The sequence below is a fragment of the Curcuma longa genome, chromosome 1, assembly GCF_044706935.1.
Source record: "Curcuma longa cultivar G26 ecotype Majalengka, Jawa Barat chromosome 1, ITB_CL_G26_1.1, whole genome shotgun sequence".
In the NCBI taxonomy this organism is placed as follows: domain Eukaryota; kingdom Viridiplantae; phylum Streptophyta; class Magnoliopsida; order Zingiberales; family Zingiberaceae; genus Curcuma; species Curcuma longa.
Genome location: NC_133861.1, coordinates 18,902,528 through 19,037,101, shown reverse-complemented (window position 1 = coordinate 19,037,101; position 134,574 = coordinate 18,902,528). Strand labels below are relative to the sequence as shown.

At 38.7% G+C, this 134,574-nt stretch overlaps 28 protein-coding genes across 38 annotated transcripts in view; 13 read left to right on the top strand and 15 right to left on the bottom strand.

The window, feature by feature from the left end:
* LOC141839013 (uncharacterized) overlaps window positions 1-390 on the bottom strand; it is a 4,202-nt gene extending 3,812 nt beyond the window's left edge. For all 4 annotated transcript variants that reach the window (XM_074726661.1, XM_074726667.1, XM_074726676.1 and 1 more), the window contains exon 1: window positions 188-390. In XM_074726661.1, coding sequence (XP_074582762.1) covers window positions 188-338 — 151 coding nt within the window. In that variant the 5' untranslated portion in view covers window positions 339-390. The remainder of the gene's footprint in view (window positions 1-187) is intronic.
* Window positions 391-1,249: 859 nt separating this feature from the next.
* On the top strand, window positions 1,250-3,665 carry LOC141847986 (octanoyltransferase LIP2, mitochondrial-like). The gene is made up of 4 exons (XM_074736098.1): window positions 1,250-1,406; window positions 2,211-2,994; window positions 3,075-3,186; window positions 3,274-3,665. The coding sequence occupies exon 2, from the start codon at window positions 2,273-2,275 to the stop codon at window positions 2,978-2,980; it is 708 nt and encodes a 235-aa protein (XP_074592199.1). The 5' UTR covers window positions 1,250-1,406; window positions 2,211-2,272; the 3' UTR covers window positions 2,981-2,994; window positions 3,075-3,186; window positions 3,274-3,665.
* A 319-nt stretch (window positions 3,666-3,984) lies between these two features.
* LOC141834793 (rhomboid-like protein 20) lies at window positions 3,985-10,263 on the top strand. Of its 2 annotated transcripts, none has more exons than XM_074722172.1 (8): window positions 3,985-4,113; window positions 4,226-4,326; window positions 5,131-5,271; window positions 5,499-5,565; window positions 7,377-7,522; window positions 7,604-7,705; window positions 9,515-9,634; window positions 9,755-10,263. In XM_074722172.1, exons 1-8 carry the CDS (start codon window positions 4,089-4,091, stop codon window positions 9,917-9,919), a joined length of 867 nt encoding a protein of 288 aa, XP_074578273.1. In that variant the 5' UTR covers window positions 3,985-4,088; the 3' UTR covers window positions 9,920-10,263. The 2 variants fall into 2 exon arrangements, with proteins under 2 accessions (XP_074578273.1, XP_074578267.1); XM_074722166.1 differs by having other exon boundaries at window positions 9,752-10,263.
* Window positions 10,264-10,920: 657 nt separating this feature from the next.
* LOC141838985 (geranylgeranyl transferase type-1 subunit beta) lies at window positions 10,921-14,679 on the top strand. The gene is made up of 12 exons (XM_074726628.1): window positions 10,921-11,147; window positions 11,531-11,606; window positions 11,692-11,750; window positions 11,833-11,972; window positions 12,823-12,878; window positions 12,955-13,031; window positions 13,136-13,181; window positions 13,346-13,461; window positions 13,923-13,990; window positions 14,072-14,159; window positions 14,262-14,403; window positions 14,469-14,679. Exons 1-12 carry the CDS (start codon window positions 10,980-10,982, stop codon window positions 14,498-14,500), a joined length of 1,068 nt encoding a protein of 355 aa, XP_074582729.1. The 5' UTR covers window positions 10,921-10,979; the 3' UTR covers window positions 14,501-14,679.
* Window positions 14,680-15,681: 1,002 nt separating this feature from the next.
* LOC141840697 (uncharacterized) lies at window positions 15,682-21,157 on the top strand. The gene is made up of 2 exons (XM_074728757.1): window positions 15,682-15,748; window positions 19,005-21,157. The coding sequence occupies exon 2, from the start codon at window positions 19,036-19,038 to the stop codon at window positions 20,953-20,955; it is 1,920 nt and encodes a 639-aa protein (XP_074584858.1). The 5' UTR covers window positions 15,682-15,748; window positions 19,005-19,035; the 3' UTR covers window positions 20,956-21,157.
* A 2,809-nt stretch (window positions 21,158-23,966) lies between these two features.
* Window positions 23,967-25,298, top strand: LOC141843468 (EID1-like F-box protein 3). Its single transcript, XM_074731524.1, has one exon. It carries the CDS (start codon window positions 24,160-24,162, stop codon window positions 25,078-25,080), a length of 921 nt encoding a protein of 306 aa, XP_074587625.1. The 5' UTR covers window positions 23,967-24,159; the 3' UTR covers window positions 25,081-25,298.
* A 552-nt stretch (window positions 25,299-25,850) lies between these two features.
* Window positions 25,851-29,911, top strand: LOC141825481 (putative pectinesterase 29). The gene is made up of 6 exons (XM_074712867.1): window positions 25,851-25,854; window positions 28,556-28,697; window positions 28,815-28,974; window positions 29,131-29,334; window positions 29,419-29,645; window positions 29,755-29,911. Exons 1-6 carry the CDS (start codon window positions 25,851-25,853, stop codon window positions 29,909-29,911), a joined length of 894 nt encoding a protein of 297 aa, XP_074568968.1.
* A 1,646-nt stretch (window positions 29,912-31,557) lies between these two features.
* On the bottom strand, window positions 31,558-32,408 carry LOC141814026 (uncharacterized). Its single transcript, XM_074702028.1, has 2 exons — window positions 32,253-32,408; window positions 31,558-31,983 (listed from the first exon to the last, which is right to left on the bottom strand). The coding sequence occupies exons 1-2, from the start codon at window positions 32,400-32,402 to the stop codon at window positions 31,675-31,677; spliced, it is 459 nt and encodes a 152-aa protein (XP_074558129.1). The 5' UTR covers window positions 32,403-32,408; the 3' UTR covers window positions 31,558-31,674.
* Window positions 32,409-33,899: 1,491 nt separating this feature from the next.
* Window positions 33,900-36,094, top strand: LOC141845800 (octanoyltransferase LIP2, mitochondrial-like). Of its 3 annotated transcripts, none has more exons than XR_012603292.1 (3): window positions 33,900-33,983; window positions 34,599-35,582; window positions 35,684-36,094. XR_012603292.1 is itself a non-coding variant. In XM_074733809.1 (2 exons), exon 2 carries the CDS (start codon window positions 34,662-34,664, stop codon window positions 35,367-35,369), a length of 708 nt encoding a protein of 235 aa, XP_074589910.1. In that variant the 5' UTR covers window positions 33,900-33,983; window positions 34,599-34,661; the 3' UTR covers window positions 35,370-36,094. The 3 variants fall into 3 exon arrangements, 1 of the variants encoding a protein (XP_074589910.1); XR_012603289.1 differs by having other exon boundaries at window positions 35,670-36,094; XM_074733809.1 differs by having other exon boundaries at window positions 34,599-36,094.
* Window positions 36,095-37,642: 1,548 nt separating this feature from the next.
* On the bottom strand, window positions 37,643-48,571 carry LOC141822365 (putative calcium-transporting ATPase 8, plasma membrane-type). The gene is made up of 8 exons (XM_074709813.1): window positions 48,220-48,571; window positions 45,850-45,913; window positions 43,837-45,776; window positions 43,479-43,637; window positions 40,588-40,759; window positions 40,206-40,504; window positions 37,964-38,390; window positions 37,643-37,871 (listed from the first exon to the last, which is right to left on the bottom strand). Exons 1-7 carry the CDS (start codon window positions 48,394-48,396, stop codon window positions 38,082-38,084), a joined length of 3,120 nt encoding a protein of 1,039 aa, XP_074565914.1. The 5' UTR covers window positions 48,397-48,571; the 3' UTR covers window positions 37,643-37,871; window positions 37,964-38,081.
* Window positions 48,572-49,295: 724 nt separating this feature from the next.
* On the top strand, window positions 49,296-49,856 carry LOC141825470 (uncharacterized protein At5g39865-like). Its single transcript, XM_074712858.1, has one exon. The coding sequence runs from the start codon at window positions 49,296-49,298 to the stop codon at window positions 49,854-49,856; it is 561 nt and encodes a 186-aa protein (XP_074568959.1).
* A 1,535-nt stretch (window positions 49,857-51,391) lies between these two features.
* LOC141827813 (two-component response regulator ORR9-like) lies at window positions 51,392-52,758 on the bottom strand. The gene is made up of 5 exons (XM_074715145.1): window positions 52,649-52,758; window positions 52,482-52,555; window positions 52,321-52,398; window positions 52,165-52,235; window positions 51,392-52,067 (listed from the first exon to the last, which is right to left on the bottom strand). Exons 1-5 carry the CDS (start codon window positions 52,749-52,751, stop codon window positions 51,797-51,799), a joined length of 597 nt encoding a protein of 198 aa, XP_074571246.1. The 5' UTR covers window positions 52,752-52,758; the 3' UTR covers window positions 51,392-51,796.
* A 3,773-nt stretch (window positions 52,759-56,531) lies between these two features.
* LOC141813876 (protein LATERAL ROOT PRIMORDIUM 1-like) lies at window positions 56,532-57,938 on the bottom strand. Its single transcript, XM_074701879.1, has 2 exons — window positions 57,061-57,938; window positions 56,532-56,987 (listed from the first exon to the last, which is right to left on the bottom strand). Exons 1-2 carry the CDS (start codon window positions 57,710-57,712, stop codon window positions 56,647-56,649), a joined length of 993 nt encoding a protein of 330 aa, XP_074557980.1. The 5' UTR covers window positions 57,713-57,938; the 3' UTR covers window positions 56,532-56,646.
* Window positions 57,939-63,501: 5,563 nt separating this feature from the next.
* LOC141830019 (inositol diphosphatase DSP1-like) lies at window positions 63,502-64,683 on the bottom strand. The gene is made up of 5 exons (XM_074717499.1): window positions 64,352-64,683; window positions 64,173-64,266; window positions 64,044-64,101; window positions 63,917-63,960; window positions 63,502-63,833 (listed from the first exon to the last, which is right to left on the bottom strand). Exons 1-5 carry the CDS (start codon window positions 64,624-64,626, stop codon window positions 63,678-63,680), a joined length of 627 nt encoding a protein of 208 aa, XP_074573600.1. The 5' UTR covers window positions 64,627-64,683; the 3' UTR covers window positions 63,502-63,677.
* A 1,731-nt stretch (window positions 64,684-66,414) lies between these two features.
* Window positions 66,415-77,930, bottom strand: LOC141829997 (putative plastidic glucose transporter 1). Of its 3 annotated transcripts, XM_074717478.1 has the most exons (13): window positions 77,672-77,763; window positions 77,472-77,592; window positions 77,221-77,317; window positions 76,763-76,963; window positions 76,412-76,511; window positions 75,291-75,403; window positions 74,204-74,297; window positions 73,975-74,131; window positions 71,014-71,160; window positions 70,870-70,943; window positions 68,926-69,014; window positions 67,365-67,479; window positions 66,415-66,753 (listed from the first exon to the last, which is right to left on the bottom strand). In XM_074717478.1, the coding sequence occupies exons 2-13, from the start codon at window positions 77,590-77,592 to the stop codon at window positions 66,556-66,558; spliced, it is 1,506 nt and encodes a 501-aa protein (XP_074573579.1). In that variant the 5' UTR covers window positions 77,672-77,763; the 3' UTR covers window positions 66,415-66,555. The 3 variants fall into 3 exon arrangements, with proteins under 3 accessions (XP_074573579.1, XP_074573571.1, XP_074573586.1); XM_074717470.1 differs by lacking the exon at window positions 77,221-77,317 and having other exon boundaries at window positions 77,672-77,930; XM_074717485.1 differs by lacking the exons at window positions 67,365-67,479; window positions 77,221-77,317 and having other exon boundaries at window positions 66,585-66,753; window positions 77,672-77,930.
* A 4,103-nt stretch (window positions 77,931-82,033) lies between these two features.
* Window positions 82,034-83,618, bottom strand: LOC141843883 (aspartyl protease AED3-like). Its single transcript, XM_074731908.1, has one exon. The coding sequence runs from the start codon at window positions 83,590-83,592 to the stop codon at window positions 82,264-82,266; it is 1,329 nt and encodes a 442-aa protein (XP_074588009.1). The 5' UTR covers window positions 83,593-83,618; the 3' UTR covers window positions 82,034-82,263.
* Window positions 83,619-86,157: 2,539 nt separating this feature from the next.
* Window positions 86,158-86,884, top strand: LOC141825460 (uncharacterized). Its single transcript, XM_074712848.1, has 2 exons — window positions 86,158-86,831; window positions 86,879-86,884. Exons 1-2 carry the CDS (start codon window positions 86,181-86,183, stop codon window positions 86,882-86,884), a joined length of 657 nt encoding a protein of 218 aa, XP_074568949.1. The 5' UTR covers window positions 86,158-86,180.
* A 588-nt stretch (window positions 86,885-87,472) lies between these two features.
* Window positions 87,473-88,189, top strand: LOC141837355 (agamous-like MADS-box protein AGL80). The gene has a single exon (XM_074725069.1). The coding sequence runs from the start codon at window positions 87,473-87,475 to the stop codon at window positions 88,187-88,189; it is 717 nt and encodes a 238-aa protein (XP_074581170.1).
* Window positions 88,190-88,551: 362 nt separating this feature from the next.
* Window positions 88,552-92,554, bottom strand: LOC141841159 (TORTIFOLIA1-like protein 5). The gene is made up of 5 exons (XM_074729289.1): window positions 91,513-92,554; window positions 91,306-91,420; window positions 90,666-91,213; window positions 89,081-89,548; window positions 88,552-88,973 (listed from the first exon to the last, which is right to left on the bottom strand). The coding sequence occupies exons 1-4, from the start codon at window positions 92,341-92,343 to the stop codon at window positions 89,117-89,119; spliced, it is 1,926 nt and encodes a 641-aa protein (XP_074585390.1). The 5' UTR covers window positions 92,344-92,554; the 3' UTR covers window positions 88,552-88,973; window positions 89,081-89,116.
* A 4,393-nt stretch (window positions 92,555-96,947) lies between these two features.
* On the top strand, window positions 96,948-101,148 carry LOC141843766 (chromatin remodeling protein EBS-like). Its single transcript, XM_074731800.1, has 5 exons — window positions 96,948-97,087; window positions 97,165-97,507; window positions 97,617-97,685; window positions 100,626-100,764; window positions 101,060-101,148. Exons 1-5 carry the CDS (start codon window positions 97,015-97,017, stop codon window positions 101,084-101,086), a joined length of 651 nt encoding a protein of 216 aa, XP_074587901.1. The 5' UTR covers window positions 96,948-97,014; the 3' UTR covers window positions 101,087-101,148.
* A 3,612-nt stretch (window positions 101,149-104,760) lies between these two features.
* On the top strand, window positions 104,761-105,660 carry LOC141825450 (ethylene-responsive transcription factor FZP-like). The gene has a single exon (XM_074712837.1). The coding sequence runs from the start codon at window positions 104,761-104,763 to the stop codon at window positions 105,658-105,660; it is 900 nt and encodes a 299-aa protein (XP_074568938.1).
* Window positions 105,661-107,057: 1,397 nt separating this feature from the next.
* Window positions 107,058-115,770, top strand: LOC141828648 (uncharacterized). The gene is made up of 3 exons (XM_074716140.1): window positions 107,058-107,165; window positions 108,229-109,122; window positions 113,601-115,770. The coding sequence occupies exons 2-3, from the start codon at window positions 108,229-108,231 to the stop codon at window positions 115,395-115,397; spliced, it is 2,691 nt and encodes an 896-aa protein (XP_074572241.1). The 5' UTR covers window positions 107,058-107,165; the 3' UTR covers window positions 115,398-115,770.
* A 286-nt stretch (window positions 115,771-116,056) lies between these two features.
* On the bottom strand, window positions 116,057-118,108 carry LOC141829029 (uncharacterized). The gene is made up of 9 exons (XM_074716477.1): window positions 117,970-118,108; window positions 117,779-117,896; window positions 117,625-117,711; window positions 117,420-117,547; window positions 117,265-117,361; window positions 117,100-117,177; window positions 116,652-116,877; window positions 116,352-116,575; window positions 116,057-116,285 (listed from the first exon to the last, which is right to left on the bottom strand). The coding sequence occupies exons 1-9, from the start codon at window positions 118,047-118,049 to the stop codon at window positions 116,244-116,246; spliced, it is 1,080 nt and encodes a 359-aa protein (XP_074572578.1). The 5' UTR covers window positions 118,050-118,108; the 3' UTR covers window positions 116,057-116,243.
* Window positions 118,109-120,653: 2,545 nt separating this feature from the next.
* Window positions 120,654-122,268, bottom strand: LOC141825441 (exopolygalacturonase-like). Its single transcript, XM_074712826.1, has 5 exons — window positions 122,131-122,268; window positions 121,671-121,970; window positions 121,312-121,601; window positions 120,994-121,219; window positions 120,654-120,899 (listed from the first exon to the last, which is right to left on the bottom strand). Exons 1-5 carry the CDS (start codon window positions 122,266-122,268, stop codon window positions 120,654-120,656), a joined length of 1,200 nt encoding a protein of 399 aa, XP_074568927.1.
* A 242-nt stretch (window positions 122,269-122,510) lies between these two features.
* On the bottom strand, window positions 122,511-124,064 carry LOC141828872 (GDSL esterase/lipase At1g31550-like). 2 transcript variants are annotated; one of them, XM_074716291.1, is made up of 5 exons: window positions 123,815-124,064; window positions 123,516-123,731; window positions 123,290-123,435; window positions 122,920-123,196; window positions 122,511-122,848 (listed from the first exon to the last, which is right to left on the bottom strand). In XM_074716291.1, the coding sequence occupies exons 1-5, from the start codon at window positions 124,062-124,064 to the stop codon at window positions 122,586-122,588; spliced, it is 1,152 nt and encodes a 383-aa protein (XP_074572392.1). In that variant the 3' UTR covers window positions 122,511-122,585. The 2 variants fall into 2 exon arrangements, with proteins under 2 accessions (XP_074572392.1, XP_074572462.1); XM_074716361.1 differs by having other exon boundaries at window positions 122,511-122,817.
* A 965-nt stretch (window positions 124,065-125,029) lies between these two features.
* Window positions 125,030-126,771, bottom strand: LOC141846584 (uncharacterized). Of its 2 annotated transcripts, XM_074734630.1 has the most exons (3): window positions 126,527-126,561; window positions 126,381-126,453; window positions 125,030-125,707 (listed from the first exon to the last, which is right to left on the bottom strand). In XM_074734630.1, exon 3 carries the CDS (start codon window positions 125,688-125,690, stop codon window positions 125,148-125,150), a length of 543 nt encoding a protein of 180 aa, XP_074590731.1. In that variant the 5' UTR covers window positions 125,691-125,707; window positions 126,381-126,453; window positions 126,527-126,561; the 3' UTR covers window positions 125,030-125,147. The 2 variants fall into 2 exon arrangements, with proteins under 2 accessions (XP_074590731.1, XP_074590725.1); XM_074734624.1 differs by lacking the exons at window positions 126,381-126,453; window positions 126,527-126,561 and adding an exon at window positions 126,678-126,771.
* A 365-nt stretch (window positions 126,772-127,136) lies between these two features.
* Window positions 127,137-128,116, bottom strand: LOC141829088 (uncharacterized). Its single transcript, XM_074716835.1, has 4 exons — window positions 128,041-128,116; window positions 127,820-127,875; window positions 127,414-127,639; window positions 127,137-127,335 (listed from the first exon to the last, which is right to left on the bottom strand). The coding sequence occupies exons 1-4, from the start codon at window positions 128,114-128,116 to the stop codon at window positions 127,187-127,189; spliced, it is 507 nt and encodes a 168-aa protein (XP_074572936.1). The 3' UTR covers window positions 127,137-127,186.
* A 2,824-nt stretch (window positions 128,117-130,940) lies between these two features.
* Window positions 130,941-132,935, bottom strand: LOC141828764 (uncharacterized). Its single transcript, XM_074716194.1, has 3 exons — window positions 132,870-132,935; window positions 132,396-132,793; window positions 130,941-132,075 (listed from the first exon to the last, which is right to left on the bottom strand). Exons 1-3 carry the CDS (start codon window positions 132,933-132,935, stop codon window positions 130,962-130,964), a joined length of 1,578 nt encoding a protein of 525 aa, XP_074572295.1. The 3' UTR covers window positions 130,941-130,961.
* Between the last annotated feature and the right edge of the window lie 1,639 nt (window positions 132,936-134,574).

Here is a 134,574-nt window from a genome sequence, read left to right as displayed (position 1 = left end):
AAATAAGGTTATTGAAAGAACAAAAGAAGGTGGAATCAGGAATTCAACAAAAAAAAGGAAGTATAACCAGGAGTTTGTTCACTTTTTCTCTCAATTTCTGATGAACAAGAACCAAAGAGTTATATGAAACCCTTCCGCTCTCGTTGTTGAGAAATGGGAATTAATAGAAAAACAAAGGAAATGGAACCTGGAAGGGAACTTCGTGAAACTGATACTGAAAGAGATCTCTTTGAAACAAGCCGGGGCTGGTGAAATAAGGAGCAGCGTCCGCTTGGAGGAAGAGCAATTGGGGAACTGTTGCCTAGCCCAAGGAAACCAGCTCCGAGGGCAAGCTCCATCAAGCCGCCTTCTCCCCCTCCCACACTTCTACAGAGAACAAAAATTTGAGGTTGCAATCGCAACGGTGGCTCGGATGCGAACACAAATCCACAATATCTATGCTCTCCTAACCACACTGCCAACGGATCTCTCTCGCCTTCCTCCCGAATCAACCAACGATTGCGCAGCCCGTGGATTATGGGCCTGAGACCGAAATAGATGAGTTGGCCTTTTGAAAACATTCATTTTGCCCCATAATTTCTACGTTTTCTCAACATTTTGAAAATTAAACGAAAGATTAACGCAAAAATATGAAATTAACAATAGAGTACCATTTAAACATAAGTATCATTTTAATTTTAGATATTTTATTGCATTATATATTTTATTTCATTATATATGATTATTCTATTAAATCTTAAGCACGTCCTTTAATAAAATATAATTTTAATTTACAATCTACCTGTTTAACAACTATTTTAAATTTAATTATTACAAATATATTAAATTTTATTTATTTTCATACAAGGTGGAATCTGTCATCCAACGGTCCGATACAGTCGATTCTATGATCATCTACGAAAAAGTAAATTGAGAAATTACAGTCGATCACGATGAGCAAAAGATTTAACCCTTGCCTAATTTCATAATATGTCCTGAAAGTTAATTTTATTTACAATATACCTTTTTAGTAAATGTTAAATATAAAGCACGTCCTTTCATAAGATCCCAAACTTATTATGCTGCAATTCAATTTTGATTGCTTTACGTATTTTTTTATCGACAAAAATATGATTTTGGATCATTTTATCAATTGAGAAAAAGGAATTTATATCGGATTATTGTTCGGGTCCGACCAGATCAATCGTTCACGCCTTATCTTTTGCGTTTGATATATTTTGTTTTCCCGTTCTTCCTCGGTCGCCTCCCACCCTCAGATCCCTCCGCCCACTTGATCGTCGCCTCCCATCATTGTGCCTCCTTGCCACCAGTCATCGCCATCTCCAACGGCGAATCACCGCTAGCTTTATCGCGCCCTCGAACTCTCATGATGGTAGAATCAATCGGTGCCTTTAATGCTTAGTTAGGTATGAATGATAGCGTCCCCTATTTTCCATGGTTTTTGTTAACATTCGCGAACCAGATCGATTGTAGAACTAAGTTATCACTACCTAAACTAGTATGGTTGGAGTTATTCCTTAAAGGCGCGTTCCTTGTGGTCAGCAAGATCAGGACTATAAGATCGAGAGTTTCAATTGTTGTATTATATTGGTTGGTAACCCCAGTAAGAGAACATGTTTTTTGGGAGAAAGACTATTTTGTCAATCAAGTTACTGCAGTTGACATATTTAGAACTAAAGATTTTACACAAAATGGTATTGAAAAAAATAACTTGGAACACATTTTCAGAATTGTTTATTAGGGCATGTATGCATGGCTGACTATTTGCAGTCTCCTTTTGGCTAATTGAATCTTTGTGGCCAGTTTGTTTCTATGTCGTAGCGAGTGAAACTTGAAAAATTTTGTTCTTTGAGTAAATTTGACTTCCAAGATTTGTGTTGTATGACGTATCTCTTCCCTACCCATTTGAAGGTTGTGAAAGATGCTGTACATCTTCTATTGTATATCATCTGCGACCGATAATGCAAGCTACAATTCCTTTCCCTTGTTTGCACAGAATTGTAAAGCCCCTGTTTGCTGATGTTGTTCAATGATAATCCACAATAATTCTTGGATTTTCTTTGGTTCTCCTATTTTGTTCCTTGCCATATGGTACTTCATTGAAAATTTATGGTGTGTCTTTCCATCTTGTTACATTGGCGACTTAATTTATCATTCAATTTTCTTTTAATTGCATCTCATTCCCTGCTAATGCTTCCATTTTTTTTCAGTCTGTTTCCTTCAGCTCTTAAACTAAAGCTGCACTAGTTCACATCCAACTTAGGTGTATCAAATGAATCTACAACGGACCACCCTCAAGGCCTACAAATTTGGGATCGTGAACTATTTGAATGCACTTAAACTCCAAGAAAGGCTTTCTGGTGAAAGAAAAGCGGGTGATATTCAGGATACCATCTTATCCCTTCAACACCCACCAACCTACACACTTGGAAAGAGGCGAACGGACCACAATTTATTAGTTACTGAATCTGAACTCCAAGCCATGGGAGCTGAACTTCATTACACAGAAAGAGGGGGTGATATCACATTCCATGGACCAAGGCAAGCTATCATTTATCCTATAATTTCTCTGAGAGCAATTGGATTTGGTGCGAGGAAGTATGTAGAAGGCCTCGAATCAATAATGATAGAAGTAGCATCCCTTTATGGTGTCAATGCACATCCTGGGAAAGCCGGTGAGACAGGGGTGTGGGTTGGTGATAGAAAAATTGGTGCCATCGGTGTTCGGATATCTTCAGGCATCACTTCACATGGATTAGCATTCAACATTGATCCCGATTTGAACTATTTCAAGCACATTGTTCCTTGTGGAATACGAGACAAAGGAATCACATCCTTAAGGAGGGAGGCACATATGCCGTTACCAGCAGATGAAGTGATCCATGATCAGCTTATTCGGTCCTTTGCAAAGACTTTTCATTTCAAAGACATACAGTGGAGTCAAGGTGGATTAATTTCGCCAGTTGATGAAATCAAATAACAAAGAGAGAGTTGGTTAGGTGTTCATATTTCCTTCATTTAATTGACATTTCATTTAAACTGCTAATAACAACAGCATTGTGCTTCTTATACAGGCATCTGGAGGAATTGAATTCTTCACTGAGATACAAACTGTGGGAGAAAAGGTTCTCTTCTTATTTCAGAATTAAACTGGGTTCAAAGGACAAACCTGGTTAGAACCTAAGTGTATGTATTATCCACATTGCTCCTGCATTTGCTCATATTCTTATGTTCCTTTAACGATCCTGACCTAACCAATTGATCGACCATCAGTTGCTTTCCTGCAGTATGAGGTTTGACATTTATCTGAAGAGCCAACTCGAGTGAACAATCAAGTGGAGAAGGTTGGTTATTGCTAGCTAACTAGATGTTGTTTGTAGTTTCTACATCACTGTTGCAAAGGCAGCAAGTCGGTCGGTCAGCTTTGAATTCAAGGTGACGAGGGAACTTTGCGGTCTTTTCTTGAGAGTTATTGAATCAAGAATGCTGATTTCTGAATGATTTGTGTTTTCAAAGAAAGCGTTTAACTGTTTCACAATAATCCCCTGAAGGTTCACCATGAGGTGACGTGATATATCAAAGAAAGGACCAACACTGAAGAGAGTTGAGCAGAGCAATGCTTTTATACATTCATAATCTTTTTTATACATGTTTCTAATAAATTAGATACATTTTTTCTACGTTGATTTTTTGCAATTTAACTAATCCCATTTGCTTCATCAGTAAATTAGTGACCCGAGGCTTTTCTAATTTGATTTTCGATCTGTTTTTTATTACTAAAATGTAAAAGCAAAAGTTCAATTATCCAATTTTTAAAGGGGGAAAAAGTAATCTACCACCACAAAGTAATTGGGCCAATTGGGCCATAAATTCTCATCTACAAGCTCAATTCCGGGCCGTCGTTTATGACTGAATCCGTCACAGATGCCCAATCAGTTGCCCCAATTTAGTTGACCCAGCTAACCGATCAACGCAACTCCGGTTCTCATCTCTTGTTACGTTTGCGACGACCGCCTTCTCCCTCTTCCAGTGCCGTGAGAACGAAGCACCGATCGATTTCTTCCGTCTCTCTGCCTTAGCGATCTATCATGCACGGAGGGCCATCTGGATTTCGTAAGCTTCTCTCTTCGACTCTGTTATTCCACCAACCCTCCATGAGTCCTTTTCCCCTTTGCTACTTGAAACCCTTGTTCAATTTCTTCTTGAGATTGTTTCTTGGATGCAGACAATGCGCCGGTCACGCGAACCCTAGTGGTCTGTAGCGCCATCATTACCGTGACCTCTGGCCTTCGCGGCCGTTCTCGCAGCATCGGGTTGTCGTATCAGGTCCCGATTTCTACTTGTTATTCATCTCCTCTCTCGCTAAAATATGTTTGATTGGGTTATACTCAAACGCATTTCCGGTTCCATCATCAAATTCAAGTGTTTCGCTCTGGAAAATTGGAGCTCTTAGCTCCATTTCTTGAATTTAGGAATTAACGTGGGTAATTGAAGTGTAGGTATTTCGCCATCTGTGTTGTTGGGAAAACGGAACTTCTCTACAAGCTTGATTTTTTTTTTCTTCACAAATGAGAGAGGGATATTGTTTGAGACGGGTTTGGTTTATGTCTCTGAACATGAGATATTTCAGCTCAAGTTGCACAGGTTCCAATGTCTTATAGGTTTGAACTTAATTAAACTAGGTGTATTAAATTATTTTGACCATCTACTCCATAGAGTCACACCTTACCCGGAATCTACATAGTAAAGATTATTTCTTTAAGCTAAATGAAGAAATTTGCAACATAAAACCGTAGTCTATTTTCCACTATGTATGGATTGAGACCACTTTCAACACATCTTTGCTTGTAATCGTATAGTGTTTTGAGTGTCTCTTGCTTCCTTTTGAATCATATATTCCCCCTCTTTTCCAGATGGTAAATATATCTCAGAAAAGCTGTATTATCATTTTGCATCTATTAGTTGAAATTCTTGGTTATATACATCATTTGATTCATGTTCTCTATTTGATATAATTTAACATGATATGCATGATTTTATACTTAATACTTGTTTTTTAGACTAGTTAGAATATTTATCTTGTTTTTTCTGGATGTCACTGTTATGCCATCAGATATCTTTTGTATTCAGGATATTACTAGGAACCATGGTCTTTGGAAGACTGTTCCATCAATATTTACATTTTCATCCTCTCCGGAACTGATAATTGGATTGTATCTGATATATTATTTCAGAGTCTTTGAGAGACAGATAGGTTCTAACAAGTACTCGGTAAGTTGTGACTTTTATGTCTTCTCCAAATAGTAGTTGTTGTTTAGTATCCACTTATACTTATTGAATAGTAGGCAGGTCTATGTTGTCATATTCTTCTTACCAGATCTATTACTTTTGTGCAATATGTATCCATATGTTCTTGTTCAAATTAATGAGTGAATCTAAGTTGATTACAGTTTATCTTTGGGCTTTCTTGCTCACTCTATAATCATTAAAACATGCAGGTTTTTGTTCTGTTCAGTTTAGTAGCTTCAACATTTTCCCAAATCGTGGGTTTGGGTCTCCTAAAAGGTACTGAATACTCAGAACTCAGAAGCTGATGCAAAATTGTATATCCATGTGGATAGGCTAGCTGGACCTCTCGATCATGACGGGCACCTTTCTAATAGACTAACCTTCCATCATTTTGATATCATTGACCTTCTGATCTTATTCAACTGTAGAACTGATACTACTAATCATGATGAGGAATTAACTACAATTTGTATAACAAATAAAAAATATATTGAAAATATTGAATTGTTTGATTGCTAATATACTAAACTGTGTCACCAATTGTGCCAATAACTAATTGAGTTGATTCTTGATTGTTCTTCCTAAAATACGAATAAAGATGACTAATAAGTTAGATGTAATTTTACAATTATGATGTTATATGCGTAAAGGAAGAAATGGTTAGTTTAATCTACATGAAGTTTAGAAATTGAAAAAAAAATAGAAAGAATTTTCTGATAATGAATATAAAATACTAGCAATATCATTGCGTAGACTGATACGATTCCTAAAAGGTCAATATTATGGGACAAACAATCATCTAGTCAGTCGATTTTGAATGGTATCATTACTAGGATTGCACCAATAGCCCACGGATCATGGGATTGTTGAGTAGTAAAATGCTTTGAAGCTTGCATTGACTAGTAAATTATTTTGGGAGCAGTAAGTTTGCTCCATAGTTTCATGTGGTTATGTACAAGCACTTCTTAAGTTGCGTTAACCTTTCCCATTGAATGGGCTGTTGCCCATTATTTCACTTTGTATGACTAGTCAGTTTTAATATGCTATCAAAGCTTTATGTTCTAATTTATAACTAAAATAATGTTTTTGATTAAAAGAAGCCTTCTGTTCTGATCGTGGCACTGTGCCCCTGATTAAGTTGGTCTATGAATTAGCATGAGATGAAAATTGCATAGCTTATTCCCTATTCTAACAAGTAACAATTTAAGATTTTGGAATAAGGGGCAAACTTGTCAGTTTCAATAGATAAAATATCAAGAAAAATAGGATTTGCAAATGTTTTTCATTGACTTGTGGAAAACTTGTGATATAGTTAGTATACAATTACTTGGATGGATAGTAGAAAAGAATGCAGTGTCTACTTATTGTATTCATGTGATACTAAAATGTACCATAGTGTAATTGTAATGAATATGAATTTTTTAAAACTTGTATCTTTAACTTACAAGTAGCTTTGAGTTCTTGTATATATATATATATAGATATAGATATAACCTTTTTGCATCGATATTAGATGAATGTACTAGTTACATTCAAAACAAACTCAATGATATTGTTTGCAAATGTTAGTCTAATTCAATCTACCTAGTCCTTGCAAACCCAGTGCTAACTGATGAGAGTTAAGTTGAATTTATTGGTGATATTCAATATAAACTTCATGGTTTCTAACTTCCTTGATGGTCAACAATGTTTTATGGGTACTGGTGTTAGACGATTAACAGCCAACACATAAAAAGTGAAAGAAGAGGTGAGATTGTGGATAGATATTAGTGAAAAAATAAATATGTGTTTTTTAGATGTTTCCAGTAATAAAATCTAAATATATATATAATATATATATATATATATATATAAAGTTAATTGATAGATATATATAGTTAGGTATATTGAATCAACTAGGGTTGTAGGTGTGTGGTAATGAGAGAATCTTTAATTATTGGTTGTTTGGGTGGATTATGGAAAAATACTTCTATCATTTCAAGCGTTTCAGTTGAAGTTTCTATGGTCTTTGCTTCAATATGTACTTATGCAGCAGTTTTGTATCACATTTTATTTCTTATTTAGTGCTTATTTGCTATTTTTCGCAGATTCTCAAGTTCTTGCATCTGGACCTTATGGTCTTATATTTGCCTCCTTCGTACCTTTTTATTTTGACATCCCTGTTACTTCACGATTCCGTATGCTTGGATTGAACTTCAGTAACAAGTCAGCCATATACTTTGCTGGTTTTCAGGTTTGACTTATTTGTTCTTAACCTCTTCCTCTTTCACATATCTCTAGTTCTGCTGCATCTCAACACATGTCTTTTCTCCAGCTTGTTTTATCTGCCTGGAGAAGGTCATTTATACCAGCCATATGCGGTCTTCTTGCTGGTTTTCTTTTCCGAGCCAATATATTTTGCATCCGCAAACTAAAGGTTATCAGAATTTTTACTTTGGATTGACTTATGTGGATCCACTTGCACTTTGAATTTTCTGCTTCTACATTAGTTAATGTATCTTTTCTCAAATATATGCTCTGTTTATGTTGGACTCAGCTTCTTGGTGCAAAACTAAGTTCCTCAAGTAAGCTGCTAAAAAATTGCAAAGTGTTCAGTCTGGATGGTTAGCATGTGGGATTTCCCATTACTGGGATATGGTTAATATGGGGTGCATATGTGCACATGTGATTGTATGACCTTTAGTATAGATGGAATAAGCTAGGCAAGATTGCATAGCCTCAGTTTCCTACTATTAACCAATGATGTGCAAGTCCTTAGAATTCAGAAGCAGTCATCTTATATTCGGAAACTTGTCATATAGTTTCTGCAAGCACAACAACAAAAGACAGTTGATCAGGTTAAAATAATTGAATGGTTCATCCCTCGGTTGTTAGCTAGCTTTTGTGGGAGGGTATGTGTGAGATACCATTTTTGGGAGTACTTACACTTGTATGTAAACGGAGGATTTACCTTGTTGTATATGATATCCTTTTTGCAAATGAATACAATAAATTACCATTTGCAAAAGAAAATCATGAGTGGAACTGGCTGCAGGTACAATGCTATGTATCTGACAAGCATACTGATTGAATAGAAAAATATTCATTATGGTGGCAATTATGATATCATGATTTACAAAAAGTAAATTATAAATATTAGTATTAAAGGGAATATAAAAAAGAGCATTTCTTGAATTGAAATAGTCAAGGATAAAGGATAGACAAAATCCACCAAGATATGCTAAAGATCAGAAATATTTTTCTGGTTCAAGACCTTGCTTGATAAGGTTTTGGTTAATATTTTATGATATAAGATACTTATCCTTGGTATACTGAAAACCCAAATGTAGAAAAGGATGCAAATGACCTACTCACCTTTTGGCCAAGTGGGCTTAATTAGAAGCTGTTAATTTTGTGTTTTGTTTTTTTAATATTTATCCTCAATCCTTTGCAACTTGCTTTTAATATTCTCTTCTGTACCATTGTTCTCATAATTGGAGGCCGTATCCAAGTACTAGTAATACATTTATGTTTTTTGTGTTTTTTTTTCTTAGAAATAGTGTTATGTGAAAAAGTGTGTTTGGAATAAGCTGATCATGTGAAAAATTTTGGAATAGTCAAATTGTAGGATTATCCAATTTCTCAGCGTGTTTGATGGCAGTCAAACTAGTAATCGTTTTTTCTAATTGTGATTAACTTGGTTGCAGCTAATTCCTATTATAGCTCATTATCAAAATGCATAATTTTTACTTTATCTGTTTGTTGGCAGTTGAACTGATTCAATTTATCTGCCAAGCTACTCATCTATAATAAGATATCTATAGAATTGCCATATTACGGCTAATTCTTTTTCATTCTGATCTCAGTAGCGAAAAAAGAGAAAATCAGGCTTTTGACTAATTGGTGTGTAATTGTAGCATGCATACCACCCAGTGCAAAACAATTATTAAACCAGGTTCAGACTAAACCAGCAACACATTTTACTTAAAAACATTTCTCAGTTAAATATCATCACAAAGTGGGTTAAAATTTATTAAACCTTTAACATTATACAAATTGAGCATAGTAAGGTGCCAGGTTATGTAAAATTCATTCTCCCATAAAGGGTATGGAAACAAGATCCTCTCTTGTCAATATTTGATAGTGGGAAACGATAAGATTATCTACTTCCTCATCTTCTTTGTTTGCTATTATCTAGCATTTTTTGTTCTCTATTATGTTCTGACAGTTTTTTAATCCTGTGCAGTTCCCAAAGAAGTTAACGTCACTATTTTCATGGTTATTTTTCTCTTCTCCAAGTTCATCCCCTTCGAGTGCCAATATCAGAAGAAATGCATATATATCTAGCATAGACCATCGAGTTCAGGCAAGGCTGTCTGCATTCTTTCTTTGGAATATTTTTTTTTGTAAGAAAGGGTAAATCTTTTACCCAAGTGCACCTCATCTAGATGTTTACCAGCTTATATATGTGATTTTGATGCAGCAGAATTATCGTTCAGTGGGAAATTTTATGCCAGAACCACCAGAGTCTTCGATTACGACATTGGTGTCAATGGGCTTTGAGAGCAATGCTGCTAGGCAGGCACTCATTCAGGCTAGAAACGACATAAATGTAGCAACAAACATTCTCCTTGAAGCACAGTCTCGGTGACTCAAAACTCTCGGCGGTCTCTTAGAAAATGTAACATCGAGTTACATGGATGGGATCCTGACCCAGCTTACGACATTTATACAAGAAAAAGAGGAACCAATAGAGTTTCCATTAGTCTTGGCTTTACATCCTTCAACGCCAGCAGATTCTGGTTTCTCTAATTCCTTATCTTTAGCAGTTAGTAGAATTTATCAGTGCTTTACATTGATTTTGTACATTGAGAGGCACCTCCAGATATGTCTGCGTTCCATTCTCTGTAAACATTGAACCATGATGTAAATTCATTGAGGTTTAGAACTCAATCTTTGCTCTTCAAACATTTATATAACGCACTTCTTGCTTCACTAGGTTGTTTTTGATAATAGTCTCGGACTTATTTCTAGCAAATGGATGTTAGATAAATGCATTGTTCTTCATTGAAAAGGAAAGGAAAAAAATGGCTTCAATCAATCATGTTATTTTCTGGCTCTACTATAGTACAATGCGCGCATGAGCCAAAGATCTGGTGCTTGATTGTTTATCATTTGAAGGCTCAATCTGATTGATTTTGTTGCCTGTTTAACAGGGATAAATTAACATGCTAGATTCATTACTCTGTACCTTGCAACGGAGTTGGGGCAGTTGATGACTATCGATTTTGAAAGAGATGCTAGGCAGGTGGGCAACTCCTCCGGTCCATTGATTTCAGGAATGGAAGATGAGTTCTTTTAACCTCTATAGTCGTATAGGAAAATTCCACCACTCAAAGAGGATGCAGAAGAGAAGAGGGGACTCCCAAGTTCAAATTGATCTTAAACTTTTTACCAAATTCAAGTAACAATATTGTTATCCATATAAATTAAATTAAATTAAATATCAATTTAATAGTTTAAATTTATATTATTTTTTATTTTAAATATATTGTTAGTAATTTAGGATTATAAAATTTGTATATTACTATTTATTTAAAAAATAGAAATAAGTTTATAATTAACTTTTAATTAAGTTAGTAAATAGCGCGGAGCCTCCAAGGCAAAGGGAATCCGATCTGTTGTTGCCTGGGGAAGCGGGATAGGTGACCATGGATCCGCCGCCGCCACCACTGCAGTTCGATTGGGAGCGCCACCTGCTATACTTGGAGATGATGGTTGACAGCCTCCCTTTGGAGTACGAGACCCAGGAGATCAACCGGCTCACACTCGCCTATTTCGCCATCTCAGGCCTCAACCTCCTCAACGCCCTTGATCGGGTGACTCTCCGCCGCCCTTATCCTCTTTGCTGTTAGAATTCCTCATTTTCTGCTCCGAAATGAAGGGAAAACTTCTTTTCGCTTAAGAATTCATCTTCGTTTGTATTACGATATGCCCACGATCAATTTGTTTTTTTTTACCCTATATTTCGTTGCACGAGTTCAAGGATTCTGCTATACTTTTTATTTTTATTTTTTTTATAATTTATTTGATTCCGCTAATAACGGTCGCTTGTGTTATTGGGTTAATATTTGTATTTCAATGGCTTCCGATGCTAATCACAACCTTGAAATATTTTGTATTGTCACTAGAGCTTGTCGAAGCTTAATTATCATCAGGAAATATTATCTTGACTTTTTCTGATATGGGATTTATGATTTAGGTGCAAAGTAATCAAATTTCGAATTGGGTGTTGTCCTTTCAAGTGCATCCAAGAACAGAGACTGACTTGGAAAGTGGTAATGTTCCATAAATCAACTTGCTATATGAAGTCGTTTGTTTCTCTGTATATGTGAAACTTAATGTAAGCATTTACTTGGTCAGGGGAATTTTATGGTTTTTGTGGTTCCAGATCTTCTCAATTTTCTTCCAGCTTTACTGAGGTTGAGACCATTGCACAATATCTATCAGTGGTGTTCTACTTCTCAAATTTTCTCCTGTCTAATGTTCCCTTTGCTCAAACAGGTTTCTAATAAGAATTGTAGTCATTTAGCAAGTACTTATTGTGCTCTTGCCATATTGAAGATGGTTGGATACAATTTGTCAAACATTGATCCCGAAGCAATCTTGAAATCAATGAGAAAACTCCAACAACATGATGGGAGGTATATCTGCAATGCCATCTTTTTGTCTCATGGGGAACTTGCCCAATATGTTACGTAATTGGAGATGAATAGATGATACCTTAACCTTCAATCTTGTGTATTTACTTTATGGAAAGAGATACACAAAGACTATTAATCTTACATTTGTTTGTCACTTGATGTATGCTGCAGCAAAAGCTTTTGTTTCTGTGGTTTCATGGATTTAAGTAAATGCTAATTCAAGAATTTTATTTCTGCATTTTTATGAATTTTAACAAAATGTAAATTCAAGGTTAAAAAAAACATAATAGGAGGGTTCTCGTTAACTTTGCTAAATTCTGAACAGGGATTTGAATAAAGAAAGTCAGATTTGATAATGATTACAAGATTATTGATGTCATGAATTATGGGTATTGATGCCATGATTTAGCTTCAGTAATGTGGAAACATATAATATATGATAATCATCATTTGTACTCAATGCAAACTGAAGACACTAGCATCTTCAATTCGAGAACTGATATTAAGGAAGGAAATTATTCTTAATCTACTTACTGTATTCACTTCAATTCCCCTCTTCCATTTGGTGTGGTTCCTTCCTGATTCAGCACTGATAATTTCTGAACTACCTTTAGGTATTTTTTTCAGCATTATGAAACAGTATCATTTATCTATTTTCTATTTATGTTAATTTTTATTGTCATCTTATCACCTCAGCCCATATATTATCATAATAAGGCATATTGTATGAAAAATTATCCCTAATGATCTTATTTACATTTAGCAAAATCTCATGCCAGATTTACATACAATTAGTCAAATAAGTGAAATTGAATTTTCATGCATTAAGGATTCAACTAATCTTTCACAGCTTTGTGCCGATTCATTTTAGAGCAGAAACAGATCTCCGTTTTGTGTATTGTGCTGGTGAGTAAATTTTTAGTTGCTCTCTTCTTTTATAATCAACAGCTTATGTCGTACAAACTGGGTTTATCTTTTCTAGCGGCCATATGTTCTATGCTTGATAATTGGACTGGAATGGACAAAGAAAAGGTTAAGGAATATATAGTTAGGTGCCAGGTATGCAATGGAACAACTAAATGCTTACTTCAAACTTCTGTATATATGCCATTCGCCTGATGAATTTGTCTCTCTTTTTATACTCTATTTATTATTGTTGACAGTCCTATGATGGTGGCTTTGGCCTGGCTCCAGGGTCAGAATCACACGGTTAGTATGCGTACTAAGTTGTTGATTCATTATCAGAATACCTTCTAAAACGATGTTTTGTGTGATGATAACTTGTATGTCTTTCAACTTGTTTTACAAGACTTGCAATTTATTGTATCCCTCGTGTTGGGAGACCATAATTTCTTATTGTTTTAGTGATACAGGTGGTGCGACTTTTTGTGCAGTTGCAGCTCTCCAGCTGATGGGTTTTATTGGAGAAGATATTTCTCCTAACCAGGAAGTTATAGATATGCCATTGTTAGTGGAATGGCTCCTACAGGTACATATGAAACCTTTCGTATGCTTTTAAGACATCTTATTTAGGGAATCTAGTGAAACTGTTGGTCCAATTAGTTGATAATCCTTATGTTCAATCACAATTGTATAGAATTGCTAGGATTGCCTAGTATTATTTCTCAGCATTACATCTCTCTACATAGATGTGGACATACCACAGCATATTTTCTTCATTTTCCTCCTCTCTTTTTTGGCAAATATTGATTCATTTGTATGTTATATTTTCCTTGTTTTTTTTTGTTTGTCTTTATTCATCAATCTGCTGTAACATAGCAAATCAAGGCTAAATGACATTTATTAATAGAAGAGTGCAGCAGTCCAAGAATGATTTCTGGTCTTCTTTATATTTGTTTTCATTCAAATTGACAAATAAATGAAAAAACTGAGGAAAAAAAAGGAATTAAAATATATCAAAAGCCTGAACCGAAGTTTCATCCACTGCAGAGACAATCAGGCGATGGAGGATTTCAAGGCAGAATAAACAAACCCAGTGATACATGCTATGCATTTTGGTGGGAACAATCACACCTAGATTTGCATGAAAAGAAGCCAATCATTGTAATATATTCACTAACAATCTGTTTGCGACATAGGGTTGGCGGGGTACTGAAGATGCTGGGTCTCTTTGAATTCATAAATAAGGATGCTTTAAGGAACTTTATACTTTCTTGCCAGTCAAAGGTGAGGATCCTTACCCTTGATTTCTTCTTCTATTTAGGTTATCTAAACGAACTGTTGAATGACTGTTTTAGTCTCACTTACTATCTTTATTATGTTTCACAGTACGGTGGCTTCACTAAATTCCCGGGGATGAAGTTTCCCGACCTGTACCATTCATATTATAGTTTCTCTGCATTGAGCTTATTAGGCGAACCAGGATTCCGATCACTTTGTGTTGAACTGGGCATTTGTTCAGATTCTCACGGTAAATAAGTTTCTTTTGTATTGGAGCTTGATTCATTGAGCTGTGCACTGATTCTGTTGCCTCAGAAATCAGAAGCCTAATCCATGGAGATGTGTGAACAATTCAACTCTTATCGGCATGGGTTAGTGAATGGCTTCGATTTGTGCCCTGATGGAATTCATGCGAAATTTAATACTATTTTTTGCTATACAACTCCACATAGGATTGTAATACAACTCCACATAGGATTTTGAATCCCTTCTAATTTCAACAAATCTCATCTATCATGACAATCAATGGATTTTCCATGTTACATCTCAAGTCAAACAGTACGGGAATACTAAATGAGACTTGAATATCAATCAAATGCTTTACAAACTTCAGAGATAAATTTGTTCTCATGTAGAAGGCTCTATAGCCAAGAAATCATCAACCAACCGAAGTTCAACAAGAACAAATACATAAATTCAAATATTTTCCTCCAATTTTATGAATCTTTATCCCTGGCATCATAATGTTGTCAAAGGTTGTATCAATATTCCACTACAAATGTAAGCTAAATTTCATACACAAAAATACAAGTGTCATACAAGAAAAAAACTCTTAGCTCTGATGTATGTGTAATTTCACCAACTTTTAGAGCATATTTAGCTGGAGAGGAATGAAAGAAAAGAGAGATAGAGGAGACAAAAGATAGTTATTTTCTGAAAAAAAAATAGAGAGAAGGGGGACTGAGGAAGAACGGATCTTACGTTGTTCCTGAAAGAGGTAGTTGCCCTGGAACGGGCAACCTAAAGAAACAAATCCGGTGAGTCATTGCATGTCTTTACCGCTGCGCCGCGTCCACCGTGTAGAATATTTGATGTTTGAAGAGCATGTTGAGTTTTTTTTTTTCACCATTGTAATATAAAAATTTATAATTATCTTTTATAATAAATTATTGGATAATGAAAATATTGTTGATTTATTTTAGTGAGATTGTGTTTTTTTATAATGAAATGCTATTTAGAATTATATGAGTTGGCATTTTTTTCAAAAATTTATATAAATCTCTATTTAGAAAAATAAAAATGTGAATTTCATTATATATAAAACAAATATCCGGATCCCAAATCTTTCACTTTCAACGCGGCTTAATTGACTTTCGCGTCCGCGATCAACGAGCCGCGCGCGAGAAAGAAAAGAGAGAGAGAGCGCGCGAGAGAGCGAGAGAAGAGAGAGAGAGAGAGAGATCGGCCTTCGTCCAACCCAATTCCCATTCCGTCAAAACCCTAAGCTGTTGCTCCTCCGCTCTGCGATCTCGCTTCCTGTCATCGTGCACCGACGACGCGCCTTCTCTGGACTGCGTTTGGACTCCTAGGCTCAGGTCGGTCTTTTTCCTTTTGCCCGGCCGTTCTGTTCCAATATCTTGATATGCCTCGCTTGTTTCGGTATCGTACGAATGACATATGATCAGACGCGAGGATTACGCTCGTTCTGTGTGTATCTTCCATTCTTTATATTGTTCTTGATGACAAGTGGTTGTCTTTATTTTTTTTTGTCTCTGGTGATTCGCCGTGAGGATTCGGTGGAGTTCGTTGGTTTTTGCTTTTGTGGTTTTTTTTTTTTTGACTGTCTCTGGTGATATTCGTTGTTAAATCCGTTGATTTATTCGATCGTTCATTTTCTTTGGTCGTTTTGATTTGATTGTGTCGTTGGCTCCTCTTATGCTGAAGTGCTGTTTTTATTGATTATGAGAAAGAGGGGCATTTTACATGACAAATGATTACGCTCCGGGTGTCGGGTCAGAATATCCAGTTTGGAGATCTCCTCTCTCTCCAGTAAACATATTCTCTTTTGATTCAGTCTACTGGCGTAGTCGAGGGCAAGAATTGATTCCCGCGGGATTCATTCTTTTGGATTTATGCCCTCCACCCAAGAGGCCGCTTATCGTGGTTTACTCCGGGCCGGCAATGAGGGGCGCTCGGGGCGACCGTTATCATCTTTTGCTGCGTTATTCTCTTTTGATTCAGGATTACGCGATACAGAAAATCATAATCCACATGATAGTTTTGTGCTACTGATTGCCAGCGACGTCTTATCTGACGTTCTGGTTCGTGTATTCACACAGTTCGTTAAATTGGAGACAAGATCAATCTGTTTTATAACTTATCTGCATTACATTGCCCTCAAACTGCATGTACTGTAATGTCAAGTGGTTTTTATATTTTATCTCTGTTTTAAAGAAGGTTCAAGTTGAGGTATGGCTTTTGAACCACATCACAACCAGGCTCACTTATCAATTTAATATTATTTCCTTGGTTTCAGGATCATTACCATTAGGACCATTTTCTGTAATTGCACGTGGTTTGAGATAAATATGTAATATCAAAATCATATATTTCCTATGTGATAGTATTCTTGTTGTGAGAAATGTGGTGAAGAAAATTGTTTTCTCCATGTTTTTTGGTTTATCTACTTTCATCTTGTCACTTCTTTTTGCTCTTATTTCTTTTTGTAAAATTATAAGACAATGGATTTCTCTCTCTTCTATTACAAGATATAAGTCTCTATTTATACATGAATATAGGGACCTATTCTAGAAGAATTATTCTAAAAAAGAAAAACAGAATATTTATCCTTAACAGAATATTTATCCCTAATAGAATATTTATTCTTAAATATTCTAACAATTTCAATTCCTAAATATTCTAACACTCCCCCTCAAGCTGGAGGATATAAATCATATGTACCCAGCTTGTTACATATGTAGTCAATTCGAAGATGTCCTTTGTCTTCATACAAAAGATCCTTTCCTGGAACACCTCTGATATATCGGATAATGCTTGTTACAGCATCCCAATGTTCCTTGCATGGAGAGTTGACTTACTACACTTATTGTAAATGATATATCCGGACGAGTAACAGTAACGTAGCTTAGTTTCCCTACTAATCGTCTGTATCGTTCAGGATCTGAAAGAGGCTCCCCCTGATTTGGCATGAGCTTGACATTCGGAGAGCTGGAACTTGCTAGCTTGCTGCCGAAGCGGGCAGCGGAGAAGAGAAGCGGATGATGTTGTTGCTTCTGTTGAGAAAAGAGGAGACGCGGACGAGCAGAAGAAGACGACGCTATCCTTACATCGAGACCCTAGCCGCATGATGAAGACATGCTGCTCAGAAGCGCGCGACCACGGGAAGAGTGGCGTCGCGAGGAAGAAACAGGAGCGCGCGACCACGGGAAGAGTGGCGTCGCGAGGAAGAAACAGAAGTTCGCGACCACGGGAAAAGTGGAGTTGCGAGGAAGAAACAGGAGTGCGCGACCACGGGAAGAGTGGTGTCGCGAGGAAACATGCTGCTCGTCGCATCGTGGAAGACGCGCGACGAGGAAGCCATCGCGATTGCTGCATCGCTACGAGGAAAACGCGCGACGAGGAAGGCGGCTGACAGAAATACATGCGAGGAAAACGCGTGGCGAACAAAGAGAGAAGGAAGTCGCTGCAATTGCTGCGTCGCGACGAGGAAAACACGCGATGAGGAAAGACGACAAACAGAAACGCACGCGAGGAAAACGCGTGGTGAACACAGAGAGAGAAGGAAGAGGATTGGTTTGGGCGGATAACCCTAAACCTAAGGAGGGAGGAAAACCTAAACTTAAACACGAGCACACGCGAGGAAAACGCGTGGTGAATAGAGAGAGAGAGAAGGAAGAGGATTGATTTGGGCGGATAACCCTAAACCTAAGGAGGGAGGAAAACCCAAACCTAAACACGAGCACACGCGAAGAAAACGCGTGGCGAACAAAAGAGAGAGAAGGAAGAGGATTGATTTGGGCGGATAATCCTAAACCTAGCCATGGCTCTGATACCATGTAAAATTATAAGACAATGGATTTCTCTCTCTTCTATTACAAGATATAAGTCCCTATTTATACATGAATATAGGGACCTATTCTAGAAGAATTATTCTAAAAAAGAAAAACAGAATATTTATCCTTAACAGAATATTTATCCCTAATAGAATATTTATTCCTAAATATTCTAACAATTCCAATTCCTAAATATTCTAACACTTTTCTTCCTTTTGTGACTTTCAAATCGACTAGTCACTCAAAATTGATTAAGTTGAGTTTATATGTTTCATCCTCAACGTGACCAATATGGCACAATAGCTTAAAAACATTTGTCCCCGGACAATACCAGCATAGACTAGCTACATGGTGTCATAGTTTGCTGATATTAATATTATGAACTGTGCATTGGAAATAATTTGTGGGTTTTGGTGTTTGACTATTGCAAGTAAGTAGTCATGGAAACAATGGAATGGTAACCAGATGCATGTATCTGGGAATTATCGTACTTAAATGGGTTTCTAGCAATCAACTCACAAATGAATCTGAAGCATCAAGGCAGCAAGTTAACAATTGAGAATGTTGAGCCAAGAGGATGCAGGTGTCAGACATGCCATACTCCAGTACAGAATTTGGGCTAGTATATCTGTGATTATCATACTTTTCTTTCTATAGTTTCATCATACATATCTGGGAATTTATGCATCTCTTTCTAGTTTCATATTGATTGGTGATTAAATTGTTTGATGATATCTAGCCTACTAATTTTTTTCCCTTTTTCAATAATCTCTTGCAGAAAAGTTGCTGTGATTGAAATTGTGAGAGAAATGTCTTCGGCATCTAAAGCTAAGTTGATAGACAAATTGTCTGCAAAGACAGTCAAAGGACAAGGCAAAGTCTCTTTAAAATCTTCAGCTATTCCTAACCATGGAAATGATGTTCCTTCAAATGTCTATAATCCTGATTCAGGGACATTCCACAATATTGATACAACTTCCTCTGGGTCCTTGCTGATGAGCCAAAATAGTGGACGTTTCAGAACCATAGATGAAACTGAGGATCATTATGTTAGTTTATTTGCTACCACTGGCGAGTTTGATTCAATTTCTATCCATAATAGCTACTCTGGTGAAGAGGACCAGAAGGAGAAAACTACTAGCAATGGTGGACCTCGCATAGAATCTATACTTGGCTGTGACACAGACAAGCGCGAGAAGATTCGGCAGAAAAATGAGAGAAAGCATCAACGACAGAGGGAAAGACGGGCTCAGGAGCTGCATGAGCGTTGTAGCGGTTATCTAGTGTCTAGGAATCTAGAGATGCTTGCTCAAAAAATTATAGCAATGGGGTTCTCTTCTGAAGAGGTGACAATGGCTCTTATACAAAATGAAGGACGGGTTGAAGAATCCATTGCTTGGCTACTTGAACTGAGTGAAGAAAGCAGGCACCATATTGCTGCCAATGTGGATAGTTCCAACAATTTGAAAATAGACATCACTTCTGAGCTTGCAAAGATATCAGAGATGGAGTTGAAGTTTAAATGCACAAGGCAGGAAGTTGAAAGGGCTGTGGTTGCATGTGAGGGTGACTTAAAGAAGGCTGAAGAGACATTAACGGCACATAAACAAGGAGTTAAAGCTGCTTCATCAAAATTGGAAGAGGCAGATGACTCTGTCTCAGTAAATGATTTTGATAATAAGATGGCAATGCCTGTCCAGACTGCCTTGCCAATACCTCAGCAAAATAGATTAGTTCCAGATGGCACCTCACAACTTAGCGATGAACGAGATTTAAACTATAACAAAACTGTGACAACAGAGGCAGTAGAATCCACTAATAAGCATTTGCATTCTTTGAGAAGGATGCTGCCTAAGCCTGATTGGGGAAGGCCCCAAGTTGTTTCACCCTTTGATCAAAGATGGTCAATTGCTAGCACTGCTCCATCTGTCTCCTGCCCGTTGCCGTCCTCTTTGCAGGTTGCTGTTCCTCTAACCAACCGGTCTGCGATGACAAGTAATGAACCAAAGCCTACCTTGCCAACAGTAACATTGAGGGAGCCTGTCATGGTAATGCAGCAGCTCCAGTCTAGTCATACCAAACAAGATCCTGCATCGACAAGCCTGAACATTAGTGCATCTCCACCAGCTTCCATAAGATGGTACCCAAACAAAGTATCTAGCATGGAGATGATGTTGGAAAATGGAAGCCTAGAACCTAGGTCACCCTACTTGGGTTTGCATGGTTCTAGTGCCCAACAATTTGTAAACCATAATCTTTTTCCACCTGGGTCTGGCATGGCGGAGCCCTTTGTGAGTAGATGGGATGCTGCTCCATTCAATTTTCCAAGTTCATCAGCATCGTCACTCATGGTGCCCTCTCCCCTTGGTCTCTTTACTGGCTCGCCTTCGGGGCCTACATCTTCAGTTAACTGGAGTTCTGATGGATCAACACTATGTGATTATACTTCTATAGATTGGAGCATGGATACAGCCCTTCAGAAGCCATCCATCAAGAACAGTAACTTGTCTTTGACATGGTCTACTATGTTCATGGGCGGCAAAGTGCCGACGCCTGCTATGAACTCAGCTGGTGGTGCCTACATCGCTGGGTTGCAGGATGGTAGTCTTGTGAATGAAGACTCCTTGTACTTGTCTCGCTCACATGATTGGTCATCCCCTTTTGCAGTGAATGACCTACTTAGCGTACCAAGACAATATGTCGCTGACTTCACTCTAAGAAACTTGTAAGATGAAAAAGGAGAAAGTAAGAAGAAAAAAAAACGGATTTATTGTTGTTGCTTTTGATCCTCTGGATTGAAAACTTTATGCTTTGATTCACAATGTTCTCGATCACTGCGTTTCTAGGTTGTTATATAGTGCACATATATGATTGGTTCGTACAAATATGGATCAATTGCACCTGGTCTGAGAATTTGAAGGTGAGAGATGAGCTGAAAACGTTAATGTTCAAGTTACAACATTGACCCGTCAGCCTTTTCCATGTATACGCTTCTAAAAAGGATGAGAAGAATAGTCTCTTTTTTTGACACAAATGATTCGTGTGTTCATGTTGTTGTTGCCAGTATATTTGATCCTAGGAAACTTCTATTCAGCTGTCAATCACTAGTCTTGTTTGTTTTCTTTTCGTTTAAATCAGCTTCCATTTATTTCTGAACCTTTTTTCACCTCACATGCATCAACTTTTTGTTCTCATGCCAGTAGTTGATACTACAAGTCATTTATTTTTCTCCGTTATTCGAGGTTTCAGATAGTACAAGTCATTTATTTTTCTCCGTTATTCGAGGTTTCAGTGACCTAGAACATGACGAGATTTGCAGGGCATTTTACATTTGGTTGGCAGGTCTAATTGTTTTTTTTTTTTTGATGAATTGAGACTTCATGCTTCATGAACTGTAACAGTAGTGGAGAATTTTTCTTCGATATCTTAATTGGATACACTCCGAATTATTAATTGGGTCCTCGTATTATCTACAAACTATCTTGATAATGTTAACTACACATTAAATGGTAAATTGGCCTGTTTGCTTAACTGCGGTAGTCAACTATGGGGGATAGAATCAATTGCTTGTATCAGTCTAGTTATTTCACCTTGTTTGATTGGCTGACACGGCTCAGGCATCCTGGATGGATAGATTCCACTGGTTGGGTCAGTAAACACGATTCAATTTTGTCAATTGAATTGATAAGGTCAACTGAATATAAATTGTCAAGGTCAAGCTAAGTCAATTCAGTTGAATCAGATCAATTGTGTTTATCCAAATGGTTTGAGCTTGGATTAACTTTCACCAAAATTTGACCCAAACAAAATTTTGGATTGAGAAAAATTGATCCAAAAACTATTGGATTCGCAGGCAAGACCAAAGAAATTAGTTAGTTGAATTTCTGTTAGTAGGTGGTCAAAAACTATACTAAATAGTCAAAATGCACTAAGAATTATTAAAAAAGGAAAATAATCTAAAATATAAAAAAAGCTCAAAATTGGATCGTCTAATAATGGTACAACTTGGAAGAGGATATTAAGTTGAATTTGATGTTAATTCATGAAAAAAAAGGCTTAGAAACAAATTTTATTTTTCCAAATGCACGAGCAATATAAATAACATGAGACTGATGGCCAAGCAAGTATTTTCCCAAGTTGTCTTTCTCTATTGTTTTTTAGTATTTGTTTGATTCTTAACTGTCTTGTTTCACTTTTACAATATGCATGAACAACGTAGGGGGAAAAAAAAACTTCATCTGCAAAAGACCCAATTCACATGAAGAGCGGTTGATCAATTTTCTAGTAGCGTTATCACAATCTACTATAAAAAAAATAAACAATCATTGAAACCCAAATTCCAAAACCTAAAAGTGGTAAAAGCCTATTTTTTTAATTTATTTAAATAGTCAATATCATATCCATGATAACTAGGCGTATATGAAAATGCAAGCAGGCACCTAATAAATTTCCTTTTTTTAATAGGTAGGTGCACCTAAATGATTCAAGAGTCCATACTTCATAAGCAGCTAATCAATAACCTAACATCAAGCCATATGCAACTTGAAGGGCCAAATACTGACAAACATTGTTTTGACTTTTGATATTCGTATGTCGAAGAATTAGTCTAATAATTCACTTGGTACCTAGCTTAAAATTGACAGATAAGTAACTCAACACTCATCAACAATAAGAACCAACAATTTACTCTTACAAACTAGAAGAAAATCCACAAACAAAACAATCGGACTCAACTGTTCATGAAGGAAAAATAGATGCCATATGAAGGAAAACAGACTTAAGAAATATTCCACTTTTGTCATGTTGACATTTATAGTCAGACTTTCCGCGTTTGGGAAGACGCAATCATGTAGATCCTCCGCTTATCTTATTCCCGACTTCCCCTAAAAGGCCACAAAGCAAGCTTCAAAAAAAATTTAAGAAGAAGCTCACAATTTGACACGTAAGCGTATTTATTTTTAATCCTCACTCGCTAATTGTTATGATTTCATCAAATCCAATTGCAACTAAAATATCGTTAAATTTGTTTATTCCATATTTCTCTCGCTTTTTTTTTTCATCCACTCCGCAAGCCGCAACGGCACCAGCGGTTTTTTAATAGAAAAAAACAAAAATCTGAAACGAGAATGCCCACTTCACACGCGTCGACTCCACACTAACGTGTACGGCTGGATGGTGTCCACGCCATCCTAGTACCTGCGCACTCGCGGGCTGCCTCGACACGTATCCTCCGGTCGCTAGCCGGCCAGCACGTGCACGCCGCAGATATTTTTGGACCACGGAAAAGATATTTTGGAGGCGCTCCGGCTTGCTCCGCGTGTCCTCCACTTTCCCCGATCTCAAAGCACGACGCCGGTGCAACTGACCATACGGATGCGGGCACGCGTCCCGCTAGGGCCGGAAGCGTAGCGTGTCGCTTCTTCCTAACGTCAAAGATCGAAGGGCGGCACCCGAGGTTGTCTGACCGCCACGCGTCCTTACGTCTCATTCAGGCGCTGATCCGGTCCAACAGGTGGAACCTGGTTTGTTTCGAACCGGAATGAACGAATGTGCTAGTTACTTGGTAGAGCGCAAAATCAAGGGCATGGAAGACGAATTCAACGCGATTTAGAATTTTAGAAAGATTCTGGACCGGTCAGGGCGCAGGATTTTTTCCTAATCCAGTCGGTTTGCCAATGATTAATGCGATCTATATAAATCAAATTAGCCCACTCGGGCTGGTTGAAGGTTTGAACGCCAACCGACCTAGTCCAAACCTAAATCTGTGTACTCTCTGCAGCCTCTACTCTGTTTATCCGAAGCCATTTTGATCTAATTTGCTTCTGGTGAGAAACTTGTGCAGGTAAGAAATTTGTGCAGCGATTCATTTCGATACATTGCAGGGAAGAAATTTGTGCAGCGGGGCAGTTGGATATGTTGGAGGAGAGAGATCGATGGAGAGGAGTAGAAAGACTCAAAACTGCAATTCTTTCTCGAGCTCAGACCCCTCGACGCCGACCTTCGGCTCCGCCGCCGCCTCCCCGAGCATTGCTAGCGACGCGAACTCGGGGATCCTGAACGAGACGGTGCTGATGCTGGTGTTCCGCAGCATCAATTGGGACCCGCACGTCATCTGCGTGGCTGCCTGCGTGAGCCGGCGTCTCCGGGCGGTGGCCAGTCGGGTGCTCTTCCGGGAGCTCTGCATCTCGCGCGCCCCGCGCATGGTGACCTCGCTTACCGCAGGCGGCGCCGCCCCTGGTGGCCGCCTCGGCGGGGGGTGGCACTCCCTCGCCAAGCTCCTCTTTTTCTGTTGCGGGTGCGCCGTGCCCACCCGCTTCTTCGCCCTCGACCGCCCCACGCCGGGCCACTTCGTCGCCATCTCGCGGTTCTCCAAGACATCGGGGCGGTCCTTCCTGATGCGCCGCTGCTGGGGCGATATGCTTTTCGTCAGCGACCCCTGTGAGCACCCAGAGGTCGGCGGCGTCGGGGAAGAGGACCTGGGGGCCTACCGGGGGGTGTTCCGGGGGTTCATGAAGTCGAAGACCCGAGCGTGGCTGATAGGGAAGAAGCAGGAGCTGGAGAACCGCGTGCGGTGCCCCTATTGCGGCGCACGGGTTTGGAGCATGATGGCGGCCGGACTGGTGCCGAAGACCGCGTCGAGGAGACTCGGGTCTCACGAAGGGAGATTGGACTACTTTGTGTGCGTCAACGGTCACCTTCACGGATTTTGCTGGTTGGCGCATTTGTCGACCGATGAAGAAGGAAACAACGACGAAGAGGGCACCGACGACGACGACGACGACGACGGCGGCGGCGACGAAGCAGTTGAGAGAAATGTTGAGGATGACGACAACGACGGGAATGTGGCGCTTTGAGTCTTTTGGCGAGGTTCTCCCTGTGATGCTCTGCTGCTTCTCCTACCTTCTCGATCGTGTGTATTGAATGAGAAACTTAGATTGATGGCGAATTTTGTGTCTTCGTGTTTGATCTCATCATCTGCGTTGGCAGTAGATGTTGTTTGTCTTTGGAATGCGATGCCACTGATGAAGTGACTCGAGATTGCAATCTTATTTGTGTGGTAACATGAAAACGCTAGATATGCCTATCAGTGGAAGTAACTCAATGAAGTTACAGATCATATCCCCAATGAGATTTGTTTCCTACAAGTGTAGGGTTGGCTCCACACGGTAGCAGATAAGCCTGCTGTCGATCGTGTGATCATAAATATATAGATCGTACAGCATTCTAAGATAAGGCAACTCAGAAATAGAAGATTACAAGTATGAGAAGGGTATGTGGATCTTAGGCCAGCAAGCAAAGGAATGAAGGATATACCAAATCTAATATGCTATCCTAAACAAGTTCTCCTTTGTATAGAACTTCATTTTAAAGCAATCCACATCCATCCAGTGTCGATCAAGTGCCCTTAATATATGATCAGAAAGGAACTACGTTATCAGCATAGAGATTCAAGTTTGTGTATTTAAAGTAGGATGTAGATATCTCTTGCAAACATCTTCTTATGGACTAGTTTAGTCATTGACGTCTATGAGATTATAACACACCTTATAATTTATATATATATATAGATAAGGTTTGAAAGCTGCCAACTAACCTTCCTGGCACCCTTCAGGCCTTCACATCTATGGGTACGTCTATAAATATATTTTAGCTTCATAGAAAAAATTTTAAGTTACCTTCAACCTGATAATATTTTAATAGATCAATTAACAATCTTTAACACATTTAAACTCGACTTAGCATCTAAATATTGTTGCTGGATTTGAGATCTTCACATCTAAATATTTAAACTCGATAGTAACTCTTTTTCCTCTCTTCCTCTTTGCAGGCGCTCCACGATCGAGTTACTTTGGTTGAAATCGTAAAATTTGATTTTGAAACGCCATTGCCATGTCTTTAATTCTGAATCATTTTGAGGCTAAATCCTTTCATATTAGCAAACGATGAGTACTGTTTCTTTGGATTCCTTTGTTTCCAGATAAATCAGCCAAGCCAATGTAAATGAAGTGTGTAGCATGTAGAGGAGAAAAAGGGAATCATGATAGCAAAATGAAAATTCTGATAAATTAATTAATCAATCAAGTTAGTGTAGGTGAAGATCTGAATCCCAGTGTTGTGGCCGGTGTAGATTTGGGTGGCCATCAACATCTCGTAGTGGAGATTAAGGAAAAGTTGATACATTCAGAACAGCAATTGTAAATGATCTATTTTCTTCTTTTTTTTCTAATTTTTTTAGATCTGATGAGATGATGCAATCACTAAATTTATGCAATTTGATGATTTTTGATAAAATCGTATAAATCCAATTGCAGAGTATAAAGTTTAATTATGAGACAATATATTTATGACAGATGAAGGAATGTTTTTATCAAAATAATTAATGATTATCTAATCCTTTTTCTAAATGGTATAGACGATTTAGCTAGGTATTCCTTGTTTTTTTTCTAGTTGAAAAGAAAGCCTTTAGGTTAATTATATAGATCACTATATAACTCTTTGGGGGCATTTAGTTCGAAGTTATCATTTATAATTTTGATTATCTATCAATAATAATCTTGTTTGGTTCATGTTATAATCGATTTTCAAGTAATAGAACATTACCATCACGTCAGCAAATGAGTTATAACTCGAGAATCTGATAACTTTAGCAACTTAAGATTTTCTGTGATTTCGGAGGTTAAAAAAAAAATTTCATGATTACCTCTTGATTTTAAATCTAAGTTAATTGAAATGTCCAGTGAAACTTAATTGAAACTGAGTTAATTAATTTAATAATTTTTAATTTATATATTTATAAATTTAAAAGAGATAATTTATTTTAAATTTTTAAAAATAAAATTAATAAATTATATTTATTAATTTAATAAATTATTTTATTAAAATAATTATTTTAATAAATTGATTGAATTAATTGATTTTATATTATTTCGATTTGTTTGATTTTGATAACAAAGTTTGGTCAGTTTATCCAAAAAAATTGATTTAATCAATTTTTGATTTGTTCAGTTTAATGGGTTCCGATTTTGAACCAATTGCTCATCCCTCTTTGCTATTTAAAACTTTTATATTTATATTCTTTTCCTTATCTTTTTCTCCTTTTACCCTCTTTGTTTAATTGACTACAAAATTAACAGATATGACAAGTAATTCTCAAAAAAGTAAAGAACTAAAAGGATTATTAACTTCTAGGAAAAAATCTTTTATAGCTCTGAATTACTTGGAAAGCCAAAGGATATAGAACCAATGAAATGGCCTTAGTTTATTTCATTCCATAAAATGGCCTTAATTTTTAGAGTAATTGGATTTGCTATAAATTAATGGGGTATTTAAATTAAAGTTTTTTTAAACGTGGAGCATGTGCTGAAAATGCATATTTTCTATAATAAAATTTGCTATATTATTAACTGTGATATAATATCGTTTTTTTTTCAATTTATTTGATTTAATTTTAATTTTAAAATTCATAAATCAATTAAACTAATTAAATTGAAACATCATCGTTGCTATATTATAAACAATTGATTGATATATTAGACAATAACTATGTAATTCGATTGATGATTCGACTGCTATATTATTTATCAGTCGTCGATTGATGGTGTCATCATTAAGATAACCAATTAAATTAATCAATTTTATATTTGTTCTATTTTGATAGCAAAGTTTAATCGATTTAGTTTATTTAAAAAAATCAATTTAATTGATTTTGATTTGTTTGACTTGATCGGTTCGATTTTAAATCGATTGCTCGGTCTTTGCTATTAAAGACTTTGAAATTTATGTTCTTTTATTTTTTTTTTCTTTTCTCCTTTTACTCTCACCGGATAATTGATTGTAGAGTTAACAGATATAACAAGTGATTCAAGGAAAGGACGATTAAGATTATAAACTTTTAAGGAAAAGAAAAAATATAGGCCTCAATTATTTGGAAAGGAAAAGTAAACAGAACAATGTAAAAGAAAATTTTTACAATAAAGAGCTTCTACATTTTTGCATCGTTCCAAGTTTATTTCATTATATTCGTCTTGCATGTTGCATGTTAAATGACCTTGGCTTTTGGAGTAATTGGGTTTGCTAAAACTTGAACATTAATGAGGATCCTGAGCATAATTTGTATTTAAAGTTTTCTTAAGCATGGAATATGCTGAAAATGCATACTTTCTATAATAAAATTCAAGACACTGTCGACTGTGATATAATTCTTTATATACATCGAACATGTATCGTACCAGCTTTACATTCCTTATGTTCGGAATCGAATTATATTCATCATGCAATTTCAACTCCTTTTCATTTCATTGTTTGTTTTGAGTTGCTGCATCTGCATAGATGGAGCGGCTTCAATCACTAAAACGATCATCGTCGATCAGAAAGGGTCTGGAAATTTCACCACTATTCAGGCCGCTGTTTATTCAATACCTGATGGCAATCAACAGTGGATTCAAATTTTTGTCAAGCGAGGAGTATACAGGTATTCTGTTAACCCTCTCTGTTTTAATTTTCTGAAAGAGAAGCTTTCGCATGTGTCTGAAGTTGTACCATAGCAACAATTGGTATACTTTACTTCATTTTTGATATATTCTTGTAGGGAGAAGGTCAGCATTTCAAATTCAAAATCATTTATTGTGCTCCAAGGTGAAGGTACTACCAAGACTAGCATCGAGTGGGATGATCATGGTGATACCATGAATTGTGCAACCTTCATTGTCCATGCCAATGATTTTATTGCTCGAGATATTGCATTCGTGGTGAGAACTCTGCATCAACCTCTCTCATAAAGCACATTCAGGCAAAATAAGTTTTTTGGATCACATAAACGAAAAGGACTTTTCATACTTCTTTATAGGCATTGAGTTATTACCCAATGCAATGAATTCCTACAAACTTCTTCTCTTTTCTTACAGAATTCATTCAAACAGCCGAGTGGTGGACCATATGTAGTAGCAGAGGCAGCTCTAGTAGGGGGAGATAGGAACTCCTTCCATAGGTGTTCTTTCATTGGCTATCAAGACACCTTGTGTGACTACCATGGTCGACATTTTTACGAGGAATGTTGGATCGAAGGCGCTATCGACTTCATTTTTGGCTTTGCACAATCTATGTACACGGTATTTTCGAAATATATATTTGTGGTTTAGCTAGCTGCTCCAATTACTGACATTATTCGATACTGATTTCTATCATGTATGAAGAGTTGTGTTTTGAATTCTGTCGGACAAGGTTGGTTGATCGCGAATGCTAAAGTGAACGAAAGCTTCGCAACTGGGTTCGTGTTCAAGTATTGCACCATTCAAGCCTCAAGCAAGACTTACCTTGGAAGAGCATGGAACAATTGGTCCACTGTCCTTTTCTACAAGACATTCATGCCAGACAATATTGAACCTCAAGGTTGGGACGCATGGCGCAGCTCACCAAATCAGTAAGTTCTCGACTTAATTATATTTTTATATCTTGTTTTGATGATGACAGTACTGTTGCATAATATGATGTATTTTTTCTTCTTCTTCTCTCCTTGAATTCAATCTCAGGCACCAGACAACCTTCGCAGAAGAAAGTTGCCTTGGACCAGGCTCGGATAAGTCAAAAAGAGTGAGTTGGTTGAAGTATCCCTCAGAAGAACAATTGTCAAACTTCGTCAAGGTCAAATTCATTGGCCCAGATAACTGGTTGTCTCAACGACCATAAGATTCTTGACGCTTCGCCGTTAAAGCAGTTCAATAAACGAGAGTAGTAGAACGCAGAATCTATTACTACTGTAAAGCAGAGGAAAGAAAATAAAGCCACCAGTCAAATCCATGAATATTGTTAATTATCTCAAGATTTATTGCGTGTAATACATGTTTAGATGTATAATTTAGTTTTTGGTTTTTAAAATTGAATAAATATTTTAATTAAATTTATATATTTGGTTGTTAATTAGAATATTATTAAAGTAGACGTAGAAGATCTAGAATTGAATTTATTTAATTTCTTGGTTTTTATATTGAATGTTATTAAATTTAGGATTTTAGAGTATGATTTGTTAGTCCTTTTGATTTAATAAACTTGATCAACTAGTTCGTGTTGAGCTACTATATGCTTAAGCAAATGAGCCGACTTAGTTTGAGCTGGTAAGATGATAGTTAATTCAAGCTAGGCAAGACAACCTACGGATATTTTTTAATTAGTTTGAAAAGTTAAAAATTAAATTAGTTTAGCTTGAAATATTGGAAATAATTAAATAATATTAATTAAATTTATTCTTCAAGAGACTTAATTTCTACTAAGCTTGACAATAAAATTTATTAGCATTTGTTGATTAGTAAACATGACATACAAATAACAGTATATTTGATTATTTATTATTAGTGTCTGTTCATCCAGTAGTGTAATAAAATATCGTAAATTAGAGACAAAATGGGGAGAGAATAATTACCATAGGAATGCTATTAAATCATACTTTTTATAACACTTAAATAGCATCTATTGTTTGAACGAGTAAAACCATTTGCCAATCCATTTGGTTAATCAATTGATGTACACAATTCTAAAGATTCAAGAAGATCCTCTAAACCTCTTCAATTCTTTAGCCCTTAAAATATATTGTCCTATGAATTATTTTTTGAAAAAAAAATGTAATTCAAAATAATTTATCCTTTTACAATCAATAAATACTATTTAATTTCCTTTCAATTTTAGACGGATAAGATATATAGGAATAATGAATAATACAATTTTTTTGGTAGAAAAGTAAAACAGGTCTATATAGATATATATATGAGGAGCCTGAGGATCCGTAGCATTTATTAAATCCATTTAAAGATTTTAGTAGCTGGCCATCAATCGAGCACATAATTGCGTTATGGAGACCAGCTTAGCAAGAAGCAAACTAATTCCACATAGTGCACCAAACAGGCATGCTCGTGGATGTTGGATTCTAGTCCCAGATTAGGATCCTTCCACTGCAAGTATTATTTGCACTCTTTAGTAACATGGTAAGGCATGGCTCCTGAGCTGCTGCCAGCTGCTGATATGATCCGGCCGGGCCCCATCTATATATGGTGAGTACTAATTAAGAGTGCCCCAGGGAGAAAAATCATGTATCGATCTTGAGGAAATGAATGGTTGCAACTAGCAATGTCATGGCAAATTGCAATGGCACAGAGATCAGTCCTTTTTCAGCCCTCTGTTCTTGTTGAACAGTTGAGATTTCTTCGATAGTACTCTTTCTTTGTTTAATTATTAATTAATAGTCGAGATCCTGTGGAAGGATAATCAGTACAATTATTAAAGGGTGACGATTTAAAGCCCTCTTGGCAGTACATTTATTATTGCAAGAGTGCTATTTAATTTTTTTTTCTCTCTCCTTTTACACAAATCAATACCACAAACAACCACCATGACAAACATATATGCTAACCAAGTTTAATTAGCTGCGCTTGCTTGCTTGCGAAGCCGCAAAGTACAGTTCATGGCTGCTCTACGTGCCTCTTTATTAGCACACTTGAGTGGCTGCAACAGTAGCTGGGGCAGCTGATTCTTTCGCCGTTTGACGCATGAGAAACAGTGATTGCAGATTTTTGCAGATGACGCCTTGCAGGGAAGTTGTAATTCTCCACTGGAAAGCATTTATTCCTTGATATGTTCTTCCTCCTTGGTGCAGTAGTAGAGCGTGGAATGAAAACTCCTGTTCCTTTGCTCATCTCCCTTCTGTAAGCCACCTGATCGTAGCCATAGGATGGTGGTGGCATCATGATCTGGGGCGTGTAAGGAAGCTCCTGTGGCCCACAACATAATTAATTATGTTAACTAAAAAGTTTTGGATTTCTTTGGCCTGGTTATATAGTTTAGTGGTGACTACTGGACAGTATGATTCAATCTGGAATTAATAGTTTACTGAAGCTTTAAAAAAGAAGGGACACGAATCTCAGTAGTGCTACTTTGCAGAAGAGAGAACTTCTGAAGACTGTACGTCTAAATGGCTCTTAAGCGATTAGAAGGACAAACAGATAGAAAACAGTGTGAATTTCAGAATTCATATACCAACCCGAATTGGAAGAGGAGGATACTGCATGTGTACTGGGAGTTGTTCCTCGTCCTCCATAACCAGCAGCGCTAGCTGCCTACTTAGATCTGCGAAGAACACATCTTCTTCTGCTTCCATCTCTGAAGGATCTGCGAGTGGAAGAAGCTCCATGTACGTTCAGGCTAATTGACGTGCTGCTTCTATGGCTGCTCGATCTCTATGGGATTTAATAAGCTTGTAGACATGAGGAGCATGTGGTTTAGGGGGCCTTGTGGGCCAACTCCTAGTGGTAAAAAAGGGGAATGGAACAATAACTAATATTTGTCTGTCACCTTTGCTGGTTTGGCTTCAAAATGGCAGTGCATATGTGGATGATCGAGTTTCAGATTCTCCAGCTCGAATCATGCATGTTATCGCACGGATTCGATTTGGATATAGTTTACTTTTGCGATCGACGACAATCCACTTTGTCTATCGTAATTTAATTGTCACCTATTGAACTTAGGAAAAAATATAGAAATAACTGAGAATGATCATCCAAAAAACGATACATAACTAATCGCAAGTAGATTAATTATTGGTAATCAAAAGCTCGATATATCAAGGAACGTTAATTTATTACATTCGGGGAATATTAATGATGGTACGTATCTAGATATATAGGATTAGACACAATAATGCATCTAGGCTCCTTTATTACATTAGAGGCTCATGCTAGGCCCAACTCATGCCTGGCAAGACTCTAACCAATATAATTTAGACTAGGCTCGACCAAACGACAGTTGTTACATACTCGAGCTTGGTTGAGGCATATTGCTAGCTAGCTCGTTACTTTTCTTTATTTTATTTTCATCTCTTCCCATGAATTAAAATCTATATATGGCTCTTTTAAATCTAATCGTTAATTGAAAGTTATAAGCTTTTCCCAAAATTATAAATATGTGTGAAAAAAATCTTGGCGGATGACTCATGACTGACAGTGATGGTACGTAGTTGCTTGTTGTCTTGAGACAGAGTCAGAGACAAGGGTGGCAGAGAATTCAGCTTTCCAAGTTGGATGAAGAAGGAACACGACACATCAATCATGGTGTTCGTATGGCCAAAAGAGCTGCGGGTTTAGGTCAAGTTGATGGTGGAACTCATCGTACTCGTGGATGATCTGTTCGATACGTACACGTCTTCGTACAAAAGTTTCTTTGTTTCTGAAAAATTGAGAGGAACTCAATATCTGTGCATGAAATCTTGGAAGCTTGGCAATTGTCACGGCGACCACTTTCCAGGTGGGCATTACCCCTTTTGGCGAGCTCCGCATGCAATGGACAGCACTGCGGGATTAAAAAGCTGGTGGGTATGCTGAGCAGGAGATGACGGTGGTGGTGGGATTGCATCATGTGGGCGGTGGTCGATGGTCGGCGATGCGAACTCCGCCGGCTCACGTTGCATCCATCATGCCATGCTCATGGCTCATGGCTCATGGCTCACGCTCAGCATCTCTGTTAACTGCTAATTAAAGACTGTTTTCAAAAGTCTATTAAGGACTGATTAATATGTAGAGACATCAGACATCGGCTGAATCTAGAAAATGGGCCGGCCCATTTATGGCCCAAATGCTGGGCGATCATGATTGATTGAAACCCTAAACCTAACTCCGCGAACCCTTTCTTCGTCCACCCGACGGCGTGGGGGAACTCGAGAGGGAAGATAAGCCCTTGGTCGTCGCTAGCTCCGTCCCTCTTGACTCGTGCGGAATAGGTACATTGTTCTTCAATCCTGTTCACTTTTCGCGGCTGGTTTCGTAATCTGCAAACCCTACACCCATTCGCAGAGAAGCGGTTACTATAAGTAGTCTTTTATACGAAAAAACGTAGTAGTTGTCGTTATATTTTTTTAAAACGAATCAATTTAGCATTATGCAGGATTCCGGGAAGGGTCGAACTACGTTGGCTTTATTGTATCGCAGCTTTATTTTGCTTTGCAGTGTAAGAGATTGTTTACCACTAGGTCACACGACAGTATTATAATTTTTAAATTCTGGTTAAATGAAAATACAAATATGATAATTTTTAAATTAAGTCATAAATAGAAAACAGAAATGTAAGGCAATCACTTGTATATCATCTGCAACCAACAATGCAAGCTACAATTCCTTTCCCTTGTTTGCACGGAATTGTAAAGCCTATGTTATAATCCACAATAATTCTTGGATTTTCTTTGGTTCTCCTATTTTGTTCCTTGCCATATGGTAGGTACTTCATTGAAATTTTATGGTGTGATTTTCCATCTTGTTACATTGGCGACTTAATTTATCATTCAATTTTCTTTTAATTGCATCTCATTCCCTGCTAATACTTCCAATTTTTGCTTCAGTCTGTTTCCTTCAGCTCTTAAACTAAAGCTGCACCAGTTCACATCCAACTTAGGTTGTATCAAATGAATCTACAACGGACCACCCTCAAGGCCTACAAATTTGGGATCGTGAACTATTTGAATGCACTTAAACTCCAAGAAAGGCTTTCTGGTGAAAGAAAAGCGGGCGATATTCAGGATACCATCTTATCCCTTCAACACCCACCAACCTACACACTTGGAAAGAGGCGAACGGACCACAATTTATTAGTTACTGAATCTGAACTCCAAGCCATGGGAGCTGAACTTCATTACACAGAAAGAGGGGGTGATATCACATTCCATGGACCAAGGCAAGCTATCATTTATCCTATAATTTCTCTGAGAGCAATTGGATTTGGTGCGAGGAAGTATGTAGAAGGCCTCGAATCAATAATGATAGAAGTAGCATCCCTTTATGGTGTCAATGCACATCCTGGGAAAGCCGGTGAGACAGGGGTGTGGGTTGGTGATAGAAAAATTGGTGCCATCGGTGTTCGGATATCTTCAGGCATCACTTCACATGGATTAGCATTCAACATTGATCCCGATTTGAACTATTTCAAGCACATTGTTCCTTGTGGAATACGAGACAAAGGAGTCACATCCTTAAGGAGGGAGGCACAGATGCAGTTACCAGCAGATGAAGTAATACATGATCAGCTTATTCGGTCCTTCGCAAAGACTTTTCATTTCAAAGACATACAGTGGAGTCAAGGTGGATTAATTTCGCTAGCTGATGAAATCAAATAACAAAGAGAGAGTTGATTAGGTGTTCATATTTCTTCATTTAATTGGCATTTCATTTAAACTGCTAATGGAGTCACAACAACAGCATTGTGCTTCTTATACAAGCATCTGGAGGAATTGAATTCTTCACTGAGATACAAACTGGGGGAGAAGAGGTTCTCTTCTTATTTCAGAATTAAACTGGGTTCAAAGGACAAACCTGGTTAGAACCAAAGTGTATGCATTATCTACAATGCTCCTACATTTGATCATATGCTTATGTTCCTTTAACGATCCTGGCCTAACCAATTGATCAACCTTCAGTTGCTTTCCTGCAGTATGAGATTTGACATTTTTCTGAAGAGCCACTTCGAGTGAACAAGGTTGGTTATTGCTAGTTAAATAGAAGGCGTTTGTAGTGTCTACATCACTCTTGCAAAGGCAGCAAGTTGGTCAACTATGAATTCAAGTTGACGAGGGAAATCGTGATGTGGTCTTTTCTTGAGAGTTATTCAATCAAGAATGCTGATTTCTGAATGATGTGAGTTTTCAAAGAAAACGTTTAACTATTTCACAGTAATCCCCTGAAGGTTCACCATGAGGTGACGTGATATATCAAAGAAGGGACCAACGCTGAAGAGAGTTCTGGTGGCTTCATTGAGGTTGAGCAGAGCAATGTTTTTATACATTCATAATCTTTTTTTACATGCTTTTTTCTTATAGTTCTAATAAATTAGATACATTTTTCTACGTTGATTTTTTGAAATTTAACTAATGCTGTTTGCTTCATCAGTAAATTAATGGCCCGATGCTTTTCTAATTTGATTTTCAATCTGTTTTTTATTACTAAAATGTAAAAGCAAAAGTTCAATTATATAATTTTTAAGGGGGAAAAAGGAATCTATCACGGCAAAGTAATTGGGCCATAAGTTCTCATCTACGAGCTCAATTCTGGGTCGTCGTATTGACTGAATTCGTGACAGGTACGCAATTAGTTGTCCCAATTTAATTGACCCAGCTAACCGATCGATGCCTCTTAATATGCTTTTTTACACCCGATATTGTTAATGGAGATTGAGTGACTTTAATGCCATCTTGAAGTTCAAGATGGAGCAAATGCAACCACAAAACCAAGGCACTATGCTAGGGATGTCTAAGTATTTAATCTTAGAGAAGTTTCTCTTATGTGAAACATAATGTGAGACTAAAGGAAATGAAGTTTCTTTCTTTATGTCCTTCCACCTTTTCTTTATCATGTCTTTTGATATGCCCCCACAGGTCCAAGTTTCAGACATTGCTAAGGGCAGCCTCTCTTCGAATAAATTGATTTAGTGAAATGATTCCTTGAGACCAATGCACTCACATAAACGTTCTCTTTAAGTTCAGATAATTATTCTTGTGTGTGATACTGCTGCAAATTACAGTTGCTGTTTTCAAATTTTAGTCACTTTTTGGTACATGTTTGTAACTCAGAGAATGTTTCTTTTGTTCATGGCATTTCATTCAATTTCTGCAATAATTTTTATATTTTAGTTGGGTTGATTGCATGTTGAATTTGATTGATTCAATTATACAGAAATTGAACACCAAAAATGAGCCTTCACCAACTTCCAGTTCTATGAACCAAGGGGACATCCTGACAGTAAAGGATGACCATTTAAACAGTAATGATGCAATCAAAACAGAAAGCTTAGATAACAAGGGAAAAAGGAAACAAAAAGGTAAGGTGCCTAAGGACCTACGCTTTGTGGATGTGGATCAACTTGCCAGTATCTCAAGAAAGAAAAAACGAAGAGTAAGATACATATTGATTTCTAGGAAGCTATATATTTTCTCAGATTTCATTTTAAAAATTTTTAAATGTTTATCCGTGTGCTTTTTCCCTTGATCTCAAGTTATTTTGAGGCAACGAAGAAGAAAAATAAAAACCCAAAATTGATGATATTCGGGATTTCCCTGGTCGTGAAGAGATAAAGTTTGGTGAGGCTGTTCAGGCTCCACCAAAGCTATCTGTTCCTAAGGTAGAATTTGTGATTGCGATGTCAACTTATTCTTGTAGTTGACTGAAACCTGAAAGAGCAGACTCATGACATTTGTGATGAAACTCTAATGATTTATTCACTGTTAGCTCTAGTACAAACTCCTCATCCATTCAGGTATTCACTTGTATGGAATTCATTTGCCCTAAAAAGATGCAGGTTACTCTCAACAAGCTTGATGCCAAAGTTATTAATTTATAAAAGAATGCGTATATTGAAAATGTTTGTTGTTGTGTTTTCTATTTGACTGAGATAAAATTGGTATAGCAAATAATCATAGATAAATGAGAAATTGTACATCTCAGATACCAAAGAGTTACAATCATGAAGATGCATTCAGTCAAATCCAGTAATTGCCCATTTGTAACAAATTGGAAGCACGATCTGGGTCCTGGTGTATAAGTTCGTGGTACTTGAGTTCAAGGTTGACAAAACATAGGGTGAAAAAACAAGCATTGAACTGGAAAGAACAATGTGGTTTTCCCTCCTACAAAATAGTTAGTCACAAAACTAGAGTCAGACACCATATCAACTGTAAGTAATGCGTATCCAAAAGCATTGAACAATAAGAACTCTTACTGAAGTAGTCCTGAAAAGGATTGTCCACTGGGAAACTCAGGTTCTGTTCCAATAAGCTGCATACAAGTTTAGAGAAAAAGATGTGGACATCGTCATGAATTATTCTTCTATTATCTGTTTATACGTCTTCTGGACCACTAGGGAGGGCTTCATAACCATTTATCTGATCAATGCTGTTCTTGTTTGATTCAACTGGGATGCACTTCAAGATTATTGCAATTATCATGCTGATAGAACCAATCAGTAAACTGAGCAACCATAGTTGCCAATTTAATGGCACTGTTCTTGCATAAGTCCCCAGAAATTCGATTATAATAACTTGGAATATGACAGTGGATGCCACAATAGTCAAGAAGATCCAGTTCCTGAATATGCCACGTAGCACATTGATCCTCTCCATTTCACGGCTATTTATTTCGTTAAATACCTGAGCAATAAGCCAAGGTGAGGAGAAATCCGTTTACGGTCACAAAGCAATGTGAAGTGCTCTATTAGAATAATCACAATCTGTCTTGATAGGGGAGGAGGCTTGTCAGATCAGGTTGAGTTGTGAAAAAAAAACTTGATTTGACCCAAATTGATTCAGGGTATTGAAAAAAATGAGCCGGAAGCCCGAAAGCATTTTCGATCAGGAGTATGTCAGTTTTTTCCCTAGAATCTTGATCTTATTTTTTTATTGTAAGCTCTGTTCATTTGTAACTCCTTAAGATGCTAGTTAGGTTAAATAACTGGAAAAAAACTATTGCTAAATATTAAATACATTTTCAACTTTTAACAGTAACAGAAATAGTAACACGTCCCCTACTTTATTGTTGTTAATGTTGATGCTCCTATAGGATAGTGTATGGTTAGATTCGTTAGCTATTACCTGAGTACCTTATGGTAGAACATGGTAGGCATAGCACTGAATGAATTCCTTGTGGATAAACAGTCACTTAGCGGAACGAAATACTTGCAAATGATGACTTTGCAGATAGTCCTTTGACCTATACTATTTATTACCTTAGTGCCTTGGGTAGGACATGGTAGACATAATGATGGATGGATTACTTGCAGATAAAGAGTCAGTTACTGAGAATGAGATTCTTATGATCACCACCTACCTGCTGTGAAGACATAATGATGGATAAGGTCTTAGACCTATAAGATGAAATGGACAATATCAGTTATATTGATTTTCTCTCCTTGACCATATGTTAGTCACATCATTGAGAATTAGCTCAGATTACCTTTGGTAGTTGTACCCATATAGAGTTTGCATGTGGTGTCACTCCCCGTTGTAGTATGGGAGACTACAAAGTGTAATACCTACAGATGAGTGCAACCACACATATTTGATGGCAACTGAAGCAATTAGCAATTGGGGGATAAATTTGCAATGCGAAAATTATTTGTATGATAATTATGTATCTAGTTTATTATTGTCCAGCTATACTTTACCTTATTCATTTCACTCACGTTCTATACTTTACCTTTATTCATTTCACTCATGTTCTTTTCATTGCTCTATTTTCCCTGTTGACTCTCGTCTTGCCACTCAGGCCACAAGAGATATCTAATGGATTGAGGTCAGATTTTGTTAGCAGGATTACTTTGAGGACACTTCATGTGAAATTTGTTAGATTTCCTCAGTTTTTTTTATCATGTTATGCTTACATATTTGTGAATCTATATATATATATATATATATATATATATATATATATATACATGTTAATAAAAGTTCAAATTTCAAAGAAATGTCAATACACAAGTCCTTACACGAAAGAAAGAAGAAATCTGGGTGTGTGTGTGTAGTGTAAAGATATCATCCTGCAATCATCATAGGAATCATATCATGCCAAGTCAATAGCTACGGAAACCTACTTGCGACATGACTGAGAATAAGAGACATATAAAGAATTATCCTGTATTATTCTTTCATCCTCTCTTCTTGTTTTGTAGATACTAGATTGACTGATTCAGCATGTTAACCGTGGCTCAAAGTGACTGACACTAAGGTATTCATACTGCATAATATTGCCCCATCTATTTGCACAACAAAAAGTGCTAATAAGCTACAGCGTGTCGGATACAGTATTTATGTATCTACAACAATCAATTTTGTTTTGCAAGAGCAAAATAATCGAGGTATTACTAACATATATCCAGCTAAACAAACTAAGAGAAGTCAAGAATAAATATGTCAAATACAAAATACTTACCAGAACTAAAAATAATGAAAATCAAATAGAAATTTTACCTGGCAAAAGACGAAAGTATTGAATATGAAAGTATTGAGAACCATGTCAGAGTCCAGTCCGTCAATTCCCAGAAGTTTTTTCCCATCAAACATTAGAAGGCCAAGTACAATCAGTTGATACATACTTTGTCCAATTATATTTCTCCACATGACTGGCGTAATGAAACTTTGGCTCCGCCCAACAGGTGGCCTTTTCATCATATTGTTATTTGGGGGCTCTGTTGCTAATGCTAGGGCACCTAATGTGTCCATGATCATGTTGACCCAAAGCAACTGAACAGCAGTAAGTGGAGCACTCCCTGAGAATCAATGTGTGTGATCTAAATGTTGAGTAAAGTAAAATCTTGTTGACCTTCTAAAAATATAAACTACAAACAAGTACCTGTGACCAATGCAGAAACAAAATTGATCATCAGAGCGACAATGTTAACTGTCAGTTGGAACTGTACAAATTTTTGGATATTGATGTAAACCGCACGACCCCATTTGGCTACATTAATTATGGACGTAAAATTGTCATCTAATACAATTATATCAGCACTCTCCTTCGCTACCTGCAGATTATATAATGTAAACACATAAATGAGAACGCGTACAAAACAACATTTCAAACGATCATGCAAAAAAGGGATCCAGGTCTGGGAGTTCCTATTATAACATGGGGTTTAACAGTTGTAAAGAAGTAAGCATCCAAGTAGAAAAAAAGAAGTCAGGTTTGGAGATTGTCGGTTTACATTCAAAAGTACTTCAACTTGATGTGTTTACAACCATGGTTCTTTCTGGCTATGATATGCGTGGAGATAAGTTAGATCCCTACTGAGTAATGAACTCAGGTATATTGAGTTATCGTGTGTCTTAATAGTTACCAGCCAAAACTATTTCACTTGTCAATGTATTTATCAATTTATAGAGCAGAATATTAAGAGCAAAAAACATAAACTTCTATTTTCATGGAAATTTTGGTTGAAATTGAGGTGATTTCCTTTGGGTGATTGAACTGATAGGGATAAATGAATTCCCTTTGGGTGATTGAACTGATAGGGATAAATGAATTCATTCAAAACAAGAATTCCATTCAAATACATGCAAAACTCTATTGTATTCATATAATTTATAATATAATACTTCATGTCACATCTATTCAGACTAACACATATTTAACTATCAGCAGTAACATTAGAAATGTCAAGTGGGCTGGGCCATCCATTAACAAAGGGTTGCAAAGGAAAATAAAGTTTCCATCGGCGTGAAGTTAACACCTAAAGATAAACTAAGTTTGATTTACTCTGAAATATGAGGGAATGTCAAAAAGGAGAGAGTATTATTCTGGCATCTAACCTTGGAGATAAGTTCGTGAATTTGGAGAATAACAATCTGTGAGAGATTCTAAACAAGTATTTAAGAACAAGCATTACAAGCTTCATATGTTCAGCTAACAGTTCAAACTACCCCAATGAGGCATAGCCTTTGGCTCCGACTAGCTTTATATTCATATCTCTACTTATTATGCACATCTTAGTTTATTATTTTACTCCATGCCTCCAAACCAATATAAAAAGGCTATCCCATTTCAAATAATAGATTAAATTGCGGATGGACAACCATTCCTCTAATCCAAATAAGAAGAGAATGTAAAATGCATTCAAGAAGTACCATAATCATGCATAGTCAGCAAAAGTAATTCAGAGTTGAAAAGTATACCTCTGTGCCTGCAATACCCATTGCAAGACCAATATCTGCCTCATGCAGAGCTGGAGCATCATTAGTCCCATCGCCTGTCACTGCTACAACTTCATTAAACATTTTCCTCAAGTTTTTTACTAATGTGCCATGCTTGGCACGGATCCAATTGCCTGACATGACCTATAAGTAAGGTACAACCCACAATCAATTAGTATTAATGTTATTATTTTTATTGGTAAACTATCAGCCCCACAAGTTGGTTGGGCACAGCATGAGTTAGGTGGATTTAGGCTCATGTTGAACCTAGGATATGGTATCTTAGGTAGTACAAGGCATGATCCACTTGTTGGCATGTCGGGCTAAGCATGACCTAGAAATATGCCATGCCATTTGGGCATGTGTTGTGCCCAACTGAGATACAACTCATTGGCATCCTTAACTCCTGGCCGTACAGGATCTTTGATGCCAAAAACACAAATCAGTGTGTAACCAGTAGCAGGAATTTCATCCATCTCTGATCTTGACTACTTGTGTCCCTGAAGGCTAAGCAAAGAGTTCTCAGAGCTTCACAAGCAAAATCACTAATCACCTTCATAGCGTCGTCCTTTTGCCTATTGGATAAAACAATGATATTTCCATCACTATCAATTACATGATCACACATTTGTAGGACAATTTCAGCCTCCTAACCAAGTCAACCTTCTGCCTGGTGTACATTGACTCTGCCAAGACTTCATGTCTGATCCTCCAAATCCGCTTTCCCTTTGCCTAGCCTACAACTAGGACTTTCCCTTGCCCAGCTTCACTCACCAGGACTTCCCTTGCCTAATCTTTCAGATTAGTACTTCTCATGCCAAGCATAGATGTTGAACAATGCCCTACAAAATATGAAATATTCCACAAACAGAAAAGCAAGACTAAGGCACTAGTTGAAGATGAAGAAGATCTAGCTCTAATGCAGCAATTAAGCAACTTTGACGTATCAACTGTTTGAATTAAAGTTTTGATAATCAAAAGAGACCGAATGGATCAAATCTTCCAGATAATTGGCATGATGTTCTTTCTTGATTTTCCCTCAGATTGTTGATACTTCAGATTCTAAAGTTTGTGAAAATGAAGTGACATTTAACAAAGGGTTGCAAAGGAAAATAAAGTTTCCATTGGTGTGAAGTTAACACCGAAAGATAAACTAAGTTTGATTTACTCTGAAATATGAGGGAATGTCAAAAAGGAGAGAGTATTATTCTGGCATCTAGCCTTGGAGATAAGTTCATGAATTTGGAGAATAACAATCTGTGAGAGATTCTAAACAAGTATTTAAGAACAAGCACTACAAGGCTTCGTAGGTTCAGCTAACAGTTCAACCTACCCCAATGAGGCATAGCCTTTGAAAAAAGCTGGCTCCGACTAGCTTTATATTCACATCTCTACTTATTATGCACATCTTAGTTTATTATTTTACTCCATGCCTCCTCCAAACCAATATAAAAAGGCTATGTCCCTCCATTTCAAATGATAGATTAAAATGCATTCAAGAAGTACCATAATCATGCATAGTCAGCAAAAGTAATTCAGAGTTGAAAAGTATACCTCTGTGCCTGCAATACCCATTGCAAGACCAATATCAGCCTCATGCAGAGCTGGAGCATCATTAGTCCCATCGCCTGTCACTGCTACAACTTCATTAAACATTTTCCTCAAGTTTTTTACTAATGTATGTTTGTCCAAAGGCAAAGACCTAGCCATTACCTGTAAATGACAAAGTAAACTAGTTGCTAAACTGATACCCACAACATATAATTTTGTGCCAATGTTTCGGTTAAACTGGTTGTTTGTTTTTTCAGGAAAAAAATGATTGTTTGTGACCCAAGTGTGAAAGGTTTAACAGCAAGCACACGTTAGTGTAGCTGAAATTGTTTCTCATTGCAGTAAAGCAGCGTAAAGGAACCTGAATTTTTGGTATTATATCTTTCATTTCTTCAGGGTTCTTGTTTCTGAATTCTGACCCTTCTATGGCCAAACCATCCTCAGATAATATGCCACACTCTTTTGCTATGGCTTTAGCTGTATTTATGTTGTCTCCTGTAACCATCCGCACCTTGATGCCAGCAGCTATACAAGTCTGAACAGCTTCCTTAACTCCTGGCCGTACAGGATCTTTGATGCCAAAAACACAAATCAGTGTGTAACCAGTAGCAGGAATTTCATCCATATTCTGATCTTCACCACTTGTGTCCCTAAAGGCTAAGCAAAGAGTTCTCAGAGCTTCACAAGCAAAATCACTAATCACCTTCATAACATCGTCCTTTTGCTTATTGGATAAAACAATGATATTTCCATCACTATCAATTACATGATCACACATTTGTAGGACAATTTCAGATGCACCTTTGCAGAAAGCGCGGGTCCCTCCATCAGGTAATTCAACAAGGACAGACATTTTCTTTTTTACCGAATTAAAAGGTTCAACTATCAACTTTTTGCAGTGCTGATGTTGTGAATCTACTTGTCTTTCTAACTCCAAACCAAACTCTAACAATGCAGTTTCTGTAGGGGTCCCTAGTATTGTATTTTCACCATCCTTCCCTCTAACCACTTCTGAAGCACTATTGAGAAATATACATTGCAAAAGGACTCCTAAAGCACTTTCTGGTATCATGGATTTTAGAGATACAGCAGTCTCAGATCCCCTAAATGATTTTTCCATTTCACAAATCCATATCTTATCAACAACCATGTGTTTAGTTGTTAGTGTACCAGTTTTATCAGTGCAAATACAACTAGCAGATCCCATTGTTTCGCATGCCGACAGGTGTCGCACAAGTGCCTTCTCCTCCATGAGTTTTTTCATTGCGAAGGCAAGACTCAAGGTCACAGCCAGAGGTAGCCCTTCAGGAACAGCAACAACAATGATTGTAACAGAGATAGCAAAATAGTTTAGTATTGTCAATGCATCATCTGGAAACCATTTGAAGCCTGCATTGTAGAACTTCTCAACTATGAATCTTCCTAACAGGGCAACGAATGTCAATGATGCAAATGCTAAACCAATCTTTCCAATTATTGTCGCAACGCCATTGAGCTTTACCTGAAGTGGTGTTTCATCTTCCCCTCCATAACTCAAGGTTTCCATTAATTTTCCCCATTCAGTCTTCATTCCAACAGCAGTAACAATCATTGTGGCAGAGCCATCTTGCACTTTAGTTCCTGCTAGAAGAAAGGGCTTTTCATGAGAACTATGCACTGGTTCACTTTCCCCAGACAAGTTTGATTCATCTATTAACAAAGCATACCCAGAAATATACAGTCCATCAGCTGGAATTATATCTCCAATTGAAAGATTAACAATATCCCCAACAACTAAATCATAAATTGAAACCTTCTGTCTGTAGCCATCTCTGGTTACTTGAATGAATATTTTCTTCTTTTCTTTCTCCAAATCTCTGAATTGTAATGATTGCCTGTAATCACTGATTGAAGTGACGATGACAACCAAAAAAATGCTGAGAACGATTCCCAGCCCATCATACATACCCTTGGGCCATCCTTCTGTAGCAAGACCCACAACAATAGATATCAAAGCGCATATCATAAGGATGAGCAATGTCAAATCATGTAATGCATCCCACACGAACATCAAAAAACTTCTAGGAGGCTTCTCAACATACTGATTAATTCCATAAATTTCCTTTCTAATGGATAAGTCACTTGTTTTGACACCATAATCCGGTGAAACGGAGATTTTTCTTGCTATGCCACTAACTCCTCTATGATTCATCAATCTCCTGCTATCATGGGTGCGTGCAATGTTTGTCAATTCATCAGGACTGATAAGGAAACCAGCTTTTCTAACCTCCTCCGAAAGTGGATACTCAGCATTTGCACTAGCTGCAATTAAAGATGAAAAAAGACTGATTAACAGAACAAGTTCGCTTATAATTTCAGTGCACGAAGATCAAACCATCAATAAAGTGCAGAGCGGCCTTTTGCACATAAAGGGCAATCCGAAATTTTCGAATATTTTCCTGTGTAAAACCATAAGCATGTTACCTCTCAATAAGATATTGTAAAACCAAAAGGAGTCTAATCAAAAGGTGAACAGAAAAAAAGTACTACTCATAAACAGTTGCACAACCAGATAAGAAAACCTAGAATCAAGCAAGAATAGTTACTGACACTATTTGACAAGGAATGTTAGCATGTAACATCGAAAATAGTTTTATAAAAGGGAAAAAAAAGTTGCCAAGTTTTCTAAAAGGTTGCAACATCAGCGTGAACATTTGGTGCGTAAGTTGTTGAGTGTAATTACATGAAGTCAAGATTAGATATGATGGCAAATCCATGCTATGTATAATAATGTAAGTTCCTTATCACAATGGTTCACCCTCCATACAGGACTTAGAATTCATGTTTTACTAGCTCATTTAAGTATTTGAAGATTTAAATCTTCCAGCAACCAACACCAAACTTTGGCTAAGGTCACTCTGTTAGCAAATCAGCCGACAAAGCAGCCTTTGCCTCTCCTCACCTTAGCTATAATGGACCTTACTGTTTTTCTTGTCAAAACTGATTGAGCCACTATTTATCTCGAAAAGTGGAGCAGTTAGAAAAGAGGCATTCTTAACCGATACACAACATTATTCTTTTATAAATAGTAGATAGAGCTGGACTTTTGCCATCGTTTCTTCAGAAAAAAAAAGTAATTAATAAATATGGCAGACTGCAAAGACTTCCCTTAGATGCAACATTCAATCTTACGAGTTACGAGCTCTGAGTTAGTTTACAGTTTTAAATCCTCAGCTAATTAGGTAAGGGATTCAACCTATCACAGCTTTCATTTCTAAAATCTATCTAAAATTCATACTACATTGGTTGCAGAAGAAAAATAATTACTTAGTTGAATTAAATTAATTTTTATTTTTGCCTTTTAAAACTAAATGATTTCCCTCATTCTAATGTAGAAAATCGAATTGTTTCACACACACACACAAAAAAAGAGTGGGTTCTCATTCTATAAAACTAAACTGATGGATTAAAATAATTCAAGAAATTAGAAAAAGGAGTAAATGCCCATTTAATTTTATATATAAATATTTTCCAAATTAGAAGTCGGCAAAATAAATTATTGTTATTCTACTCTCTGGCGAAACATCTTCGTGGGTCGTAATTCTAAAAAAAAAAACTAACTTTTCCATTAGATAATTATCCGTTATGTGTATTATTTGTGATGTTTTAAAAAATTAAATTATTATCAAGTTGTTTCAGCAAACAGATTGAATACTTAAAATTAATTAGTTTTATCATTTTTCCCTCAGCCATCAGTTGCATCCGTCCGATGTCTGAGGACTTCGGCGCTTCTTCTTTGAATGGCAATACGAAAGCCCTAGAAACGCTAGCAGCAAGGTCGATGCCGGCCTGTGTTGCTCTTCGTCGTTCCCCCTCCAACTTTTGCCACTGCTCCTCCTTGACGTCGAGAGCGGTTCTATATATGTTAATTGTAGAAGATACAGTAGGCTTAAGACTAAATTTGTAACCACCACCGGAAAACCTATTATATTGTGAGTGGCCAAGAAGTGAGCTTTCTTAATTGTGGATTTCAGAGAAGTCAAACTACCTTTGTGCCTTGTACCCCAGAAAAAGAAATCCAGAGAAAGACTCGACGAAAAATGTCGATGAACTTGCCAAGATAGGGATATTTTTTAAAAAAAGAAACTGCTTTTCTTTAATCTAAATAGGAAGAAGTCTTCGCCCAATTCCGTGTTCCGATATCGCCAAATACACAAGATTTAATTAGGACTAAAGTCGCTATTGCGCCTTCTTAGAAGAAGAGAAAAAAAAAACGCGCTCTTTCCATCATTTATTTCTACATTTTAATAGACCGGACAATACGGGAGTACGCCCATGGTTCCATCCAACTCTAGCACACTACTGGGAAGCATACTTGCGTACGTGCGTAATGGGAAAAGAGTGTACAGTAATATCAATCATGCCAAGGGTCTAATTATGCTTTTGACTTTTGGGGGCACACAAGAAGCTTCGCAGAAATTTCCGAGCTCTTGCCCAAATTACAAAATAGATTGAACCCTAAGGGATGAATGGCAAAAGGGCAGACAAGCCCTCAGGCCTGGCAAATCGACAAATATGACTGGATTTGTTGATCAACCAAAGATCAAAGTGGTCAACATACAATTGCTACCCGCGAAAAGAAAATTTCAGATGAAAAAACAAAATCCGAAAAGGGGGGAACACCTGATCGGAAACGAAATAAAGCAATCAAATCGAAAGAATGAGGATGCGTTCATTCTACTGGAGCATGAGATGTTGCACTAACCTGGATATTCTTCTTCTTGGCCTCGACCTCGGATCGCTTGTCGAGATCTGGGACCATACGAAACCTGCGGCGGGGATTCCTGACCACCAAGCCGACGGCCCGCCGCCACCGCCGCTGCGCCTCTGCCGATGGGTGCTTGCTCTCCACCTCGAAGTTGCTTTTCAAGAAGCTCTCCATCGTATCCCGCAAACCGATTTCCCTTCCTGATCTCTCCTCTCAGTCTCAGTCTCAGTCTCGGTCACAAGCAGGGCGATAGATCAAGCGAGGAAAAGGAGAGACTCGCGGAGTGGTCGCCGACTCGGCGCACAGCAGCGAAGGAGAAATCGGAAGGAGTCGTTGTTTACGGCAGGGCTGGTGGGGCAGCTGCATGGTCCCGTCTCCACCAATCACGCTTTCGGTATTATGATCGTAACTTTTTAGTCGTTGATCGATAAGATGCGTTGACATTACAATATGCCAACTTTTTATATCGTCTCCCATAGTTTAAAATATTATATTTTGCTCCCTATAGTTTACAATAATCTCTAACTTTAATATTGTTTTCTCTTCGACACCAATTCTAACCTTTTTCTTTCGTACACGCTAGATATGTGACTTCGAGTTTGAGAGTATTTTTGACCATTTAAATTAACTAATAATCATGGCCAGCTTAATAAGTTTAAAGTGTGATGAAAAAGGACTCCCTGTGAATCATTGTCAACTTAAAAGAGACAATACAGTCACAAGTAGTCACATGTGTAACATGGGAGATGACACTACAAAAATAATCTTAAATAACGACGGAATTAACGATCATGAAAATATTCCTCTCCATAATGTAAAAATATTTCCTTCCATAATTTTAAAATCATTTTCTCCCATGTCTCCTATTTTGAATTATAAATGCCCCATGCTATTTTAAAGCTTGCAAAACAAACGTAACAAACCTACACCATAACAAAGCAAAGCTAAGTTAAGGTAGTAGCAGCATTGGTTTACCAACCAATATATATATACATACAACGCGGCACAGATAATGCAACTCAATTTAACGATCGAATTAAGCCCACTTCTCCGCCATTGAATCTATTACTATTATGGCATCCAATATCCTCCTCCCCATCCCCTACCACCATCATCGCGGCACCGCCTTGAATCCCCGGCGCCTCTGCGCCTCCGGCGATCCCTACAAACGTCCCCAGCCCGACGTCGTCGTCCTCTACACCACCTCCCTCCGTGCCATCCGCCGCACCTTCCAGGATTGCCGCGCCGTCCGCTCCATCCTCGACGGCCTTCGCGTCGCCGTCGACGAGCGCGACGTCTCCATGGATGCCGGCTTCCGCCGCGAGCTGCAGGTGGCGACGGAGGGCATCCGGCCCTTCGCGCTACCCCAGGTCTTCATCGGAGGTCGGCGCCTCGGGGGCGCGGCGGAGATCTATGCGATGCACGAGGCCGGGGAGTTTGGGAGTGCGCTCGAGCGGGTGGCGCGGCGCCGGGACTCGGGGTTCACCGGCTGCGGCAGCTGCGGTGGGGTGCGGTTCGTGCCCTGCTCCGTCTGCTGGGGCAGCCGGAAGGTGTTCGTGGAGGAGGAGGGGCGCGCGAGACGATGCGTGGAGTGCAACGACAACGGATTGGTGCGTTGCCAGGATTGCTGTTAACGAATCCGTCGTTATAAGATAGTGTCTTCAAAATGTATGTACGTAGTAGAAATACAGGGCCGATCGAGTAGTATCGGCCAAATTGTATTAAAGAACAAATTTGAAATACCTTCAGTTTACAGAGACACTGAATAGAAGCTACGAATTCGACGTATTATTATAAGAAAGAAAGGCGACCAATCAAAAGGGAGTAAAAAAGAGCATCGCTTTCACGATAATGCAACCGGTAAGGAATCACGATCCAATTATCTCTCAAGGGCCATCACTGCAGCAGACAACCTAACAGAAGCTAATTAATTCCCATGCCAATTCATCACGCCATCTGTTGGAAGAATGAAGCCTTCTTTTATTTTAAATTTTAGGAAGAGAATAAAACACATAAATGCAAGATTCAGCTGACATTTTACCTTTAACAATTTGTTCTTCCAACGCCTTCTTCAGAGTCTGGGCCTGTCTGCAATCCGGAGAATCATAAACTAATTAAATGAAGCTTAGAAGGAAAGCATCCAAGAAGCTTTTTCAATGGGCCTTTAGCAAAATGGCCTACTTACAGTACATAGATGAGCTTTTTCAATGGAGAATTCATCAGCCAAAGTGAACCAATAATCACAAAATTCCCAACACCACTTTCAATATTGTTTAGAGTTTGTGTGCCCATTTTGTGGTATTTTTTATTTATGTTTTCTATATATATATATATAAGTTCTTGATTCCTACACATCATCACAGCAATTAAAGAGTCTGGCATTTCCTTGCATGTATTAAATGGCATGAAGCATTTTTCACATTCAAACACCATCTGAAATCTTCAGTCGGAAGGAAAAAATTATAAGCTTGAGAAAAGAAAATAACAGAATCAGGCCAAAAGAGATTGGCAGCAAGCGTCATAAACTTGAAAATCTTGAATTTCTAAAGTATTGTAGGTAGAATTCTATGTTTACACTATTTATGAAAAAGTTAAGTGTTCTTAATGTTTTGATCTCATGATCCACACATATGTATTGCTATTTTAAAACTGCTAAGACAGAACAATAGCAACAGATTTAAAGAAGATAAAAAGGATGCACAGAACAAAAAATATGAATACAATTATGTAAATAATTCTTTAACTTCAAGAGCATGAGTAATTATTTTATTCACAATAAGTAATATCATAATGAACAAATTAACTACTTTATTTACTTCATAAAATATCACCAATATTTTTAAAGTATAATTACCACTTTATTCCCAGATTTAACTACTAATAAAACATGACAGAACATATTGTAAGTTATTTGTGAATCAATTTATAGTTAAAAAAATAAAATAAAATTTTCCAGTACTAGTAAAAAGATATATCTATATTTTGTTAAAATTAAGAAGAATATACTAAAATTTTCATCAAAAATCAATTTGTAGACCTTTTATAAAATAACTTACCATCTAAAAAATCTAAAGTTTTGACCACTTTAACTTACCAAGTACCAACACTATCATAGAAAATACATCAGATTTCCTGCGAATTTTGTTTTTGGAAATTTGGATCCTTCATATCTGAGAAAGTTCTGCTTTATTAAGGATATATACATACATAATATTTTCTTCTCTTAGAACATACTATTTCTTTTCCTGTTTGCCAATTGATTACAAGCAAGCAACCAGAAAAAAGGCTTGGGCATCTTGTTTATTCCGTCATTTTCATTTTGTTTTCGATGCTTTTTATGATGCTCCATTACCAGTAAAGATGAACCCTTTCTCGTGGCAGTGAGATGCCATGAGCCTACAGCCGCACCATTTGCCAGAATAAACTAACAGAAACTGGTAATTAAATAGCTTTGTGGCATCTCAAAGTCCATCAGAACCTTCTACTCCAGTTATTTACATTTCCTATTCTTGAATTGCGTTATCACTGCAAAATTGGCATCATTAGAGGAACCAAGAAACTGGATCCATGTTCTTCACGCTAGATCATATTGCAAGCCACCACAAGAGAGTCTCAGTCTTCTCCTCTCTTGTGCAGATTCCTCGTCCATGGCTTTCCTTTTGCTGCAGATACTACTGCTGTCATGGCTGATGCTTCTGCTGGTGATCTTATCGATCTCGCTGCTTTCTTCTTGACTTAGATGCCCCTCTTTTGATTTCCCTTTCAGTATGTGAGGCCTGAGCTTTTTCAGGTCAGACAGCCTCACTGGCTTCAGAAAGAACTCTTCTGCTCCTCCTTCCAAGCATCTGTAGCAGCACACGACAAAGCAAAGCAAACCTCCTCAGAGTTATTTCAGAGTTCATCTGAAATGGAAATTGCATCCAGATCGAATTTCTCTCTCACCTATTTATCCTGGAAGGCACATTCTCCGCTGACATAATCACTACTGGAATGTCCTTGAAGGAAGATGACCCCTGCAATTGATGAACACAGAGTAGTCTCTTCTCAGATCCTTGAAACAGCAAGACAAAATTTTGCATGTAGAATTATAAAGTATACCTTGATCCTTTTGAGAAGGTCATACCCTGTCATCCCTGGCATGGAGTAATCTGTTATGATCAAATTCACCTCAATTTCCTGAATCAACTAGCTACATTAGCTCGCAAGAGAAAAAAGGAAAAGGGCAAGGAATTGAGGGACTGAAATAGTCAGAAGATTACACTCTGTTCTGGTGAAGCAGTTGCAGACAATCCCAAGAATTCAAGGGCCTTGCTTCCTGAATCCACTGTGGTAACTGAAACAAACAAATTGTTTTTCCATTTTTTTTAAGAAGAAGGAAGAGTAAAGATTGATAATAGCATCAGAAATTGAGTGAAACTAATTATACCATGAAAGGAAGAGATTTTGAGGAGCTTCTCAATGAGCTTTCTGTCCATGAGACTGTCATCCACAGCCAGGACATGGAACCTCGCCTCTGCTTCAACAGCCATGGAGAAGAAGAAGAAGAAGTTCTTGCTTCTCTTATGACCGAGTGGAGAGGCAGGGAGTAATGAAATATAGACGCCCTCGACGACCCACCAAATCCGAGCTCTAGGAAAGCGAGATCCGACCAGATATGATCCGTATCTAGCTGTGTCCTCGCACCATCCTTGCACTAAACACGAAGGAGCAGCAAACACGGAAACAAGTCTTTTTTAATTATTTCTCTCTTTTGAATATATATAAGATTCTTCAAAATCATGATGATAATTCAAAGTTTAAGACCCGATCAATCAAGAGGGATTATATATTATTCGGATTCATTGGGAACTATTTTTGTCCACTCCACCGGACGACCGTTAAGTCGGCCAAATCTGAACATGGTTGTCTGTTTCCTATCATCCATCAATAATTAAGATTCTCTCAATTTCTAATCAAGAAATTTTGCACTCTGAAATAGTATAAAAAAAAGGACAAGATTCGCGATATCTTAATGTGCCTTCAGTCCTATTCATTGATGTCTTCTACACATATATTTGTTCTCCCACCAGCAGCAATTACGACTAAAATATTTATTCTGCTTCCAACTGCCACAATTTGACTCCATTCACGCAAAATATATTAATTCGGCTGAAATAAAATCTAATAGAAAAGCAGCGAAATTATTTATATTAAAATTTAAGGATTGCAACAGGGTTGGGTTTTTTAATAAATTAAAATTTTAATACGCGTATTTATTATTAATTCATCTCTTGTGGAAAGTGGTGTCGGCGGCCCGGCGGTGGTGGCCCGCGCAATCCTTAGTTCAGATTCGTTGAGGTAAGGGTGGCCCGCCTTGATTTACACAATTGAGTGAAGTTTAAATGCGTACACGCACTTGGGACCCGGGAAGTATCTTTCCATTTGACCATTCAAAGATTTGCAGCCTAAACACGATCTCATCTTTCTCTTTCTCATTCAAACCTCGATATATTTTGACTTTAAGGAGAAAGAAATAGCGAATAATATTAAAAATACAGCATATCGATTATACTTGAATTTTTTTAAATAAATATTGTTAATTCACTTTCGTCCATTCGAGATGATTTGATTGAGGATGATAATTAAATTGGTCGGTGTCCATGTAGACTGTGTGTGCCTATCAGTTTTACATGACATAATTCAACTCATCACTTTTAACAAAGTTTCCATGCATTTTGAGCCATTTTAAAACATAATCTAATAAAGGCCCATCTCAATGAATAAGCCTGCGTCCACCACTGTGAGCCATTATCCACCAAGAAAACAGATCAAAAGTTTCGATATTTAAAAGAAAACTAGAGTAAAATACTAGATAAATTACTATCCATTTAACAAATATTTGTAAGAATTTTCGATCAACTCATGTTTTCCCCCTTAAGACCGATGCAGAAAAAGAGAACTGAAACTAAAAGTTTTTCAGTTTTTAGTGTTTTTCAGTATTTGACTTGGATTGATCGCCTATGAAAATATGAATGTTAAAAGGAAGGAAAAAAGAGATTTAGTGAAGTCATCAATAAATAACTGTTTCACAATTTATAACTATATTAAGGATATCTTTTAAAAAAACAAATGTACACTCTACAATACAACACCTGTGACTAATTGTTTACACAAAATTTGAGGCCAAAATATGCATATGATAGCAACACATCCATTGATGAGCTTGATCCATTGCCACCACAACAAGAATAGATAGGCACATAGATCAAATAATGAACTAATTTTCTTGACTTAAATTTCTGTTCAACCAACAAGACAACTAGGTAACTCCTGGAACAAACAATTTCTGTGTAGTTACAGTCAAATTGAAAGATTGCATCTTACTAATTTTCTTGCCCAAAGTCTTTCCTAGTAAAGCCACATCAATGTGCTTTTCTCCATCTGTCTAATTAAACTACTATAGTTCCAAAGGTTACAACACAAACAGAATGAAAAGAAAACAAAATTGAATTTTCTCAACTTTATAGAATTTGTTGCATTTACATGGAGCTATCCAGACAACATATTAGATAAAGGGGAACACTCGTGTGGCCTCAACACTCTAAATACTTGTTCAGTAGATTGCACATTGGAAATGTACAAGAAAATAGCACCATAACAGCTATAAATATGTACTGAAGGAGTGTTAGATCACTATCAGACTGACTAGTCTTCAATAATTTTTCAGTGAACTTTGCAAGTCGGAAGAAAACAAAACGATAAATTGTTTAGAAAGATCGAAGTATGTTGTAGCAATAAAACCATACATTCTCAACCTGAATAAAAAATATATAATGAAAGCCTAATTTCGAAAAGAAAAAAAAGAAGAAATATCAAATGAACTATGAGGAATAATGCTAAAAAAACGCTATTAAAGAAGAAATATAAGAAATTTTGTACTGTATTTTAATAATGATAATAATTATATACGTGGCCAATTTTTATCACAATCTTTCTACTATTAAATCATTATCATAAAATATTTTGATAGTTAATAACCAAAGAATTTCGCTAATCTAACAATTAAATCAATTGATAGTATTATTAAGAGTGTACATCATAGAGGCCTAAGTATCAGCAAAACTTTCAATGACAAATACTTTATCATTGGAAGAAATCTTTTAGCAAGAACTAGTTAACAGTCATTTTCTCAGTTTTTTTTTGGTAATCTTTCTGTTATCTATGAACAACTCTAAATTAAATTTTGGGAATTCAAGAAACTGGTTAGAACTCATAATTTTTGGTCTAAATAATTATGTAATAATCACTGCTATTGCTGGTAACAAACTTGTTAACCAAACAATTTTTTTTTCTAAAAAACACTAAAATTGATATTTAAACTTCACAACTAAAACTTTCCACTCTACTAGTCTATACATGAGCATGATGAGTTTTATCTTTCCACAGAGAGAATATTTAATCAGACAATACCAGAAATTAAGCATTCTAACTCGACAACAAAAATTATAGTCGTGATTTAGTTAGCAAGATAACATGGGAAAATGAGTTGGTAAGTGTAAAATTATGTTGAGATATAATGATTGAAATTTCTATCCCCCAGGTTTTGCACTTCAAGTCAAGCACATACAAAGCGTTAATCATAGTGTCGTGCTAATATATAAACAACTAATGATAAGAACGAATAGATTTTGTTTTTTTTGGCAAGATTCATTAAATTACAATCAAAGAGAAAAAATAGAAAACCGAAGAACAAACAAAGAAGCCGCTATGCGAAATAACGAATCCCGTAAAAATGATAAAATCAATTACAATCATAGTCATTATTGCCTTGATGAAACTATTCCCTATACACCGCCATTCTACATGCGTTGTCCAGATTCTGGAGTTATTATGATGTGAAGTGGCCAGACTTGACGGGATGACACAAGGAACAGGATGAACAGAAGTCTTGCGGCCATATCAAACCACCGATCCGGCCTTGGAAAAGAAAGAGCCGAAAGCAGCCGTGCTTCAACTTGGAACTTAATACACACAAAGTTCGATAAAAAAAATTCTCTACCAGTCTGGATGCAACTCCCCTGACCATACACAAGCGACCCTCAAAAGAACTACCCCCAAGAAGCTTTGCAAGTCAAACTATACATGAAGAGAACAGTTGGCAATAGGGCAGGAGATGGCCCAAAGAGCGACCTGAGCAATGCAATTTACGTTGCACCAATTTCCTTTCTCTATTTAGAAAGGCAAGAGGAAGAAGACGGTAGTAATAATGCAGAAAATAATGATGATTGGACAGCGATGAATAATGGGGAGGAAGAAACGAGACAGTATCATCACCATGAAATGTATAATATTTAGTAATTAAAAAGGAAATATAATCGCCGCAAGTAAAATGAAGGAAGAAAGATAAAGGATCATACTGTTACAGCAAAGCATGGGGATGATTCATCAGTTTATTTGGTTATCGTAGTTGGCGCTTCCAACCAATCCGCCGCCGAAGGCGTCCGAGGATGGTAGCATCGGCGACGATGAGGAAGCGCCAGCAACGCGGTTTCCGAGGTGTAACTCCGAGAGGTTCGGTATGGAGCCCTCCTTTCCGTCGTCGGAGTGGCCGCCGCCGTCGTCAAGGCCGTGGTCGTAGAGGAAGCCTTTGAAGACGCGGCCGCCGATCTTGACCATGGCGTGGTACGCGTACTCGTCCTCGCCGTCGTCGATGGACGTCACGCGCACGCACTTGAACAGCGCCGGGGCACGCACGTGGCCGGGGAGGTTCTCTTTGACGCCGGCGTCTGCGTGAGGAAAGAAAGATGAAACTTTTAAAAGTTGAGAGGTGTGAAATAAAGTGAAGCTTTAATTAATTACCTTGGTGGCTGGAGGTGGTGTCGAAGCTACGAGTGGTGTTGGAAGTGGAGGTGTGGGAGGCGGTGGTGGGCTGAGAAGATACGAGGCGGGGCTTCTTGGGTGCGGAAGTGGAGGTGGAGGAGCCCGCTGCAGCGGCAACAGCTAGCTGGCGCTCGCGACGGCGTGCAGCGGGAACCCAAGTGCTCTTCACGTGGGTAGAGCAGTCGAACCCCCGGCTCTTGCAGCAAGTCCGGCATCGGCGGTGGCTGCAATCTTTCTTGGCCTGGTTGCCGCAGTCCTGGCACGTGAACACACCTGCGCCGGCGGTGGCGCCGATAATTACTCTGGATTCCAGCATCGGCACCGGCTTCCGGAGGTAATTATAGAGGGTAGGGTTAGGATTAGGGTTAGGGTTGGTTTCATGGTGTGGGGGAAACGGGTGGCCGTGGTGGTGATACGTGGTCGCCTGCTGCTGAGCCGGTTGCCAGACGTGGATCCCACCGCCTAGCTTGCCCTGGGCGGCGGGGGTGTCGTCGTCGACGATGCACGGGGTAGCGGCGAGGAGGGGGATGATGGCTGGGTGGTGCTCCGTCGCCACCGCAGAGAGAAATGTTTCATGGTGGTGGTGCTGGGGGTGGAAGGACGCGGCGGAGGCGAGCACCACCGTGCCCATATCGGCAGGGATGCCGTAATTGACAGCCTGCCGCCCGCCACCATCAGCCGCGGAGGAGCTTCCGCCGGCCGCCCAAACTACGCCCCCGGCGGCTCCGCTGCCGCCGCCAGCATTGAATCCGAGGCAGAGGTCATCGCCCCGGTCGGCGGAGGAGGACTGCGCCCAGTCCGCAAACGCGCCGGTGTCCGAAGGGAAGCGCCTTCCAGAAGCCACCCCGCCTGCTTTTATTCTCTACTCTCCCTCCTCTCGCTTTCCTTTCTCTGCCTACACCCACCAATTCTTCTGCTTCACTCTAACCCTACACGCTAAAATCCCTCTCTCTCACTTTTGTGTTACTGACTTAATTATTTCTACCCAATTTTTTTTTCTTAAAAAAAAGAAAAGAAAGAAAAATGATAGTTATGGAGCTCTGCAATTCCTCTGGCGGGACTTGGGAGTGAGAGTACCTTCCCGATCACTCTCCTTCCTTTCCTATTAACTTTCCATCCCTTCTCCACCCTTCCTTTCCTCACCCTCTCCTCACCTCACCTCACCTCACTTGTTTTTTCCCTTTTGCCTTCGCCTTTTTCTTCTTTCGTACACGCTCGCCAGTACCGCGCTCTCGTGACCTATAACTGGAGGTGTCAATTACTAGATGGTGATATCTGAACCAACCAAAGTCAAGATTTAGCATCCAATAATTGATTATCGAACCGGTTTTGCCCATCGCTTCTTCTCGTCTGCCTTCTCCGTAGAAGATGTTCACCGCATCTTTTGTTTCTGCAATTAGTTCGTTCCGTGCATGGGTAGGTGTTTTTTTTAATATATATGCGAAAGGTTGGCAGCTAATTTTCTTCCTCCCTCCCCTCCTTGCGTATTTGACCCTTCTCTAAAACCTTTTAATATGAGACAGAGAGAGAGAGAGGCGAATTATTGGAGGTGGGAAAGCGGGCCCCGCCGCGCGGCGGTGGTGGGCCCGAGGAAGTGAGACTGTACGGAGTCCATCGCAGGTGAGCGCAGGCGCACTCGACTACACGGTCACACACACCCGTAAATTTAGCAGCGGTTGTCTGCGACAGGATGGAGGCGAGGGCTAAGCCGGTGCTCGCTGCTGCGGCTTTGAAATCGTCACCGTGGTCCTGGTTCGCTCCTGCTCTGCTCATGCAATTTCGATCTTTTTGAAATTCACAGGGAGAGGCGGGGCGGGTCCTGCGTGCTGCGGCTTAGTGGCGTGGGGGATCGAGCTGACAGAGGCCTGCGCCATAGCTTTCCCTTCCTCTCCAGCTCCAGAACATAAAGGCAGGAGGAGGGGGCCATGGGCTCCAATCAAGGGATGGAAGGTTCATGGTTCCTTGGTGAGGGAGAAGCATGGGAAGTCCCCGGTCGGCATGGCGTCGATCTGTAGGGCATGGATTGTGGCAAGACTAGACCTGTATGCTAAATATGATGCCTGTGTATGTGTCAGCTGTGAGCAGGCAGAGAGAGAGAGAGAGTAGTAGCAGCAGAAGCAGGAAGCTGTTGCTGTTTCGGCCGCTGCAGGAGTAGGGCAGTGAATGGACGTTAGCAGAGCGTTGTAGGCCTTCTTCTTGCATACTTGCTTTTTGGTGATGGCAGTACTGAATGCGCTGCCAGAATGTTTGCGTATATGGATTTAGATGGAGATCGGAGAGAGGATGAAGGCCACAGCTAAAAGGGCAAAAGCATCGCAGGAATCAGAGATACCAGTTCATGATCCACCACCATGGCGCCATGCGCAAAGAAGACGACGATAATTATGGAATGCAGGAAAGAGTTTTATCGGGTGCAGTTGACACCTTGCGAGCTGGAGGAAAGGGTACAGGAGGATATTTCGAACTGCAATTTAATGCTCCATGACAGCATCCACTGAAAATCTTTCATTATTAAAATAATAATAATAATAATAAAGTTATCGCAAATCTACGTAGCTATCTTCTACTTCCCAACTCTACACTTTGCCCTGTCACTTCAGTCGCCGCTCAACGTGCTTATCTTATTTATTGCGATTATTACTTAAACTAATACGACTTTTTAGTATTTCCTATCCTTATTTGATTTAAAGTTTTGTTTTCAGGCGTGTATCACGCCAATGATAACGTATGCTCTTTTATTAGGAAAAAAACGAAAGTACGAATAGGTTTAGAAACGAAAGCACTTCTGAAAAACGTGATAAATAATTGGGCAAAAATACAAAAAAAAAGGCTCTTTTTTTATTATCGTTAAAAATTACTCTATTTTGGGAAACAAATATTTAAAAGTATTTTTATTTTAAAATATCTTGCTTTTAAAGAACTTTTGGTAAAGTTAAGTTATATAACAAAAATTCTCTAGTTTAGTCAAATTTATTATATACAAAATGTTTTTTCATTATCTTAATTAAAATTTCTTAAATTTAATTCCAGCCATTTATGACCATAGTTGTTAAATAACACCGAAATAAGATTGTTTTTTAAATAAAAAATATGATATTTTAAAAATTTTAGTGATAATAAAAATAAGAATTCTCTGGAAGGCTCACGTTTTTATTTTGGAGATTTGAAATACGTCTCCGGACGCCAGGAGGCGTGTCGTCCATAAATTCGTTTTCGGCGGCGATCAAAATCGATTGAAGATGGAGATGGGATAGGTCGAAGAAGAACACCGATCTGCACGCCTGTATTACTTCTAAGCTTTGTTTTGTTTTGTTTTGTTATTGCGTGTTTCTTGCCTTCCAAGCTTCTGTTTGATGCTGGACAGGCATATATGTTGATTTTTATAGCGATGAATATTTATATATATATATATCTTTCCATAAAAAAAAGTAATTCATAATGAATCCATCCGTAAATACATGATTAATTGTGAAAGTGGTGCCGTTGCACCGTAGATACGGGGACTAGAGTGATGGATGGGCAATTGTAAGAGGGAGGAGGCGATGAAATAAATGAAATTTTATTCCATTTATTATATTGATAGTGTCCGAACTTTGCCTAATTATATTAGTTGTGTGTTTTTTTTTATTATTTTGAGTGTAATATAAATCTCTAGTATAATTTTATGATCCCGATGACTTACTTTAAGCACGTAGAAACTCATCTATGGATATTTAAAATTCATATTTTTTTTTACTTTGGATTATTTTTAATTCTTAAATGCATATACGCTCCATGAATTAACAGTTTTTTTAAAGGGAAAAACCCGTTAAAACACCACCTGGGAGTTTTGGACCATTTGATTCCATAGAAAATATGTTCAGAAATTATTTTTTTATCAAAAGAATATATATATTAAAATTAATAAAGTTTTCTTTTATTTGTCTATAAATTGTTTACTTTATCAAGTTTTTTCCATTTCTCACCCTTTGCCAATTGATTTGATCATTGAGCCAAAGAGTTGATTTTTTTTAATTGATGTTAAATATTTAATTTATATTGATTAATTTTGAAAATGATCAATTCAATTTTACAAAAAAAAAATTATTGATTATCAAAATAAATGTAAAAATATTCATAACACTCCATCAATATGAAAAAACATCCTACTATTGCACTGTGGGAGCGAGTTGCTCTTTTTTATTGATCTCTATAAAAAGAACAGATTGTTTGTACGATTACTAATATTTTTTTAAAATGTTTTAAAAATAACAGAAAAAGGAAAATAACTTGAAGAGGCCCGTAATTTGTTGGGTACCTAAAAGACTATAAACTTTCCAATTTATTGAAAAATCTACATGAAATGAAGTAGCTTTCTCGTTGCCAACGCAAGTCTACGAGGTAGCTACCAGAGAGGAGAGAGGTGTCGTTGGCATGGCCTGCGCCCTGCAAAAAGCAATCGAAGCAGTCAAGAGATTGATAGATAAATGGATAAATAAATAAATGAGGGGACCAACCTAATCGAAGCGATCGAGTAAGTTTGAATATTGTGGAGGATATCTGTCAATTTCATGCATCTTCTCAAAAAGAAATAGAAAGCAATGGATCAAAAATAAACAAAAGAGAACTGTAATTTAATTACATGAATGATTGAGAATGCATTGTCTGATAACAGATATAAAAAAAGGTTAATAGTAAAGAAATGTGCGTACGTCTTCTGGAAGCAAACATGGAGCTTGAACAATGACAGAATGTCAACTCGTTCTAAGAAATTAACAAAGAAAAGGAGAACTGCAAAAGATTTAACCATTTTATCCTTGCAAAGAATCAATAATAAACTTCATTGTCTCCATGTGCAGGTTGTCTCCATTTAGATGGTGTCTCATTTCATTCAGTCTCAATTTCTTCAAATTGTTCTGTATCACATTTGCCTTGGCACCATCGACCATCTCGAAAGCCTTCTTCATAGATGTTCCACATGAAAGCCCATCTGCCAATTTGTTGACTGTTTCCCACAACAATGGATAACGAAGATTACTTTGTATCGTTCTTTCACTGCCTTCAATTGAATGGATGCATCGTGAGAGTTCAACTTTTTCACCGTTGGGTTTTGTCTGTTTTCTTCAGCATCTCGCATTCAGAATTAACATTAGCAACCTTCCCCGTTGGAGGGATAGTCTCGACAGACCACAATTTTTTAGAGAGATGATATACACTTTGTTCGTGATGATTGAAAGAGATTGAAGATACCTTATTTTTCAAACGAGCAGAAATTCATCTGATATTTTTTCTTCAATTTCTAACTTTGTCGGCAAGCTGCTTGTTACTGGCATCCAAGTGAAAGGAGGTCCCGATGAGGAGGCGAACGCTGTCCATGTCGTCGATCGAAAAAAGGAACAGTGCCCTTCTCGCTAAGATACTTCACCAGGCCGTTGAGTAATGCCATCTAAAACCACAATTTCTGAAAGCGCTTCCGACTGCGATTGCCATTCTCCTCGGAATTGTCAATGTCAACACGCTTCCTTTTTGAGGAATATCGAGCCGGCAAAGGAGAGCCAGCATGCTTGATGGGCTCGGGAGGAGTTGATATGGTTGACGAGGAAGATGGGTCTAGCGATGAAGAATCCAAGCATCTTACTGCCTCGCCGTCATCGGATTCACCACTGGATCCGTCACCTTAACCATCTTCGTCTTTGTTGTCGCCTTCGTCATCCGTAGAGGAGACAGCAGCAGGAGGGTTTGGAGCGGGTGGTGGCATCTTGTCGGAGGAATCAGGATCAGAGGAGTAACGGGGCTGCAATTTCAGCTCCGGTTTAATTATTCGTCTCGCCGTCCTCGTCTTCGTCGCTGTATTCATGTTCGTCTTCTCCTTCATCGACCATGGAGGAGACGTCAGAAGGCGGAGGAGACCTTGGAGCGGCGGAGACGACGGCCATCTTCTCGGGAGAACTGGGAGAGCGATGCACCTCCTTCTCCTCTCGTTCCACATCCTCTTCCTCCGACGAACAGTAAGCGGAATCATCATCGGAACCGGAAAACTCCTGGTAAGCAGTTGCCTCCGACGAGGCGTAAGAGGAAGCAGAATCAGATTCAGAACCAGAAGACTCCGGATCAGCAGCGGCACGCGGGGAGGCCATGATCGGCCAGTGTCGCCGGCCTCCGCTAGAGCCTGAAGAAGGCGAAACGGCTTTACGGTTTTGCCTCGCGGCCTCCCTTATTTATTAGTACCCGAAATTTCGATAAATGCATTTTTGACCCTCAGACTTTTCCTTTTTCGTTCGTAACAGAAAATTTTAACAACACTTTTTTTTTCTTCTTATCCATCCTCAATCTTTGTTTTTCTTTTCAATCTATTTTATAATCTTTATTTAATGCTACATTTTACGTCATTTAATTTAGTTACATCGATTCATTCCTCTTCTGCTGATCAGTCGCACAACGTTGATGAGATAAAGTAGTCATCTTCCATTAAATTAAATTTGCTGGGAAAGAAATTGTCCAGGGCCTCCAAAAAAAAGTGCCCCTAACTTCTCCTTACTCCAGTCCATTCTCACAGATTATTCATTAACTCGATTCAGAGCACTCGATGGGAAGGAAAAATAGGCCCTCTCTGTCCGTCACAGTTCTCGGCTCGAAGTGTCGAACAGTTCCATAAACCTCAAATCGGAAACCCTCGCTTTAGCGGCAGCGAATCGCTGGTACTCGTCGATAACTGAGGACAAACACCACTTCTGAAGCTTTCTCAAACATCCCACGACGCAACCAGTTCGATGCTGAACGTACAGTAACAAGGTACGAAAGAGTCAGTATTTTTGTATGCATCGTCGTCTCTAATGAGCGTGTTGCTGTTAGTTACCTTTCCTCTCTTGCAGTGGATAAGCAAAGGGTGGTTTTTGGCATCTGAATCAAGAGAGGCAAAGTTCAGCAAAACTAAATCAGCTTGAACCATTCAAATGTATAAAGAGAGAATGATTCGTACGTACCGAGGATAACTTTGAGAGCATCAATAATTTTATCTCCGGGAATGTCGATAAACGGTTCCTACAAGATTACGCATAATTTAAGACTGCAAATCTAAGAAACATGCAAGAAAAAGGGTGAGGAAGAAGAACCTTGCGACCATCAATTCCGAATTGAAATAATGTGATACTATTCGACTCAAGAAACTCCAGGTTTTCCTCCGGATACGGCTCCGGGCAAAGATACCTGCAACGTTACGATCAACAACAAAAAAAAAGAGACAAAATTATATAAAAGTCGAAAAAAAATGCTGGTAAAATTGCGGGCTCACACGATGGACCGGAGCTTGAGGGTGTGCAGGAAGCCGAAGTTGGCGGTGTCGGGGAACCCCGACCGGAAGACGCCGGCGTCGACGACCGCAAAGTTGAGCGGTGGAACTAGCGCTCCGCCGCAGCACTCTGTCGCTGCTGCTGAAGGATTCAAACAAGAAGCATGGGAGCAAGTGGTGGTGATTGTTGGGTAACCGACGTCGCCGGCATCGCCGTCGTCGTGGTGGCGAATTGGCGGAGGCTCCTGATGCGGCGGAGGAGACTCATTGAGAATCATCACCCTCCCAATAAATTTCTTCACCTTCTCTCTTCCTTCTTCGCCGAAGGAACTCGAGGGGGGTATTTGTAAGGAAGAAGGAAGGAAGGAAATTGGAAGTGGCTCAGCGCGCAATGGATTATAAAATCAAGTGGACAGGAAAAGAAAAAGAAAAGTAGGTGGAAAAGGAAAAGGAGATGGAGAGAGGAACTTTCGATTTCACTGTCTCGTTATGGAATTACTTTGCTATAAAGATAGAACTGAATCGTTCAGTTTAATGTCCCCCTTAAAAAAAATAACTAAATGATCACTAAAGAGATTTCTCAATATAATACTTAAAAGAAATGCTTACATTAAAATGATCATTAAAAACTTGTCTGTTCCATCTGTCGTTGGATTGGTGTGCATTTGTCAATGATTTGATATTATCAAAATTGTTCTATCGCAATGAACGGAGGCAGCGGCGGGTATACGTCTAAAGTTAGGTATTCCGCTCTCTATTTATTTTATTGTATTGTGTTTTGTTTCCGCTAAAAATGATTCCGTTTTCTGATAAAAAATGATTCCGTTTGATTCCGCGACAAAATTATTAAAGCAAAAAAAAAGAGGCAATAAATAAAGCATGGAAAAGTGGCAAATCGCCTGCGCCGAATATCCGCATCTTCCATGCTCTCTCTCCTTTTTTTCCCAACCATCCAAACTGGAATTTCGGAATTAAAAATATCGCTGATGTGCTTTTGATTATATTTTATTTTGAAATTTATAAATTCTAATTGTTACTTCGAAAAATCAATTTAATCAACCTAACTCGCTTCTGTTTAAATCTTGCCCGGATGATAGATGTTGACTGTGTTAGACTAGATCTGGTATGATCTACTGGTAGAGCTGGGTGTGATAGTTTAATTATATTATCTATTTTTACCATATTAATTTTTAAAACAAGCCCATCAATGTTGGCATGACAAGAACACATGAGGTATTTTAGTCTTAATTATTGTTAATACTTTTAGGAATCGGCTTATTTAACTAATATAAAATTAGAATTCAAGGCCAAATTTAATTGAATGAACTAGGATTTTAAGGTAGTTCAATTAAAATAATTATGAATTATTAAGATAATTGTTTTATCACTTACTGTATTGGTGATAGTGTTTTCTGAAGCTAAATAAAATGTTTATAATTGATGTTAAATAAGTGAGTGGTTGTGGTGGGGATATGACGTGATGGTCACCATAGCCAAATAATGAGTGGATTCCAAGTGTGGTCAACATGTTATTTCACCTTTATCTTCGACATGCCTTTTATTATTATTATTTATCTACCTAATTATGAGGTCACGGTAGCACTTAACCGTGGTTATTAGCAAGCATCCCAAGATCCGATTGGAGAGATTGCAACTTGCAAAACGCAGGCGGGTTAGTCAAAATCCTAATGATCTCTTCGTGTGTATGGTAGTGGTGTTAGTAGATCATGCTCAGATCTGACATGGTGCGTCAGATCAGCTTGTAATACACTTCCTCCAGGGTCGTCATTATTGCAAACATACCAGATTAATGTCGTCAGAGAATAAGCTAAGTATATATATACATTGATATACGATCATAAATCTCAAAAATTTAAAATTATATTTAAAAAATAATCTTAATGTTAATTTAAGGATTCGGATCAAACTAGATTTCCAATTAGCGTTGACGGGCGTGAAAATTAAAACAGGTCCTGTAAGCTATGCCAATTCACATGAACTTAATGCATAACAAATTGAACAAAAAAACAAGAATCAGTGAATTGAATCGATTGACTAAAATTGAGAATTTATATATCAAGATTTACACTAATATTTATTGTACAATGTCGGCAGGAGTAAATTAGATACGCACAAAGCTGCCAGTTTTGGATTCAGGTACTCCACGTGCTGGCTCAGTGGATAAGCGAGACTAGATTCAGATTCGATCATTTATCTTTAGCCGATAATCTGGCGTTCATGGACATTTCTATTTCCTCCAGGGAGCGTCCTTTTGTTTCAACGATGAAATAGGCTGCAAAAATTGCCGATATCAAGGAAACCGCGCCAAAAGCTCCATAGACAGGCCCCACACCGAACTTGTCGACGAATTCCAAGAAATATAGCCCCACTAAGAAGTTGCAAATCTGAAAAACATGCAAATGTTGACATACAAGATTCCAAAAAAATAAGTTAAAATGGTTGCGTACGAGGTGCTAGGTTATTGTTAAATATTTAAGAGGAAAAAAAAACACATCATGATAGACTAGTCTTATAAACATGGATTTCAAACATGCATGTCCATAAGCTGCACCATGAACAAAAAGTTGGCATTTTTCACTAATCATTGACGTTCAACAAACTCATTATTGTGATATTTAAGCAAGGTCTTACTGACGAGTTAAGAGGTTCATGCCACACCCTGGTGATGCATACTAACCTAAAAGGCTAAAACCACTCAAAATGCAAAGTAGACGGTAAACTTGCAACACTGTGGATAGCCTGGATCGAGAATGCTACTTTCTGCATGAAACCATTGTATGGTGACTTAGAACAGTGTGAAGTCTGTGTTCTCAATGAGCTTTTATCCAAATTAATTTTAAATAAGATTGTTAAAGCAGCGAGGCCCTAAACCCAAATCATGCATTAAATAAATAAAAAAATTGTGACCATAGTTATCATATATGATGCACTAAATGTCTCCTCCATAGTGAAGGCAAAAATAATAATGATAATAATAAATGCGGTTAAAACATACCCAGTGTACTGAGAAGCTAAAGCCCATTACTTTTGAACGTGTTTGTGCAGAACTAAGCTCTGGAATAATTATACCAGTAACTGGCCCAGCTCCTAGAGCAAATGTGAATATGTACCTTCACACCATCAAGAAAATCTTACTTCAAAATTGAAAGAGACAAGCTTGTCCTACGTTTTTATTAATCATCTTTAGATCCTCAATCAAAATAGAAAAACTGATCCTCCTTTATCATTTATATCTGGGACATGTTTTATGAAAAAACGAATGCGTATTCCATGAATTATATATAGACATTGATAAATCTATCTTCACTACCTATACAAATTTCTTTAAGCATACCATGAAATTTAAATTCAATCAAGAAAAGCTATATATATCTCAAAAATCAATACAAAATTTACCAGGAAAATGTAGAGAAGTATCTGCCAAGTTAGGCATTAAGCATTTTGTGGCAAGTCCATCAACTTGAAATATTCTAATTGCATGCAAATCAAGTATAAACTAAGGAACATAAAAAAGGCATAGCTGACTAGAAAAGATTCTAGACTTAAAATGCTGAAGGCAGAGAATGGTCACACAGTCAAATGGCAGCTTGCCACTCTATTCCTCCTTTTTTTAAGTTGTTTTCCTAGTTGGGAATGTTGCCAAGACCATAATTAATGAAAAAAAAAGTTAATACCAGTCAGATATCCTGGCCATTATTTACGAGCCCAATTAGTATGTCATTAAGTACAGTCTCTGAAGCTATTGCTAATAAGTTCGTGCATAATTAAACCTACTTCAGAATTTCAAATAAGACTGCTAGCAAAACTAAAGGGAAAATGATGGGATAGTTAAGATGAGCGGACAACCATAACCTAGCTAGAGGTGGTAAGTTCAATCAATGTCACATTGCTCGTGTGCTAACTAAAAGATCAACATAAATTCTACATGTGGCATAAAGAATTTTGTCCCTTTGGAAACATCCATATAAATGTCTGCAGAAAAATGCATATTTCTCAAAGGGGTTGAAGTTTCAATTCTTAGGCTTGGTTTACTTAGAATGGAAAATTAGTAGGGAGAAGAGAGGAGTAAAGCAAAAAAACAAAAATGAATGATACATGATTCATGTGTAATTTTGGGAACCTTTCCATTTCTCTCCCCCTACCCCCCTCCTATTTAGACCCAAAAACCCCAAGTGGGCCTTAGGGCATGGTGAATGTGATAAAGGAACAATAATTGTTGCACTTACTAGCAATGACATCAGGAGTAAAATGTCTAGAGGAGCAAATTGACACAAGGACTTCAAGATAGCATGTCAAAATCCATAAGGCTGGACGAAAAAAGGCTACAAATGACTCAGTTGACTAGTTTGTCTTCTCCTCAAGAAGGAAAAAAAAACAAAAGTGACAAATACTAGGACAAATTTGTCACTTCAAAACTACTAAATCATATATTCACTACCATATCATTGCATCACAGAGAATGTCGGCATGAGTTATGAGAAATTTTGCACTACAATCATAATGTTAGATAGATAGATAGATAGATATGAAACATATAGAACAGACCGAGTACATACATCAACGTGCCAAGAATTGAGAGTATGTGATTGGATCCTTCATCCAATGGATCATTAATGGCATAGACAATGAGAAACATTGAAAGTGCCTGCATATATGAAGGGTACACATTGAAGTACATGAATTATATATACTTCAAAAAAAGGATGCTTAGAACCATTGAACATTGTGAAATCAGTAAGAATAATATTGTATTTGTAGGTAATAATGAAAGGGAAAAGATAACCTTTTTAAACTCATGATCAATCAAGTTGTTATTTTATCCTCTGATTTGTTGTATAAGAAGCAACCACTCTAGAATACTAGAAATGAAGCACACTTCAAGTTAGGATGAAAAAGAAATGTTCCATGAAATTCTGTATAATGCTGATAAACACTCATATCGCATCATAATGTTCCTCAGATTATTAGTTGTAGTTCTGATAAAACCTTGCTGGAAGTCAAATTTCAAGCAACCTAAGCAATAATTGTTAGAACAATTGCAGCCTCTCTCAGTTCCAGAAGGAATGAGGAAGGGTGGTCAATTGTTGAAGTCAGTAACACACAACAATCAGAGGCCTACCTTTCACATGTTAGATAAACTCCTTTACCTAGACGAAATTCACGGATGGAAGAAATTCTCTTCTTTATCTTCATTATTGTCAGTTACATAGTCAAGCCTCGCAAAAAACTTACAGTGCATTCTCATAAAGAGAAGGAACACCAAAAGTTCCCTGGACTTCAACCTTTGGAGTGGTTCTCAGTTTCCGAAACCACTCATGGTTACTAAAAGCACCCTCAACAAATTAGATTAGACATACTTTGGTTGGTATGAACTGATAAACATTTCTTTCACTATAAACGAAAACTAAACAATGAGAACAGCCTGACTGGATTTTGCTGAAAGTATACCAAAGAAGACGGGTCTACAAGTCAAATTAAGACAAACTTCCATTGAAGTTATTGGGACTTACATTGAAGTTATTGGTTTAAAATAATCAGTGTAATTTTTCTTCCCTATTATCACACTATCCTAAAAAATGATCTCATAAAGAGAAGGAACCCCAAAAGTTCCCTGGACTTCAACCTTTGGAGTGGTTCTCAGTTTCCAAAACCACTCATGGTTACTAAAAGCACCCTCACAAATTAGATTAGACATACTTTGATTGGTATGAACTGTAAAGACATTTCTTTCATTATAAACTAAACAATGAGAACAGCCTGACCGGATTTTGCTGAAAGTATACCAAAGAAGATGGGTCTACAAGTCAAATTAAGACAAGAAGTTATTGGGACTTACATTGAAGTTATTGGTTTAAAATAATCAGTGTAATTTTTCTTCCCTATTATCACACTATCCTAAAAAATGATCTTGTATACAATTTGTATCAGAACAATTAGTTGTTATAAGCATACTATATCCTTTGATACTCATAACATATATAGTTAGTGTTAAAGCCTAAGAAGAAGGCCAATCCAACTTACGATGTCAAAGTACATACATAAATGGGGGATCTCTTCTTTTTGAGGATGCCTAATAAGCACCACTTAACAGCGTGAGAGTAAGGGGCAAAGTTTTGATCCCTCATCTCTTCTTCACCTCTTTTGATATATCTCCTTCTCAAGCAATAACCCAATCCAATTCGAAACGTCATGACAAGTAAAAGTCCTCTTGGTTTTCAAATTTAAGTATGTTGAATGAGCCTCCTTAGCAATGTGAAACTAAGAGGTGGAGTTTCCCTTCTCATCTCTTCCTCTTTACCTCCTTTGTATGTCTTCTTTCAAAAATAAATGCTAACTCCATATAAGTGCAAATTGATGACTCTAGATCTCTCCCAAGTACCAGGTTAGGAACCGAAATTGCTGTAGAAAATATGGAAATAGAATAACTTCTACTAGACAGCCAATAGGATTAATTATTTCCAAATGATCTCCTTTTCCAAATATATAAGAAAGCTTCGCACCATCCCCAGGTAGCTTCCTATTAGAAGCCTCCTCCTCCCTTGCTTATCCATAAGGGTCAAAGCGAATAACGCCCCTGAAAGTATATTTAACAGTTAGAGTTTTCACATAAGAATTGTGTACAATTTTGAAAGAGAATAAAGAACCTGCAAAGTTGGTGAGCCCAACAAATAAGCTAGCCAATGCACTGCTAGTAATGCCCACATCTTGGAAGGTCAAGGATGAGAAGTAAAGCACTCCATTTATTCCAGCAAATTGTTGAAGTATGAAAAGAGATCCTCCAATAAAAGCAACTGGATCACATTCCAAACATTTCCAATTCAATTCCATAACAAGTATTGATGGATGAATGAAAACAATGTAAAGAGAAAAATCTGTTACCCAACTATTTAACACGGAGACTAATGCTTGAGAGTTCCTGTAGTGGTAGATTTATATTTACAATTGTGTCTTTATCAATTAATTTAAATTTACACAAGATCCTCTCTAACTCGTGAAAATTTAAAAGGAATGGAACTGAAAAACAATGACCTTACAATTTTGAGATTCAAAGTGCCATCACATGATAGTGGGATTGTTAATTTACTTGAACCAGTGTAATACACTTAAAACTGGATATCAATTTAATTCACTAATCAAAACCCGAAGTTACAAACTGATTTGAGGATGCAATTCAAGATTGAGATCTGAGGTAGTTCTGATCCACTAGGCATGGCACACTGTCTCATATAGTGTCTTACTGCTCAACAAAATTGATATCAACAAAGAGAAACAATTCTACAAACCCAAAAAGTTTTTGACCAGCGGAATGGCTATTGTAAATGCTATTAATATCTTAGCTACCTTCATTTATTTAAACTCACTTTCACCTGTTTAGCCTTTTGAAGAGCTCTATAAAACAAAATAAAGACTTTGACAACCATTTAATTACCACAATGTACCATTTAAACCTCTACAATGACTCACTAGAATCATATGAACCAAGTTATCTGGAATTATAATGGAGTCATCAACTAAAATAATTAACAAAAGCACACAATTGTTTTTATCAAAGTACCTTTTAATTGGTTTATTTTGTATCCATCTTAATGATGTGAACTACAGAAAAGCACCTAATGGCATTCTAATTATTTTATATATTCTATTTACACAGTCATCATGTGGGAATTAAGATTTTTCAAACATAATATATATCTCCAAAATCAACACAATAAATATAGTTCTCGAGTAAAGTTACAAGTCATACTAAAAATAAGTTAAAACTTAACAGAGTAAGAATTACTCATCAGCTTAGTTGTGGAACTTCAAAAGTGGACAAGGTTTAAATCAACCATTTGAAACTAAGAGCAATGACGACATAATGAAGTTCACATTACGAAACTTTATTCATATGTGTTATTCAATTGTTCATATTCTTGATATTCTCAAAATAGAAAAATCTTATAGTAGACAGAGGACAAACTATATATTTTTCAAACTAGTTAGTAGTTCAATTTTATCTTTAGTCTACACAATGAAAATATTTCGACATGGCTCATGAATTAGCATAGGCCCTAGAAGATAGCTCAGATATTGTTAATGCAATAATTGGTAAATTTATCAAAAAAGGTAAGACAATTAAAAAATTATGATGTTGAAGGGAATTTATTTATAGAAAAAGTATCGATATTTTGCGAGAAACACAACATAATATTCCAATTATAGAAAAACTCAAACTTACATTATAGAGTTAGATTGTTTTAAAATGTTATTGGTTGGTGTTAAATGAATTAAAATATCATTTCAATGCAGTAAATATTAAGCTTCATATATGTGTTGTCTTAATCCAAGTGATGATTTGCTTTCTTTGATAAATTATAATGATTTGCAGAGTTATCACTTGTTGATTTTTTTCTCCATTAGATTTGATGGTGCTTGAAAGTCAATTAGATATTTATATTTTGAATATGCACTCCAATATAGCATTTTTTGATAAAAATGGAGTCAGTAAATTTAGAAAAATAATGCAGTTGAAGACATTTGATTGTTATCCTTTGGTCTATTTGCATTTAAAATTAGCATATTGCAACAACACATGTGGAGAGAGTTTCTCGGCAACGAAGACAAGGAAAAGTCATTTGTGCAACAGAACAAGAGATGAACAGGTGAGTGGTTGTTTGGTCAATTATATTGTATAACACATCATCAAACACTATTAATTATGAACAATTATGACACATTTTCAAAATAAAAACACTTGTAGAGGATTATTGTAATATTTTATTTTGATAAATTTTAAATTGCCTTTTTTTATTTTGGCTTGTAACATGATTCTATAACTATATGTTGTGTTAACTTTCAAATATATATCGTCTTGAAAAGTTTTATGATTTTTTTGTGTGCCCATACTGAGAAAAAAATAAGTCTACCTCTGCCATTACCAAGATGTGAGGCGGAGTAGGGAACACTAAATTTTTTGGTTATTTATAAAAAAAAAAATCTGAATTTATGAGAGGGCATCAACATATTTTTCTAGGATTCCCAGTAGGATACATTCCCTACATACCCCAATGTAAAACCACCTGTGTCATCATCCAATCTCTCTCTACATTCTAAATAATGTATCAACACAGGTATAGAGCACAGATAATAAATTGGGAAAAGAATAGAAGCCCAATGCCAATTTCAGAAACTTCATAGAATATACAAAATAATCCTATCAAATATTAGGAATTGAATAATATAAAGCAAACCTATAAAATATTAGGAATTGAGTAATGTGAAACTTTGGTTAGCCTGATGGAAATCCAGCATTATCCTCAATTTACTATGGGATTCAAATTGTTATAGTGGTGTTAGTGACACAATTGAAACAGTCCATGGCGTAAACCAAGCATGAGTAAATTATCCAATATAATTAAATAGTGATAGGCTAAATAAATTTACACTGAAATTAAACCAGGTGGTGGTATGAATTGGGTAGACAATAGAATCATGTATCCTTTTGCTTCATTGTAGACCAAAAGAAACAAATAAAAACATAAGTTGGTCCATCAGTATTAATGCATAAAAAAAGAAAATAAAATAACAGAATTCAGCAAATACTTGAACTTAAATGTTTAATCCACCTTTATTGTGGGGTTCCATAAAAAGCTCCAACCAGCTAGTCTTCTGAATATTGGTATCATCCATAATCACATTCCGGATCTCCTCTACAGACTTTTCAACTTCTGATTCTCCCCAAACTGTTCCAATAACTCGCTTAGCCTCATCTACTCTTCCCACCTAAACAAACTTAAATCTACTGTAGAAACTTAAGAAAGTGCTGGAGGAATTATTTGACAAAATCACTATTACCTTGTAGAGCCAGCGGGGACTCTCAACAGCAAATTGCATGCCTAAAATGAGAATTACACCAGGGGTACAGGCTATATAAAATAATACTCTCCACCTATATATGAGAGTTCAAAAGCAAAAGGATTGAAGCACATGTTATCATATTTGAGTTCACAAGTGGAGATGAATGGACAAGCTAGATAATTTCACTCAGAGAACAGCTGGACATACTTTGGATGAAGAAAATAATGCATGAATAAAAGAGAAAAAAGGGAGCACATATATTAATGGATACATTTTTCACAAATACAGTCCATTTTCTCAACTCTAATCCATGAAACCTAGGCTCTTCAGGGAGGAGCAAAAGGATCACACAACATGGACATTTCTGATCTTTGAAAAGAATTTAACCCATATTTTGAATAACAAAGTTGTCAAGAAATTCTATCTTTTCAGAAAACATAGATATTGTCATCTATGGGAGGCGTATTCGTTAAGCTGGCATGTTATGTTAGCAAGAATGTACATGGAGAAGATAGAGATGGTAGGAAGTGTGTATTATAAAGGTTTATTACAAGTAGAGGTGAACTGGATCACACCACCCATGGTCCAGCTTTGCCTGGCTTGGCATGGTCCCACATGCCTAGCATGCTCCAAAATGTGTATGTGGTGTTCCTACATTTATGAGCTATGCATCTCATATGCATTCAGACAAAATCTGAACAGGAGATTCTTAATGCTATTCTGAGAGTGTAGGTTGACATCTCGAGTGATTTGCAGTCTCACATGGAGCTAAGGATCTTGTCAGAAGTATGATTCATCTGGATCCTAAAAAGAGAATATTTGCTATCTGAAATTAATTTGTACTTCTTAGTATATTACTAGCATCTATGATCATCAGGACGCTAAAAAAGCAACTAATATCTATTTATTTTAGCACAAATCAAGTGATACAAGAATTAAGTTAATGAAATAGAAAAATATAAGATTAAGAAATGACAAATTTGGCATAAGATAGTAGAAATCTAACCCCAAAACTATGGAACGCTAACCAATGACTTCAAAAAATGAGAAGCAAAACTAATACAAACCAAATAAACTGCCTCACCAATGTGAATCACTTCCAGATGGAATCCCTAATGCAAGTGATGCAATTATCCCAAGACAAGTTCCAATTTGACAAAAACTTCCTAGTGAACCCCTATATTTTGTTGGAGCAACCTGAAAAACATAGCATTGAGAAACTGCTTTGAGACAATAAATAATTTTAAAAGAGAAAATATCAAATAGTATGAGGAAGTACAGAAATTTTACCAGAATCATATAGTTTGATAATCTACAGAACCTTAGAAGAATTCATATCTATTGAACAGTCTGCACATTCCAGGGTTTTCAGTATTATATCTCTTGTAGTTGTTTGTAATGGGTAACACAGCTCAGCATAACAACCAATTTATTAGTACTGTATCAGTCTGATCTTAGACTAGTATCCATACCAGACTGAAATTGAATAATACAAGAGATGAGTCCTTTTTGTTAAGTGTTCTTGAGGAAACATAAGGGAGATAGGTCTAAACAAGCTTCTCTAGAACCAAGTCTTTAGTGACTGTTGGTTTAATTAGGCATATTATTCTACACTTGTTCTTAGGAAGATCTCTCCAGTGTACTTAATATGTCATGAAACTGGCCTCTAATGCTTCAATCAATAAGCCTGCTTCATTGACATTTCTGAGCGCTACATTAACAAGGGTCTTAGACACTAAAATTATTTATGGCTACATAATCTTTATGAAATTTTCCTCCATAGATTTGTCAAAGAGAAGACATATCTAGAAGCCATAGATGGCGTTATCCACATGAAAAGTTCAAGAAATTGGAAGTTGCAAAGAGAATTGATTTTTGTCAGTTAGCCAAATGATAAAATAGGTAATTTTTTAGAGCTGCCAAGATTTTGCTTAGGATTATAGATGACAATTGAGCAATGTCTAAAAAATTTATTTGGAGTTTGAATTCAGAAGTTGATCTTGAAATTTTGAAAACTTTCGAGGGAATGAATTATTGGTAATCTGCACAATTGGTAATCTGCACAATTTGAACTTGGTCCCCTCAAAAGTTTTTAAACATAGCAACTCAAGGAACCAGAATGTTTTTATTCTTCTTTTATTGCAGATTTCATGATTAATTTTAGCAAGATGACCTCTATTGAACTATTTGTTTTAAGATATATACCTCTGATATATAAAGCGGCACGAGGACAGTATTTGCTCCAATCCCAAGGCCCACAAGAAATCTTCCCCATAGCATTTCATTCATAGTATGTGCTTGTGCACTGTAAAGGGATAATAAAATAATTACGATTCATGCTAAAATGTCATATGAGAAGATCAATGAAGAAAGAAAATTGATATGCATGCAAAAAAGTAAACTGACAATGTAACAAAAGACATACAAATATTAACAGTCCTACTTTGTTAACAAATGAAATTCTCTTGTTTTAATTTATTCATAAATGACATGGAAAAAAAGTATGTCATTCAAAAAGATATCTAAGATGCCTAGAAAAAGGGATATATAATGAACCTTAAAAGTGCCCCCAGCATCAGTGGTATTGTATCAAGCTGAAAAGTGCGCCGAGAACCAAACTTATCAACTAGGGAAGAAACACCTAAGCTTCCAATAAATGCACCAGTTATGAATATGCTAACAACAAGTCCTTCAAGAAAAGAATTTCCTTCAAAACCAAGCTCATGAGCTATAGCTTCAATAGGTCCATTCATCACCCTGTATATATATGGCACACTTCAAGTTTGGCAAGTGAAGAAAGAAGACTTGCAATGCATTAACAAGGAGGATGAACCAGCCAATAGAAACTCTCAGTAGTTATACAAAGACACTATAAGAAAAAGAAAAACCAAGGAAATAACTCTTAAATTGTCGTAGAGGTGGCAAATAAAAGGAAAGTACGATTGAGGATTGCAAGGTTTTAAAATATTATTTTATGCTAGAGTTTCTGTCAACAATGAGAACAATTTTAGTACCTGCATCCTTGTTCTATATATAATGGGGCAATCCTTTTAGAAGGTGGCATGAAATTATTGGCAAAACGCAGTCCCTTGCAATACCAGATCAAGCGTACTGCAAAGAATCAATCTTATGGATATTCAAATTGTTCTTTACATATTAAAAAAAAAAAGCTTTCGTTTCCCTTCGGATCAAATCTACTTTCGGCGACAAATCAAGACTTTCGGCGACACAACAAAGTACAAACAGCAAGCAATCACGAGCTTACCCAATGTGGTAACCGAAGAGGAAATTAGCCATGGAGGCCGTGAGCACGTGAGGGAAAGCCGGTAACCAACCAAGATCGGAGCCTTGGTTCTCTTGGAGTAAGTTACTACTGGCCTCCGCATCTATACACTCGTAGGCCCCCGAAAGCTTCAGAAATGATCCTGATCAAAGATAAACCCTAGAAACAATAAGGAAGGTAACCTGAAGGGTTCGGTTGCCGGTCCGAGTCAGAAGATACAGGGGGAGGCGGCGATTTGCTTGCGGCAGAGAGGAGGAGACGCTTCAGTGGGTAGCGAAGCCGGAGAAGAAGAGAGCGTCTGCCACTGGAACGAGAGAGGGGATGGACGAGGAGGCAGGATCTAGATTTGAGGGATGGGACGATGATTCTAGGACACGGTGGGAATGGCACAGCCAACGACTGCATTTTCGCCAGGGGAAGCTGGTTTGCGGCGAGGAGGCCGCGGACATCCACGGCACAAAATCCTATTCGTATGGACATAGTTTAACTATGGAAATTATAATTTAGCCCTTCAAATTACGGGAAGAATCCGAAAGTCTATTTTCAAATGAACTTGTTTTGAATATTTATCTTTGGAGCCAGTGAATTTAGATGGTTCCTCTTTAAAAAAATTTTTGATAAATCTCAATCAGTCTTATGAGACTCAATTCCACTGACCATCAGCCTATTTGGAAGAAACAAATGCTGTAGCTGGGGGACCAAGATAAATCGGAAAGCGATACGGATAAAATAATATTTTAAAACTTATTGATTCACAAAAATATTGGGTATACGACAAAGTGTAGAGAGAATAGTGTTGAGTCATTCCGCTCTTTTTAGCCCCTGAAGTAATGGAGTTACCAAATATTGACCATGGTCGAGTTTATCATTTAGAAATTAAACTATATTTGTCATCCTAATATGATTAGGTCGAGATTGAATTACATAGTAATCTTCATGGTGGTTTTAGTACAAATCACGTTGGGTGGCATGTTGCACTTCCTTAGTCTGTGTATGAATTTACACTGCAATAAAACCTACAGCATAGCACATAGACATGAACACAATTATTATTTTAGTGGATACTAAAATTAATCAATTTATTATTTCTGAATAAGAATTAATTAGATTATTAATTAATTCAGAAATATTTAAGCTTTGATCAAGATCAAATGTAATTTTATTTGATCCAAAAAGAGAAAATTTGTCATGATGATTCTTAGAAAATTATTAAAATCTAAAACTCTTCCTACTTTTCCATTAATGAAGTTTTTATTTATTAATCTTATATTAATAAAGATTTTTCATTTTCTTTATTAATGAAAACTTTTCATTTTCCTATATTAATAAAAGCTCTTTATTAATTTTATATTAATGAAGACTTTTCATTTTTTTTATTAATATTATATTAATGAATACAATTAATATTATATTAATGGATATTTTTCATTTTCGAGGCTATTATAGCCACCTTTGATGTCTCTCTCTCCACTTCCCTTTTTCTTCCATCATCAATTGAATCAAAATTTTGTTGATCCATAGGCTAGCACCTAAGGATCGTTATTCTGTAGTCACATCAATTGGTATTAATATTCTTGATATCATTCACAATTGATTAGTTGGTCATTTCATGTCATTTTGTTTAAAGCTATATGTACCACGAAGATCCATGTTAGAGAAACCTTGCACTGTGCTCGTAACACCTACACAAACTCAAATACATAAAAATCAACATGGTGGGAGCCAGTGGCGGAGCTACAGGGGGGGCGCCTGGGGCGGTCGCCCCTGCCCTTTGAAAAAAAAATGCGGTGGGCCAGGAATGCACCACCGACGAAGACTCCTGCCAGCAATGCGGTGCCGTGAAATCGACCGACGGTGACTCCTCCGACTACGCCGCTACTGCCAACTTCCAGCCCGCCAACTGGTATTGCCTCTGCGGTGGCCATAACTTCGCGAGTCGATCGAGCTGCCACTTTTGCGGTGCACCCTGCAACTGCTCTGCTATTAACATGATCTACAACGGCGGCTACAATGACGTGCTTGGCTCGGGAGGTGCTGCGGAACACTGAACACGGACAAGGCAACGGGTGGAAGCCTGGGGATTGGCTGTGCACCAGGTGCAAGCATGTTTTGGAGTTTAATTAATTAGCTCATTACAAGCATGTTTTGGAGTTGCAAAATTAGCTTAGGTATGTTTTTGAAGGACGTGAGATCTTAAATGTCAAATATATTTTTTTATCTAAAAAATAATATTTTTTATTAAAGGTTAGTCATTACTAACTAATATGTACATAATTTTGTATCAGGTTTTATCGAAGACAGAAAAATCAGAAAGTTATTTTCTTATTGACAAATTGATTCGACTTATTTTTTTACCAGTTTCTACTAGTACACTACTGCAATGAAAATTACGAAGGTTGTGGAACAAAATGGATGATGATTTCTTATTCTTTGATTGTAATTAATGATATTGTGGTTTTGAGTCAGGATTTTTCTATTAAAAAGAAGAGCGCAACTTAGATTGTGTTGAATGATTATTTCTTAAATTGATTGTCATACGATGTTAACCCCCCCTCATAGGCAAAGCATCCATATGGTGGGAGCAATTATGACGCTCATGAGACAAACAAGACAAAGATATGATCACTAATTGGGAGAATATGAATAAAAAAATGAAAGATCACTTTTTCCTTTCGATTACCCCAAACATTGTTTCAACGACTACATATATTGAGGCGGGATGCAAGTTCCCAATGTGCTCTGGTTGGTGAAAGTACATAACCGAAACAGTTGGCCAACTTACCCTCAAGATTCACATTCCATCCGACCATCATCACAGGTTGATCCTAAACCTCTTGTCAGATGTGTTCGTCATAATAAACAAGGACACGAGACAATTGATTGCAAGAAACTTACGAATCAAAAGGGCAACAATTTATTGATTGAGAAAAACATAAGAGGCAAAACTAAGGTAATCAGCAAGCTAGTATATGACAAGGAAAAAGTTGGCGAGGTGCTTTATGATGATGACTGTGAGACTTTTGTCATTCGCAAGAGTATGCTAACAACTCATAGGAGATGCTTGGGTTGGAGAGAAATCATCATGTTGATACTTAAGTTGTGCAAGAAACCCTATTGATATAGCTAAGCGAGATACTGGTCAAAATAGAGTTGGTCAAGAAATGTTGCTACTATAGTTGATTGGCTAGACAATACAAACTTGTAGGAAATCATGGATCATGATTGGACATTGCGAATCACTTCTATCTTAGTAACCAATAATACTAACCTACTTTCTATATCTAGGGCTTTAGATAATATAAGATATGGAGACATAGTCTTTGCTTTATTGTCTTGCAAAAACAATGCAAATAGATGTAGATCCTGATTTACCAGCAGAAGTGCAACAACTATTAGGGGATTTTGCGAAGTTGAGACTGGAGGATCTTTCTCCTAGGCTATCACTTGGTAAGCATAATTTAAACTCGATGACGAATTATTTTTAACCTAGGATGACTAATATAGGAGCAACCGAAACGTCCAACAAACATGGCCATCCCGTGTTCCCTAGCATAGGCATACTTCATTCTGAGCCTTGTGAGGTGAAATCGAGCTTCCAACAACCAATACGGTCGGACCATATCCCTTGACAAGTCGTGTTGCATTTTGCTTCTCGATGAAATGAATCGTAGTGTTTTAACATGGAACACGACTTAACCATTCTCCTTGACATGGTCGTGGCGCTCTTGAGGCTCAAGCGGGTCAAATCATCAAACGACCTAGCTTTAGTCTTTTAAAATTTATTTTATTAGTTTTATTTTTTAAGATTTTAAATTATTTAAATAATTATTTAATTGATGTCGGAGTTTTTTGGGGATGAATAATATTTTTCATCATGTTATTTTTTTCCCCTTTATTTCTTATCATTGAATCAATAAATTTTTTAAAAAAAGTATATTTTATATTTATATTTGGATAATGAAATTAATATTATAGGTAGGATAATCGTCTGTCAATATTATTTTAATAGGAGTTGTTTTAGAGGATCGGGCATCTTAATAACAGATATTTGATGGGGATATTTAAAGAAATATCCCCATGTATCAAATATCCTCTATTGGAGGAGATATTTGAGAGGTGATTAGAAATCACCAGGCAAATCTTTTACCGGATGATTTCAATTATTTATTATAACAAAATATTTAATAATTAAAATTAAATAAAAAAAGATATTAGGTTAGATGGGATAAATATGTGAGATAATGATAATAAATAGGATATTGTTAAATAAATAATATTATTAAATTAATTTTATTTAATATTAAATTAAAATTTAAAAATTATAAATAATTTTATTTAAATATAAATTAATAAAATAAAATTAGACCTTATAAATATTTAATTATGATATTTAATTATAATATTTGAAAGTAAGATGAGGATAATAAGTGGGACTATAAATAATTTTCCCAATTGATTTAAATTTGCCACCCTGACGAACAGATCAGACAAAATATGAACACCGCAAGCACCGACAAAAAGACAACGATCTGGCCCAAAAAAGATTAAAACAAAAAATTGAACAATCATATTATTGGACGCTCGCCACAATCACACTACGCACGGTCATGCTACAAGTCAACAAACAAACTGGAAGATCGCTCAAAGAGAAAAAGGATTCAAGAACGACAACGATCCACATAATTAGCTAATAAAATCTACGATACTAACTGCAATTAGCTAGCTAGCGTTTCCGATGGTGACACATGACACAGATCTCCGGTAGCTACGCAGCTCAGACTGCGGCGCTGCAGGGCTCACGGGCGAAGCCGATCCGGCCGTTGGGCACGTCGAAGAGCACCCTGTGGTTCTGTTGCTGCATGTTCGCTACCACGTTGATCATCGAGTTCATGTTGTCCGGCGACGCCGCCATCGCGAGGCAAGAGATCGTCCCCGCCGTGCTGTGGATCATCACGTTCTCCGGCGGCAGCGTCACGTTCATCCCCGAGAACATCAGCGAGATGGACGGCGCCTTCACGGGCCCGTCGTAGCACGTGTCGAACCCGCCGAGCGTCGTCACAGGCCCCGCCGCCTTCACCCGCCTCCGGAACTCGTCCCGCACAGCGGTGTACGCCGGCAAAACCAGGCGCGTGAACATGGTCCCGGAGTCGACGATGGTGCCGGCGCCGGTCACCGGGTCGAAGGCCAGCGCGGAGGGCGGAATGTCGACCACCTTGCGCCCCACGCGGACTCCAACCATGTTGACGTAGTAGAGCGAGGAGCGGCGAGGGTTGAAGAGCAGAGGCGTGGTCTTGATGCGCTTCGGCTGGCCGACGGGGCCTAGCCGGAGCGTTCCGGTGAAGTTGAGGGACTTAAAGCTGGGAAGGCAATAGGAGAAGGTGGAGTCGTAGAGGCTCTTGGTTTGGGACAAAAAGGAGAGCGGGCCGCGGCCGAGGCCGAGGAGCCCCTGCGACGGAACAGAGTTGCCGCCGATGACCTTCTGCAGGCACCCGAAGGTGTAAGAGGGCACGACGTCGGCTGCGAGGGCAAGGGAGTCCTGGACGAGGCCGGCCTGGATGGAGGAGGTGCCGTAGGTGAGGTTGAAGGCGCAGGAGATGGCGCCGTCGGGGCAGGAGGGGTTGGGGACCTGGCCGCACTGCGGGGAGCCGCAGGGTAGAGGGCGGTAGCTGGTGGAGCTAGCGGCGGCGAAGGAGGCGGCGGCGGGGGGGCAACCGAGGCAACCGGAGCAGGGGAACCAGGCGGCGTCGTTGCTGTTGTCGAGGGCGACGAGGAGGGACTGGGGCGGGGAGCCGACCTTCGCGCGGACGACGTAGTTCGGGATCTGGAGGAGCTGACGGCCGGGGCCGAGGGGGACGAAGGAGCGACCGGCGGAGGCGGCGAGGGAGGAGAGGTAGAGGAGGCGGGATGCGTCGCTGGAGAGGAGTTCCATTATGGTGTCCTCCCAAGAGGAGAAGGGCGCAGCACCTAGAGGGGAGCAAGGGCCGAAGGCGTGGAGGATGTGGACGGTGGAGCCCTCGTCCGGCGGGGTGGAGCAGGGAGTGGCGGCCGTGATGGAGGCGGCGTTGGCCACGAGGAAGAGGAGGTTAAGCAGCAGGGCTGCCATGGCCGCACGTAGCTATAGCTCCGATGCTTGAGAGATTTGAGTGGGAGGAGACGATCGCCGGGGAGTTAAATAGCAAAGGAAGAGTGGCTGTGACCTTCCCCGTGGAGTTGGAAATGGAATGCCACCATGTGAAGAGGTTTGAATGCCAACAACCGTGACTGATTCTTATTGATGAAATTGCTATTTTAAACTATTTTTATAAGTAATATAATTAGTATAAAAGACTAACAAACAAATTAAACTTCAACTAACAACCTAAATTAAGCAACAGTTAGCATACAATGTTAGATTCTCTCTTGTTTTTACTATGAGAGGAAGTGACTCAGGGTGATTCAGATAGAAGAGTTAGTGAGGTGGGGCAGCGAAGGCTGTGGTATTCACGTGACGAGGGGCCGTACTAGAGTAGTTCAATTCAATGCCATTGTTCCTTGCAGCTTTTGCTACGGCATGTAAAAAAGTGAAATCATTGGAGAGCAATGTTGCAGTAACAAGCATAATTCTGAAGCTGTGTTTTAAAATCCGGTTCTAAAGTTGCAGCTGATTGATTTCATGAGTCAAAGATTGTTTATTTCTTTTACTGAATCAGAGCAAATCTAAGTGAAACTTCTCATTATTTCATGCTCATCTCAGTAGGTGCAATTACATTTACGCTTCAGTAGACAGTACTGACAGGAAGTTGTTTAAATCGGTGACCTGCCTTTAGCTACTATTCTGAAAGCTTTTCACCATTTATCCACTTCATATTAGAAAATTTAATGGAAGTTTTTTCTATAAAAATAGAAAAATAAAAATTAGACAAATCAATGTTCACAGTTTTATATAAAAACATTATTATCAAGACGTCGGTGAAATAACTTGATAGTAAAATTCAAAACACCTACGGACACCACAGCCAAGAACAAAAACAGTCCGATCAATTAGTACATAGTCACGCGCATATCACTCGACTTCGAACGCCGCTGGTTCTTGTGTTTTTTTCCGGCACCGACAGCCTGAAACTTCATCGGGTGAAGCATAACGAGCAGTGCTACTTGTTCTCTAGCGACACATATACATATATATAAAATTGATCAACTCGATCGATTCAATTAGCAGATGGAGAACGCGATGCGATGGCGCATCTATGAAGCTTACTAAGCTTTGTGTTTGCTTCTGCTTGTTCTGTTTTCATGCACGTTGTATTGTCAGATTCCATCCTGGAGGAGGAGGTGCTTTCAGAGTTGGTGTTAGTTAGTTTAAGTCTCTTCGAAAAGCGTTCGGCTTGTGCATTACACTACCCCTGTTGGCACGAAGAGGACGACAAAGCTGTGCTTTAGACAAGAAGTCGTACGTCGTGAGAAATTGAAATCGGAAACTCGTGCCTAAAACAATTGAGTTGTCTTGTCTGAGTGATGCACCTGCTTTTTTTTGGCTATTTGCATTATTGGTCGAGAGCACGCGAACAAAGGGAGTGATTTTCAGTCACTAATGGCCGGGCCACTCAAGCCGCGGCATGTCTTGGGCCATGCCCACCGCCCAAAAATGTCAACTACAATGAGGACTTCCATGTAAAAGAGCTAGTTTGTACAGGTGAACGTAGTGTCCTAGGATCATAAGATACAACTGTTGATTTAATTTCTTAATTATGAATTTAATTATAATTTGTATATGCGAATACGAATCCAACCTATTTAAATGATCTAATTAAAATTTATTAAATTTTGAATTATTGATGTGGATTAAAATATATAAAATCCGTTAGTCCGTTTCGATATTATTATGGATTAAATTTATTAAATTTATTAATATATTTTGATATTATCGGATAGAGATTAAATATATAGAATAAGTCAAATCTGTTTCGTTATTATCTATGAGCTGATAATGGATTTGATATGTGTTTGGTCCCGAGGGTTTAGGGAATCACGTGACATCGCCTTCGTTCTCCATTGACGAAAATTTTACGGCGCCGTCACCCTAATTTCCTTTGGAAGATCTCTCTTTTATTTCTGCTTTATTTTCTTCCACAGGGATCAAGCAGAAGGAGTTGCAGGACAAGGACAATGACTTTCCAAACAGTTTCCTTATAATTATATTTTGTAGTTTAATATATTAAATTATGAAATTCGTAGAAACTATATTTTTATTCTTGTATTTTTAATTTAAAATTCTAATTCAGTTTATAAAACTTATGCAGCTTATGGTTTATAAGTTTCATCAACAACGTGTTTCAAGATGTAGGCCTATGGAATTCGTATTTCAAGAAGTATTAGCATAATATATACAACTTGACAAAGATATTTATGCTGCAAAATGGCAATGATATCCGTTGACCTTTAAACGTTCAACGTATCTGTATCATTCCTGCTATGGCCGCTGGATCACTAGCACGCTGACGCTCGTCACTTTATCTATAAAGTCAACTTTAAGGCGACAACTTTTTAAAAAAAAACCGGCGCCTCCGCCGCCAGTATTGTATCTCTTTCTTATCCCCATTTCGATCCTCGATCTATTGGATATGCTCCCGAAATCATTATAATCGAAGTTGAGTTCCAATGTCGAAGCACATCAAACGCACACCTGAGATCGATAATCGGAGAGGTCGCGCAATGGGCTGTTGCTTCTCTTCGGCCGCCGCCGCTTCCGTCGACTCCAGTACCCGCCCATCGACCGCCAAAGTCATCGGCCTCGACGGCTCCTTGACGGAGTATCCCGTCCCGCTGACGGCCTCCCAAGTCATCATCGCCTCCGCCGGAGATTCCTTCGTCTGTAGCTCCGACGTCCTCTTCCCCGACGAGCGCATACCGGCGTTGGAACCGGAAGCACCCCTCCGCTCCGGGCAGATTTACTTCGTGCTCCCTTCCACCAAGCTCGCTTACCCACTCTCCGCCTCCGACATGGCGGCGCTGTCCATGACGGCCAGCTCTGCGCTCTCCTCTCTTTCCGGGAAGAACCAGAGGCGGGCGAAGACTTGGGAGATGCCGGTGGCCGAGGTCGACGAGGCGATGTGCCAGATAATTAACGAGAGCAGCGGCGGCGCTCCTGCCGTGATCAACTCCAAGCTGCTTCGTCGGAAGCCAGTGAGAGGAGGAAGGTGGTCACGATGCCGTCCATTGACGAAGACGACGAGGGAAGCTCTCGAAATGGCAGGGCTTTGGCGTCCTTGTAATTTGCTGCGTGCGTATAGTAATTTGCTTTCAAAAGATGGAAAAAAGATCAAAGTTGATATGGAGTTTTCTTGGATGAATTTGACTGAGCATGTATTAATTAATTATCTCTTCAATTTTAGTTTTTTTAATCATGATAGGCTTGAACTATTTTCTTTGTTTTTTCTTATTGCAATTTTTTCTATTTGATTGCCAATTAAAAAAAATCAACAAGGTCTTTCATTTCAATTCAAGAAATAAATAATTTGTGTAATACATCAATTGAATTTGCATGGTCGATTAAATAATAATCTTACCATTAACTTTAGAACCTATATTTTTAGTTAGTTCGTACGACATTTGTTTTCCATGACTATCTTTTTTTCAGCACAAATTTTAATATCTGGACAGGTTAATTAGATCAAGATTCACCAGGCCATGAACATTAATTTTTAATTAAATTTGCAATCCCCTGGCAACTGGCAAGAGCCTGAGTCCTTGACGCACATCAAGATCAAATACGATAAGCAATTCATCAAGCCACATGAATCAATCCATTAAATTTGCAATCCCGCAGTGAAAGCTCTCGTTTATGATCGGAATTAAGAATCACGATCCTCTCGTAGCTGGATTCCTTTAATTCCTGATCAAAATCCATCGCCGTCCAATCCAATCTAGAATAATGCTCCCAAATCCAACGCGGCGGCCCTATAAAAGCGGCGATGGATTCCACACTTCCTCCTCAGGCTACGACCATGGCGCGGAAGAAGTTGAAGCTCGCGTGGATCGCCAACGACTCAACGAGGCGAGCGACGTTCAAGAAGAGAAGGAAGGGGCTGATGAAGAAGGCGAGCGAGCTGGCCACCCTCTGCGATGTCAAGGCGTGCGTGATCGTGTACGCGCCGCAGGAGCCGCAGCCGGAGGTCTGGCCGTCGGTAGCCGAGGCCACCCGCGTGCTGGCGCGCTTCAAGAGCCTGCCGGAGATGGAGCAGAGCAAGAAGATGATGAACCAGGAGGCGTTCCTCCGGCAGCGCGTGGCCAAGCTCCGTGAGCAGCTCCGGAAGCAGGAGCGGGAGAACCTGGAGCTCGAGACGGCGCTGCTCATGCGCAGGGGCCTCGCCGGCGGAAGCGGTGGCGCCATAACCGGCTTGGCCGAGGCAGAGTTCGAGGCTGTCACAAGCCTCGCGTGGATGGTGGAGACGAAGGTGAAGCTGGTGCGGGAGCGGATGGAGCAGCTGAGGAACCAGCATGCGGTCGTCGTCGACCACCGCTACAAAGCAGAGGAAAGGCCAGCGCGGCCGGCGCCGGTAGTCGAGAGGGAGAAGGCGCCGGCGGAGGTGGCCAATGACTTGTCGACTTGGTTCCCGGAAGACAATATCGGCGCGAGCGAGAGGAGCTTGATGTTCGATTCGTACACCGAACATGGTGGTCAATGGTTTGATGTTTTCTTTCCTTTCAATTCGTGTCTCTAGTTTACTATAAATTGCTCTGCAATGTTTGCTTATGTTATCCGTCCTTAGTGTCCTCGCTGAGACCAAAATCTTTATGAAAGTTCACTTCTATTCCTTGTAAAAGAAATATTTAAATTCATTTCTTTGTTTTCCCCCAAGTTTATCAACTCTTAACATAAAACTAGGAGACAATTGATTCAGCAAACCAAATTAAATGTTTGTTGAACTCGAGCTGAAGTCAAATTATCTCAAATCTTAAATAAAATAAAATGAACCTAAATCTAACCTAACTGGACCACAAATAGTTCAATAAATCTTGAGCAAATTTGGACTTCTACCCAACAAAACCTCAATTCCGGAGAAGACAAAGGCGTAGATTCAAGTTTTTGTTGCTGTAATAATCACCAGCAGAAAAACATTTAGCATGCAACGATAACGGATTACATCTGTCTTCAATTCACATCGATAATATCTTATATGATTTTTTTTTCAGAAAGCACAAACAATACCATAATAGTTTTTCCGGATGTACAATACCTCCTGGACGTTTGCTTTCAGGTTGTCGAGAAGTGTTGATCATATTCACTGGTGTCAGAAGAAGGACCGTCCGAATGACGGGGATCATTGGTGTTCCGCAAAATACCAGATTCTAGATAAACAGCTCGCTTTCAAGCTCCTCTTATCGGAAAGTAATTTGTTATATCTTGTCTTCAGATATCCCGAGCTAGAACAATATGTAGGTATTTAAACACCTGCATCCTAGCTCCATAGCTTCTTACCAAATTATGTGTGCCAATTTCCTCACCTGAATTTAAAAAAAAAAACACAAATTAAAACGAAAGGTACCAGTAAAAGAAATTAAACACCAAGGATTAGGAACATTTAAATGCAAAGGTGATAGGTAGTATATACCATATCGTCCCATATAGTTTCAGGATGCTTATCCATCTACTTGCTTGGATGAGCCAGTGTAATCTCATTGTCTCGTGTCATATTCTTTGGCATTGTAACTCCAATAGACTTTGAACTCCCAACTGACTGAGGGTTAATATCTGCCAAAGGATTGACAACAAATCCACCCTGGACTCCATGCCTCCACTTATCCAATTTATACGAACTCCTAGTTTCTCGGTCATTGTAGTTCTGTAGTTCTGACACAGATAACCTGGTGGAGTTTCTGCCTTCGGTCTTCCTCCAAAATTTCGGGCTTAGGAATTCTGTACCAGGTAGTCTGCAGCATGCACTTGAAGCAGGATCATTGTTTGCCATTCTACCGGAAGATAATGCTAAATTTCGGGAGATATCATCCAATGTTATTTCAAGGCCATGCACTCTTGTTTCCAGTGAATATAGGCCATTTTGTGAGTTTCCAATGAATTTCTACAAGAGAATACAAATTAGATCTCTTAGTTTCTCACATGACGTTTTTAGTGCAAGAGATATTCAACTTGGAGCGAACACTATATGAAGCAACTAGCATTGTGCCGAAATTAAAGATCAAGGCTAATTCTAAGCAAAAAATGAGAGAAATAATAGAAGGGAAGAAAAATATAAATATAATAATTTAAAAGTAAAAGAGAATGCTATTAAAGATAGTAGGAAGTGAAGAAAGGATAAACCTACATTGCTTAGTCTCACATCGACAAATGATGATTCATGCTTAAATATCAAGAGATCCCTACTGAAATGTTGGCGTTTTGAGTTTGATAGGGATCCTTCTTAGGTTTTACTAAATGCTACCTTGCCCTTATATAGATACTTTATAATATGTGGCAGCGGAATGGTACCAGCCTTTTACCCATAGAAAGTCAGACATTATCACATCAGTTGCAAAGATAAGTATCTAATTGGTCCGGGCAAATCTTAAAATAACTGTGGAGTTTTTTCTAGTTGGAATTATAATTTGGTTGATCAATGGGACAGATTTCTCAAAATTGCAAGTTACTCTTATCTGTTTGAGGATGTTTATTCCAGAAAGAATGACTAACTGACTAAAGCGATAATTTGTTCACCTTAAATTGGACAGTAACACAAAACTGCAAGGTGTTGTGTGCTCGAGTAGTTCATAAATGAATTAGCTTGGTTGAATTAACTTATCCAGATAGATCTTCACTTACTAGAGCCAAACTAAAGGTACATTAAGGAACTAAGGATGAAGGGAAAATTTTCCATGTAATAACTTGCTTCGGAGAAGATGACTTCCATTTGCTCTATAGCATACATAACAATCACAGTGTACCGGTGGGAAACAACAGAACCCACAGACATTTAGCTCTAGGGTTTCTCACGAGTTTGTTTTTTCAGAAATATACAGTATGGTTTTATAACTCATCTCACCCATGTCGCCACACAAGTTAGCATACAGATGTAAGAGCAGAAAGATAACTAAACAGACAAGCAGATGATATAGCATTATGCAAAGATCACATTCAATTAACATATATAAGAAGGCACCCTTATTGAGTCAAACCAAATTTGCATCTGGAAGGAATTATACCTGGAGAAGCTCTAACAGATTGGACTGCTGGTTCTCTATTTGCATCAATTGCATCCTTATTGTAGACAGATTGCCATCCTTATCATTATGTCCAGCATTTAGATCATCTTCTTTCATGTTAGCTCCAATGGTTTGTTCCAACTGGGCAGTCTCCTGATTAGGAACATGTGATACTGATTTTAACCCAGCTACATTACTCCCTTCGTGTTCTGATTTTCCCTCAAACAGCATCCGCCGTGCTTCTAACCTGGATTTGACACTGCTTTTTGGTGCTCCTTGCTCCCGATCTTTCTGAAACCTTTTGTGATCGACGACTTCTCCTGGAGAACCGGTAGCAGGGATTTCTACGCTCCAATTAGAGTTCTTCAGTTCAGCCTTACGAAACAAAGGCGGGGAGCATTTCTTGTCCCTGATTGAGGGGACATTGTCTCGGGACGTAGGAATGGGTGAGGCGGCAGGTGGAGGTGATCTGCTTGAACTAACTCTTTTTGCCGATTGGATTGAAGAGGCGGCTGCCGAAGTTGGAAATCGTCCATCCCCCATTGTTTCTGTTCGAATATAAATGGATATAAACCCAATGTTTGATCTATTTTGAAATTTCTTGAGAACAATCGGAGGACAAAAGGAGCAGATTGATCACCTCGGGTGGAAGAATTCGCCTGCTGCGAATGAGGCTTGATTTCGCTTTCAGGAGCCTCAGGAATGTCCTTCCACACATCTAGCATCCGATTCATGGAATCCCTCACAATCTTCACCTACATTTTTTTAAAGAACCGAAGATCAAAACCTAGGAAAATAAAGAGATCGAGGGTTTCAAATCTAACGCTGATCCTGTGCCAAATCAGACCTTGTCGAACTTCCTCGATTCAAAAGAAGTGATGCAGGAGGACCTAAATCCAATCAGTAATTCCTTCTCTCTGAGGGCAAGAACGGATAGAGACTCGGCGGCAGCCTTCCTCGTAGTCCAGTCATCGCTGGAGAGGGACTCCACGAGGCAGGGGACGAGCAGGGCAACGAGCTGAGCAGTCGCAGCGCCACCGGCGCCGGCGATACTGCCCAGAAGCGAGAGCAGCGCGGCTTTCGCCTTGAACGCGTTACTACGGAGGAGTTTCACCAAGCGAGGAAGGAGGCGCTGGAGGAGGTGAGCGAGATCGGGATCCAGGGTGGAGGCTGTGGCGGCATCGACGGCGGCGGCGAGGGAGAGCGATGCAGAGATCTGCGCACACAGATCCTGCTCGTGCAGGAGGGAGTCAGCCAAGGGGCGAAGGAGAACGGCAGCAAGGGCGGGCGGGTGCGCGGCGGCCATGGAACGGAACGCATCGACGCAAGCTGCGCGGACAGACGAGTCCGGGTCGCGCAGACGACGGAGGGCGGCGGCTAGCATGCGGGGGAGATGTGGGGCGACGGCGGAGGCGGGGTGGGAATGGGAGAGCAATGATAGGAGCCGGAGGGAGTGGCGACGGAGCGGCGTCTTGTCGGTTGGGCGAGCATCACCGATGGCAGAGAGGAAAGGCGGAAAGGCGTCAGCGGTGAGCCCCTTAGCGATGGCGTCGAGCTCGGAGGCTGCCATTGCCTCGGTGTCGCGGTCCGAAAGCTTCATCATGCAGCGATTCACGCGCTGCCGCACTCCCTCCTCATTGCCGCCTGTCGGCTGCTGCTGGTGAACTCTGGCAGCCATTCTCGACTCGCACAATGTATTCCAATTAATGATTCCAAGAAGACGAAGCACCCTATAATCTCCTTGCTTCCAAATTCACATTGCAATCACGACAGCCATGGGTGATGGAGTAAGAAGGAAGAGGATTGCATTGGAAGTGGAGGAAATGGACAGGAAGGACGGTGAGAGAGAGAGAGAGAGAGAGAGAGAGAGGAAGCTCAACTAAAAGCGGAAAAAGAGGGTGCGGTGGTTGGCAGATTGAAAGGGAAGAGAATTTATAGAGCAACATTTCTCACTGGTATGTACTTTTATTTACTTGTTATATCCCTTTTATTATTTGAAATAAGATTATTTTATGAGTCGATTGAACTCATCCTGCTAGTAGAATGGACGATGCAGAATCCCACGGTCTGTCAGAAGAGGGTTCATTTTAGTTAACCAGATGGAAACTTACAAAGCTTCCAAAAAATTTTGTTGAGAAAAACACTCGAAAGAGAACAAATAAAAAGTGACGGTGTCTCCCGCATGTGAGTGTGTGAGTACGACGCGACTACAACTTCGGTTGGGCGGTTGCGGTTGCCCGAGGGGCGAAGGAACCTGAAGCCATGCAAAGCAAAGCTTACGGATGAATCAGATTAAATCTCTCTCTCTCCTGTAAATTAAATTGACTCGCTCACATGATTTTCTGCACATTGCAGTCATCTAATACTTTAGTTTCAAAATGTTTAACGATCATGTGAATACGCAGTCTTGGAGGAATGGATAATTCCAAAACAACCCCTTGACGGCAGATGTAACGACAGGCAGGGGGCAGGGACGCATGGACTATTGATATTGGTGCGGCAGCAGGACTGTATTGGTGATTAGTTATCATATCGTTTTCCGGCAATATAGATGTTTCCACAGATGATTGAGGGAGAAGTCAGGATGGTTCAGAATTATAAGTCATTTGCTGCCTGCCTAACACATTGTTTGTTAATTAATTACTTGTTGGAATAGAATTGTTTTTAAATGATTTCATTTGGATTTAGTGGAGTAGCTAGCAGATATGTGATGTTTGCGAGGAAGGCACATGTGAGAGCCTGATAGATCAAGCGACGCGGATACACACGCGAGAAGCTAGAACATTGCATGTGAGCGAACTCCACGCACATGCATGCACCCGATACAATGCATCGGTTACAAAACACATTGAATCGATAAATGATGCAAGAAAAAATATATATATATATATCAAAAAATATAAGTTAAGTTGAACAGTTTGATCTGACTAGATGGTGGCAAGAGAATAATTATATTTCTATACGTGGAGTGAGGATCTTGATACAGACAATTAGGGTGCAAATGAATCAAATATATTCATGATATTTTGAGTTCGTCTTAAAAAATATTTGATTCATATTTAAAATTATCGAATTTGAACTAAACCTTTGATAATTTTTTCAAACTGAATTTTAGGAGTGTTAAAAATAAATCTGACTAATCCCAACTCTAACAATATCAGATTAGGATAGGAGGTTTCTGAGTTAGGTTCGGGTTATGATTTTTGGATAATATTGGGATCAAATTGGGTTCGGATCAACCTGGGTTGACTTAAATTTAGGATTTAAGAGTTTTTTTGAGTTAAATCAATTTTTATTTTGAAATTAAGATGCTTTAATACGAAAAGTTAATATAATAATGATGAAGTATTGAGATGAACATCAAGAATTATAGGGAAACTAGAAATTTTTTTTTAATTAAGTCAGTTGGTTTATCCGGGTTCAAGTTTGGATTCGGGTTTAGAATTTTTGACTTGTGTTCGAGTTTTTGTCGAGTTTGAGATTGAGATTTTTTATTTATATTTTTGAGCTTCAAATAGAATTAGAATATCACGCATATTTTTCAAACTTGAACTCAAATATCAATATTTAAATATTATTCGATTCAATTCCTTTTCACTTCTATAAACAATAATATAATATAATAAAATATAAAATCTTATAATAATTATTTTGTATTTATCATCAATATGATAAAATTAAATCTTGAAAAATCAAAACTCAATTAATTCTATCAATTTTTTCTTATTAAAAGTTAAAAATAAAATTTGTGGATATAAATAATTTATATAAAGAGTAACTTCGTACTTGTGGAAATCATCATTTAATTCCATTAATTTTTTTATTAAACGTTAAAAATAAATTTTGTGAATATAAATAAGTTATATACAGAGTAACTCGCTGAAATCATCATTTAATTTTTAAAACTGTATATCAATAATATCATAAAATAAATTAATACTATAATGATGGATTACGATGGAACGTGGTAAATCAATAGAAAATTAAATTCAGTCTATGGCTCCTGATAAATCATACTTTTGCTCAGGTGAATTCATCATTCAATGATTATATTTTTATTCTTAAAATATTTTTTTAATTTTATGTATCAGTTTTTTTCTAGGTTCAGCGTGAGCCCACACTATGCCTACATTAGATGTTTTCAACCTAACTATATATTCCAAGTATTCACTATTTATAATCTGGGGAAATGTTTTTTTTTAATATTTATAAAATGATTATTCGGTGGGTTGGGGAATGCAATAATGCCACATGGTATGTGTGGAGTTGTCACATGGGCTACATGGTCCCCACATGATGACTGAGCCAGTGTAGCTTCTTGCTATCGGTGCCTGGACCACAAAAATCTATCATTGCACTAATCCCTATTTATTAGTCGGCAAATTAGTGCTTCTTCTGTGCGTGGAGCCATTAATTGAATATATTTGTTATTTTACAGTTTATCCGTCTTTGTTTAGTTGTATTATACATGTTTTAGTTATTTAAGTGTGCAATGATTATTGATTGGCACTAAAAAAGTCATGAATTAAGCCAATGTCAGTGGTAATGTTTGGGCATGCATTGTCGGCTAATAATATCTATTAAGAATTATAATAATTTATTTCTTTTTAAAAAAGTAATCGTCATGCAATCATCTTTAAATAAAAAGATAAATCAAGAAGCTATAATTAATCATTACGAAAAGAATATTGCCTCGACTTCATTAAGATTTAATTCTTATCTATTTCAGTTTGTTTCGTAGTAATCAATTTAATCATGCCCCCAAGCATATAATCGTTTATACCTAGAACATAGCTGTTATGGTCATAAAGAGCGTGGTGTGGTTAGTCAAGTCCGAGAACAGCCCCTCGAGTCTAGCCCAGGGCTTCATGAAGCCTGGATCGGGCCGAATCCGCTGGCGCCTCGGCCAAGAGTCGGGCCTTGCAAGCCGCATCAGAGGGATCAGGAAAGACCCGAAGGGAGTACTCCGTGGCGGCGCCGGTGTCGGATCAAGTCTCACCTTCTCAAGCGACTCGGTACCGAATCCTTGAATCGAATCCCTCGAGGCGAGGCAAGAATAGGTCCAACTCAGCAAAGAAATAGGCCTCTCCCCGTCAATTCGGCCTTACCTCGCCTCCAAGCCGAGCCGAGCCGGATCCTCGAGTCGTGCTCAGAACGTCACAGAGCCTGGGTCGAGCCGGATACCCGACACCTCAGCCCCGAGGCGAGTCTGAGCAGGTCAAATCGAAAGGATCGGGTAGGACTCGATGACGGTACTCCTCCAACGGAGCCGTAACCGGATCGAGGCTCATCTGCCCGACTGCTCGGTACCTAACCGAGCTGGGTCCTCGAGTCGGGCTCAGAGCGTTACGGAACCCAGGTCGGGCTGGACACCCGGCACCTCGGCTCCTGAGCCGAGGTGACCCATTCGAACGTAAGGCACGCCAGCTTCACCATCCTGCCCTGGCCCAAGGCAGACTTTTCTTTTTCTTTCCCAAATACCACTCCCCCATCATGCGGTTGTGAAATGTCCCCCTGCCACCTCTGCAACTCATCATGGCGAGGCTCTGACGGACGTACACGACGTGACCCCCCTTTAATACGAGTCAGCGATGGGACATATGCGCTGACTATACCCTGCCTTCTGACACATTCATAACGGTGATGGGACTTCAATCACATCCGTGATGTGACATAACGCCTTCGACTTATATAAAAGGTTTGTTCTGTACTGAAGAAGGGTAAGCAATCTCACAAACTCTCTCGCTTCACTCTCATTTTTCTTCCCTTCTCCACAGGCTGACTTAAGCATTGGAGTGGTCGCGCCGGGGCAACCCCTGACCTTCCTTCTCACGGTGTTTATGCATGCAGATTCCAGAAGCTCTACACCCTCCTATAGGTTCCAGAAGCTCTACACCCTCCTCTCCCTCCAGGTTCACTCAAGTGAGGTGCTGAAGAAGCTGTACACCCAGAAGCGGATCTCAACAGGAACAATAGCGATAGTAATTTATCATCTGAATGCATTATTGACTAAAAATTGATGGTGTTTTAATATCAAAATAAAAATAAAAGGCAATGGAGAAAGTAAAAAGTGCCAATTATTATGTTGTACTGGGCTGGATCGGCCGGCAAGTTTAACCAGATCCATTCACCTCGACCCGATCCGCAAACCATCGCCTGCCGGCCTCAGCCTGTTCACTAACTATTTCTTGGTCTCTTCTGCCACTTGCTGTCGGAAGGCGAGTTGACACGCGCTCTCCACCACTCTCTCTCCTTCCCTACATGCTGCTCTAGGGTTCCATCGTCAAGGTGACGAACAGGTTCTTTGATCCGTAGCTCTCTTTGTAGCCCGCTCTACAAGTTGCTGCTGATGGCCAAGACGAAACCTGGCAAGAAAGACCTCGATTCTTACACCATTAAGGGCTCCAACAAGATCGTTAAAGGTGTCTCTTCAGATTTGTGCCTTGTTCTATGTTTGGCTTGCGCTTCTCATTGTTTCCGTCTGTTGTTTCTGCTCCAGTTGGGGACTGCGTGCTGATGCGGCCAGCGGAATCGGATAAGCCTCCCTACGTCGCGCGGGTGGAGAAGATCGAGGCGGACCACCGCAACAACGTGCGGGTGCGGGTACGGTGGTATTACCGGCCCGAGGAATCCATTGGCGGCCGACGGCAGTTTCACGGTGCTAAGGAGTTGTTTCTCTCTGACCACTATGACGTGCAGAGTGCCCACACGATTGGGGGCAAGTGCGTCGTCCACACCTTCAAGAACTACACCAAGCTGGAGAATGTCGGCACCGAGGACTACTTCTGCCGCTTCGATTACAAAGCTGCCACCGGGGCCTTCACCCCTGACCGAGTCGCCGTGTACGGCATTTATTCATCAGCTCTCTTTTATTCTCCTTGGTATTCTTCTTTTCATCGTAGCTTTTTGGTGATTGTATGCCCATGGGTCGAGCGTTATCTTGCTATCCAGGTATTGCAAGTGTGAAATGCCTTACAACCCGGACGATCTAATGGTTCAGTGTGAGGGGTGCAAGGACTGGTAAGAGACAGCTACTCTTTCTTCCTCTTTATTGCTGTCCTCGACTCAACCAAGTTTATGTGAGTTTGCGTGATCTCATGTCTGGTTATGTTAGTCCTCAGAACGCCTGTTTTATTCAATTCCATCATTTAGTTTGCTCATGGATTGCATGATTTTGTTTTTAGCACAGAATGTTGCCACCCAGTTTCCTTACCATGTAATGACTATGCCAAGGTTATATACATCACGCACCACTTATGTGAAGAAATTAAGACATCATAATCTGCATCATCTTTCTTTTAGCACTGGAACCATATTAAATACTACATAAAATGAGCATGGTATATGGACAGTGTGTTAATCTCGGCAGGAAACTCAGATGTATATGCTCCAATTTCCTATGCCTTAATATTTATATCAGTTTTAGATAATAATATAAAAGGATCAAATGTTCCCACTATGGTCTATGTACAATGCATTGACTCATTTGCATGCTGATGTCATGCAATTCCGTGGATTTCATAACTTGTCTTTTCTTCTTATCTCTATTCCTTTAGTATGGATATTTGTATTTCACACTTTTAAGGGAAAATTAAGCTTAGCCTTTGAGATTTCATTTGGTCACGGATAGCTCTTTATACCATAGGCATGTGCGTTGGTTTTATAAAAAGAAGCAACTTTTTTTAATATAAAAGTATGAACTACATATTTCTTGTTCATCTTCTTTATCAACCTTATATTAGTCTTATTTTTCAAAGCAGTGAATATTTGTTTTGCCCAAGTCAAAAAAAGAAAAAAGAAGTGACAAACAGTTGTTTTATTGTTTGATGAGAAGGTAGAGATTGACATTCCAGAGAAGGAATTCATTACTGGGGATCTAATTTTCTCCCCTTCTTTCTTTCTCTTTTCATTCTCTATCAATTTTATTTTATTTTATTTTTTGCTTTTGTCTAATGATGCCATTACCTTTTCTCCTTTTTTTCATTAAAATCCATATTATGTTTCCGAAATAGTGTAGTGCTCTATTACTTGATATGAATAATCTAATATTTTAAATCGTCAATTTATAACAGTTATGAGAAGGTCTTATGTCCTCCATTTGGAATTTTCAATTATGCGAAGTAGCATGGATTACCAACCATACTTTGGATATCTGATCAGATGATGCTAGTAGATTTGTTGACTGCTCAGAATTCATATTAGGAATTTTCCTGTTACAAACATTAACAGGTACTTGTTTAGTTGATTGCATACCAATGTACCATAAACCGTGAAATGATGATTTGTTGGAACTGATTATTGTTCAATTCAACGACCATAATGTGGGATGATCATGCTAATTTCCTGGAAGTTCAATGAGATTGACTGACAAGTCTTTGTGATGATTGGAATTTACAGACTTGGTGTGGGATCAACCAGATTGTTATCTGCCTAGACCAGTATTAATAGCCATTATGTTGCTATAATAGTCAAGGTTTCTTTATTATAATGAATTCCCTACTTACATGTGATTATCCTCAATTTGTCTGTCTCATGACTTAAGAAACAATGGTTCTGCTTTGTTGTTTGTTACTATATGTATGTTCTAGAGGATAAATTTGTTGTATCAGCATGATAATTATCTTTTTTGGTATATGCTAATCAGTATTTTTCCACTTTTTTTATATAAATTTGTTAAAACTTCACTGTTAGTAGGTTACATCAAATCTTTTTACCTGATTTCTGGAGTTTCATCTTTCTCCTTTTGTTTATATTTTCATAGAATCAAGTTCAATATATGCTCCAAGTCCTACGCTGCCAAGTATTTTCTTCGCTATTTAGCATGTGGTCACATAGGTGTATGCACTTTGCATTAAGTGGCTACATTGCATACTGTATGCAAGGCCATAATATAGGGTCATGGAATTAAGTTCAATATTTACTCCAATTACATTATGATCATATTTGCATCAGTAATGTGGCCGCATAGGTATACTGTTATTGTTTAACTAATATGCCATCAAGCATGTGATTATTATCAACTAGTTTATTAATCAAGTTTCAACTTAAATAACAAAAAATATCAAAATTCTGCTTCTATATATATATATATATGCTTGGTATATGGATTGCATAAGTTGATTATTTTGGATGATCATGTATCATGTGCATACACTTGATTTTTGGATATATAATGTTCTAATTTTACCTATTCAATCCTAATCATCATTCAATCCTTCTCCATTGGCATTCAGGAGCTATGCATCACTTCTTGCTGGTGCTTCGCAATGATATTAAGGATCTTTATAAACCCTCCACATATCTACCTAGTCAATATGCCATTCCTGGATATGTGAACTCTAAAGTAGATTCTTGTTTATCATTGTGGTTTGTATTGTATTGGCATACCTTAATCTGGTGATGGCTTAGATCAGTACGGAGACAAGTTGACTAATTTGATTATGGTGCATTTCTGCATATTGTTACAAAAATGCTCACTTACTTGGGTGATTTTAGCTTCCTGTATCAAATTTTGTGATAGGATCTGGTACGTCTTATCTCAGTGTACTTCCTTTTCTTACTATGGTCTAGAATCAAGCATATATGCATGGATGCCTCTTGGTAGGAGTACTGATTTATGGTGATCTACGTATATTGATGCAATATGTTCATGTGTTCCATTTACTGCTTTAGTAGGTTATAATCCCTGATCATAGTGCACAATCTTCACAAATGGTTTTTTTACCACTAACATAAATACCTTTTCCTTTTTTCTATGTACTATTCTTAATTGGTATTGAGAGCAACACTTGCTAATGATCAATGGATTAATCAAAGTATAACTTTTGTTTCAAACAGCTGCAAATTGAATCTTTGTTTACTTCTTTACTTTATTTTTTATTCACTTTTATCGCTTTACTCTTTTAATCAAAATTGGTTCATTTGTGTGGCTGACTCTTTAAAAGCTGATTATTTGGACAGGTTTCATCCATCTTGCATGGGCATGGCAATTGAGCAGGCAAAAAAATTGGATTGTTTTCTGTGCTCGGACTGTGACTCTGAAAGTGAAGCTAAAAGATCTATGAACGGTTTTGCAGCTTCAGCAGTTTCTGAGACAAAGGTGATCTAGTCACTATATATCCTACACCATCATTGCACATTGCCATTTTTGGTACCATTACGCCTTTGTTTCTATCAATTTTAGGGAATTTGAATTTCTTTCGTCTTATGAAATGGAAATGAAGCCGAAGATGTTTATATTCTTTTTCTTTCCGTACTCAGTTGTAAGCTGTCATTTAGCTAGTTTATATAGCATGACCAAGACACTCAGTGACTCCAGGACAACATGAAATTGTACGTGTTGTTCTAGAAAATATTTGAGTAAAAATGATCTAATTGCGTCTCTATTTATGTAGGCTGAATCAAAGAGGCGGAAGAGGTAATTGCAAATGCTGTACATTTGGCTCCTTTAGGATGTATTCATTTTATAAAATGGGTTTTCATCTTTCCGGACATGGCAATGTACAGTGCAGTTCATGGACTACTAAAAGAACCAGTGACATGTTTTGAACTCTAGAAACTTTTATGAATCTTTTTTTAGTTGTGTTTTATTTTTTTTTAAGGTCTAGCAATTTTATGAATCTCTAAGGTGGTGAGTAAAATCTGGATGAAAAGAAGAGGGAAAAGGAATTAAAAATGACAAAAAGAAAAAAATAAATAAATGGTGAAGGCCCGCGATCTGAGCAGGGCTGCCCTCGTGGCGCCACCCTGGGCGAGGCTAGTGGCCGTGCAATGTCGCTCTGTGTGAGATGTGGCTGCGTCGTCGCATGGTCACCCTGGGCGGTCGGCTGTGCTAGACCGACCATGCAATGCTGTCCGCGCAAGGGCCGCCGCTTGTGGTCTCGTGTAGTCGATGGCGGAGATGCAATATGTCCCAGGAAGGGCTAGTCGATGGCGGAGATGATGATTTTCATCTGATTTGAACGGATAAAATAATTTATAAAAATTGATCAGCATATGAATTTATACGTCTATTATTTTATAATAAATAAACAGTGAAAAGTATAAATAAATAATTGAAAATTTTTCCTCAGTTTTCAAATCCGTCTAGAGTTGAGAAAACATAAAATATAATTAAGAAATGTAAAATTTTTCAATATACAATTTTATAATACGTTTTCAATGAGTATAAAATATTTTTAAAAAAACACTGCACGGAATTTGAGATCAGTGCCTAATTTGGTTTGATTGTATTTTTTAAATGTAACAGATCGAATCGAAGTGTAATTTAAATGTCACGGGACTATGGTATGTTTTTTAGGTTTAGTGGCATAGATGCAAGAGAAATTGCAAGATCGTTTGTTTAACATATGGACAAGAAAAGTTGCAGTATTACGACTATTTTCGCATACAAATAATAGAAGGCTATAGATAGCAGTTGTTGGCACTATTACATGACATTGACAGTTTTATATATGTATTTTGCAATAACTGAAAGGTACGCAGTGCGATCCTTTGATGCTTTCCAATTATTTTAATTAGTATATATATATTTAAAAAGTTGACATGTCGTACTATTCTATCCTCAAGAAACATAATTGATGTCCTATGAATTGTGATTCTATCCTCAATAAATAATTGATGTTGAGGCATCAGGTCGCGTTCTATCTGCATTTACGAAATTTCAGATATTTGGTTCCATTTGCTTATGGAAACTTCATCAAAGTCGTGATCAGGAAATGGTTTTTGTCGTCTTATTGAACCAGTTGCAAAATCCCCTTTCTTCGGTACTTAGCTTTTTTAATTTGTTGTTATAAGCAATGATTTTAAGTTAAGAAATAGTTGCTCAAAGATCTCTGCTAGGAATTCTGTATAGTGAACTTCTGCTTTAAGACGAGTCAAACCTATCTTGCTTTGAGTTTTGATATATATTTCTTCATCCTGATCTGCGAAATTTTAATATTTAGTGCGATGCGAATTTCTTTTCAAGTTGAATGAAATTAAAGTGAAAAAATAAAAGTGCTTTGGGTCAATCATTTTCTTACAGTTACTTCAATTTTCTTAAACAAGGTGAAGGAGCGGGTGCAAGTGTCATTAATCACGGTGCGGTTTGTTATCACGATTGAATCCTTGTTATGGTGAGCAGTAACGAGCAGTGTCCTACACTGTCATGCGTACATATATATAATATTGGAGACATGTCTCGCCGAAAGAGAGAGAGCGAGCGAGAGAGAGAGAGAGAGGAACATGAGAGCAGTATTTGTTATGATTGGGAGCGATGTGCCACACTGTTCACAGGAAATCGCCATGGTTGCATATTTTCTTGCGTGTTGAGAATTCAACACGTAGCGATCGATTGCGAGAGGAATGGGTTGCAGAAATATCCTACACAATAACACAAGTACGTATACACGGAGAAGAGTGGAAGGATTGAGCATGCCCACTGTCAGTGTTGTTCGCCAGATGATCTTTACCAAAAGTTTAGTCTTGGACCGCTAGACTAGTCTGTGCATGTTTGCATGTCGGGCAATGTTCACTGTATATTCCTTCAGTTGTGATAATCCACATTACTCACCAAGCAAAACACTCTGTTCGCTCGAACACTTTATTTAACAGTATTCTAACCTTTGGAATAACGAGGAAAATCTACAGGGCACTCGAAGGCATCGGATTTGTGCGGATTCAAGCAACGAAGACCGGCGAGTTTCGCTTCCGATCAGGTGGTGCGCAAAGCAAACCACGAGATCTCGATCGCGATCCTCGCATCGATGTGACCGAGCGAGAGCCACCAATAAGTTGTCGCCGACAAGCTCGTGCTGCTCTCATGCCCTCCAGTACTCCGCGGACGTCACGGTGGAGCATGCACTTGGGTACGTGCGCACTCCCAGCCACCGGCCCCCCGCGCCACGCCCTCACGTTCACGTACGACCTACCACGGCCAGACAAACCGCACTGTTCCTTCTGCCACCTCCATCAAAACCTCAAGTCAAACTAGTATAAAGCCAACCCCCAAATCCCGGGCGACCTACTCCTACTCTCCTCTCCACACCACCATATGTAATGCCCTCTTTCTTTCTCTCTTTTGGTTCCCGTGCCATCAACATGATTATTATTTTCCTTAAGAAAACAAAATACACATATGTATTGTACTCACTATAATGTAATATCCGCAAGGATCTAATCATCATACGCATCAAAGTTCACAATCCCTCAGTGGAGAAGTCAATGTTCGTATATATTATGATGACATATATACTTAATTTGTGTTGATTCATTTGGCCATTTTACTTTTCGGGGGACATGAATGCTCGCTACGATGCCCAAATGTAAATGTTACTCAGATAAAATTAAGATGGCACCATCAGTTGGCCATGGGGACCGCCGCCCTTGCAGCTTCTCCTCCTTCATGTGGCAGTCACTACTGAGGTTTGCCTCACAAATTAAGAAAGAAGAATATTGTCTTGGTTTGTTTCGAAGAGAGCAGCGTTAACTGCTCCGGTGGAAAACCTTGAAGCTGACAAAAGGCCACAAAAGCAACTTGATCCATTTATGTCTCGCTTAAAATGCGGAAGCACATGGCTGATCCTTTGCATGCCTCATAATTTAGATACGTAAAGTGTTTAGGCTCCACGAGGCTACGGTTTATGCTTGCATATATATGTCAAATCTGAGTAATTATCAACTGCTAGTTCTCACTCAAAACGAGAGCGATCAATCCATGGGAAAAAAAAAGTGGTAGGGTGTAGAATGGAGGACCCATGTTGATCCTATGTTATCTTTCGCATTCCCAACACACGGATATATGTACACATCTGTAGCCCATATATGTTCATACTGATTGATTATATTAATGCAACTATTGGAAATTCCTAGTGGATTAGTTGGTTAATCATATCTTAGTCGATTTGAAGACAAGAAAGATCCAAATGCATGGCTTCCATTAATTACTATATGTTTTGAAGGTGAGGCATGAAGATATCCATGACATGCATTCCCTGTATCCATCCTCCCTTCCAGCATCTCTCTTTTAAACCCATCCCCTACACCTCTCTTCACCTCCCCATTCCACTACAATCTCACCATATCCAATTCCCTCTTGTCCTTTTCTTTTCTATCCATGTCTTCTTCCTCCAAGTCCATCGACAATGCAACAGCGAAGGATCAAGGGTGCAATGTTAACACTAGTTCTTCCATGATGAACTTCTCCCAGGTTAAGAATTCTCACTCATCGTCATCGCCATCGTCTCCTCCATCCTCCGGCGAGAGGAGAGGAAGGAGGAAGCCGGCTGATCCGGGGAGGTTCCTCGGGGTGAGGAGGCGGCCATGGGGGCGATATGCTGCGGAGATAAGGGACCCAACGACCAAGGAGAGGCATTGGCTGGGGACGTTCGATACTGCCCAAGAAGCGGCTCTGGCCTACGACAGAGCAGCACTCGCCATGAAGGGCTGTCATGCGAGGACCAATTTCATCTACTCCGAGACTCCCATCACTGCATTCCAGTACTCCGTCCTCCCTCATTTCCATTCCCAAAGCTACAACATCCCGCAACCTCCGCGCCACGGCCACCTCACCGGTGGTGCTCTGCCCGTCGTTCAACCCCCCGACCACAGCGCCTTCTCAATCCAGAGCCATCGCCATAGCATCTCCGCCCCGAGCCGTCGCACTGCGGCGGAGTTTAAGAGCAATGACGTAGAAATTTCTGATGACTTCCTGTTTTGCGATGACACCAGGTCGGGGTATTTGAGCAGCATAGTCCAGGAGAGCTGCCGCCGGTCTTCCAACTCCCGCAAGCACTCGACTGAGCCAAATGCTCAGGTGGCTTCCCAACTGCAGAACCAAACATCGACCAGCAACGCTAATGGAGATGATCAGATGATCTCAGAGATGAGCAAAGCGTTTTGGATGGATGAACCTGTGTGGGAACTCAGTTTCCCGGGTTCGAATGGCATCAATACGGACAACATCGGCAGCTCCCTGCCAAAGATCTCTGATTCCTACGACCTGTTTCTTCATTGACTGATGCTCTGATTAGTAATGTAGCACCCCCTTCTGCATGGGATTTATATATATAACTAGATGTGGACTCATTGAGCTTTCAGTAAGATTTAAAATGCCTTGCTGTTGGTCTGTATTCAGGAAGTTATATGTATTAACTTTTCTATCCGTGATATTCTTCAGGTTTGCTAACAGTATGCATAGTACGTAAAATATGTTGAATCTTTTATCAGGTGAAGCAGCATCACAAGAATGAAGGCACACTAAAGACTTGATTTTGAAAGCTGTGCATGATCTATTTTGTGCAGTCATATATGTACCTGGAGCAAGAGGGCAAAACAGTTCAATCCCCCCTTTTTTCCCCACTAAAAAGGGAGAAGGGAATGGAGCCCTGGTGATGCATTAATGCTGATTAATTTGACTACTGTTAATTATCTGCTTGCGGAAAGTCTAATGAATGTCTTATCTTGATGTCAGACATAAGAACAGTGAGAGTGAGTACCTTTGTTGCTTTCTAAGAATTGTCTGTATCTTATATCTGAAGTAGCGTTGTTGAACACTACTCGCTTGCTCAGATGGAACCATAAGAGGATCCAACTTTCCACCTCCATTTCCAAAGTGCAAGTCGTATATCATGCTCTTCATGACCTAAGCTGAAAGTCAACTTTTAATAGTATTTTTTTTCGAGTTTAAATTTAATTTGAGATTGTTTGAACTCCATCTATTTAGATGTCATCGAGTTTATTTGATTATGGGCCTTTGCACGACTTTATAAATCCAAAGTTGTATGGGCTTTTTATTCACGTGACGATTTGCCCAGAAGAATTCGGCTGTCCAATTACACGCAAGGGATCCGCTGGGCACGTGGAGTAAATGACTGGTCCTATAAAATTTTATCATAAATTCGGAGATTTTGTAAATTAGCACTCTATATAAACTATTTACAATATTTAGTTTAAAAGAACTAAAATAGAAATATGTCAAATCTATTTTTTAAAAAACAACAAACTATTTTAATGCTGATTTTGAAAATTAGGCCTCTATAGAATCTATTTTACAAATTTGATTTTAAAGATAAAATTGGAATATGAAAAATAAATTTGTAAAAGCATATTGATTGATATAATTTTCACAGCACATTAAAAACTTTTGTTTTAAAATAAATAAAAAAAACAATTTAAGAGAAGTTTTAATTGATTTATCCATTACATTAATCGTCTCAAAAACCGGCTGCTACCTGCCTTATGATTGCATGCAACGACGGGACCCACTGGCGCAGTTAAAATTTTTTTATCTATTAAATGAAAGATAAAAAGGCCTTATTTATTTCGGCAAACTTATGGAAGAGGAGAACGAACTCACCACTAGGCCACTATTATTATTTTCCAAGTCTCTGTCTTGCCTCCGCGGCTCCGCCTTCTCGTCGCTCTCCTCGTCGCCCTCTCCTTCGCTCTGCTTCTCTCTCGTGGGTCGGTTTGTTTGTTGAAGGCGAAGATTCGTCGTGACCAACCTCTTCCTAGCGATCGGTATACTACTTTCCTGTAGCTTTGTTTTCAATCTCGTTATCGTTTTCTTTTTTACCTTATGTGCTTTCTTGTTAGTAAGCTTTTTGGTGTCTGCTTTTCTGACTATGTTCGTGACATGATTCCGGGTGTTCTGCTAACGTGGGGAGTTGTAGGATTTGTTGAATTATCATGGGAATCCTCGTCAAAAAGTATTTTTCTTTGAATGTGGATCGAGCAGTGTGTATGGCCGATGGTTTACTTCGTAACGCCTCAGAACTAGAATGATATACTTGATGATTGCAGGATCTTATTGTTGATTTCTAATTGGTTAGCTTGCTGTTGGGCTGATATCATCGTATGAGGGTTTCATTTATTGGCGTGTTGTTTTGACTGTTGAAAGGAGTCGTCGGCATGTATAACATGTTGCCTGTTAGGCTTGGTTTCTTGTTCGTATATCTTCATTCCCAAAATTGGTCCGTGGGATTAGTCTTTCTTGTTTTACCATTTTTACTGAGTTGAACCATTTCCCTCTATTAGGTTTCAGGTGATAAAAATTTATAAATGATTAATTTTTTTATAAGAAAAAGTAAAACTAATTATTTTCTTTCCCGGCGTTGATTTTTGTTTTCAAATTCCCGCTATTTCAAATATATGCGTTTCTTGAAGAATGCTATAGTAGAAGAGATATTCTTATATGTATCTGACATCCACCCCCTTTTCTGACATTACATCCATATTCGGGCGTTTCTTTGATGCACAGGGAATGCGATTCACAAGTTTCTGATATTTCCTAGTTAATGTTTTAATCAATTTATTTCAGACGAATTAAATTGGAGAAATTGCATATAGCTTTTGAAGATCTGGTTGGCATACGAGTCCTATCCCTGGACAATGCATCCATATAAATTTCACATCTTTATTGAAATCTAATGTCCCTGGACAATGTCTGCACTAAATTTCACATCTTTATTCAAATCTGAGTTGGGTTGGTAAATCAACAACTTAATTATTATTTGGGCCTTTCTCTGCAAAGTTGTGAGGCAATGCACAGGTGCCTGACCTTTTCTAGTCAATGTGTTGACAGATGGATTCTTGCGAAATGAACTGTGTTGAAGAAGAGCACATTGCTGACACGTTTTTTGATCAGTTACCTTCATCAGATTCCCTTGTCAGAAATGGTATTTATGATGAACCATTGATATCCCCTCGCATAGGAGATGGGTACCAAGTGGGCATTCCAAAGCTAGCAATAGAGTCACAATCATGCCTTACTAGTATCAATAACATTGGCGCTCTTGATTATCATGCCAGAGCAGACTTAGCCATTCCCATTATGTGGGTTCTCCACATGGACGATGCTATCAAAGATGAACAAAAAGGAGTTTCTTGTTCCAGTATTAGTGTCATTGAAGGTGGGATAGTGAAACACTCAAGCACTGGAAAAGTTGAAGCTGAGTGTGTTGATTATACAATAAGTGAAGTACCAATGGAGAATTCAAGTTGTCACATTGTAAATCTCCTTACATGTAAAGAAGAACATACTGATTTTGGAAATCATATGGAAGAACCTGATGGATCTAGAATCAAGGGAAGCACTATGTCAGATAATAGGGTGCACAATGATGTTCCTTTGTTGCAACCTAGTGTCAATATCTCTTACAGTCCCTTGCCTGGTACAATATCTTCCTCTTGGAGTTATAATGAAACACAAAGCTTTCTCCTCAGCCTGTATATCTTTGGAAAGAATCTTGTCCAAGTGAAGAAGTTCATTGGATGCAAAAAGATGGGAGACATATTATCCTACTATTATGGAAAGTTCTACAGATCTGATGCATATCGCAGATGGTCAGCATGTAGAAAGCTAAAAAGTAGAAGGTCCATTCTTGGCCACCGGATTTTTACTGGATGGAGGCAACAAGAGTTCCTGTCACGTGTTCTACCTAAAATGCCAAAGGATGTTCATGATACTTTGTTGGAGGTACTCTTTGACTATTCCAAATACACATTAATTCTGTGATAATTGCTAATAGACTTTAGGATGCCACTGCTAATTTAAACTTGTGCATCGATTAAGTAAGAAAAATATACATTTTGCCTTTTTCTTTTATCACTGATTATTCCTGTTACTCGTTGCTAATTATGTGCTCATTGCTACCGGACTTGAAGTTCCATTGCTAGTTTATACTTGTGTGTAAAGCAATATGCTACATAAAGCAAGAAAAACATTTTCTTTGTTTCTTATTTATGACCTCTTTCTAAAGGGAGCCTGGGTGCTTATAGTACAAGGGAAATCCTTGTAGTAGAGTATAAAGTACCTACTATAAGGAATGGGTTTGTCGAGGATCAGCTGACTTCTTGCTTACTCCTCTTGGGGTGTGGCCTTAGTAGAAAGGAGAAACATTGGCTGATGGCTAAGGTTCAATTGGTGATATTTGGGAAGAACTGAACATGTAAAGGCAACTCAAGTGAACCAGAAAAGGGATCATTGAATCCTTGTGTCACTTAAGTTCTCCCCCAACAATGAGGGTTCAAATATAAAAAATAAGGAATATATTCATATATTGTTGCATCCAGTCAGGCAAAGGATTGTCTAAGAGTAGCTAAGCAGCTACTATTGTGACCTCTTGAATCCAAGGTATTTTTATGTTGTTTCTAAAAGGTGGACAATGGAATTACATCCAAGTGCTTTATAAGAAGACTATGGTACACAATTCTGGGGAAGTGATTAGATAGTGTATAGATCAGCCTTTTATTAGCAAAGGCACTAGAAGAATGCCTTCTATAGGAATAATTGAGTGACAATAAAGAGAAAGGTTTGTCATAAGATTAGGCATTCAGTGAGAGTCATGATGGATATCACTTTAACCAACAAACACCGTAGGTTGTCCAATCATCAAGAGATTGTTTTATGAGCCATGCATCATCACTCCAAAATTAACTATCCTACCCATTGGGTCTCTATCTTGATTGGAGGACTCATGAGAGTCATCTTTGCTTTCTCAATTTGTGTGTTTTTCAATTCAGTCTAACACTAGCTCCTTTCTCATGAAGATGAAAGTAAATTTCTCAAGTATAAGACTTCTTGCAGTAAGTATACCAAAGTTCTTCACAGCTAGTTGATTTTGATGAGCTATCAGAAGACTTCATTCCAACTCTTATGCCATCCTGTTGCCAAGTTTAAAACATGCCTGAATCACAAGTCGAGCTTCCGACATCATATATCTAGACAATGGAGAAAGTTTCATTTAAAGCTGACAACTTTTCCTTTTAAGAATTTGCACAAGGGCCTGATCAAACTGAAATCCTATTTGCCAATAACTTGAAGATGCAATCTTTCTTTCTCTTGAAGAATCACTTGAGTATCTTCATGTGTAATGAAATTTTTTCAATGTAGATCCATCTTTTACCATAGATTGGTTATTAAATTGCAGTAACAATAATTTAGAGATTACGTTGCTGAGTATTTCAGGTGTTAGATTGAATCTTATAAATGACTGAGGTATCTTGGCCATTGGGAAACTCAGGTACATCATCTAACAAATCCCTTTGGCAGTCTCTAGTAACTTATAGTTTCGACTTATTATTGTTCATATGGAATTAAGCAACCATGTCATGATGATGGTCCTCTATATCCCAAGTTCAGAATTTTTTATCATTGCAACTCAGTGTTTCTCCAACAAGTTGATCAAGTGAGGGTTTAAACCTCAGTTTTGATACTGGTTTTCATCCTAGCTTTGAACAATATTGTATTGGTGTCAACTCGTGTTGATACTCAATATCAATTGACATTAGCTTGTCCTTGTTGTCCTACAATTTTGCAAGAAAATAACTTGATCCACCACCACTCTCAAATATCTTAAAATACATTTGTCACCCTATAATTGCCCCAATAAGGTTAAAACAATTAACTTTTATCATTTCATATTCTGCATACGTATGACTAGATTGTCACTCTTATAATATTTTCTAGCCTTATGCAAGTTTCCATAAAAGGTCTGAAATTTTAAATATCTCAAATTTTGGTCTGTTTAAGCTATATTTATATTATAAATGAAAGATAAGACTAGTTTTATTTAGTATGTAATTGTTTCCAATAAACGTGTTTATTTGCTCTTTGCAACTTAATGATCTGAGCTCTTCATCTTCCTTAAATATTGATCTATTTTTAATTTTCTCAATGTAAAATTATGGTTGAGGCGTTCAAAGTTGAAGGTATAGAGGGAGACCAAAGAAAAAATTTAAATGTAATTACAAATTATTTTAAGACTGAATATTACTAGTAATATAGCCTTGCAAAATTCAGTAGAAGGACAATACAAATGTAGCTGATCACAAATAGATGGGACTGACGTAGGTTGATGTTGATGAAAATTACACTTTCAAAGGAACAAGTATTTGAATCTTGGAAATGTGAATTTAAATTCATATGCTTATTTATTTATTTACGGTCAGAATTCATGTGCTTATTCATAATTTCTCTAAATCATTATTCAGCTCATGCTCATACATATAATTAGTTTGGGACAATCGAACATTCACTTCCAAATTATTTTTACTAGCAATTCTATTTTATGTTTATCGTCCATGCATGATAGGCATGATCATTGGTTATATTAGGTACTTCAAATTTTGTATTGCATTTACATCTATACCACTCATATTAGCCTTTTTGCCACCTACATTAAGCTTCATATTGCTTGTGCAAGATCTGTATAACTCATATCGCTACATATTTGTGACATGTAAGCATGTTAAGTATAACCCTTTTGGCCCAAATACTGTTCTCCATATTATCAAAGTGATATGTCTTGCTCATATCTATAGATAAACCATCAGACTTTAATCACTTGTTGTTTCCCTCTGATTGCAGGCTTCAAAATCTTGCCTGTTGTAGTAGTTCTTTCTATCTAGCCAAAAGATCAATGTCTACTTTTTAGAGTTAATTAGAAAAGGATTCTTCACATACCCTCTTAGTGACAATGCTATCTGAAAGATATCTAACCTCCTCAAACTACAATATCCTTATTGAGAGTCTACAGTTGGCAAAATTAGTGGATATCGATACAGAAAGTTGGAGATATGTTAGATAACAGTTGAAAATTGATCTGAATCCATTGAAATCCTGTTAAATTGAAAGTGAAATTGGATGGAATCGAATAAAAATTTGGTCAATTGAGATCCCTTTAAGAAACTTATCCGAGTTAGCCTTCCCTTTAATCCAGCTCAGTCCTAGATAGCTCACATGAGAAAGAGAGAGGGTCGTTGTCACCCTCTTAAATTGCTTAGTCTCTCTACAACTCAACATTCACCATGAGATCAAGGACCATTCATCTAACCTTAAGACTTCATGCCTCACCCATCTTTCTTTTGCTCACTTCTAATCAAGTGAGGTTATTGTGTATCTAGAGAGGATATTATGCACTTTTACAGATTGAGAGAGAGCATAATAAACACTCCATCAACAATGGTCCTAAAGTTGCTCTTCAACTAAAATGGAATTCAAATGTAGTTAGGGACCTGAACATTGAATATTAACATAATATTCAATTGAGTAATTTATACTAATTTAATGTCTCAATGTGAGATTGTTAAATCTTGATTGAACACCTGCAAACTACAACCATTCCAAAGGAATAGTCAAGAGTAATTGTGGTGCATCTGCCACTAGTCTGATGCTGACTCTAACATAGGTACTAAAACTAAACAACTAAATAATTTAGATGGCATCACATCCAACAGCCACACCCGACAACTGGGGTTCTCATCAAAATAATATGGCTAGCAAGCTAATACAATGAGTGTGAAATATGAGCGGAGTCCTAAATCATGTGGCACATCAAGTAAGTATTCCTCATGAAGAACAACTTATCCATATTATAATATTTATATCATATTTGTTCTCTCATATTTATTATATGTCATATATTTTAATATTCCCAAAATGAATGTGGTACTACCACTTGATTTACTAATCCAATCAATGAACAATGGTTTCTTCTATTTCTGAAAAAAACACTACACAGGCTATCTATTGACCTTTGGGATATGTAAATTGCTTCATCAAGCGGAGTAATAGGTGTGTTATTAAACTTTATTTCCTTTTATACAAATTTTTTACAGGGAAATGATCAAGAATCATTCTTAACTGAAAAAACAACTCTACAAATTACTACAGATTTGTGACATAAGATTTGTAATTGTTTAACAGCTTAACATTTTTTAAATGTATTCAGTTTGCTCATCTTACTCAAGTTGTAGCATTGTCAAACTGGACTGCTATACCAGTTTCTATGATATTATTTCTGTTTCTTCACTCTGGAGCTACCTTTCAACATTTCCAGTTTATTAGTATTAAGACTGATTATTCTAGGATTAAGTGTCATATTCTATTTTCATTATAGTTTCATACTCAGCAGAAGATATTCTCCACTGAAAGTTGCAACACATTTTTTCCAGGCCATAAGTATATTCAACGAGGGCAGAATTTCCTTGAAGGAATTTGTCTGCACTTTGAAGACAACAGTTGGTATGCAAGTTTTGGTTGAAGCCATCGGAATTGGTACCGGAAAGCATGATCTCACTGGCATCATTTTGGATCCAGTTAGATCAAATCAGACATTATCTGTTCGCCCTGAGATACCTGTTGGCAAAGCATGTTCTTCTCTTTCTTCTGGAGACATCATCAAGTTTCTGACAGGTGATTTCAGGTTAAGCAAGGCAAAGTCAAATGATATTTTCTGGGAAGCAGTTTGGCCTCGTCTGTTAGCCAGGGGTTGGCACTCAGAGCAGCCCAAAGATATTCTTACAGCAAAGCATTCCTTGGTGTTTCTTATCCCTGGCATCAAGAAATTCTCAAGAAAAAGGCTCGTGAAAGGAAATCACTACTTTGATTCTGTTGCTGATGTCCTAAATAAAGTGGCTTCAGACCCCAGACTACTTGAATTGGAGACCGAAAGAGGCACAAGTAGCAGCACGACTCAGGATGAAATTGACTGTTCCATTAATGCCAAATCCAACTGTAATGGCCAGCTTGATCACAGAAATCATTCCTATCTCTGTCCTAAGGTACCAACATCTAATTCTGAATATATGAAGTTCACGATTGTGGACACAAGTTTGACCCTAGGTGAAGAACCTTTCAAGCTGAGGGAACTGAGGACTCTGCCTGTTGATACTGTCAATCATTATGACCCTTTAGCCGATATAGGAGAAATAGCAAACGATAGTTCAGAGGATTCAGATGATAGCTCATCAGATGGTCAAGGAGATCCAGACTCATCTGGCAACAAGATGCCTAAGCTAAAGAACAAGGGAATCAGCAGACAGGCTCTTCACTCTGCTCCTTCTGAGAATGGGATTATCTTTTTGAGTACAACAGTGCCACATAATGAACATGTCTCAAGTGATAAATGTGCTGAACAATTAAATGAAAAGTTGCCAGTAAAAATTTCAAAAAGTGAATCCAGCCGCAGGGCTAAGTCCAGTCAACATTCTTATTTAGCACCTATGGCAAAACGCAGGAGGTTAACTGCCTGCAAATATGAAAGATCGTGTCGCCGATCGTACTCTATTTCAAAAAATCATACCATAGAGGAAGGAGTTCCGCCAAAAATGAGTTCACAACATCTAAATGATGATATGGTGGCAGTGCCCAATTCTTGTTGTGGAAAGGTCTATCCCAACTTTTCAAATAACATCAGTCCAGATGAGATGGACAATTGCTCTTCTAGGGAAGAATGTCGTGGTAGTGCTGCTTCATTTGATGGAATGCTACAGTCAAGAAGTTTGATCGATTTAAATGCACTACCAAATGTTTCACAAGAATATGAGACAGGTGCGCCTAGTAAGTCAGAAATAGGTGGCACTGAGCAGGAGTTAAATATGGAGGGAGTTAGAGAGTCATCAGAGACTAGACCACAGTGGGATAGTTTTGGAGCCATGGAAAACTTTGCTGGAGCTGCTGTTGATCAACAAATTTCTGCTACTTCTCGAAGGCAAAGCACCAGGAGCCGACCTCCAACCACCAAGGCTTTAGAAGCTCTTGCATTTGGGTTTATTGGGACAAAGCAGAGAGGCAGGGATACAAGGACAATAGTCTCTGGTAATTTGACAAACAGATCTCGTCATCTAAAGAGCGTTGAAATGATGATATCAGCTCCGGCTAATTTCAACGCTGATAGTACTAGCACTTTAAGTGAGTCCTATTCCCAGCCTGATGACATTGTAACTGAGGAGTCGTTTGGGGTTCCATAGCTGAGTGTCTTCAGTCTCGCCGAATTGAGCATAGATTCAAAGACTTTAAAGGGCAATGAAGCAGCGTGATTCTTCCCATGCTCCTGTAACAGGAGCATCCAATTTTGTAACAAACAGGTATTTGTCAAAAAGAGCCCTTTTATACATGTACTTCTGAAACTTGTATTCGTGACGTCGCAGTATCCAGATGTTGGTATCACACATGCGTCATGACTTCTCTAAAACTCTGTCGACTTGCATTGTCCCTGTAGCAACTGGGAATCTATAGTGGAGCAGCAGTATCCAAGACTGTAAAGTAATTCCAATAACTCCAAGTGTATGATTTAATTTCATGATCTCTAGTGAAACTTCGGAACATTTTTGTGATCGGAAACATGCTTGTTAATTTGAGAAAAAAAATTTGCTTTCTTGCTGGAGCATTTATAATTGTGGAGTAACTAGACAAGACATCAATTGTAGACGCTCATCAATTTGCACTAGGGATTCATCCGATGATACGTTATTGCAGACTGCAGACTATATTGTGTTGCTTTTCGGGTTGCATAATCATTCTGGAATTGAGTTTATTTTACCACGATAGCAAATTTCCCAACTCCACTACATGGAAAGTTTTCTGATGAATGTTGCAGGATTTTTCTTGAAAATACATTAAGTTTTATTAAACAACTGCTTCCGATTATTGAATTTACCAAACTTCAAAATTACAATCTGACTAAAAGAAAAACGAAAAAAAAGAGGGATCAAATGGCATTTACGTGCAGAAGATTGTGCGATCGGTTGATACTGCAGACACAACCGATAATCCTGTTTCAATTGATAATGGTACTCTGTAATTACTTGGACTGCTCATGGCCTCCTCACAACATCACCAGGTTCGAGTACAATATGCTGCAAAGCGAAACACGTTTTAATCAGCAAAAGCAATCAGGCGCACTTCAGTGAGCTAAATGGTACCTTAATCTGTGTCCTGTTGTAGGTGTATGTGACATGTACTAAGCCGTCCATTGCCTGTATGACTGCTGGATAGGAAAACTCCATGTCCAAATCTTCCTCCAGTGTCGTAATCTCATCCCAGGAATCACCATCATCCACCGATGAGGCGACTTTGAGGACACCCCTTGAGACAGTGTTGTATACTAGAACAAATCTTCCATCCCTAAGCTTCACTCCGTCAATGCCTATCAAGATCATTGTTCAGACCATGTAAGGTCAGCCAACACATGGCGATCGTGGTCAAGAGGCAAAGCAACATGCCTGAATTCGGATTAGGCAGCTCAGTTGGATAAGCGTGGCTCCAAGTCAGCCCTCCATCGACAGACTCCGACATGCAAACCCTGTTAATACCCTCAAAGGATCTCAGCAGCAGTCGGAGGGTGCCTTTGGTAGTCTGGTAAGGCACTGGTTGAATCACACTGAGTGTTTCTCCTTCGATATAGATAGGCCCATACTTCTTCCATGATCTTCCGGCATCTTCTGTGACCTACAATGTAATACCATGAGCTCATAACAGTTTGAAATCCTTTCTCGGATTGTTCAGGTTAACTCGGTGCGTATTAAATGGTTAGGATGCTAATGAGATATGAAATCAAGCAAATGGAAGTTCTTTCTAATAATTCTTTCAGATCATGAACAAAAAACGTTAAGGTGAGGCATGAGTAAAGGTTTCACTGTGAAAATAATGGTGCATCAGCATCAGAATTACCTCCATCCATGCTCCCCAAGAATTCCAACTCTCCACGGATGATCCACAGAGAAGGCGACCATCTTCCAGCAAGATTGGCTGCATTGCGATTGCGGTTCTTTTGGTTATGCCATTAATTCCTCACTGGATCATTATTACAAGTGGGCGATATGTGTTGGAATTCACCTTGTTCTTGGATGGGCCGAGAATCCCCGGTGGGAGTTGTTCTCGCTTCGACCAAGTTAGTCCGCCGTCGATTGACCGCTTCATGGAGCCGCTCCACCTGCGATCCGATGAATGAGAAGAAGAACTGAAGGAGCTAAGAAAAAGAAAGGCCTCACTTTTGGACTTCCTGCCCAATTTTGTAGAAGAGCAGTAGTTCACGGGAAGGCAGCTGGAACAGGACAGGATTCCACATCGGCACTTGGGGTTGCTCGTCCGCTATCAACGGCGGCTCCCAGCAACCTTCCTGCAAATGAAATGGGGTCTAACGCAACGCTTAAATCGAAGTAAAGTTAGACAACTAGAAGACGTAACACTACTGACACTGTATCTCTGCAGCCAGATCTTCACGTCGGGCGCGCCTTCGTAAGATCCACCAAAGTAGGCCACCAGGAAGCTGTCCTTGCTGACCTGTAGATCGAAGATTGAATTGAAGCAGAGGGGGCGAGAGAATAGGAAGAGTTCAATCTCTCTCCACCTGTACGATAGTGGAAGCGTGGCAGCTGTTGAAAGGGGCGGCGCCCGCAGGGAAGGTGAACTCCTGTTTCAGGATCTTCCAATCGCCGCCGTGCATTGTCCGTTGTGTTGCGCCGAGCCTGCAGCACCGGTGTCGGATTAGGGCGGAAGTGGAAGCCGCGAAGGTGAAGGAAAAGAACCGCCTTGTGAGACCGGAAAAAGAGGGCAGTGGGGGAGTTGAGAAACAGGCCGCAGGCGGCGCAGAACAGGAGGAGAAGCGAGAAGAATCCCATCGCCGCAAAATCCGGCGGCGCAGGGGGCTTGAACCGAATCTAACTGAACCGCAGAGATGAAAACCAGCCCTCTGCGTCCGGTCCACCCTTATTTTATTATCATTTTTTTAATATACTTTTATTTTATTTTATTATCATTTTTTAAAGATGGAGCACACAACTCTGAGGCAGTATTAAATTGCTCGACAGACGACAACTTGCTCGAAGTTTGCATGGTGTTATTATTCAATAGGATGATTTAAAAAAGCTTGCAAACCCAAATCACACATGAGGCAGTACTGTTTTTTTGAGGTTATTACGTAAATAAATAAATAAATATTAATTAATGAGCAAGCACTCTTCATATATATTAACTTAGCCTTTGGTTGGTTTGTGGCTGATCTTATCCTCTAGTTCATTCGATTATAGAAAGAGAAAAAAAGTGGGCAGAGATAAATTAAAGGTTGAACTGTTGAACTAGCCATGCAAGATGGAGAAGGAAGATTTCCTGTGGAATCTGAATCTTGTTTACCCTCCAAATTAACCTGCATGCCTCCATCGAGATCCACTTTTGTTGAGCTTCCCTCCGCTAAGATCTGCCTCCTTTGAGCTCCAGCCTCCACCATCTAGATTGCCTCCGCGGAATCTCCACCGACCACCTACGTACTAGCTAGCGCCGCCGTACTTCGCCTGCCCCCGTTGCCTGAACTCCAGATGAGAAGAAGGGGGAGCTTGGTGAACTGATATCCGCATAGACGTACGTACGTCTCTTTCGCCCTATTTCAAGTAGTCCACTGCGAACCCACGTACTGTGCGACCTCCGTCGTCATCAATAAGGATATATAGAGTTGAAGGTTTGTACAAAATGGTAATCATTGTTTAGGATTTAGGAAGAATGCTATCTATTGGAAGCGCCAGCGATCCTTGTGCTGGCCATGCAAACTGCACAATGATAACACTCACTATGCAAATTGAAGTCTTTGTCAAACTTATTAGCTCCATTATATTCCAGTCCCATAGAAGTATATATATGCTTATACATGACACTCCAGACTTGAAGATCCAATGTCATCAATAAATAAATATTGTCTCAATTATTTATCTACTATATATATATATATATATATATATACCAATCTGATCGACTCCAGTGATATATAACACAACAGAAATGAATTTACTGGAAAAAAAACTTAGCGTTTGATCAAAATTGAAACATGCCATAGCGCACTGGCAGGAGATCTTCACGCATAATAATTTCATTTAAATAAAAAATAGAAGAGAAACAAGGGATATAAATCAAACCCTTAATCGCTTACTATTTCTCCTTCCTATATGCTTGTTGATTTTCTTTCCTTTGGAACGGGCATAGGGCTTGGTTTGTTTGTGTGGAACTGGAGGTGCCTTGCCCGAGTGCTTGACTGCCTCGCTATCCTTCTTGGTTTGTTTGTGTGGAACTGGAGGTGCCTTGCCCGAGTGCTTGACTGCCTCGCTATCATTCTTGGTTTGTTTGTGTGGAACTGGAGGTGCCTCGAGTACTTGACTGCCTCGCTATCATTCTTGGAGTCCCTCGAATTAAGTACCTGTGTGCAGATACAATCCAACATTTTAAAATAAAAACTGTTTTAGACGTTAAAATATTTTATAGATATATAGAGAATAGATCGATCCGAAAGCTAAAAGAGCTAGTGCAGCAAGTTTCAGAGAATTTTAATTTTTAAGCAGTTGCATCATAAATAAAACCACTATGAACCTAAGAATAATTAATCAGACAAATGGAATGAATAGCTAAACGAAAGCCACATCTTTCATCCACGGGAAAGGAGTTTCAAAGAAGGTGCAAAAAAACCCACTCAAGTTCCCAACAACGTAACTAGAAGAACTGGGGCTTCATACGGATTTGAAAATGAAGGTCATTTATCAAACCCTTCACTTTATTGGGAATTTAGCTTGATAAATTACATTTAGATTCTGAAATCTTTATTTCTTTCCAAATCACAAAATCAACGCCTTTACAGGAATAATCATGTAAAATAGTACATGTCGAGAATGCCGAAGAAAATAGCTACGGACGTCATCTATCTCAAGGATGAGGAGATATGTTTCTAGTTTACTCGCAAACACTTTATCTTGTGATTATACCTAGCAAGGTCCAGGTAGTTTCACTTTGACTTTTACATCCTTTTAGTTGGTTAATCAAATCTTCATATGCATTTCCTAATTTTGTAAATTGCATAGCTAGCTCACTAGTCTATACCATCAACTTCATGAAGTTTATCCCTTATGCTACTCTAGTGCTAACAACGTCAATGCGAGTTTATACGGCCACTTTTTGCTAGATCACTAAGGAACAAGGTGTGTAAAATGGAGTCCTTTTTTTGTCCTTGTATCGCATGAAATTCATCGTTTAAAAAATAGACCAAATCAGCTGATGAATTAGTATACTTCAATAAAAGGATAAGAAAAGGACTAAAGCTGAATGTTGCAGGGCCTATATGAGTTAAATTTTGTCTTTTGGCAGTATTTAATTAATGCTGTCGATGCTATTCATTCATTCCTTGGAGACTTGATGGACTTTAATGAATGGAACTCATCCATGAAATAGCACAATAAAGATCTTAATTTTCAACGGTTGACCTTTGTAATACAGGGATCAGGCTTCTGAGTCCCCACTGCAGAACCCTTTACATTGGAGCAAGACGACAAGGTCGCACTAGCCCTGGCATTGTTTGCCATCGTCAGGCTGATATCCTGCAGCAAGACGTTCTCACAAGGCACGCTCGGGCTGCAAAGTAGCTTCACCGCCGCGGGTACATTTGAAGTCCCTCTTATTCTTTTGTACGCCACGTTGCTGATCTTCACCTGAGATGGCTGCAATAACAAAGGTAAAATGTACGTCAACCAAAGGACAAGTTAGTTTGCACAAATATTTTGTCGACTAATTTGGGTTTAATTTAGCTCTTACTGCTGCGGTGCATTTAGAATCTGGACAGTATTGTTGATCGATGAAGATGGGGTTGGAGACGTTGTCCATGACGATATCCTGGAATGTGAAGTTGGACGCTTGGCTCGGTGGGGAACCGGGCCATGTCTTGATCCTGATTCCGTTGGTCGTCTCCGAAAGCAAGCAGTTCGTCACGTGCACACCGAAAACGTTCGCCTCGTTCTGGTACTTCCCGAGACTTCCAATACTGCGACATCGATAGTATAAAAACTTATACAAGGTCGTCGATGAATGAATTAAGATTGAAATGCTGGATGATCATCAGGAAGGATTAGTCACCTAATTCCATGGCCAGGGCCGCATTTGACGTTCTCTATGTGGACGTTGGTGGCGCCTTGCCCTATCGATATGCAGTCGTCGCCGGTTCCAATGTGGAGGTCGGCGATCTTGATGTCGGTGGTTCCGCTTATGTGGATGCCGTCGGTGTTGGGGCTGTCGCCGGGGGCTGTTATGTTGAGGTGGGTTATGTTGATGGAGGAGCTCTGCTGGATGCTGATATGAAACCCCTTACTGTTGACGAACGTCAAGTTGGTCATGGTCGTAGCGCTCACCTTCAGCAACCTCAACGACTACACGCAAACATGAAATTTGAGAAAATGAGACGATTCGGATATCAGTAAGTTTATTAGTTTGAGTACCATGGGGAGCTTTTTGCAGTACGAGCAGGCGTGGGGCCAAGAGCGAGCTCCCTGGCCATCGAGGGTGCCGCCGCCGGTGATGTGGAGGTCGTCGAGGTGCTTGAACTCGATCCAGGCGGGGTAGTGGAAGGCGCTGATGGACTCGACGGCCTTCAACGTGCCGACGATGTGGACTCTGGGAGTGACGCGGCAGGGGCCTTCGAAGGATGCCGGGCCGGACAGGAAGGTGGTGTGTGCCGGGATGAGGAAGATCGCCGGCGCATGGTGCTCGCATGCCGAGTCCCATGCATCCACCAACGCCTGAATTGAAAATTGAATCAGCATGTTCTTAATTTGATCAGACAGGACTACTGTTCTTAATTTGTTGCTTGGTAATAGATAATATAAGACGATGAATTGGCCAATTTGATTTGATTTTGAAAAATAAACTAATGCAAATGGATACTAATCAATTATCCACCTGACTATCATCGGTTTTGCCATCTCCCTCTGCCTCATAATCCAACGGGTTAAAGATTTCTTGCTCAAAACTGGATTTACACAAGCATAAAAGAACCGAAGCAACGTAAAACGATTTCAATGCCATTGCAGAAGCCATCACCCTGTTTGCATTCAGACCCTTCCCCCTTCGGAGTTATCTCCCGAGGGAGATAAACTAACAAACAATAAAAATAAAAAATAAAAATAAAAATAAGTAATAATAATAATTAGGGTGATGTCCTCTACTTATGGATTCCTTTGTCGATAAAAATGGTAAAGTTATTTTGGTTTTAAAGTCTAAATTTAGAAGTTAAAGAGCGGCATCAGCCTAACTTGAACTGTTGGTCATTTTATGCCTCATTTATCAAGGAAAATGTAAATATAGATTTATTCTTTTTTTTCCTAACAGGTCGGTGAGTACATGATTTTTTTGTCTCACGTCCAGACATCGAACCATCTGCTACTATCAATGCTTGTGAAGAACTTCAGTGAATTCGGCGAAGCAGAGCTTTGCTGTTTGACAGAACAAGTTTGGTTCAATGAAGGAACACGCGCAGGCCCTACTAAAAGACCATCAGCGATCGCTTCATATGCTGCCTCTGTCAGATGCAACCCGTCCCAGGAAACATATCTCGATGGATCTTCGCACAAGGATTCGCCACACCCCCTGCAACATTGAGTCAGAGGTGTCGTAAAACCTGCAATGGGTTGAACTGGTTTGTGACTCAGAAGCTAATTGTGTCGAGGCTTGCTAAAGGTAGAAGCTCACCGAATTGTTTCGGGGAATCGAAAATCCTCATGGCTGCTTTGTAGTAATCAGCATATGTGATGGTCGCATTATGATAAACTCCATTGAGATGGTCTAGTTCATCCTGCAGCAATCTGTTATGATAGACCGAGAAGTCATTCAACCACTTGATGCAGCCAGTTTTCTGATCATAATCTTCGACATTTTTGCTCTGGAACTGTCTAAGATATGCTGGAACGCAACCGATTGGAAAGTTTCCGGGAACCACCATGTTTTTGGCACCAAGTTTGACCAAAGCCTAGAGTTGTTCATCATGGGGCCTTATCACATAGCCAAAGATAAACACAATATTGGCTACAAGTTAGGAACAAGTAGGGGAGACGAGACTCACAGTGATTGCTGAACCGATTGCTTCGATCACACTCGGCACTAATTTTCTAATTTTATCGAACGGTTCATGTTGGAAGAATGGATGGTTGTAGTCATTCCCTCCGATCTCTCCTACTAAGAACAACGCGTTGCTCAAGACGGATGGGTCTGCCATTAATTGACAGGTCCGTGTTCATTATCGATGCGTGATAGAGAAACAAAACAGATATTTCTGAACAAATCTTGACCTGAAATGGATGGGTTGGAATGGAGCAGCTGCTTGAACCACTCAATCTGAACGTCCAAGGAATACGCCGTCCAAGTGACATCAATCCCCTGCTTCCTGAAGAAGGAGTTGTTCATTGCGGTGGCTCCTGCCACTGCAAAGTTCACCCCGTGCCTGAATTCCTCTTCGCTCCCTCCGGCGAGGTACGGCCGCACAAATGGCAATCCCATAGCTTGTGCTGAAACAAATTTCCATCAAGTGTAATGTTTTTTGCTTCCGAAGAAAGAATAAAAGAGATTGAAAGATGAGATGATCACTCACCAATGAAGTCAATGATGAGTCGCCCATCTGAGAATCTCCCTGTTGGTCGGCCGAAGTAAGTCTCACCGTAGGGAAGTCTGGCAGCAGCGTCGTTGGCAGAGTGCCCGTCGATGGCCACCGAATTTCCAGTGTCTGCAAGGGAGTCTCCGAAGCTAAATATGGCCGTGTAGCAGCTCGTCGCATGGTGGCTGATGACAAGAACGAAGAGGAACACGAGCAAACAGATGACATGAGTGTCGAGGGGTGCCATTCCTGGGAGAAGAGGAATACTATGTGGTGCTCTAGCAGAGGAGCTTCAAAGACGACGAATACTTCTGGTATCTTCCCTACAATTGTTTTTTCTCCTTTCCCCCTGATGCAGAAATCCATTATCTTTATTGCTAATGTAGCTGCCGTCTCCTTTATTATTTTGTGGTCCCTTGATTTTCAAGCTTTAATTTGATCTTTGACTTGACGAGCAGTTGGGATGGGTGAACCTTCACCAGATATTATTGATCGTCAGATGAAGACAGAACTAGAGGAAGACGATGAGTAGCTCTTGAGATCAGCACCATTACTTGCTCTAGTCCGTCAATGGTATTTTCATGTAGAACATGTGAACAGGGTGAAGATTGGATGCTTTAATGACTCTCTCTGTTCTGTAGCAGGCGTATGCTTTCCCACTCAGCCAGTGAAATCAAAGCGACTTCGATTTTTTAAAGGTGTGAAAATCTAAGAAAAAAATATGACTATTTAAATTTTTCATTTTTTACTATCATAAAATTAACTTAATGTTAATTAAAATTATTTCATTAGAATTACTCTCATGTCGATCAAAACTTCCCCTATGTTAATTAAAATTACTCAACTTAATTTAAAATTTTCTAATATATAGTAATTTTGATGAATATTAAAATAATTTTGATTTAAATTGTTATATATTTTAGTTAACAGATTTTTTTTGATATTTTTTAATAAAGATGTGCTTTTGATGATAACAAAATAAAGGCTGTCTTTTTGAAAACTTTACTTTTATTAGATTTTACATACAGAAAATTCATGTTGATATGGTAGTGAATTACTTCATTCACACAGAAGCTCACATAAGAAAACTGACCACAAACATCAGACATAGAAAACAAAGAAGCAGAAATAAATCACAATGCACATTCACATCAGAAATTAACCATCAGCTTACTGAAACATCACAAGTTCACAAACTGCAAAAGGTAGACAGAAACCATAACATCTCAATAACTCAAAAATACAAGATTTGCTAAACAATGTTACAAAATTTGTGTTACCATTCACTGAACAAGTTTATTAATCTGAGTCTGTAAACAAGCATCCAAGCCTAGTCTTTGCCAAGCTTGTTCATACAGAAAAATGAGTTGTGTTTTTCAGAGCTAGACATCAACTTATGAATGACATCCAATCGATAGGCATCTGGAGCTTCAAAAAACATCCTTGCCTTAGCTTTATCAGAGCTTAAGAGCATGTATGCATCGACAATCTTTGAAGGATTGAATTGTAATCTTTCTAGTTCAGCAAAAATCTTGTCAGGTGGGAACTCCTCTTCAACATTCTCAATTATCAGTTTCCCATTTTCAAATGCATTTGCTAATCGAATCAGTCCAGCTTCACTCTCCTGAAGCCTCTGCTCAATATTCTCATCTAGGGACGATCTTTTCCTCTTGCTCTTGCTAGATGCTGAATCATCGCGAAATGGGCTTGCTTCATCACATGTTTCCAATGGCTTATCAACGTCCTTATGAGAGTCATAATATAGCTTCAGTAATTTCAATGTTTCCACATAATGGTAACAAGCTGCTACAACTGCAACCAAACGTTGTTTATGCCACCATGCTACAATTTGTTTTTCCTTGTCACTTATCATCTCTTTTGCCAAAGTCACTGAAAAAAAATAGAACACAATTGAAAATAGGCCAAATATTACTATCTTGTGTTTTAAAGTAAGGGGGAAAAAAAATCAAATATTACAACTTATATTCCCTGCTCAGTACATGTAATAGAAAACTCAAAAAAAGAAACCAATCACTCACCCATGTAAATGTAATAGGAAACCCAACAGAAAACTGACAATCAATACAGGTTTGAAGCACTGCCAGAAGCTTGCCTTCTGCCTTTGAATTTAGCAGCAGAGAGATTTAAATTTGCGATTAGGATTCCAACATAGCGTATCAATAAGTCCAGGATGAATTAGACTAATATTTAATACCAACGTTGAAACATACATATTGTATTCTTGAGTTTCCAATTATAAAGCAATACATTCGCCAGTTTATTAATAGCTTAAGACAAGCTTGATCAGAAGGAAGCAGATACATTTATTCTTGTGCAATCTGCTACCTGATAAACATGATACATAGAAACAACTTCCATTAAATTAAGTACAAATCATCGATTAGGCATTTTGGTCAAGCCCAATCTCAAGCCAAACAATTCCAGATCATAGAATTAGCATGCTTTTGCGTTTAATTCCTAACTCCTGTATTACACCTGCAATTTTTATACTCGTTGAACAAACAACATATAAGTTAAAAAGTAAAACCAATTTCAGAATTACCAAACTGAAGTTGACTACAAGCTGCATATATTTGGTCATGTTATCGCAGTTTTGCTTCTCATGCTTACTTTTTCTGCAAGAGGATGGACGATCAAACTGGAGAAGCTATTCAATTATAATCACTTGTGAAGCTTACGACATATTACCGAGACTCAGTTCTCTGTTTTAAAATTGCAATTCGACCCAAAATGCAGTTTTTCTCACTTAATACGAGAAGAAGAAGAAAGCCAGGAGGATCAGCAAGAAACACGAATGGAGGACGGAAACTATCTTTCGATTCAGGAGAGGAGAATATACCGGTAAGATCGGCTCGTGGTCCGGCGACAAGTGACGATGAGGCGGAGAAACTAGGGCAAGGAATCGAAGAGGCGCAGAAAGAGTTTTCGGCGTTTTGAGGGTATTTTAGTAATTCAAAAACTTCCGAACGGATTATTCCGCAATTTATCATCTGACCCGTAGATTGGATTTTTACAGAATAGCCCTTCATTATTACCAAATCACATCCATCCATGATGTTCTTTGAATTTTATTCTTCAACTCTGAAAAATTGTTCAAAAACTACTCTCGTCCAATTTTTACAAGTGAGTAAATATTCTTAAACTAAACTAAGTATGTAGAATTTTGTCCATTAATTTTAAAACAAGACTATTCAAAATTAATTGCTATTTCCATCCAATACTTAGTCAATTAATTAACTTAATTTAATCCATCAAGAAATGGATAACACAACATAATGAACACTAGATGCTAAAAATTCTTAACATTCAAGGAGTTCTCATTTAATAATGTTCAGTATGCAGCGAAATTCACAGAAGTAAAACAAAACTGAAGATTATCAGCAAGTAAATGGGAGCACTGATCTTGTTTGCAGTATCATACTCCGCATAGCCATCAGCAGCACCATGTGAATCATGGCTACCACTATCTCCCAAATGTTCAGCAACATCAAAATCTCCTGCCATTGGAAATTAAACAACAAATTACTGAACTTAATTCATATCTTCACAATCTAGTTCGAGAATCCACATCATACCTCTCTTGTCTGTGTCGCCACAACCTGCATCGAGGGTATATTTGACATCCTGAACCGATGCGCCATTGTAGAACTTGAAATTATACAGTATTTCGTCGACACACGAAAGCACGAGCTTTGTCTCGCTAAGGCATGGGCCACCGCAGTAGTCATCAGTCGCCTCTTTAGGGACATTGATCGTCCCTTCTGCGTTCAGTCTGTATGGCTCATGGCAACTGCTATAAACCTTTTTTCCCCCCACAAAATATGAGCACATCAATCAAACCGATAGAACAAACAATATGTGAAAAATGAACCTCGAATTATATTTCATGGTCTTGGGTTTCACTCTTCATCTTAGTCTTTGGTTTTGTCAGAACTGATGATGTTTGAAACTTATATATTATATATACATATATATTCATACCGCGCTATTGTCGAAACATGTCATGGCTTTCGCAGCAAGGCCTACAGGAGTTTGATCTGCAAAAATATGTTGATGTTAGCTAGGAGAGAACACCTTTTATACATTAATGGAGTCTTAAGACAGAGAGGAAATTAAACAAGTCAGATATATATCAAATTTTACGTTAGATTTATTTTTGCAGATTGGGATCTATAGATAGAATTGACAGGAGGAATGCAAACCTGATTTGCGACAAACCGTGAAGAAGAAGAGTGCCATGAAGAAGCAACAATGCTTGAAGGTGAAAATGGAAGTCATTGTCTCTTACGAAGATAATGGCTTTGCATGGATTTATAGTTTCATGCATGAGGAGTGAGATATTTCAAGGTAAACAACCATAAACCATTCCAATCTAATTTTCCCCACCTTTTTCATGCTTTTTGGTGAACCAACCCAATCCTTTTGTGATGTTTACGCTTCCATAATCATATTTTTGTTTCTGATCAGAGAATTTTTTTTTCGACCAGTTTTGTTAAATAGGTTGAGAATTTATTGTTTCTTGTATTGTTTTGGGAGATGGTTCTGCTTTGTTGATTACAGCTTCTACTTCTGCACATGATGTATTATTTTAGTGAACATTCCTGACACAGATTTGAGTTTGGCATGAGTGGTTGATGGGTTCAAGTTGTAGATCTTGTTGGGAAAGATTGGGCAGCATTAATATTGACTTAATGGGTGGGACAAATAGCATTCAACTGCCAGGTTGCTTAATTTTGAAATTCAAAAAACAATGTACAAGATGAGTATTTTTTAAAGATATATATATATATATATATATACATATATATATAAACACAAGAAAGATGGCTTCCAAAATAGCATTAATATTGTTTCTTCAGTATTGTGTTAGTGGATGCCACATGAAACGCTGCGGTTTCCAAAATAATGGTGGCATTAATGGTAATTAGGTGAACCCATACGGCACGGATTTCATAATAATATTTATTTATTTTGTTGCTCCACGTGATGCGCAACTTTACCATCAGCTTCCTCACGTGCCAGTCTGCGAATACTGAAAGTTGACAGGGAGACAGAGCCATGTGCAGCACACGTGACAAATTGCAATCTTGTAAGCGAAAAGTAAACCCCTCATGAAGCAGCTTAAACTCGTGTTAGTCCTTTATACTCGCTTTAATCAACGCTTTCACGCTCCCACATGTCACGTTAATTATTTTTGTTAATTTTTAATTTTGTCCCCGATTATTCCAGCACCACAAAGGTTTTAACTTTTCACATCTACAGAAGAAGTTAAAATATATACATTTGTGTCAGAATGTTAGGTTTGTTGATTATTATCCATTCAAATTAATTGATAAAAAAGTTTTATTTATTATAAATGGTATCAAAATTTTAATCAATTAGTAATCCTGGAGTGAAAAAGAAATGCATGATAGTATAAAAAATACTGAAAATATTTTCACAAACAATAAAAAATAATGGGCAAAAATGAAGAGCACCTAAATCAACGCAATAACTTTGGAAAAGGAAGAAAAAATATATAAAAATGATTATTTTATTAGTGCAAAATTTTCAAAAGATGTTTATCATATACTCTCAAATTAATTGCTAGAATCTAATTTTAGTTAAAATTGCTATGTTGATTATATATTTTTAAAATTATAAAAAAACATTTTTTAAAAAAAAAGAAAAAGTAATAAATTTTATTATAAATTGATATAAATTATTATATTAAAAAATATATATATTTAAAAATGTATACAAATTTTAAAAATAAAAAAGTCAGTTTTAGACTCTAGTTATTTTAGACTCAAATTTTGAATAAATATACATATGCAATTATATACTAATTTTAGTCTAAAATTACTATTTTAATTCATTTTTAAAAAATAGTTTTGATCATACAGTATGCTCTAAAATTTATCATTTTTTCCTCTAATAATATTTGAAGATTTATGTTATTTTTAAATTTATAATTCATAATTGATGTAGCAGATTTAAGAATATTTTAATTCATTGACGTTTAAAAGGAATCCTCCTAGACCGACATTACCACGTCCGAGCTCGTGTCCACGTCGGTGAGCGATTTCAGAATCCAGGCACACCGATTCCCACAACTGAGGCGGCGGCCAATGCTGTTCACCTCTCCGACCATGCTTGCGCCGTTAATTTATTGACTTTCGGAGTTTTGACTTTTCCAAATCTATTACGAAAAGATATCTTTAATACTCCATCTGTGGATACCTACGCTGCATCTACTAGCCGTCAAAACACTGCGCAATGGATTCTGCATTCGCCGCATAATGTGTAGCATCCCATCAATCGTTCCGAGTCTGCATGAATAATTAATGCTGTTCTGTTTGATTTTTGTTCCTGTGAATGACCTACCCTGTTCATAGGCGGTGTATTCACGCCCCTGTCTGACTTAGGATTCCAAGATGCGATTATGAGCTTCTGTTAACGATAAGTTTAACTTCACTAGTTAATTGTTTTTCTGCTAATTAAACAAATAAACAATCAGTGTGTGAACAAGAACCATATGCAAGTGACACTTATTAAGTCTGGACAGACCTAACAAGGAGCAAATTACAGGAAGAGCTGCACTACAATTTTGTCAAACTTTACGATAGATTCGTTGAGCAGGTCAATCTAGATCTGAAAAGAGATTCCATGCATGGTCAGAAGAATCGCCCTCCAGGATTTACATTAAGTTTAAAATTATACTAGGAGATACTAACACATCTTGGAACTTGGAAACAACGACAAAGAATCTACAATTAAACTTGAGCGACATGGATATATTAATGCTATGCTAACCGTTCTTCTGCAAAAACAGGTTCTTCTCCCCACATGAATGATCATTTATGAAGTCACTGACAGTACAAGGACCATTATTTACTATTTACTATTAATTTTGATTTATTAGAAAGTTATGATAGATATTATTTTTTATTATTTATTTTAAGGACATAAAAATAATAATAAGTAATGAATGCAATTTCTGCTTAATAGATAATTAATAAATTAGGCTGCATATAAAAAGTAGGAGGAGAAAAATATTTTACATACACAATCACAAAGTCTACCTTCAATTTAAATAATTAAACAAAATTTTGTACGTTAAGCAGGCAAAAAGGCATGCCTTCTATTTCACCGGAATTGCACCGTGCGGAAGTACGCTTGCTGCCGCCGTTATGTCACGACAAAACATCCCCTGAAACAACGTCACAGTGGCCGTCGCCGACGAGGTAGTCTCCAATAGGAAATTAGATTTTATCGGCATGGAATTTTTCTCCCTGATCACTTGCTTCCTTTCCACGACCGCCGCCGCCTCCTCCATCACCGTCGCCGTAATCCTCGAATACCCTTTCTGCAGCAACCGATACAATATTGTTGCCGACATCTTCGCCTGATCCCTGGCGCTGTCCGGATCCCGGTGGTCGTCGCCGAACTCCAACCGTTCTATGAACGCCGCCGCCTTCTCCGGCTTGTGTCTCAGCATCAACAGCAAGTTCGCTCGCTCCAACTCCGACTTGGTGCACCCACGGCGGACTCCCATCAAGGCGTAGAAGTCCACGTCGACGAGCCCTCCCGCGGCCGCCACTTGGCTCTTTAGCTGTCGCACTCGAGCAGCCAGCGCCCGGTGCTCTGTCGCCACGTCACGGTACCGAACGCCGTGGTGGGGCCTCCAAGCCTGACCAGGGAGCTTGCCGTCGCGGAGTATGGAATCGTAGAGGAGCTTCAGGTGGTCGAGGTCTCGGAGGCAGTCCAGGATGGCGCCGATGGCCTCGAGGAGGTCTGCGCGGGTGCGGAGGGCAGTGATGCACGAAGGCTCCACTGCGAGGGCGCGGTTGCAGTCAGCGATAGCCTCCGCTAGGCGGCCAGCAAGGCGGTGGGCGGAGGCGCGTCCGACCAAGCAGCCGACGGCGTATGCGGCTGGTACTCCTCTTCGGCCATCGAGGACCTTGGAGAAGTGGCGGACGGCTTCGGAGGCTGCACCGACCTCAAGAGCTGCGGCGGCAGCTGAGGTCCGGCGGAGGAGGAGCTTGATGTGAGAAATGAGTTGGGAGGCGGACTCCGACTCTTTTGCGGCGCCGCTACTACCTACGGTATCAGAATAGGATATAAAGTTGTCCCCGTAGGAGGAGACCGAACGGCGGCGAGAGGCGGCTGCCGCGAGACGGCGGCCGGTTTGGAGGAGGACCAGAGCGTCTTCCATTAGCCCGAGGTGGCAGCAAGCATGGCCAAGTACTAAGTACCTGCACCAGAGAAAAACGAATAGATTCGGCGTTGTTCCAAACAGATGTGCGGTATTCGGTGTACCAATTGAAAAAGTAGAAGCATTTATTACATAATTAAAGGACCCTTAAATACTATTCGCTTCTGGTCGAGATTCAAGAATATGATTCAAAAAAAAAATTAAAATGTTAAAATTATCCTGCTGCATTTGTTGCGAACTCTGCTCGAGCAGGCTCAAGAAGAATCCATAGAACCAAACAGGAACTGAAAGAAGAAAACTTTAAAGTTAAATGGGAACGAAATGCAATCAATGGTTTAGCGTGAAACGCGGTTAGATTACCTCCAATGTCCATCGCCGGGGACACTAGTAGAGAGTCCGGCCAAGGCCTTTCTCTTGAGGTCGGCGATGGAGAAGCAGCGGAAGGAGCAAGCGCTGACGGATTTCTCACGGTGTGGCAAGAATAGCTCCTCATTTAGAGGAGCGGAAGCGGCGGAGCCAACGGAGGTGGAGGAGTCGCCCTCGCCGGTTCCCACCTTGGCGCAGCTCGGTATGTAGTCTTGGAGCATGTCGGCGACCTCCCGGAAGCGGCGGAGGAAGAGAAGCGAGCGCGCTTTGAGCTCCAGCGCGGTCTCGTGGCGTGGCGAGAGAGCGAGGGCGGCATCGAGGAGGCCGACGGCGTTGGAGTGCTCCCGCGTCGCGACCAGAGCTCGTGCTTCGCGGAGGTACTTGCCGACGAGCTGCGCAGTGAGAAGAAAAACAGAGTAAGCATGGCGATCGATCTTTTGGCGTAAGAGAAGCATGAATTAATATTACCTTCCTGTTGCTCACCCACCAGTGCTTCTTCTTCTCGGAGCTCGCCATTGTCGTCAAATCAAGCATCAAAATTTCTCCTCAGCGAAGTTATAAAAGAGCATAATATTCCTTCATCAAAGACTAATACAACCCAGCTCAGTGATCAGATCTCTTCCTCGCCTTTCCAAGAAAGCTTCGATTTCTTTCCCTCCTCTTCGCTGGCAAAGTATGTGAGCTTACTCTCCTCATGCTGCAAAAGGTTGGAATCCGCCAACCTAGCGGCCCCACACGATCGGCCCCCCGACCATCTGTGGAGAGGTAAATCACGGTGAATGCGGGACTGACCAGGACATGGTGGCCGAGGGATTTGGAAACATGGCACAGATTGATGTTATCGCAAATGCAACCATGAGCCCTCGAACCGCCCACCTCATGCTGCAAGCACCCATGCCCTGACCAGCTGACCCCGCCCGTGGGGGCGAGCTCGTGTGTGAGAGAGAATGAGAGAGAGAGGATAAATAGCAACAATGAAAAAGAAAGCTGACACGTACAGAGAAGCAAAAGCAGACTCTTCTCACTGACTTCAGCTGAACTGAGGATAAAAAGGCTACTATACGTGTTACTGAAGGTTTTACCCAAAGCCAATGCAACTTGCCAACAGTATCCATCAGTCCATCGAATCTACTGATCGATTTGTAAACATGTTGGAAATGGAGGTCATATCTAACGATGAATAAGACTGCAGGAGGAATTGCACATAGTCGATCGCAGACAATGTATCCACCAAACTCTACTCTGGCAAATGAAGATTTTGAGAAGATGTTGATGTTGCACGTGACTCCTGCATGCATGTCAGAGGAGCTAGCCACCAATGTCAAGATCTTTGACTTGGGTGTCCTCTGGAATTGGATTGGTCCTTCCTTTCCCACTCTTCTGGACAAGGTTCTATAACCTTTTCCTTAGCTCTGGTTTTCCTATGCGACGTCCATTCGTCTCTCAGTGATTCTGCATCGATATACACATTTACACTTTCATATCTGTTGTGATTTGTGTTCTGCCTCCGGATTCGATTGTTTGTTTGCATAACTTGTCACTTGGGTCTTTGAACATGTACAGTCTACTCTGGCAGTAAGAAATGGCATTATTTCTCTGGGAGATTTGCAGAGGGGGGACATGCATTATTTCTCGATCAATGACTTCCTCTTAATTCATTTGTCCTTGGCATTTTCAAGTTCAAGCAAGGAAATTAAACAAACCACGTATCAATTGATAATGGCTGGCAGAAAGAAAGAGCATTCATTAGGCCCCAGTCTCCAGGAGGCATATAGCAATCATGATCTCTCTTGAGGAGTTACTGTCATTCATCAGTCTCAAGCACGCGTGTTGAATAAGAGGACAATACCATCTTGTCACCATTGAAAACCATTTAGAATAACTTCCAAATCTCAATTTCACTTAGTTGATTTAGCTCAAAATCCAATCCAAAATCCTCCCATAAGTAGTTGCATTAGAAAGATCTTTAACCATCACTTTGAAACATTAATTTCTTACCATATTGCTTCTTTTACTTGATCAATACTTGATGCTGCTTTCTTTTGCTCTATCTTGGCCAGTTTTTCATGGAAAGATCAACAAAGAAGAGCTTACACTCTCCGAAGAAAAAGGCTTACTGACCATATTGTGGATCTGTATTATTGATCAGGAGGAATCTTGCAGTATCTGTTTC

Coding starts and splice junctions, on each gene's coding strand:
- LOC141847986 (XM_074736098.1), top strand. CDS start 2,273: ATGAATCTACAACGGACCACCCTCAAGGCCTACAAATTTGGGATCGTG.
- LOC141834793 (XM_074722166.1), top strand. CDS start 4,089: ATGCACGGAGGGCCATCTGGATTTC. Junction 5,566..7,376: donor GGGTTTGGGTCTCCTAAAAG/GTACTGAATACT, acceptor TATTTTTCGCAG/ATTCTCAAGTTCTTGCATCT. Junction 9,635..9,751: donor GCATAGACCATCGAGTTCAG/GCAAGGCTGTCT, acceptor ATTTTGATGCAG/CAGAATTATCGTTCAGTGGG.
- LOC141838985 (XM_074726628.1), top strand. CDS start 10,980: ATGGATCCGCCGCCGCCACCACTGCAGTTCGATTGGGAGCGCCACCTG. Junction 13,462..13,922: donor TAGTGGAATGGCTCCTACAG/GTACATATGAAA, acceptor CATCCACTGCAG/AGACAATCAGGCGATGGAGG. Junction 14,404..14,468: donor CATTTGTTCAGATTCTCACG/GTAAATAAGTTT, acceptor CTGTTGCCTCAG/AAATCAGAAGCCTAATCCAT.
- LOC141840697 (XM_074728757.1), top strand. CDS start 19,036: ATGTCTTCGGCATCTAAAGCTAAGTTGATAGACAAATTGTCTGCAAAG.
- LOC141843468 (XM_074731524.1), top strand. CDS start 24,160: ATGGAGAGGAGTAGAAAGACTCAAAACTGCAATTCTTTCTCGAGCTCA.
- LOC141825481 (XM_074712867.1), top strand. Junction 28,698..28,814: donor GTCAAGCGAGGAGTATACAG/GTATTCTGTTAA, acceptor ATATTCTTGTAG/GGAGAAGGTCAGCATTTCAA. Junction 29,335..29,418: donor TTGCACAATCTATGTACACG/GTATTTTCGAAA, acceptor TCATGTATGAAG/AGTTGTGTTTTGAATTCTGT.
- LOC141814026 (XM_074702028.1), bottom strand. CDS start 32,402: ATGGAGCTTCTTCCACTCGCAGATCCTTCAGAGATGGAAGCAGAAGAA. Junction 31,984..32,252: donor ATCCTCCTCTTCCAATTCGG/GTTGGTATATGA, acceptor TGTGGGCCACAG/GAGCTTCCTTACACGCCCCA.
- LOC141845800 (XM_074733809.1), top strand. CDS start 34,662: ATGAATCTACAACGGACCACCCTCAAGGCCTACAAATTTGGGATCGTG.
- LOC141822365 (XM_074709813.1), bottom strand. CDS start 48,396: ATGGAGAGCTTCTTGAAAAGCAACTTCGAGGTGGAGAGCAAGCACCCA. Junction 45,914..48,219: donor CCAAGAAGAAGAATATCCAG/GTTAGTGCAACA, acceptor GGTTTTACACAG/GAAAATATTCGAAAATTTCG. Junction 40,505..40,587: donor TGTTTCTGCATTGGTCACAG/GTACTTGTTTGT, acceptor ATTGATTCTCAG/GGAGTGCTCCACTTACTGCT.
- LOC141825470 (XM_074712858.1), top strand. CDS start 49,296: ATGGCATCCAATATCCTCCTCCCCATCCCCTACCACCATCATCGCGGC.
- LOC141827813 (XM_074715145.1), bottom strand. CDS start 52,751: ATGGCTGTTGAAGCAGAGGCGAGGTTCCATGTCCTGGCTGTGGATGAC. Junction 52,399..52,481: donor CTGCTTCACCAGAACAGAGT/GTAATCTTCTGA, acceptor TAGTTGATTCAG/GAAATTGAGGTGAATTTGAT. Junction 52,068..52,164: donor GTGCCTTCCAGGATAAATAG/GTGAGAGAGAAA, acceptor GTGCTGCTACAG/ATGCTTGGAAGGAGGAGCAG.
- LOC141813876 (XM_074701879.1), bottom strand. CDS start 57,712: ATGGGCACGGTGGTGCTCGCCTCCGCCGCGTCCTTCCACCCCCAGCAC. Junction 56,988..57,060: donor CACCACCTCCAGCCACCAAG/GTAATTAATTAA, acceptor TTCCTCACGCAG/ACGCCGGCGTCAAAGAGAAC.
- LOC141830019 (XM_074717499.1), bottom strand. CDS start 64,626: ATGATTCTCAATGAGTCTCCTCCGCCGCATCAGGAGCCTCCGCCAATT. Junction 64,267..64,351: donor CTCAAGCTCCGGTCCATCGT/GTGAGCCCGCAA, acceptor GTAACGTTGCAG/GTATCTTTGCCCGGAGCCGT. Junction 64,102..64,172: donor TCGGAATTGATGGTCGCAAG/GTTCTTCTTCCT, acceptor GTAATCTTGTAG/GAACCGTTTATCGACATTCC.
- LOC141829997 (XM_074717470.1), bottom strand. CDS start 77,894: ATGCAGTCGTTGGCTGTGCCATTCCCACCGTGTCCTAGAATCATCGTC. Junction 74,298..75,290: donor TCTGGAAGTGATTCACATTG/GTGAGGCAGTTT, acceptor TCTCATATATAG/GTGGAGAGTATTATTTTATA. Junction 71,161..73,974: donor TATGGAACCCCACAATAAAG/GTGGATTAAACA, acceptor AATGTGATCCAG/TTGCTTTTATTGGAGGATCT.
- LOC141843883 (XM_074731908.1), bottom strand. CDS start 83,592: ATGGCAGCCCTGCTGCTTAACCTCCTCTTCCTCGTGGCCAACGCCGCC.
- LOC141825460 (XM_074712848.1), top strand. CDS start 86,181: ATGGGCTGTTGCTTCTCTTCGGCCGCCGCCGCTTCCGTCGACTCCAGT.
- LOC141837355 (XM_074725069.1), top strand. CDS start 87,473: ATGGCGCGGAAGAAGTTGAAGCTCGCGTGGATCGCCAACGACTCAACG.
- LOC141841159 (XM_074729289.1), bottom strand. CDS start 92,343: ATGGCTGCCAGAGTTCACCAGCAGCAGCCGACAGGCGGCAATGAGGAG. Junction 91,214..91,305: donor GGCGAATTCTTCCACCCGAG/GTGATCAATCTG, acceptor ATATTCGAACAG/AAACAATGGGGGATGGACGA. Junction 89,549..90,665: donor ATCTGTTAGAGCTTCTCCAG/GTATAATTCCTT, acceptor ATTCTCTTGTAG/AAATTCATTGGAAACTCACA.
- LOC141843766 (XM_074731800.1), top strand. CDS start 97,015: ATGGCCAAGACGAAACCTGGCAAGAAAGACCTCGATTCTTACACCATT. Junction 97,686..100,625: donor TGTGAGGGGTGCAAGGACTG/GTAAGAGACAGC, acceptor TTATTTGGACAG/GTTTCATCCATCTTGCATGG. Junction 100,765..101,059: donor CAGCAGTTTCTGAGACAAAG/GTGATCTAGTCA, acceptor CTATTTATGTAG/GCTGAATCAAAGAGGCGGAA.
- LOC141825450 (XM_074712837.1), top strand. CDS start 104,761: ATGTCTTCTTCCTCCAAGTCCATCGACAATGCAACAGCGAAGGATCAA.
- LOC141828648 (XM_074716140.1), top strand. CDS start 108,229: ATGGATTCTTGCGAAATGAACTGTGTTGAAGAAGAGCACATTGCTGAC. Junction 109,123..113,600: donor TTCATGATACTTTGTTGGAG/GTACTCTTTGAC, acceptor CATTTTTTCCAG/GCCATAAGTATATTCAACGA.
- LOC141829029 (XM_074716477.1), bottom strand. CDS start 118,049: ATGGGATTCTTCTCGCTTCTCCTCCTGTTCTGCGCCGCCTGCGGCCTG. Junction 117,897..117,969: donor CCCACTGCCCTCTTTTTCCG/GTCTCACAAGGC, acceptor CCGGTGCTGCAG/GCTCGGCGCAACACAACGGA. Junction 116,576..116,651: donor GCTGCCTAATCCGAATTCAG/GCATGTTGCTTT, acceptor TGATCTTGATAG/GCATTGACGGAGTGAAGCTT.
- LOC141825441 (XM_074712826.1), bottom strand. CDS start 122,268: ATGGCTTCTGCAATGGCATTGAAATCGTTTTACGTTGCTTCGGTTCTT. Junction 121,602..121,670: donor ACTGCAAAAAGCTCCCCATG/GTACTCAAACTA, acceptor GTTTGCGTGTAG/TCGTTGAGGTTGCTGAAGGT. Junction 120,900..120,993: donor ATTCTAAATGCACCGCAGCA/GTAAGAGCTAAA, acceptor TTGTTATTGCAG/CCATCTCAGGTGAAGATCAG.
- LOC141828872 (XM_074716291.1), bottom strand. CDS start 124,064: ATGGCACCCCTCGACACTCATGTCATCTGTTTGCTCGTGTTCCTCTTC. Junction 123,197..123,289: donor CAATCGGTTCAGCAATCACT/GTGAGTCTCGTC, acceptor GAACAACTCTAG/GCTTTGGTCAAACTTGGTGC. Junction 122,849..122,919: donor CGATTCCCCGAAACAATTCG/GTGAGCTTCTAC, acceptor AACCCATTGCAG/GTTTTACGACACCTCTGACT.
- LOC141846584 (XM_074734624.1), bottom strand. CDS start 125,690: ATGATAAGTGACAAGGAAAAACAAATTGTAGCATGGTGGCATAAACAA.
- LOC141829088 (XM_074716835.1), bottom strand. CDS start 128,116: ATGACTTCCATTTTCACCTTCAAGCATTGTTGCTTCTTCATGGCACTC. Junction 127,876..128,040: donor CACGGTTTGTCGCAAATCAG/GTTTGCATTCCT, acceptor ATATTTTTGCAG/ATCAAACTCCTGTAGGCCTT. Junction 127,640..127,819: donor CATGTTTCGACAATAGCGCG/GTATGAATATAT, acceptor GGGGGAAAAAAG/GTTTATAGCAGTTGCCATGA.
- LOC141828764 (XM_074716194.1), bottom strand. CDS start 132,935: ATGCTTGATTTGACGACAATGGCGAGCTCCGAGAAGAAGAAGCACTGG. Junction 132,794..132,869: donor GGTGGGTGAGCAACAGGAAG/GTAATATTAATT, acceptor CTCACTGCGCAG/CTCGTCGGCAAGTACCTCCG. Junction 132,076..132,395: donor CCCGGCGATGGACATTGGAG/GTAATCTAACCG, acceptor TCTCTGGTGCAG/GTACTTAGTACTTGGCCATG.